The sequence below is a fragment of the Oryctolagus cuniculus genome, chromosome 4 (assembly GCF_964237555.1).
Source record: "Oryctolagus cuniculus chromosome 4, mOryCun1.1, whole genome shotgun sequence".
NCBI lineage: Eukaryota > Metazoa > Chordata > Mammalia > Lagomorpha > Leporidae > Oryctolagus > Oryctolagus cuniculus.
Genome location: NC_091435.1, coordinates 19,243,370 through 19,387,548, shown reverse-complemented (window position 1 = coordinate 19,387,548; position 144,179 = coordinate 19,243,370). Strand labels below are relative to the sequence as shown.

Sequence of the window (144,179 nt, the reverse complement as noted above, 5' to 3'; positions counted from 1 at the left end):
CCATCCAAAATTCAAGGAAGTTTTACAGACAAGCACTGAAAAATGTGAGTAAGTGTGGTAACCCTTACTTGCCAACAAGCTGGGCCTGGCTTTAGTCATGGACAAGGAGTCACTAGCTATGTGGCTCTTTAGGAGTTTGCTGAGCTGTGTACCTGGAGCAGATCTTGTGTGTCTGCTAACTGACATTTCAAGAGCTTCCAATTAGCCAATTTTCATTCTGAAGGAGAGATGGCATGGCCTGGCCCTGTGTAGGACAGGCATAGAAGGGAGTGGTTGAATGCTTTTTTTGCCACATGCAGTTATGGAAAGGAAAGTGATTTCCCAGAAGTTTCAGGAAAATGTTTGCCTTAAGGCTCAGGACCCTGTTCCTGAATATCGAACCAACCAAACACTTCTGGATGTTGGTAATTCAATGACAGGAGAGAAAGAGAGGGAGAGAAACAGAAGGAGAGAGAGAAATGGGAATAGGTGGGGAAGCAGATAAGGCCCAGGGTGAGATCAGAATCCTTTCAGGACAGTCTATGGTCCTGCCAGGTACACCTGAGAAGATAGTTACCAGGATCTGCCCATAGCAGGGTAGCTTCGTGGCAGTGCTGGAGTGACCACTGAGGTTCAGAGGGCTGGAGACAGCCTCAGAGCCCACTTGGGTTAGAAATCAAGTGCTGCATTGCCTGGATGCAAGAGACTGCCAGTCTGGTTGTGCTTGGGGAGAAAAGATGTAAGAATTAATAAAGCTATAGAATATTCAAGAAGATAATTGCTTCGCATTATGAGGGACGTGGGATTGGGTTAATGAAATGCCTTTAGGGCTGAGAAGGTATCAGTCCCTGAGGCTGGCCAGGTGATTTAAACAATGCTTTGGTAGACGGTGACAGATGATTCTCTTTGGTGATGGGTAACAATTGGGAATGCTGGGAACTGTGGAAAACTGGAGAAGCCAGGCCCATGGGGTGGGGAAGTCTGGAGTGTTACCAAGGTGACTGTGGCCTAAGCTGGTGGTGAGAAAACCCAGTGTGTACAGATACCTTGTTTTATTTTTGAGAGAGCACCTGAATTCTAATTTTAGTTTGAAATTACCAATAACTAACTGTTGGCCATGCATTTCAAGAAAATCTAAAGCACAGTGTTGGTCAAATAAAACTGGACTTATGGTCTGTGACCTCTGGTCTCAGGATCAGTCCTGGGATAGGCTGACAGCAGGGAATAGCGTCACTATTCATGGCCTTCCACAGCCTCCACACTGGCTATCTCAGTCTCATCTTCTCCTGCATCCAAGAATAACCTGCACTGCTGTCTTTCCATCAGTCTCCAGGGTTTCATGAGCCGTATGATGTGCTACATGAGGTGGGTACAAGAGATGCTTTTGGGGACTGCACAGGTTAGGGACCTGCAGGGAGCAGAGAGGTCATCTTACATATGTGCACTGTGTGTGTGTGTGGCATGGAGAAGCATAAATACCAGCTTTGGGAAAGTCAGGGAAAGCTTCCAGGAGTTGGTGACTAATTCTTCAAGAATTGAAGGGAATAGATAGACAAGGCAGGAATTACAATGGAACAGTATATGGGACGTAGAGACAGAGACATGGACTTGTGTCATGAATTTTTCTTTTAGCAACTGGCCACTTCTAATGAGCTACTGTGTCTCTCTTTGCCTCAGTTTCCCCTCTATGACAAGGTGTAATGATGCCTCTCCTGATTGGTGGCTTTGGGCACTGGAGGGTGGAGCTATGTGACATACTGAGTGCTGTGCTGGGCACTGGGTTGGTTTCAGCTGTTGTTGTTACTGTTGAGGCTGCTGTCCTGCAGAACCTGGCGTCCTCTGGGTTTATTCCAACAATGAGGAGGGGGAATGGAAAGGGCAAAGATTCAGAAGGACATTCATGTAGAGTAAGGAGCCCGGAGGCTTTAGGCAGGACAGAGTGTGTGGGGCCAGAGCTCCTCCCTGGGTCTGAGGGATCTGGTTTTCACCCTGACAAAGATGGGAGTCATCCAGGCTGGGGTGAGTGTTCCATGATTCCTGAGACATTCAGGTGCCCACCACAAGTGCTGGAGAATGAGCATGGTGGGGAAGGAGTGGGAAGCAAAGAGGCCAGACTGATGACCCGAACAGTGGCTGCCAGGACTCAAATACTCGCCCAGGGGAAGAAGATTGGGGTCCAGGCGGAAGATTTTGTAGGGTGAGATGCAACAGGACATGGTGCCTGAGGGATCACTGGAGTTGTAGGGAAAGGGGCCCATGCTGACATTGATTTCCTAGTTCAGGGAGGCAAGTGGAACACTGCTGGCATCAACAGGATTCTGGGCGTGAGGAGGATGAGGACCTCTGAGTAGATAATCTGCTTTGACTTCCTGGTTCACCCCTCGGAGTGGAGTCCATCAGAGCACAGAGCACCTCATCTGTAAAGCCTTCCTGGGGCCCTTCAGTCCCCCCAGAGAGCCAACTCTTCCTTCATTTGCGCCTGCTCCTCAGGCTGGGCACATGTCTGCTCATAGCCTCTACAGCCCGTCACTGCCATAGACCAGAGCTGTCACCTGCTAGGCTGTGAACACTATGAGGGCAGTGGCAGGTTCCCAGCTCTCCTGTGACCCCCAGGACCTAGTCCACTGTGCAGCACAGTTGTTTTCTGCCAAGTGAATGAGAACAAATACATGAACAGCAGGGTTGCAGGGAAGGGAGAAGGGAGGCAGGAAGGATGGAAAGCCAATTTTCTTTTAGAGCTAGTCTTATGTGTGGGCTCCTTAGAACACGTAGGGGGAGGTTGGGTTAAGAAACCTTCATTTAATGGAGACTTTTGACATTCTAGCACCATGTAGAACTTCTTTCATTCTCTTAAAATGACATCAGGTAGTGAACCAGTCAGGGCTCTCCAGGAAACTACCAAGGTGTGTGTGTATGTGTATGTGTGTGTGTGTGTGTGTGTGTGTGTGTATCACACACAGGTATCCATGAGGGGGGTTCAAAATATTTAATGGAAACAAGGAATTAAAAAGTAAATTTATTATGGTGTAAAAGTGTTTGAAATTCATCCAGTTTTTATAATATGCATTTTCCATGGACTTTTTGAAGACCCCCCCTCTTGTGAATAAACACACACACACACACACACACACACACACACACTTTTATGGAAGTGGCTTACATGATAGTGAGGATTGCCAAGTGCAAAACCTGAAATGCAACCCAGAGGCTAGAAACTCAGGGTTTTCGTGTTGCAATCATGAGGTAGAATCGCTTCCTCTTCAGCAATCAGTCTTTCTCTTAAGGCCTTCAACTTATTGAATGAGATTCACCCACAAAGAAGACCGATCTACTTTACTTAAAGTCAACTGATCGTAAATGCCAGTCACATCCACAAATACCATCACAGAAATACCTAGGCTAGTGTTTGACCATGATGCTGCACACCACAGTCTAGACAAGTGGACTTGAAATTAACCAACACAGGTAGCTCTTGGAAGCATAGTCAAAGCAAACTCCCACACTAAGTAGCTTTCAATTTGCAGACCAGAAGGTTCAGGCTCAGAGAAAGTATATAACTTCAACAAGGTCTTGTAGCATATAAAGACCGGGACCAAGATCTAAATCCACTTTGGCTGATCTCCAAATCCAGTTTGTTCACGGAACCCACACAGTCATATGTGCCTACAGAGATAAACTACCATCTTTAGAACAATCTCTGGAAAATTTAAGTCACAAAAGGGGGACCACAACTAAGACTGTATTTTATTATTGGCATCTACCAGGGGAGGATATACCATAGTATGTGGCAAATTGATCAGAAAAGAAGGCAGCTGTCACAGATAACAAACCAAATCTTCAGAATTTTATTTGGGCTATATTTTTAAAATATCATCACTTTTTTTAGAAAAATAAAAATTGTTCAGAGCTGGATAAATGAGGCCAAGTCCTGTGTGCACAGAACTGAAGAGGAAAAAGAGTGTAACCATTTGTTGAGATTTCCATTTGGAAGCAGTGGCCTCCATCCTTCCTAAGCATTTTTGAGCTTTATAATCTTCCTTCTCTCCCCAGTCCCTTATTTCTGGTAAATTAGAATTTTATATTTTGAATTGATCACATCTTAGGAAATTGGATGGTTTGGTGATTTCAATATTGGGCTCAATTAATTTTTACTTTGTATGTATTGAAGAGCTTGTGTTTCTTTGTGCCATTCAAAAATATCTAATGTAAAATTTAGACAGGTGGAAATCAAATGGCATTACTCAATACAATCATTCAACCCTTGGTTCACCCTGTTTTGGTTCAGAGTTAAAAGGCAATGTTGATATTCCAGAATCAAACTTTATGTTTGATTGTCGAGACAGGAGTTTTCTTTAAAATGTCCATATTTATTTTATTTCCTTTGAGTTGCTTACAGGAATAGCTTTTAGAGAAAACTGGAAAACACCTTGAATTCCTGACCAAGGAAAATGTCAGTTTTATAATGAAAAACACTGTAACTATTTTCAGATTTGAGATCCTCCTTTGTTTAACTGGGGTAAGGGATTAAAATCCGGTAAACTTTTATAGAAGACATTTGATTGGTTTGTAAATTTTACTTTGTAAATGGCAAAATTTGGAATTAGCTGTGACTTATATTCATAAATGCAATGATGGATTTTCCAGATATTGCCATCACCTCTACATATGTCTCCTATTAAAAATGTTTAAGTGATCATCAGACACCTGGCAAATCATTTATCTTTGCAAATGGAGAGACTGCTGAAGATTCATGGCAACGAAAATTTTTGGTTTTTATAGTGTAGACATACCTTAAATTTATTTTGAGAAGGGAGGCAACAGAATGCAGGATAGTTCTCTGGATGGTCTTAGACCAACCCTCTTCTCCTTTTCTCAATTATAGTTTATAATAATGATGGTAACGTGGATTAGGAATGTGATACCCTGAGATAGGGAAGAACTGGCTAGAACAGCCCAAGCTCTGATCCAGTCCCCTCCCATCTCCCAAATGCATTCCAAGGCTTTAGCCCAGTGATTCACATTGCCCTGGAGTATAAAATTCAGGTAGTCTGTTTCCAGAGTCCTTCAGGGATAGTTCAGGTGACGCATGCCTAGATGAGACGCCATCCTCCACAAGCAGCTTTTCTGAGGCTTGAGGGAATGATACTTGGTGACTCCCAGGTTTCTGGTGTTCCTTGTTGCCTCCTGTACACAATAAATCAGTTTCTGAGTGTGTTCTTCCTCACTGGACTCAGATAATTCAGTAGCAAAAGCACAATGAGCCTACTTAACACAGTTAAATAATATTTTCCATGTTTACTTTATATTTGCCCCAAAATAAGTACAAATGACATTAAATATTCCACAAATCACAAAACCTTTAGGAAGTAAAAGATCTATCTCAGTTCTGGCAGAAAATTGATAAAATACTCCACAAGAACTTTCACAAGGACCAAAGACTTACCAGCTGTTAGCACCTTGATGTTCTCTGTTAGAATCATTCCACCATAGGATGGTCCCTACCCACCATCCACAGAATGAATGAAGTCAGTTATGTATTTGTGTGTAGTCTGTTATAGATCGTAAGCATCCAGAATTATAACAATAATCACAAGAACCAGTTTCTCCAGTCTAAGGAACAAAAATCAAGCTGATAGGAAATTTCAGAGGGAAGGCCAAAAGAATTTATAAAACAATAATGAATTTTTGAGAACTAATGTTTTACTGGGGAGTTCTACTTCTGAGCATATCTCTGGTGGACAAGTGAAGATGGACTGGTTACAGCTTTGCCAATATCCTCCAGACATAAGGGTATATTTTGAAGTTTATAAAAAAAGATATTTTCAGGAAGTCATAACTCTCCATGTTGAAGTACTTATAATTTCATTCCAGCTCCACCTCTCTGCCGCTTGTTCCCAACTGCTACCCAGCAACCTAACTACACCTCCAAACCATATAAGATCCATGACAGTGACACAGTTTCTAAATTTTTCTTAGGAAATTACAAATATCTCTTAGAGATGTGCTAGATGAAGCATTATGCTTATATTATGAATGAATATTTCATGATGGGACCATGGTGGAATTTGAAATAATCTCAGGCTTCATATTTGCCTTAACCCATTATTTCTCTCTTATACTCCACACTTGAGCACCCCTATGAGGATAAAATGCTGTTATATAAATAGAAGGAGAACATTGGAATCTGAAGAGCAATATACAAGTATTACAGTAAAGAGATATATATTACACCAACTGGTGTGAGCGGGAAGATGGTGGAATAGGGAGGGAGCACAATGATGGTCCTGGAAGGAAAAGTTCGAGGAGAGGGTGAGAATTTGTAGTTTCGGGGAAACGGTAACTCTTCTGAGAGTGGGGAGATGGGGTGGACCTGCGAGGAGGACGCGGACGCCTGAGGCGCAGAACACCAGCAGGAGTGTGTATGCACCGGTGCTGGAAGCCAAGGTGAGGCAGGGTGCTCGCCAGGCACCGCTGCACCAGCTGCCGCCGCCCCTCCCCCCCAACTCACCCTGGGATGGACAGTGAGACACGCACGACTGAGTGGGGGAGGAAATCGAAAAGAGAACAGAGTAGCTCCTGTAGAAAGAGTGCGCGATTCATGGGGACGAATTGAGGGACTAAACACGCCAGGTTCCCTTGTTGCCTCCACCCTCCCCCAAATCAGAGCTGCAGTGGGCAGGAAGCACCCATCTTGTTTGTTTACATTAGGGCTTAAAGGTGAACTGCCTCTGCCTCCCCACTAACCTCCGGAGGCGGAGTCCAAAGGTGGAGTGGAGTGATACGACACTCCTTGCACAGGGGTGGGCACAGCGAGGTAGGGCAGCTCAAAGCTCCCACACAAGCCTACTCAAGTTACCAGAGGGAAAAAAATCGAATCGCGCCCACGGAAAGAGGGGATGAACCAAGGGATCAAAAACTCCAGGATCTTCCCCACAATCAGAGCTGCAGAGAGCAGCCATCCTGTTTGTTTACATTCAGGCTTAATGGAGGCCAGCCTCAGCTCCAAAAGAGGAAGCAACAGGGGCGGAGTCCGAAGGTGGTTGCACTGAAGGCACTGTGAGGGAGAGTGGCTGACAAACGAAAACCAGGCATACACACGTAAGGGGGAACATAGGAACAGGGAAACTGGCCCCCAAGGGGTGGAGATTGGCACCTCAAAGCCCTGACACCAGCCCACTCAAGTTACAAAATAAATAAATAAATAAATAAGTAAAAAATAAATAAGCAAACTCTAGGAGGTAGAGCGCTTACACTGGATATTGGTACAGACCCACAGCAGCCTATAGCAGAGGGAAATCAACCTAAAAAACAAACCCGACAGAATGCCAAAAAACAAAGCAAAAACCCACAATAAGAATATAGGAGAACATATGAACTTTCCAATGGAGCAGGCTAAAACAACCATAACAGAGGCTGAAGAAGAAGAAGAATTTGAAACCATGCCAAAAAATTTCAGAAAATTAATAACCAGATTACTTAGAAATAATGAGAAACAGATTCGAGAGCTGAAAGAAAAACAAGCCCAAGGATTAGAGATCCTAAAGAGAAGCCAGAATGAAATACTGGAAATGAAAAACTCAATTGACCATATAAAAAACACCGTGGAATCCCTCGGAAATTGAACAGATGAAATAGAAGAGTGAATATCAGAATTCAAAGACAAACTTCCAGAAATAATACAGTCAGTTCAAACGCAGGAAGAAGAAATTAAAAAATTAAAAAATACGGTCTGAGACCTGCAAGATTCAATCAAATGGTGTAAAGTTTGGATAATAGGAGTCCCTGGGGCGTGGAAAGAGAGAATGGATTGGAAGGTGTTTTCAATGAAATAATATCAGAAAACTTCAAACAAAGGCAGCTGAATAATAACAGACAAATTCAGCAGATAGCCAGGACTCCAAACAGGATAGACCAGAAGAGAAATTCACTGAGACACATTGTGGCAACACTCAGCTCAGTGACACACAAAGAACAAATCCTAAAATGTGCCAGAGAGAAACGACAAATCACATTCAGGGGTAAGTTAATCAGACTCACCCCAGACTTCTCATCACAAACACTACAGGCAAGGAGACAATGGCATGATATATTTCAAGTTTTAAAAGACAAACAATGCCAACCTAGAATACTATACCTTGCAAAGCTATCATTTATGAATGAAGGGGAAATAAAGATCTTCCAAGACAAACAGAAACTGAAAGAATTTGTATCCACGAGTCCAACCCTACAACACTTGCTCAAAGACGTGCTGCACACAGAAATACAAAAACAAGAACTTCACTACAAAAAATAGCAAATGTAGAGGAAGCTACAAACAAAGTTCAAAATACATAGACAGCTCGTTTCAGAAAACATGACTGGGAAGACAGTATTTAGCAGTAGTCACACTGAATGTGAATGGTCTTAATTCTATTACCAAGAGGCACAGACTAGCTGATTGGATCAAGAAAGAAAATCCATCTATATGCTGCCTTCAGGAGACATATCTTATCAACAAAGATGCACGCAGACTGAAAGTGAAAGGATGCAAAAAGATACTCCAAGCTAACAGAAATCAAAAAAGTGCTGGTGTGGCCATCCTAATATCAGACAAAATAGACTCTAACATAAAAACCATTAAAAGAGAGAAGGGCACTATATAATGATTAAAGGATCTATCCAACAGGAAGACATTACTATTATAAATGTATGCGCACCTAATTACAGGGCACCTGGCTACTTGAAAGAATTACTAAAGGATTTAAAGGGAGATATATATTCAAATACAATAGTAACAGGGGACTTCAACACCCCACTCTCACCAATGGACAGATCAACCAGACAGAAATTCAACAAGGAAACAACAGAGCTAATTGACGCTATTGACCAAATAGACCTAATAGATATTTTCAGAACTTTCCACCCCACATCCAGAGTTCACATATTTCTCCCCAGTACATGGAACGTTCTCTAGGATCGACCATATGCTAGGCCATAAAGGGAGCCTCAACAAATTAAAAACAATTGAAACTATACCATGCAGCTTCTCAGATCATAGTGCAGTGAAACTCGAAATCAACAACCCAAGAATCTCTACACCATATGCAAACATGGAGAATGGACAATATGATCCTGAATGAACAGTGGGTCATCGAAGAAATTAAAAGAGAAATCAAAAGATTTCTAGAAACAAATGAAAATGATATCACAACCTATCAAAACCTGTGGGACACAGCAAAAGCAGTGCTAAGAGGAAAGTTTATAGCAATTGGTGCCTACATCAAGAAGCTAGAAAGGAACCAAACAAATGAACTCTCCATGCACCTCAAGGATTTAGAAAAACAGCAGCAAATCAAGCCCAAACCCAGCGGGAGGAAAGAAATACTAAAGATAAGAGAAGAAATAAACAGAATTGAAACCCCCCCCCAAAAAAAAAAACAAAACAAAACAAAAAAAAACAACAACACAAAAGATCAACAAAACCAGGAGCTGGTTCTTTAAAAAAATAAACAAAATCGACACACCATTGGCCCAACTAACCAAAAAAAGGAGAGAAAAGACCCAAATCTGTAAAATCAAAGATAGTAATGGAAATGTAACAACAGACACAACAGAAATAAAAAGAATCATCAGAAACCACTACAAAGAGATGTATGCTAACAAATTGGGGAACCTGGAAGAAATGGATAGATTCCTGGACACATACAACCTTCCTAAACTGAGCCGTGAAGATATAGAAAGTCTAAACAGACCCATAACCATGGAAGAAATTGAATCACTAATAAACGCACTACCAACAAAGAAGAGCCCAGGACCAGATGGCTTCACTGCCGAATTTTACCAGACATTTAGAGAACAACTAACCCCAGTTCTTCTCAAATTATTCAAAACAATTGAAAGGGAGGGAATCCTACCAAATTCTTTCTATGAAGCCAATATCACCTTAATTCCTAAGCCCGGAAAAGACACAACAGAGAAAGAAAACTACAGACCTATCTCTCTGATGAACATAGATGCAAAAACACTCAACAAAATTCTGGCAAACCAAATCCAACTGCACATCGGAAAGATCATTCACCCGGACCAAGTGGGATTTATCCGTGGTATGCAGGGATGGTTCAACATTTGCAAATCAATCAATGTGATATGTCACATTAACAAACTATAGAACAAAAACCATCTGACTATCCCTCTGCATTTTGACACTTAGGTGGCCTTATTTTCATCTTTCTCTTTGGCTCATTCTTCTCCAGACACAATGGATTCGTTGCTCTTTCTTAAACAAGGTAAGCTTTAGATGACATTAACCAGGAGCCTTACCTTAGATGAAGCAAATATACAACTGAATTTTACCTTTTTGTAGTCTTGTTAGCATTAAGTAAATACAACATCCCATCTACTTCATCCGTGTTGTTTGGTGTGAGCACCAGGCCTGCTGCTTCCTGTCTGTCTACTCAGTTAATACCCTTTAGTATTAGTCCAGTTCCTGTTATTATAAGAAAATACTTCCTGTTAGGAACATAAAAGGTAAAGTGGTTTGTTTGGCTAGGAATTCTTGTGACTTGAGGGTCTAAACAGCATGGTGGTGGCCCCCTGCCTGTGTCACAACATAGCAGAAAAGTGAAAAGAGAACAGGCAGTGTGCAGAGGGCGTCAAGTGCAAGGAGTGGCTTCACTTTTTAACAATCATCTCCTAAGAGAACTAACTCCCTCCATATGGGACCAGCCTTAATATCTTCCAAGAGCTCCCCATAACCTAATGAATTCCCAAATGGCCCTTCCTTTTAAAGGTTCCCCAGCTCTCAATATCTCCACTTGAGGATAAAGCTTCCAGTAACCAAATGCTAAGGGAACACACTCAAAACATACCATGAGCCATTCCCAATTTTTAGATCCCTGATTCAAGCTTAATGACCTTGATGGTTGCATCATGACTGATATATCTACAAAGCCCTTCCTCCATTTGAATCTTGTGACTTTTCTTGTACAATTCACATAGGTTGTTGTAATCTGTTGGCCAAGCACCCATGTCCATTTTCTGCATTGCTATAGCCCCAGTGTTTTAGTGTTAGACACAAGTAATTTCTCAATTAAAACCTGTTGGTTAAATAAATTCCTACAGAAATGAAATAAATTTATGAAAGTGATTCAAAAGAATGTGTGAACAAATGTGGTAAACAATTTTTATGATGTTCTGGGAAGAAGTTAACCAACCTTAGGACTGATGTTGTGGTGTAAAAGGTTAAGCCTTTGCCTGCAGTGATTCAAGTCCTGGCTACTTCACATCCTCTCTAGCTCCCTGTCAATGTTCCTGGGAAGATGGCCAAGCACTTGACTCCCTGCATCCATGTAGGAGACGTATTTTAAGCTCTTGGCTCCTGCCTTCAGCCTGGCCTAGCCCCAGCTGTTGTAGCCATATAAAGTACGAACCATCAGATGAAAGATCTCTCTCTATCTTCTCTTTCTCTCTGTAGTTCTGTCTTTCAAATAAATAAATATTTTTTAAAAAAGAAATTTATCTGCCTTATTTTATTTTTAAGCTTGGGCTTGGGGTAACATTATATCAATTGATCCATTTTAGGAATTTTGTGTTTTGTTCTTGATGTAAGTAGAAATGCTTCCTTTAATATTTTAACCTTAATGCTATCTCAGAATTACAGGGCCCAACTTACCTAAATCTATGCTCAGTACATGTAAAAAGTCAATGTTTTTATTTCCAAAGACATATTTCAAACTGGTGGCATGGAAACAGTGCTGCCTGATTGGATTTCCACCTAATGAATGGAGACCATAAAAAGGACTTATGTCCAATATCAATTATTCATACTCCAACAACTTGTGCATCCACAAGTTACAACTTGCTTCTTTACCAACGATAAAATGCAGCTTCACTCTGAATAGAATGCAGGGTGCTGTCAGGTAGAAATATATCCTGACTTGAACAGTGGATATTTGCATCCATTCCTGGGAAGCAGTGACATGTGGCTATTACTTGGGTAAAACATAGCTGTCAAAGCAAAACTGCAGCAAGAGAGGCCAAAATACTGCTTGCAATATTCTTGCTATTTAACCACTAGTCTCTGAAGCTTGAGGAAAAGAATGAAGGTCGAACCTTTCCTAACTTCCCTTTGATTCTTAGATCAGCACAGATGAGCAATTCATTGCTAATACATATGTTAGGGTAATTAAATATCTCAAACATTTCATTTTTTAAAGATTTTAAAAATTTATTTGAAAGGCAGAGTTATGGGAGGGTAGAGAGAGAGAGAGAGAGAGAGAGAGAATGATCTCCCATCTGTAATTTTCTCCCCAAATGGCTGCCATAAGCCAAGCCTTGGCCAGGCTGAAGCCAAGAGCCAGGAGCTTTATCCAGTTCTTCCACATGGATTCAGGGGCTCAAGCAAATGGGCCATATTCTGCTTCTTTCCTGGACACATTAGCGTGGAGCTGAATTGGAAGTGGAACAGTCAGGTCTCAAACTGGCACCTATATAGGATACTAGCATCATACATGGAAGCTTTACCCTCTATGCCACCATGTCAGCTCATTAAACATTTCAAAAGCAATGATACTTCAGGTGATTATGGGTGATCAGTTTTTGGGTTGACTTTGAGCTTCCTTAAAAAAAAAAGCAAAATCTTGGGTAAAAGGATAGCTCCTGTGCCCTTTGATTAAATATAATTCTTTTTTATGTGATTGTCTTTTGTGGTGCATTAAATATAAGATGTACCTACTTAGATATGTGTCAGCCAAAATGCTGCTACTTTGTTACAAAAATCTCTGAATTGGGGTGGTTGTGATGATAACAACCATCATTGTGAATCACGCCCAGTAGGAAAGGCAGCATTGACAAGGGATAGAAGGTGGAAGTGGAAGAAGACAGCTTCTTTAAGATTCATTTATTTATTTGAAAGGCATAGTTAGAGGTAGAGAGAGAGAGACAGAGAGACAGAGACAGAGATGTTTTCCATCCACTGGTTCACTCCCCAAATGGCCTCAATGGCTGAAGCTGAGCCAATTCAAAGCCAGGAGGCAGGAACTTCTTCTGGGTCTCCCACATGGGCACATGGTCCCAAGGACTTTGGCCTTCCTCTGCTGCTTTCCCAGAGCATCAGCAGGGAGCGGGATTGGAAGTGGAGCAGTTGGGACTTGAACTGGTGCCCTTAGGGGATGCTGGCACTGCAGGCCAGGGCTTTACCTGCTACACCACAGCACTGGCCCTAGGAGACAGCTTCTTGTGATGATCATTTTGAACTCAAGAACCTTGCATGTAAAGCCCACTTTGCTCTAATTAGAACTTTTATGCACTATGTTCCACCTGCTAGCTTGTAGTTCTGTAAAATACATAGTCAGTTCAATACATTTTCTTATTCAGTGCCTATACTGGGTCCTGGGTATAGAGTTGTGCAATAAACAGTTATGCCCTGCCTGCTCTCACAGGATTTGCAGTCCAGTGGAGAGAGAGGACAGAAAATAAGCAAATAAATAAACACATATTTAATTATACCTTGAGATAAGTTCTATAAAGGTAGAACATATGACATAATGATTCATAATAATGGACCTACAGTTGGAGATCCACTCAGATTGATTTTTCAGGGAGGCTTTATCTTATGGCTTAGTATTTAAAGTGAAATTTAAAGAATGACACTGAGTCAGCTATGTCCAAGGTAGTCATTAGTGGCCAGCGTTGTGGCATAGCAGGTAAAATTTGATGCCTGTGATGCTGGCATCCCATGTGGACACTGGTTCATGTTCCAGTTGCTCCACTTCTGGTCCAACTCCCTGTTAATGACGTGGGAAAGGCAGTGGAAGATGGCCCAAGTACTGGTGCCCCCCTCATCCACATGGGAGAACTGGAAGAAGCTCCTGGTTTCTCGCTTCAGTCTGATCCAGCACAAGCCATTGCAGCCATATGGGGAGTGAACCAGTGGATGGAAGATATATCTATTTGTCTCTCCCTGTCTCTGTGTAACTCTGACTTTCAGATAAAGATATCTGTTTTTTAAAGAGAGTCATCAGCATATGCAATGCTCTGAGTTTGTTTGGAAAGTGTGTGGCAATAACAAACAACCTGAACCAGCAATTGTGTAGAGAAGTGGAAAAGTGCGGTGTACAAAAGCAAGGATGCTAGCATCACACTGCTCTATGTATTTGTCATTATTAACCATCTGATCCCAGAAATTCTTGATCTCCCTATGAAACAATTTTCTCACCTGTTAATACAACTAAATATGGACTTTCTTGAAGAGATTATAATAATGCTTTGTACACCTTAAGTACTATTTGTTGGTTAAATAAAATGAAAATAGAAAGTGGGGTGGAAGATAGAATCAAATGACTTGAGTCTATCCAAAGGTTGCCACTAACATGATTCACTAGCACTGACTTTGAGCAAATCTGATATCTCTCTGTGTCTGATTCCTCAGCAAAAAAAGAAAGAATGATATACAGTAAAATATTCCTATGTTTCTTTAAAGCTCTAAGAGTCTATGGAATTCTTCTGGTTGGCTTGTTCAATCTTGAAAGCTGCCATATAGTCATTTGTTAGTCTCTCATAGGATCACAGAGCTAGAGATTATCTTAGAGAGTTTCATTTCAACACCCTCATTTCATTCATAAGGGAAGTATAACCCTGGAGAATTCTTTACTGTTCTGAGTTAGTTAGTGGTAAAGTTGGAACCTCAGTTCTGACTACTCCAATAGATACATAAAACATAAACCTAGAGCAGATGAGAAATAACTCTTGTCTATTTTAATATATTAAATTACTGACATAAAGACTTTAAAAAAAAACAAAATGAAAGTGTCTCAGTCAGGTCTTTGGTACAAAATACAGATGGAGACTCAGACTTGGTAATGGGAAGAGTGGATGAAAACTGCAGGAGGTAATGCTGTATTGCAGGACTAGTTTCAATGAGGAAGTTCTACTGACCCTAGGGCTAAATGAACAAAGAACTAGGAGAAACAGCTGTTTGCAGAAAGCATATTGTGGGAATTAAGACTTGTTTGAGAGGCACCATCCACATAAATATCTAAAAAAAATGCCTTGTCCTCACATTCTTTTTTACTTCTGATCTCCTGTGTGGGCTCACCATTGGCCAACTCAAGTAGAAGACAATGGATGAAAAAAAAAAAAAAACATTGAAGCAGTCCCTGCCTCAGAATAGAGTTGGAGGCAAGGGCTGAGAATGCATTTGAAAGCCAAAAGGAAACATACACCGTACAGAGAGGCTTATTGCATAGGGTCTTTTAACTTTTATTTCTATTCAACATTTTGTTTGGTCATCACTGTAAAGTATCTTATGTCACATCATCTCTTTATTAAAAAATCATTAGATAATGCAGTGACATTTAACCCTTATTTTGATTTTGGCTGAAATGTCTAAGAATTTGTCTACAGACTGTACAAACATTGGTGGATTTATATAAAAATATTGAACTAATGAATACATCTAAATAATTAGACAAAATTATTATATTGAATCATATGAATGTAGCCATCCATTCTCATAAGTACAACTTTATCATTATTTATTCTTTCCCAAGAGAAATACACCTGTTGTTGAAATAATTGTCTTGTATATGTCACACAGAGGCAGGTGCCCACACTGAACTTAAATTGGTTAGTCTGGCTTCCAGGTATGTCTGAAGGACTGAACGGGGGAGTAGGTCCACTGAGATTTTATTTGTATGGGAAAGTAATAAACCTACTGAGCAGGATCCATGTTAAGAGGAGAAAAAGCCAACATTGTTTTCCTATAAGTATGTCTCCAGTCTTCAGAGAAGAGTAGAATTTTTTGCAATATTAGAAGCATAGTGGTCAACATTTGGCACATGGAATGCCCACAAAGCATATCCAAGTGCCTGGTTTTGAGCCCTGACTCCACTTCCAGTTCTAGCAAACTACTGAGGTGCACCTTGGGAAGCAGCACCAGAAGGTGGTGGTGCAAGTATACGTTTGTACTTGGGTTTGCTGGTCAAAAAAGTTACATGTGTGTTAGATATTTAAGCTATGTTGTCAAATACATGTACTCTAGCCTTGAAATTTATAGAAGGAATTGGACCTTTTGGTCAATGTTTTCATAAGTTGTTATGCAACAGTTCAAACTGTTTGCTGAGTTTTCATTTGATATTATTGTTAGTAAGCAATCTGGGAAGCCTGGCCTATTCCCTCATTTCTCTATTTTTTACAAGGAAACTAATTCTATTCTGAAGGACTCTCCAGGATGCACAATTTGATTTTTAGACCTTATAAAATGGATGGATAACACTTTTCTGTAACAATAGCATAGTCAAAATGAGAGCTTAAATAATGACTTCACAGCTAGATTTATTTTGCCATATACACGGTAAACAGGCAAAGCCTCCCTTTCAGACCAAAGGGAGAGAAAGTTTTACTAATGAAATCAAATTTTATAGATAAGGTGGTCATCATGTTTGTTAAAGCTAGGACATAGCTTTCCTCATCGGTATTGTTTGCTTCACAGAAAAGCCACTATCAGAACATGCCTGTGACTTTAGATTTCTAGTTTAGGCCAATAAAGATTAGAGAGAAACTAAGCATGCCCCTTGACTTGCATCCTCTTACCGGTTTCCTCTGGTCTGCTTTAACAAACACCAGGAAGAAGAGGAAGCTAGGCAGCAGAAGCAATGTAAAGATAGGTGACAGGCCAGTTAATGCCTGCTTTACACAGTGATCTGCCATCAAGGAGACACAACAGGCCAATCAACCTCATTGGTTTTCCATATAGAGAGCCAGGGCTTCAGCAGAAGTCAGCTTATGGAGAGCCCTGGTAGCTCTGTCAGCCAGGAGTTGGGTCACTGGAAATGGAACTGCCCTGGAGTTGAAGGATTCCCAGGTCAGAGCCACATACTTTGTTGGCTCTAAGCTGAAAAGCTCTTTACTCAGCCCAGCTTGCATGCTAACTACCATTGTTGAGGGGAAAGAAAGAAAGAAAGAAAGAAAGAAAGAAAGAAAGAAAGAAAGAAAGAGAGAGAGGGTTTCGCTCCTCTTGCTTTCTTGCTGTCACCTTGTCTTGCCTTTCTACCTTCCACCATGGGATGATGCAGCATGAAGGCCTTTCTCAGATGCCAATGGTATGCATGTGGATTACCCAGCCTCCAGAACTATGAACCAAATAAATTCCCGTTTATGATAACTATCCCATCTCAGATATTTTGTTGTAGCAGCAGAATACAATACCACAATTACTATAGAAATCTAATATTTGTATAGAATTAACTGAAAAACCATTATTTTCTCATTTTAAAGTTATTCATATTTAGCCTGACATATTGTCTAGCTTACTATTTTAATATTTATATGCTTCTCTTAAAATTCTTCAGTGATTTCGAGCTTCTAAAAATATGTAACAATGAACTAAACAATTAATTCAATAGGAACATTTAGATACAGTAATTAACCCATTATTTGCAAGAGATATGTTCCCAGATCTGTCTTAAACTGCAGGTAGTATCAAATGCCATGTCTTTTCTTATACATACATATCTAGGATAAAGTTTAATTTATAAGCTTGAACACAATAAAAAATTAACAAAATAGCTAAGTAGAATAATTAGAATATATTATAATGAAAATTATGTGAATGTGATCTCTCTTTTATAATATTTTATTGTTATTTTATCTTTTCTCTCAAAGGAAACACTTCTGGCTTCTCTTTACCATATCTTAATTGCCAATGTCACCACTCTTGCCCCTTGTAGCCATTATAAAATGAATTAAGGGTAATTTGAACACAAGCTCTATGATACTATGACAGCCAATCTAATCACAAGATCTGATAACTCAGTGACTGACAGGAGAGTAGCACAGGGAGCGGAGCCAGATGACCAGTGATGGTTTATGTCCTGGGTGAGACAAAATGGGCTGGTGCAAGATTTCACCACACTGCTCAGAATGGTGTGCAATTTAAAACTCATGGGTTATTTTTGGGATTTTTCCACTCAATAATTTCTGACTGAGGTTGGCCACAGGTAACTGAAACTTTGGAAAGCAAAATTGTGGATGGGAGAGACAGCTGTGTCAATTTTTATTGTTTGTTCTATTACGCTTACTAGCATCCGTGACTGCGCCTGAAAAATTAGTTAGAAGTGTACATCCTTTCTCAAGTGTACTGCTTCATTATCTTTTCCCTATAAACACTGACTCATTCTTTCATCATTGTCAAAGGGAAATATATAGAGCATCCATGGAAAATTTATAGTGGTTTCTTATATGCAGGTGAAAGTCAACTTGGGAGATAATAGGTGAAGGTGGTCACTGGGACCAGGTGTGTCCCAGAGATTAAAGAGTCCGTTCATTCTTTGTCTTGTCCACAGTGTACATAAAAACTGGAACTGATGGACGCTAAGTGATTAATTACAACAGAGGGACAAAGTGAAGAGTATGAGTCATTGAGCCTGTTCAAACCTGCATAATCATCCACTTGCAGCTCAAGTCTTGGAAAGGCTGCGTCCATGTCCATGGGAAGGCAGCACTGCAGGTCTCTTTTACAAATAGAGTAAATTTGCCTGCTTTTCTTTGCAGCATTCAAACTTTACCTTTTTGAAAGAAAAACAATTTAGACTATGAAGTGGCACTTTTACAGTTTCTAATTCATAAGAATGGAGATAATGGTAACACATCAGCAAGCTGGCAGATGATTGAATGTAAATTAAATTTAAATTGCTTTGAACAATGCTTGAACACACACACACACACACACATTTTGTTATTATTGAAGGTAACACATTCCTGTGGATGATTCTATTGGGAATCAATTATACAGAGTTATTACTGCTTTTTAGAAGTTGGATAATTGCATGATTGCTCTCCCCATATATGAAATAATAATAGCCAAAAGCTAGTTGCCATTTTATTGTCCATTCCAACTGGTTTTAGTTGTTTGCCTTTTCAAAATATTCAGTAATTTTTCAACATTCCCTGAAGAAGTACTGATGTAAAAACTATAGCATGCTATTTTAGTAAAAATGCCTTTACTGACTCCTTTGGACACTGATTCTGAAGTTGAAAGTACCCTAAAATCCATTCTAAGGAAATGTGATTTATAAGGCTATCTCTTTTCTGATATTAGTTGGAATCTTTTTTATGTAAAAAAAAATGAGAAACTCAATTTATTCTGGAGAATTATAAAGGCACCTGTTCCAAAGTGGCTTATTATTTTGTTCCCACATATTGGACATGTGTTCATCCTGTGCTTCATGGCAAAATCCACTGGTATCTGGATTAATGTGTGGCATTCATTAAACAACAGTAAGACTCCAGTCTTTTGTCCATTCTTTGACCTACACATTGGATTATGAGCCCTGCTGAGAGTAATCTATTCACTATAAACACCTTCCCAAATTCTTGACATTCACTATAATCATTCATTTCATGTTTCAGATATCCAGTAGGCACCCTTTGGAGAATTCAAATGCCTAAGAGACAGTTCTTGCTCTCAAAGAACTAACCACCTTATAGTGGAAACAGATATTTAATCCAATCTGTGACAAACCTATTAGGGGTCCAAAATAAAGAAGGGAAATCACGTATTCTGACTACAGAACTACTCATGTTCTCTGCTCAGAGCACATGCCCTTTGGCTGGATCTGGAAAGTCAAGGAAAGTTTCCACAGAATACATGTGAGGCTTATCTACTCCGAGGCAGGGAAGGAAGGAATTGGCATGGGTTCAGTTGGAAGTGAGGGATATGGGGGGAAGAGGATCTCCAAATGAATTTTCACAAGTTAAGCAGAATGAGTTGGGCTCTGAACACTGAACTGCTTTCAAGTCCACAGGAAAGTTGTTACACAAACTGTGTGACAATCAAGACATTAACTGATAAGAATGCATAAAAACAGGACATTAGATCAAATGATTGTTTTTGTATTTTAGTCAGAAAAATATTAAATTTTCTATCTTTAAGACTACAGAAACAATACATGATCTCATATACATTTATCATCTACTACCAGACGTTCAGAAAACGATGCCCCAGTCTCTTTGTCACATTTAGAAACAGCAGTGACACAGCCTCGTGGCTGGGTAAGAAGAGGAGGACTGTGAATAGCGTTTGTAACCAGTTGTTCCATCATGCATCCAGAGAAAGCAAGATTTCCTAACCCAGGCCTCTGTGGTGGCTGACATATCCTAGGATTTGCTATTTCTTCATCATTAGCAAAACTATTCAGGATGAGGTTAAGCAGAAACTTGATCCAGTGAACACTCATCTGGAAACTTGTCTCAGAATTCTTTCCTGGATGAAGATGAACTATCTTGGGACAAAGCTGAAACAAAGTTTAAAACTGGGACTAGTTAGGACTTGCCCATTAAGGTGTGTGAAGTGTAGTGTATTTCATTTCCTGCCAAGTGTAATGTGCTTTAGTGCAGTTCACAAATGAAGTGTATCAGAAATACAAACTTTGTGTGTGTGTTTTCAATATTCCTGAGGAATGTGGCACTTATCCAGTTAGCATGGCATGGCCCTTGAATGTTGCTGGCTCCATTCTACCCTTGTCAGTTCCATTAAGGCAATTTGATTACAGCTAAACACAGTGCTGGGTTTCTTTCAGCTGTTGAGTTGGCACATTCTTGTTAGAGGGAAGGTATTATTTTCTGCATTGCCCAAACTCCAAATAATGGATTAAGGAGAATGAGATAAAATATCCTTGTTACGGTACACTGACATGCTGACCCCGAAAGCTCTCTGACTTGGCTTTCTGTGTCCTCATGTAATCCTCTCTTCTTTTGTGTGAACTGAACCTAGTGTCTTGATTCTAAGAAACAGAATATGGTTAACAGTGATGGGATAGCACTTCCAAGATGAGATTTCAGAAGCTTACAACTCCCGCCTTGCTAGCATTATTTTACCAGCACCTCTCACTCTGTGGCTGTTAGTGCTTGTTTGCCCTGGGGAAGCAAATGGACCCCAGTGAAGGTGTCCCAAGGAGAGAGCATGTGGTAAGGAATTGGGGGTAGCTTCTAGCCAAAAGCCTCGGAGGAACGGAATCTTCTCAGTGACAGTGTGGGCGTGAGTTTGGAAGCAGAGCCTTCCCTAGCTGACTGCCGACTGTCAGAGTTCCTGAGCCAGTGGTCCCAAATAAGCCATGTAAGATTCAGATCTATGGAAATGGAGATAATTAATGGTGTTTCAAGTCCTTAATCCGTTACACAGAAGTGGCTATTTGGCATGCCTGATTATAGAAGTGGAAGGCTTGGGAGCGGAGCACAAAGTTTAGAAAGAGAATATGCATGTAGATTTGTGTGTGTCTGAGTCACCAACCTAGATAGGAACTTTGTGTATGTTCTACATACAGTGTTTGCATTCATTGCCACAACCTAGCAAGAGTGGTGCTATTCACACATTTCGATGAAACTGAAACTATGGAAATTCAGGAAGTTGGACCAGAACAGTTAGTTTAAAAATGATAGAAATGAGAGAGAAAACAAATTGTCTCTTGTCCTGAAGTCTTGGTTCTTTCTTCTGCATGAGAGCGTGTCAAAGTCAGGGGCAAGGTTGGAGAACAGTAGAATAAGAATCATCTGGGGATCTATTCAAAGTTACAGCACTTGAACGGAAACATCCTGCATAGTGGTGTCGCAACAGAAACACACTGGACAAGCTCATACTCACCCTTGCGGCTTGAGACTGATCAGAAAATAAACACTGTCTATTCATGCATGCTCTAACTGAGGATCTGGTAGCCCTGAGAAGCCTCCAGGATGAGCTTGAAGATCATTTGACTTTGGCATTCTGGTGTTGGCTGTTTCAAGTAAGGTGAAAAGTAAAATGGAGACAGCCATTTGACCTACTAAGTTTCCAGTGAAAATGTCCAGGTCCAACATTTGAGCGCCTGGGTTTCGTTCCTGGCTCTGTCTTCTGACTCCAGGTTCTTGCTGTTGTGCACATCAAGAAGCATGGTTATGGCTCAAGTCATGGGTTCCTGTGAACCACATGGGATACTGAATTGTGTCCCTGCTCTAGGCTCCAGCCCCAGCTGCAGGTATTGCACGTATCTGTGGAATGAACCAGATGGGAGCTCTCTGTCTTGCAAATAATATTTTTTTTTTTCAAAAAAATAGCACCAAGAGCTTCAGTATGTGATAGGCTAAATGTATCATCTGGATTGTGCCAGATCCCACTTCACCTACAGCCAAGGCTTGGAATAAATGAGTTTGGCTAAACAAGGACAAACAGAGTAAAGTGTGCTTGTATGCTGTAAGTCTTGCTCTCCTTTATTCGGGGGTAAGGAAGGAATGGGATAATGAAAAAACAGAAGGGCACAGCACAATGGTGTACCTTAGGAAGATGTGGGCAGCCCTGGAAACTCCTGTGATGGCTTCTAGAGTGCAGAAGGCAGCTACAGAATTGACTTGATTCTGAAAACAGACTGCAATTCTGTATCACCCACTCCAACACCAGATCCAGAGCCTGCCTTCTATCAGCAGCTCTCCAGTCATTCCAAGAGCTTTCCCTCTCCTGGATTTGGAGAGAGCCAAGGTGAGTCTCTCATGGCTCCTGGGTTCCCACAGGTCACAGCCTTGCCTCTATAGCGATGCTGTCTACAAACATATCAGTGAAGGACATCATAATCAATTGACAAAGTCCATAGTTCTTCCTGGAGAATTCTCAATGACTTATTGCTATTTAATTGCATTTTACATAGATTTCTCTAGAGCAGCATTATCCACAAGGTAGCCACTATCCATACAAAGCTATGCAGCACTTGAAATGGTGATAGTATGACAAAGAAACTGTACTTTTCCTTAACTGTAATTAATTTAAATGCCCATATGTTGCTGGGGACCACTCTCTTATACAGCACAGTTCTAGAAACTGTTCACATATTGTTCATTTGTTGATTTATTCTTGGCTCCTATTTATGGAATATATTCTACATGCCAGACTCTATACTTAGAATTTTGCATATATTCATCCAATTTTCACAAAACCCAATAATACGCATTTTCTTTTTACATTTCCAGTTGAATATCAGAGAGACAAAGTGGCCTGTCTTAAATCACACAGGCAGGGGACAGGATTCAAAATAAAGTTTATGCCTTCTATACAGAACAAGTGGCTAAATAAGCAGGAATGGAGGTGAAAAAAATGTACTCAAGACAATTAAAATATAACCTTTACTATAATGGTTCTTCAATTTTATTGCTTATTGTAAACACTTTGGCCACAGCAAATATGTTAGTTTTTAAATAATCATAATTCAAAGCTTTTACATCATATACTATTTTTCTCCCAAAGAACATAATCTATGAAAACAATCAGTGAAATCCAAAAATCTATACTGGTAACGTGAACATTTATATTATTCTGACATTAAATACAAATGGTAAAAATACTCATTCCTTGTAGGTCTATGGGTTTGTGAGATGCCTTCAGGGCAGCCATAAACAACTCTAAGAAAAGAGATGATATAGACTCAAATGGCTTTTATGCGGGTAGTATTTGAAGAACATAAAAGGCATATAATAAACATGATCTTTTCAGTTTCTCTTAAAGAATATATGGTGTATCTGCAACAAAAAGTTATAATAACATCACAGAGACCCTGGCACTTTGAGCAACACAGCTGCAGTGTAAGTGAGTCTCATCACACTTGCAGAGGAGAAATAAATTAAAACATATCTACTAATAAAAATGTGCTTAGAAATTTCATGTAAGTCAGGGAGTCCCTCACTAGAATAGCGTGGAAGTTGTGAATACTTTGCATCTTCAAATGGAGGAAAATGATCAGTGCCTGAACATCAAGAAAGTCATTCAAATCATATCTAGCATTTAGATCTCATAGACAGACTATATTTAAGTCAAATCAACATATTTCTATTTTTAGTGCTATTTTTAAGAGTAAAATAGGAAACATATTAAGTTTCCTAATCACAACTCTAGGTAGTATAATTTATAACAAGGCATTTTTATTTGGTTGTTTTATTCAGCAAAATTCTGAGCACTGTCTTGCAGTTTGACTAAATTGTTGATGATATTGACTAAATATGATGATAATCTTGAATTAAATATTTTAGATTTAATTGTAAGTGACACAAAAATCTGATCATCTGTCTCAAGGCCGAGTACAAAGGGATGGGGGCTTTAAAAAGTTCATGGAAAATGTGCATATTGTTTAACTCCATTTTCCACTGACATTTTGAAGTCCTCTTTCATGCAATTTTTAAACACATGTAAGGACCCACATAGAAAGATTAATATTAATATCACTTGCGGCAAAATATGGCACATAAGAATTATTTATGAAATCCTTTTATATATAAAGGTAGGCACTTCATAAAATTTGCATTTTGATAAAAGGCAACAATCTGATGTCAGTACCTTATCCTTTTCCATTAAGTGTATATTTTTTTCAGTAGCATATATTATCAAAGTTCTGTAAAAGAGAAAGAAAAAATTGTCTAAGCTACATTTGAATGGAATTCCAAAGACAGGAACCCAAATTTCGCTTCCCTTTCTTTGTTTTGTAAGCTTGCACAGTCTTCATGATAGTCCTGAGATCTTGCTCCCTGACACGAAATCCCATGGTGATATTTGGCTTCTCATCTTTTACTTTGAAGCGTAGTAGTTGTTGCCTATGGATGTTGCCTGTGGAACTTGCTACAATTTTTTTTTTTTTTTTTTGGCCACAGCTGGAAAATCTTTGAATTCATTGACCAAGGCCAGATAATTTTTAGATGGCAGTAGCTGATGTCGAAGAGTTCTTGGTTTCAAGCAGTTGTAGAATCCCTTTGATCCTGTTTTAGCTCTCAAGTTAAATAAATAACATTCACCAGTCTTGTTGTTTTCACTCCAGGAGATAAAGATTCACTTCACACCTACGCAAAATATAAGCAGAGCTTTGAGGGTGCAAGGGACCCACATATACTTGAGGCAGAAACCACTTCTGGAGTATTTCTCTACCAGATGGTTAGCTGGATTCTGAAGTCTTGGTAGTAGGGAAGTGTCACAAAGTGATCCAGTTGATGAGGAAGCTCCAACTGCTCTTTTTAAAACCAAAATCAAAGTTTCCGTCCTCAAACTTCCATCCAATGCCCCACACAGTGCCTGGCATGTAGTGGGCTTTCAGGCACACATTACACATTGTTGATGAATGAAAGAATAAACATTCTAGTTCCAACTTTCAGAGCTATGTCGAATAGAGTTGCTTCCTTGTATGGCCTGGGCCATTCTTCTGTTCTGTGTAAGTCTTCTCTTTTCCAGAATCAATATTGAAATTTCCTTCAAATAGACCTTAAAAAACATGGTTATCAGATATTCTGTCAATCTCATTACTCTTCTCTCAAATGTGCTGAAGTGAATCAGTAAATCTCTTAAAATATAGTGATGGGGACAGCTCTGAGCAAGATCAGAACCCCATATCTCTGCATGGGAACATTCTGCCTCAAATACTAGCTGACCCAAAACACCTTCCTTAGGGAAACCCTTTCCTGCCTATTTCTGAGTAGAGGCGTTGATTCCAGGGAAGGTCACTGATTGGCACATATTCTGTTCTGGAGGATTATTTCCTTGAATTTCCAGGGTAAGGAGGAGGTGGAGAGCGCTGTACTGATGCCTGTGGGGTTGGGGAGTATGGAGGGGGCAAGTCTGGACAGTATTCCATCTCGTAGTCGCAACTGTACGGGGGTGGTGCCACTGAAAAAGCAAAGGAAAAGAGCATCAGGAATTGATCAAATATTTGAGGGTTTACTGAGTTGAGCTACTGGGCTGCAAACTTTGGGAAGAGACATAATTTTTGTCTATAAAATTCTTAGCTTTATCAGGTCAAAGGACACATGTATGAAAGGGGGTAGGCTCTAAAATGTGGTGCCATGGGTCAGATTATGTAGAATCAATGCTTAGGGAAAGTTTTTTTGGGAAGATGATGCTGAAGGGGTGGAGAGAGAAGAATCTGAGAAATCATGCGAGTTTCAGCAGAAGTAAGTTAACATTTTTGTTCAAGCAAAAAGTACCTAGAGCGAAGAAATGAGAAAAGATTAATGGAGTCTGGTTGCATAATCTCCAAGATGAGTCTTAAGAAAATTCATTTATTTTAATTTTATTTGAAAGGCAGAGAGAAACAGAGGGAGACACAGAAACAGGCAAATAGACAGATAGATATCTTCCATCTGCCTGATGGAACAAATGTCACAATAACTACAACAGTCAGAACTGGGTCATGCTGAAGTCAGGACCCAAGAACTCAATTCGATTCTCCCACATGGGTGGCAGGGACACAATTACTTGAGCCATCACCAGCTGCCTCCCAGGGATGCTTTGGCAGGAAGCTGGATTGGAAGCAGAGCCAGAACTTGAACCAGACACTCTGATATGGAATGACATTTCAAGTGGCATCTTAACTGTTGTACCAAAGCTGACCCCATGTTGGTGATGAATCAGCTTTTGAATATACCAATGAATATGCTTTGGGAAGCCAGCTTTCTCAGCACTATGGACTGAGGAAGACTGAAGAAAAAGTGGGGTGATGTACTGGCAAATGTGTGAGATTATTAGACGCTCATCTCAGTGAGCGAAAAAATCCCATAAGGCCCCTCGAGCAGCCAAGTGCCTAGGTGATGAAAGAAATGATGGTGATGCCTAGGTGATGAAGGAAATGAAAGAAAGGGTCAAGGTATTGGGTACCCAGTAGGGAACCCCCATAACTCAGAGTTATAGAAATAAGAAGGAAAGTACAAAAGGAGAATAAGCAGGTTTGAGAATGAGAGTAAAGAATTTAATTTTCTAATTTTATTAGAAAATTTTCTTTAATTTTTACTGTGATAGATGTCTTTGTGCTTTTCAATCATAGTGTATATACTTTATGATGATTATGTATGTATGTCTATTTTGTAGTGATCTCACTCCCATCTCCAAAGCTGGAAGAGAGACTGCTTGAGCTTAAACTCATCCATGGCTTTAAGAACCAATTATTCTGCAATAGCTGAGCAACTCTTCAGCAGCCAATCTGATGACTGCCATGGGTCATCACCCATGGACCATTACCAGATCCTGATTCTACTAAGAAATTGCCTTAACTGCTAATTATGAATGTAGCCTAAATCACAAGACTAGTAACAAAATAATGGAAAGAATTGACAATTTTTTTCTATATAATCATCCTTAATGAAAAATTTTATATAGTTGAGAGACAGAGAGAGAGAGCGAGAGAGAGAGAGAGAGAGAGAAAGTTCCCATCTGCTTGTTCACTCCTTAAATGCCCATGATAGCCGGGGTCGAGCCAAGGCAAAGTCAGGAGTCTGGAACTCAATCCAGATGTCCATGTGGATTTCAGGAACCCCACCACTTGACCCATCACTGTTGCCTTCTGGGGTCTGCATTGGCAGGAAGCTGGAAGCAGGAGCCAGTTATCCAACCCAAGCACACTGACACAGGACATAGGCATCTTAACCCCTAAGGCAAATGCTTGCCCCACTGGTCAATGTTTTAATATAAGAATGACAGAAAAGAACAAAGATTTCATTCAACTTTTCTAAATACCTTCCAAGATTTGGTGATGCTCTGATGAATAGGCACAAACATAGGGCCTCCATTGATAGGCAGATGAAAACTGTTTTCTTCTAGATCCCTTTGGCTTGCCTCTCTGCGTAAGAGCTTGATGCTTTAAACCATTTTCTGATCCCCCTATACCTGGAAAGCTGGGTCACTTTGAGAAAAGAGGAAGATGGAGCCACAGAACTGAGTGGGATGTCCCGTGAGCACTATTCTGTTGACAGGTTTCTAGTGGGCTGAGCAGCCCTTTCAGCTGATAACATAGCCCAGTCAACCAATCAGCAAGAGTGCACATAGTTTGTTCAGACCCCCAGCAGCTGGGTTACTCCAAGTTTTGTTTTCTACAACAGACCAGACTAACGCCTATGGAGTTCAAACAAAAAGTCCCTCTGCCTCACATCCACTGCCCTGCTTCATTCTATCTTGGAGAAGTGAGACAAAGAGTTTTATAATAACATTCATCTTAGCCAAAAATGGACGTGCAGCCTACCTGTAAAATGGACAGATCCATCTGGATACCCATTGAGCTGTTTCTTACAAGCATGTGATTCCACCTTATTTCTATGCTGCAGCTTTTTCCTGCGTCCCACTCAAGGAGCACAGGCCTGCTAATTATGATCCACATTATTCCCTGTCATGAAGCTACGGTGTGTTTGTGCATTGCTAACAAAGTGTTTGTACTCTGCCATCTGCATAAACACTGCTGGAGGACACATCAGTAGAGTCCCTTTGGTTTATGCAGCTGCATATTGAACAGAAATTCTAAGATAGGAAACAGTGATTTTTTTCATTCCTATAACCTTTGAATTTTGGTAAAGTAGTGATCCAATGTTGAAAAGTGGTATTTTGAAAAAAACTCAGCACATCTTTTAGACTATCAACCACTGGGAAAGGTTCTGAAATAATACCTTTTTCTTTCTTGCAAATAATAAGGTTTCACTAAAAAGCAAATTTTTAAGCTTTCAAATTTAGATTCCCTGATTAATCTTAAGAGGTTTTACTCTTTTTTATAGGTCAAATCATCTTTAAAAGATGTATAGATAAAGCTGGAGATAACAGTGCCTCTGAAATCATTTCATAACTAAAATCCCAATTCTCTGACTTGAGTAGGGTAAACATGCCATTTATCCTCAGTGTCTAGGGTGGTTGTCTCTAATATTAAAAGATTTAGGGACGCTATGAAATTTAGAGGAGAAACTTAACGTTTTCATCCCACTCAGGCGAATGTCTCTAAAGCTGATGTAGTGGGAGGATGCATTTAGAAATTAGAGAAACAAGACAATCATCCATAGTTTTTTAATCCCAATTTAAAAAACAATACCTTTATATGCTTTCTTTCTAGTCATTTGTGTGTAAGTATTTCCCTGTACTCACATAAAATGATGCAGGCTTTTTTGCTTTGTATTATGACATTAGCCTTTGCTGTGTTTTGCACAGGGCTTGAGTGTCTGTAAAGCTGCAGGTGTTGGAATATATTCCCTGTTGTGAAGCAATAAGAGGGAGGACTTAATCCAGTGGTGGTGTTTTGAGATGAAGCCTTTGAAAAGGGATCAGGATTAGATAAAAATCAGGGGGGTGGAGCCCCCATGACTGCATTCTGGCGGTGGCTTTACATAAAGAGGGAGAGCGACTACAGGTCTTCTACCCAAACACGGACACTCACTCCCTGTGTCTTGTCATGTGACGCCATGTGCCACTTGGGACTTACTCTGCAAGAGGGCCATCACCAGACAAGACCTTCTACCTACAGAATTGTGGGTCAGAATAAACCTCTTTTCTTTGAAGTGTTAGCCTGCTGCAGGTATTTTATTATAGTTACAAAAATAGCCTTTTTCATTCTTCTACAAATCTTCATTAATTTATTTGTTAATGGCTTCATTTTTTGATGATGGGATTATTACCCTGACAGTTCACTTACCTTGAGTTTAAATATTTTTATTATTATAAATAAATGAGTGATATATATCTTCTTACACAGAGACTTTAAAATGATTTTGAATTATTTCTTTAGAATAAAATTTCAGAAATTGATCACCTTGCTTAAATAGCATATAAATTTTATTGCTTAGTGCACATTGTGAAATTATTTTAAAAAATAATTGCTTCATCTTGAAAGGGGAATAGCAAGGCATACAGACACGCTATCATTTAATATTTTGGTAATTTAATAAAACTTTATTTTTAAATAGAAAAACCACTTTTCTTCAAGAGTATACACAATGGCTATAAACAATAACCAAATCTCAGAATGTCAATTTTATTCATATACATTACATTTTTTGTACTCTACATATTAGCTACCACAAATCAGAGAAAATATATCATGTTTGTCACTTGGGACTGATTTATTTCACTAAACGTGGTGGTCTCCAGATGCATACATTTTGGTGTGAAAGACAGGATTTCATTCTTTTCCTGGCTGAGTAGTATTCCACAGTTTTCACCTTTCTTTGATAACAGCTAGGTTTGGCATTTTTTTACATCTTGTCTACTATTTGGAATTTGGGTGAACTTTTTTCATTTTGGCCTGATAATTTATGAACTGGAATTTTAATTAGAATGAGAAATAATTAGGATAACACAATATAAACAATCAAATGACATTATTTATCTTTTTCTCAAGAATAACTCTTGGTCAAATGGTTTTGTTATTATATAATGTGTCCCTTATTGAGATACTAAAGACTAAAATTGTATATAACAAAACATGGTTATTCATTTTTCAACTGTTCTGTGTTTTTTGCAAGTATAATACTTAACTTTCTTTTTCAGATATCTGATACATGTCATTCTACTTATCACTTAAAATATACTTAATGGTTTATTTATATATAGTATTTTATTTGATATAGTCTTACATCAAAGTTCATTTTTTCTAATTTTTTTTATTTTGGTTAAGCAAATTATCTATTTAACAACCTTCATTTTTTCACATGAGTTTGTCATGTCATCTTTAGAGTACATAAATTATTATTTGTATTATTCCAATTACCAAAGTGTATCTTTTTGTATCAGAGACACCTCATTTTAATTATTACTGGCTTTAAATACCTGGCGTGACAGAAGAACTTCATTACTTATTTAAGACAATTTTTAATATTATTGCTGAGAGTAAATTTGCTTCTCCATTACCCTACAAATCCCACTACTCAAAATTTGCCTACACTTCACTTAGGGCAAAAGGTTTCAACAAAGGCCCACAAAGGTCCTGGCAAGACCTGCATTGGCCCCCCAGCCCACACAAATATACCAACCATTTTTCCCCTGTCATAGACTAAGACAGTAAGATGCATTACACCTGTCATTCTCTTTCCTCTCAGGTAACATCATCACAGGTTCTATGAAGGTTTTTCTCCCTCTGTCACCAGGAGGACAAGCTCCCAGAACATCCTTCTCCATGGACCCTTCTTCCCGGGAGGCTTTGCACATCTCATCTGATTGGCTCCCTGAACTTCCCGCCCCATTTTGCTCTGCTTCTGGAAGTGTCTGGTGCTTCCTCACTCCTCGCATTTCCTGTCCTCGTAACCCAGGCCAGAATACAGGAAAGTTCTCTTCTGATTGTGTCTGCTCTCTCATAGAACTAGGGTGGGTTGAAAAAAATCATCTGCTAAGAGTGAGAAAGGTTTGGGAAGGGGTTGGAGAGGGTAGATTTTGGAGTTTTCAGAAGGAAGAGGAACGTGAGAAATCATTTTCTCCCTGAGTAGAAGGGAGCACTCAGTTCACCTCTGAATCTGATTAAAATCTGATTTCCCACGAGACGATGGCTTCTGTGATAGCAATACCCAATCAGAGCTGTTCTTCCCTCCCACATCCGACAACCTTGTGGAACAGAAAGCACTCAAGGCATCTGTGATCTCTGCAGACATTTTTTAAACCATAACCTCTTCTATCTCTTTAAAATCCTGAGCTCTTCGGTAGTACACATGCTACCCTCTACTCCTCCTTGCTTTCTATATCTGCAGACCTCCCTAACCCAAACCATTATTCACTAAAGACTTAGCTTCTGGTCCACAGTTTTTCTCTCCACAATGGCTTCTATAATCATTTTTAGTATTTTAGTACCCACGTAAGCCTGCTTCTCAATCTTTTGACTCTTTTGCATTCAGTAATCTTTTCCTCACTTGCATCATAATCAATTATTGTACTATTTTGTACATCTTAATCTACAAACATAGAGCATTTATCTTTCTAGAAAACCTATTCCTCTGCATTTTGGATCTCACCCAGATTTTCAATTTAGTGATAGCCAACTAAAAAAAAAAAAAAACTAAGTTGATTCCATCTCTTTCTAGGCTTCATATATCTTCTTCATTCAGCATAGATTTATGGTCCAGCACTAAAATCACTTCTCTGTCTCTACTGTCAGTGTTCTTATCACTTTATCGCTCCCATTGCATGGCCAAATGCCAGCACTGATTAAATTCAACACTTTGGCTACCTTGGATGTATATCCAGAGGCATAATACGGCAGGAGAAACACACAATCATGCCGACTGCTCTCACTTCATTAAGTGAATGACCGTTTTCCTAAGTGTGGTGGACCTTACATATTTCTTCAGTCATTTCACATCTCCGTTTTGATAATATTGTTTTAGTGTTTCTTTTTTTTAACATTCACTTTATTAAAAAGGCAGAGTGACAAAGAGGATTGGGGGGATGAGGGCAGGGAAAGAGAGAGAAAAGAGAATCTTCCATCCACTGGTTCTAAAGATTTACTTATTTATGTGAAAGTTGAGGTCCACTGAGAGACAGTGAGAGGGGGGGAGAGAGAGAGAGAGAGAATATGAATCTTCCATCTTAAAGTTTACTTCCTAAGTGGCCTCAACAGCCAGAGCTGGGCCAGGCTGAAGCCAGGAGCCAGGAGCTTCTTCTGGGTCTCCCACATGAGTGCAGAGGCTCAAGTACTTGGGCCATCTTCCACTGTCTCTCCAGGCACATGCGCAGGGAGCTGGACGGAAGTGGAGCAGCTGAGCCTCTAACCTGCACCCATATGGGATGCCAGTGTCACAGGCATGGCTTTATCGCTATGCCACAATGCCAGTCCCTAGTGTTTCTTTTTGCTCATTCCCTTCAAACACCTCCTTGGCCCTCCTCATTCTCAGCAGAGAAGTTGTTTCTTGTTTCACTGGGAAAAACAGCACAGCAGAAAACTGTCCCCATACATGGAACATCCAATCTGCATGTTACTACTTCTATGCTGACTTACATCCTGTCTCTGATATAACTGATGAATGGTTTCTGATTCCATTGAAGGCTGGAGCCTCTGTTTGTGTATAGGATCTCTTTCTTCCTTACATTCAATGATACCGATTTTCAATAATCCCATCTATCTTCTGCCTTCATCAGTCTCCTTCTCTATCTTTCCCATCTTTACCAATGAAATACAAGACACCACAATCTGGATTTCTCCACTGGAAAAAAATCTTGAGCTCATATGCATCCCAATATTTTTTGCTCATTTTATAGCAAAACTCTTCATGAGTTTGGCACTTGTAGTTCTACTTTATAATATAATGCATTCATAAATTTTGTCTGCGGTATTAAGTCTGTAAGTATATTTTCTATGCCATCCAAGAAGGCTTTCTCACTTCATGTTTGAATTCATTGATTCACATTAAAATGGTTACCTGGGTGAAGACTTCACCACAGTCATAACAGCTGCTTTTTCACTTCCAGTAGGAGTTGTATCTTCAAGCCAAAAGCCTTTATTAATTTTATTCATTTGAGAGCAGAAAAACACACAAAGACAGGAAGCCAGAGAGAGAGAGAGAGAAACATATTCACTGGTGCACTCCTCAAATTTCAACAGCCGGAGCTAGACCAGATGGAAGCTGGGAAGCCAGAGCTCTATCTAGGTTTCCTTTGTGGGTGGCAGGGACCCAAGCAGTTGAGTCAACATCTGTTGCCTTCCAGGAAGCATCAGAGGGAAGCCAGATCAGAAGTGGAGGAGACCAGACTCAAACCAGTATTTTGATACATGTTGTAGGTATCCCAAATGGTGGCTTGACCAACTATGTCACGATGCCTGTCCCCAGGGTCAACATTTGTTAAGTTAATAACAGTATTACTCAACTTGGGTCTGTCAGATGTTTTTTCATGTTAAGATTCAGACTGTGAACTCTCAGAGTACTACATACACTCAGTGGTATCATCTTCGGAGTAACCCAAACCAAGGTGCATGAAGCCCCTCTGTCATTCTTTGGTGTTGTTCTTCCATTACCTGGGCAAGATGTTGTTTGGCTCCCCGTCCTGCAGCCACTATTTTCCACCTTCCAAGTGGTAAGGAATCTGGTAAGCACTTCAAGATCTGCTAATATCCTACTATTTGAAAACAGTCTCTGCTGAATTTAGAGTCTGCCGATGGTTTTTGTCTGAAATCTTTTCTTACGATTGCTTAAAATGATAATTTTTTCCAATTCCACAACTCCCTTCTACATTCATTCCTTGGCATTTTTCTGTTAGGAAAAGCCCTCACCTTCCTTCTCCCTACTTCCTTTTTCCTCTCTCACTCCCTCCCCAACACCTACCTATCATCAACCATCTATCAGCTCCAGAGGACTCAAGATGTACTGCAGATATCAATTTCCTTGATGGCATTGAAATCTGCTTTTGTTTTGCTGGCATTTGGCTTTTATATCTTTAACAAACCTTTTGTTATGGTTTTACTGTGCAGTTTTTATTCAGATGTGTAAGTATCATCTAAATATACCTTTAAAAAAAGGGTTAACATGATAACTTTCCTTTGTTTACAATGAAGTTCAAGAAAGTAGAGAAAATGTAAAATCTGACAGATAATCCTTATATTCACAGTGATCATTTCTAAAAATAATTTCAACTAAAGAGGACACCTGTTCTATCCAACCACGCAGAAATGAAAAACTTAGTTTTGGAAGGTCATTGTCAGCAAATGGCCAGGTGTGGCATTTTCTTCTCCTTGATGCAGAATAATTATGTTCACTGTAGGGTTCTCCACTGAACACGTTCACCCTGAGCACTTTCATTTTATGAAATGATGCTCTCATTTTTCTGGTCTCTGGGCTGTTGGACCACACAACTCAATACGGTGGGTTGTTATATCAATTATTACAGGGTTAATTAATGTGGGTAAAGGTCTTTTGTATTTCCACAGATGAAAGATTTTGAAAGTTATTCAATACTATTATGTGCTGTTTCTTGATCCTTTAGGTAAAAGCTTAATTAGTGACTTTGGGAAGGAAATGAAAAGTAATCAAGCATATTACGTTTTTGAAGAATTAGTCTTTTTGCGCAGAAACATTTCCGCCATAAGGTTCATTATGTTTCTTGCATTATTTAGCTCCCAAAACAATGCACTTACTGCAAATATAACATGCTGCTGTTATATCTGTCAGTATAAAGCCATTATAAAGTTATGGAAACATGTTTCTATGCCTGAAATAAAAACCTCAACCCCCAAAAAACACATGACCTCACATTTAAATTTTATTCAAAGTTTGAACTTACAGAAGTATAAAATATTTCATAAAATATTTCAAAAATCTAATAAAATATTTTAGTTTTATGAATGTTTATAAAATATTTTAAATTTTAATTTTAATTAAAGTTTTTTGATCAAGCAACTATGTATCCAGAATGTTATCTGTGGAGCACTGTTCCCTGCTTTCTCTCTAATTAATTTTCTCCAATTAAAATCGTTATTTGATTTTCCTCTATTCTTCTCTTGGGTATGGGATGACCCAGGAAAAAATGGGGAGATGTGAAGAATGAAAAATAGTTTTATCTGATATCCTAGTCCCAACGTCTTCATACTAACATTATTCTTGGCATGTTAGGAAGACCGGAAATTGCAAATTGCTTTTGTAATGAGTAAAGGCTCCATATTCCAGGGTGGAATTTGAGACCACTTCCCTAGTTATTGATATATGACTAAATCAGGGCTTGTCATGAACTGTGTTTGTCATTCATTCAACATGTTGCAAAAGGCTCTCAACATGGCAGGCCCAGTCTTACATCCTTTAGATAGAGTGACAACAAAAATAACACAGATTTCTGATTGGGAAATTAATATTCCAGAAGGAGGAGGTGAACAATAGGCATAATGATTAGGTAAGTCATATGTTAACCAAGAAGACTAAAAGTACTCTGGGACAGAGAGTAGCATAAGAAAAATTGGGGTGCTGCAGGTAAGGGACATACTGCCTTTTTTTTAAAACTAGAATATCACCTGACATGTTTTGTTTATTTATCTGAAAGGGAGAGAGAGAGAGAGAAGGCGTGTGTGTGTGCAGGCATGAGAGAGAGTGAATTGTCACCCAGTGGTTCATTCCCCAAGTGCCCTTATTAACTAGGCCTGTACCAGGCTGAAGCTGGGAACCAGTTCAATCCAGGTCTCTCACATGAGTGGCAGGGGACTCAACCCCTTGAGCCATCATTGCTGCCTCCCAGGGTCTGCATTAGCAGGAAACTGAAGTCAGGAGCTATAGCTGACGGTCAAACCCAGGCCCTCAAATTTGGATTATGCGTGTCATTCAACTGGTGTCTTAACTGCTAGGACAAATGCCTTGCCCCGCAATCTTAAAATGAGAGTTCAGGGCATGTATCATTCAGGAAGTGACCTTTGATCAAAGAGTTGAAGGAAGTCAGGGAGTCAGTACCCCAGGTAAAGCTCTAAGATGCCAGTGTGATTTGTTTGCTCATTGAAGAGCAAGGAAAAAGAGTGGTGGGGTCAGAGTGGCAAGGAGAAGGAGAGGAAAAGGAAAGGAGGCCAGAGAAACACAACAAGGATTCAATTCATGTAAGAGCCTTGAAGGCCCCGTGAAGAATTTGTATTTCACTTTGAATAGAATGAGTAGCCTATGGCTTTAGTTCTGCCTCTGGGGAAAATAGGAGCCTTCAGAAGAGTGTGAGTATAGGAGTGATCTAATGCTTACCTTTGAGGGTTAAGAATAGGTTCTGGGGTCCAAGGATGGTAACCAAGAAGCCAGTGAGCATGTTCTAACAATATGGGCGATGAGACCTCATCATGTTACTTCCACCAGGGAGGTGACAGTGGCTACTTCTCTTTGTGAGCAGTCATTAGGCACTGTATACATTTTGCCAGTTGAGCCCAGTTTTCTGGGTAGGTTGCATGGAAGTTTGGGGGAAAGAGAGGAATCAAGGATGACTCTAAGGTCTTTGGTCTGAGCAGCTTCAAGACTAGAGAACTCATCATTGGAAATGGTGAAGGCCACAGGTAGAACAAGGTTTTGAGGAAGATCAGAAGAATAGCTTTAGTCATGCTAAATTTGGCATATTTAGTATACATGGAAATATAATATCCAACAGGCACTTGGATAAAATAAATATAAAATTCACAGAAGAGGTTTGGAATAGAGATAGATTACTTTGGTTGCCTTTAGCATATAAAAGATACAACCCTTTAAGGCCAAGGGAAACAACACAATAAGCTAGGAGACACAAGACTGCACCCCAAAGTCCTCCAACATGAAGAGATTGGAGAAGAGGAAGAACCACCAAGAGGAGCAAGAGACAGGATCATTCTTTCATTCATCTGAAATATGATCCCTGAAGCTGAAGATGATAAAGAAAAGGCTAACAAGAAGGGAAGAATGAGGGGACTGATACACAGGGCAGATTGCATGGAGAAAGCACCCTGTTCTTCCATAGGAACTGGAAGAGGGGACATGAGTATGTATATACAGGAAATTACTTTCCTGAGGGTGTGTAAATTTTAGAAATTGTCTGCATTTTATGTCAGACAGGTCATCAAAGAAGGAGGTACCTTTCTCTGAAGGGAGGAGAGAACTTCCACTTTGACCATGGCCTTGTCTAAATATGATCAGAGTCGGTGAACTCAGGGGGCTTCCATAGCCTTGGAAACTCATGACTAGAGCCTAGGGTGATTACTGATGCCATAAATAAGAGTGTCAATTTGTTAAGTCAACAACAGGAGTCACTGTGCACTTACTCCTCATGTAGGATCTCTATCCTTAATGTGCTGTACATTGAGATCTAATGCTATAACTAGTACTCAAACAGTATTTTTCACTTTGTGTTTCTATATGGGTGCAAACTGTTGAAATCTTTACTTAGTATATGCTAAACTGATCTTCTGTATATAAAGATAATTGAAAATGAATCTTGATGTGAATGGAATGGGAGAAGGAGCGGGAAAGGGGAGGGTTGTGGGTGGGAGGGAAGTTATGGGAGGGGAAGCCATTGTAATCCATAAGCTATACTTTGGAAATTTATATTCATTAAATAAAAGTTAAAAAAAAGAAATTGTCTGCATTTTATGTTAAATTATACATGCACAGATTGACTTAGAAAGCCCTACTGAAGACATGCAATGCAAAATGAACTGTTTTATGAAATCACATGTACAGAATATATTTATATGTGAAAATTCTAGCATATTGTCAACAAATACTTGTAAAATTATTCATATATTATCTCTGTTCTTTGTGGAGAACTTTGTTATAAAACTATTTTCTTTGCAAAATAAAAGCATATAAAAACATTCTTCAATACTTTTTCTGAAGGCATATATACCTACTGAATCTGATGTCAGTTTATTGAGACATATAACTTACACTTTCTCTGTAATTACTAGTCAGAACTCACTGACAGAGACAGTGGGTGTGAATTATCTATTTGTCTTAACTCTGGTAGAATGGCAACTTTAGTCAATGAGACAACTATGGAAAATATGTCTGCAAATATGAGATGGATTTTATTACCTGTGTCTAAGAAATCTATTCAAAGCTACAGCTTCAGCCTACATGCATTTAGAAATATCCTAGAAAACCACAGATTATTTAAGAGAGAACAGCTAATGTTTCTTTCTCTCCTTAAGGAGTAGCATATACCTAACCAACCTGACACCTCCCTCAGGAGGAAACATCTGCTTACCAGGATAGGAGGAGATGGTGTTGATGTGAGTGGTCCTGATGACACCCACCCGGGGACCTCGGTTGTTCTTCATGCACATGCAGATGCAAATGGCAATTCCGGCAATAACCCCCATGATAAATACGATCCCAAACACGATGCCGGCAATTGCAGTGCCTCTAGAAAGGAGAAGCAGAAGTACAGTTATGATTATTTTCTTATACATTTTAGACCTCTAGCTTATCTTAAAAATTATTTGAGATGCAAAGAGACACAGAAAATGGGAGAGAGAGAGAGAGAGAGAGAGAGAAGGACCTACTATCCATTGGTTCCCTCCACAAATGTCCGCAATAGTCAGACTGAGCCAGGCCAAAGCCAGAAGCCATGAATTCAATCCAGGTTTGCCATGTGGGTACTCAAGTGCTTGAGCCATCACCTGGTCCCTCCCAGGGTGCCCATTAGTAGGAAACTGAGATCATGAGCTGGAGCCAGGCATTCCAATACTGGATGTGGGTGCACCAAGAAGCATCTGAACCACTTGGTCAAATGTCTGTCTCAAAGCACATTTAGTTAATCAAAGTCTCATAATGATTCTTGAGTGTTTCAAACACAGCTTCGTCACTGTAAGACAAGGGCTTCTTTACAAACGTTGTTAAGGATGAAATTTAACAATCAACAGCATTCCCTGAATCGGTCAAGCGAATCTCCTGGATTTCAATAGACAGTTGTAAACCTTTAGATATTCCTCTTCCAGCACAGTTATCCAATGCTTCGCTCAGATTCTGGTTTCAAAAACTCACGTATTTATATATAGAAGAATTCTCCAGATATGATGTCTAAACTAATAATTAAAAAGCCATTCTGCTGTGAGTGTAAACAGCTTTATTGGGCATAGAGCATATGTGTTTAACAAAAACAACTCAACAAATGACAAAACATTAAATAAAATTTAACATCTATTCCTTAGTAAAGCTCCGAGAATTTTTTTCTTAAAAAATAAAGACAACGAAACCAAGTGCATTGTTGTATTATCCAGAGTACAGTCATGACTAACAAGTATTCTCACTCAATTAGGAAGAAGGTAAGCAAAACCTTTATTTCTATTCATATTAGTATTTTTCTCTACAAAGGTTCAGTTAACACAGCATAACCATAAATAGAAAAAACATACTGCATGGAGCAGCCAGTATTATAATTATTGATGGGTAACATGATTTGATGGTATCCATATTTGAGCACTATTTTAAAAACTAATGAGGAAATTTTTCTCAAAAGGAAAATTTTGAACAGACGGGATCATTTGGAGCAATGCTTCCATTAAGAAATACAGCACACATGGACACCAACAACATAACGAGAATGTTCACCCATGTGTTGCTGCCAATAGCAAAATAGGAGAAATACCCTAATGTCCACAAAGGGCGACTGATAGAGATAAACAACAACAACAACAACAAAAACCCCATAGAATTATTCATGAAATGATCAAGAAAGATGGGGAGAACAACATGAACTAGGGTGAAACGCTCATGATACAGAGTTAATGTTATGAATGAAAAAGCACTAATGAGGGTAAAACTCTGACTTTCTGTATCAAAGTTATAATGTACAAGTAATGGTTATTTTGTGAATATGGGAGAATCAAGAAATTTTCACCTTCCAATTTGTGTGTTCAAGTTTTTCAACTGTTTTCTCCAGTTTGTTTTACCCTTACTGCTCAATATTATTACATCCCTTTCTAAATTTTTACATATTATCTATTTGCTTATTTAATGGTATTTGAGACTGTAACCTCTCAGATAAGCTTTGGCCTTGGTTAAATCAGTCATCAATATTTGTATTAGCTCAACAATGATGATAGCTGTTACCCTCCTTTACTCTTAAAACTTACGTAACAAATTATCATATATTCATTGCTAATCTCCATCCTATCATAATTCTTAGAAATCTTTCACACAATTAAAAGTCACTGTTTCATACTCCAGCACGGTAAAAATATTTCATCAGTTCAGTCCTGTTCCTCATGGAGCTCATCCTCTTGGGGCCCACTAACTCCGCTGGATTGCCAGAGCCCATCCTTAACATTTCTGGATAGACTGCCTTGTTTGCTGAAGCACATTCCTAATGGTTTCTTACAGATGAGTTCAAGGGGAACTGGAGTTTTTGATTCTTTGTGTGCCTGAAAAGGTTGCATTTTTACTTGATTTCTAATTCTGTGATGAACCAAGGGACTTCAAAAATTTGGATTTAAATAAGTGCTTGGGAGATGAGTGTGCAAGGGTACACCTTGAGAGGTTAATTCCACAGAAGAGGATGCTTGAAGTCAGTCCCCATATGGCTTTTCCTTTGCCTCCACTACAAGGCTCTCCATTTTCATTTTTTTTTTTCGACAGGCAGAGTGGACAGTGAGAGAGAGAGACAGAGAGAAAGGTCTTCCTTTGCCATTGGTTCACCCTCCAATGGCCGCTGCGGCCGGCGGCCGGCGCACCGCACTGATCCAAAGCCAGGAGCCAGGTGCTTCTCCTGGTCTCCCATGTGGGTGCAGGGCCCAAGCACTTGGGCCATCCTCCACTGCACTCCTGGACCACAGCAGAGAGCTGGCCTGGAAGAGGGGCAATCGGGACAGAATCTGGCGCCCCGACCGGGATTAGAACCCGGTGTGCCGGCGCCACAGGCAGAGGATTAGCCTAGTGAGCCACCGCGCCGGCATTTTCATTCTTGAGGTGCGTAAGCCTCACTGCCAGTTTCCTGGATCTGGGAGTTTTATTGTTAGAAATAGGAACTTTCACAAAAGCCTCATGCTTTCACCTCACTGATCCAGTCTCTCCCTCTGCAGTGCCCACTGGCTTTCAGGTTTATGTGTGGCAGCTGACATACGGAAGTCACAAGAAACAAATCTTTGGGGTCTGGAAGCATGGTCTCTGAAGCCAGACCACCTATGTTCCAACTGGAGCCCGGTAACCTCGGACAAGTTGCTGAAGCTCCACGTGCTTCAGTTTCCTCATTTATAAATCTGTCAGCTTGGTGCTTTTCTGGTTTCCCTCCCATTTATTTTTGTTTTAATTTTATTTGTTTACTTGAAAGTCAGATTTACAGAGAGGCAGAGAGAGAGAGAGAGAGAGAGAGAGAGAGAGGTCTTCTATCCACTGGTTCACTCCCCAATTGGCCGCAAAGGCCGGAGCTGCATCGATCCAAAGCCAGGAGCTTCCCCTGGGTCTCCCACGAAGGTGCAGGGGCCTAAGGATTTGAGCCATGCTTTCCCAGGCCATAGCGGGGAGCTGGATCAGAAGCAGAACAGCTGGGACTCGAACTGGTGCCCACATGGGATGTTGGCACTGCAGGTGGTGGCTTTGCTTGCTATGCCACAGCGCTGGCCCCTCCCTCCCAAATTTCTAATCACGAGTCTTGTGCTCGTGGATGCATTTGCCAGAAGACTAAGTTCTCATTCTCAGTGCTGTCTGAATATCTATTCCAGGGAAGTTCTGTAATCTCTCACTCCTATCCCTTGGGCCCAGGCACTTCTCTTATGTCAGAAATGTTCAGATTCTGGAGAGAGAACAAAGAGCATACACTGTGTATAGAATGATACTCCCAGGGGCAGCAAGAGCAACAGCCTGAGAATATTGATATTTTTACAGCAAAGGTGGGAATATTGACTCTCAAGAATTGCATGAGTCCAGAAAAGAGCCCAACGTTTGTTGGGGTCCAATCTTGTCACCAATGGACCTTTATGTGTAACTCTGAAACCCCTCAACACTCTAAAAAGTGAAGGTACAGAAAATGGATTGTGAATCTGTTTTTGTTCTTTCCAGAAGATATTTTCCTTTTTTCTTAAGGTTTTTATTAAATGACTACAAATTTCATATGTACAGCTTTTAGGAATATAGTGTTTCTTCCCCCCATTCCCACTCTCCCACCCCCACATCCATCCCATCTCCTACTCCTTCTCCCATTCCGTTTTTCATTAAGATTCATTTTTAATTCATTCATATACAGAAGACCAACTCTATACTAAGTAGAGATTTCCACTGTTTGCACCCACACTGAAACACGAAGTATAAAATACTGTTTGAAGGCAGGTTTTACCATTCTCATAGTATACCTCATTAAGGACAGAGGTCCAACATGGGGAGTAAGTGCACAGTGACTCCTGTTGTTGATTTAACAATTAACACTCTTATTTTTGATGTTAGTGACCACTGATGCTCTTGACATGAGCTGCCAAGGCTATGGAAGTCTTTTGAGTCCACAAACTCCATTGGTATTTAGACAGGGCCATATGCAAAGTGGAAGTTCTTTCCTCCCTTCAGAGAAATGATATTTTCTAACTTTTCCCCACTCACTTAAAAATCATAGTGTACAGTAAAAACTCCCATAGGTTCATTTAAGAGATATCCATAGGCGTTTTCATTTTGTTATTAAATTATAAAGGCAGAATGTGAAACATATCTAGATGTTCTACTAGTAAATGAAGAATGGCAAGCTGTAGCAAATTAATAATCTTTGCAAGCAAAAAGAATTATCAAAGGAGGTAATTTGAAGGAAAGTAAAAGTAACATGACGGCATTTTTATTATAATTTTCAGATCTAAATAAGATGAAATAAGGTCTAAATACAAGGGCTTAATTTACGTCCCAGAAATAATCAATGTCCCAAATATTCAGTCATGAAATTTCCAAAGGACGTGTTACAGAAGCTGTGAAGATTTCAAATTGGGGCATATTTATATTCATTAATTCCTTTTTTGAAAAGGAGAAAGGAGAAAGTAGAAAATTAGCCACATTTTATTTCCTTATTGGCCACTCCAGCAAAAGTGCTTGCTCCTGAGGGCACTAAGGAGGTTACATCTAATGTGTTAAATGAGGTTTTCCTACTGAATCATGAATTTAGTGTCCTTGACCCTCTGATATCCATTAGCAACTGTAAATTAGTTATCTGATAGATGGAAAGTATAAAATTTATAGCATTGTTTACTTTGTTATTAATTAAATGAAACAATAAACAAAGAGTAGCCTTCCTATATATAAATACATTGATGTAGTCAACTGTTGGGATGAGGGAAGCTATTAATTTGAGAAATTTGGCATCATTAAAACTTTGAAAAAATATTAGAGAATGTGTTTTATTTAAATGAATGCCTTGTACTACTTGATAATTCCTCTATTTTGAACTTTCATTTTGAAAGAATTATAAGCATACATACAATTTTTAAAATATGAGTAGCACAAAGAGGATCTGTGTATCCTTCACCCAGTTTCCTCCAATGTTAGGTAATTATAGTACAACAACAAACTGAGAAGCTTGACTCAGAATATAATGTGTATATCATACACATACACAACATAGTATAGCCACTACAGCAAGCAAGGCGAAGAATACTCCATTACAACAGGATACCTGCCTTGCGCTACCACTTTATGATTACACTCACCTCTTATTTTCTTCATCATCAGCAACCTCTGGTACCACTAATATTTTCTCCATTTCTGTAATTTTGTCATCTCAAGAATGAAATCATATAGTATGTGTTCAATTGAGGTGGGCTTTTTCACTCAGTATAATATCCTTAGAATCTATCCTAGTTTTTGTGTGCATCAATAGGTCATTCTAAGATGAGTAGCATTTTATCATATGGATTTAACACAGTTTGTTTAATCATTATTTAAGGAATGAAATTGGATTATTTTGAGTTTGGGCTTATATAAATAAGGTACCATATCACCTTTAAAGGAGATTTCCTCAGATTGACAGCAGATTTCTCGATAGAAATCCTTCAGGCCATGAAAGAATGGAGAGATATAGTCCAAACCCTAAAAGGGAAAAAAAAAAAAACAAAAAAAACAAAACCAAAAACCTGACAACTAAGAACGCTTTACTCAGCAAAGCTCTCACACAAAAAATGAAGGTAAAAATGAAAGTGAAATACTTTCCAAGAAAAGCAAAAATTGGAAGAATTTGTTACCACCCAGCCAGCCTTACATATGATACTTAAGGCTGCACTACATGGAGAAACAAAGAAAAAAGTCAGCATCATGAAGAAGCTAGACACATATAATTTACCAAAATTGAAGCACAATGACATAGGAAACCTGAATAGACTAATATCCAAGACTGAGATTGAACGAGTGATAAACACCCTCCCAACAAAGAAAAGAACAGAACCGGATGGCTTCATTGTTGAATGCTACCAAACTTTTAAGGAAGAACTAACACCAATTCTACTTAAAATATTCAAAACAAATGAAAGAGTGGGGATTCTTCCAAACTCATTTTTGAGGCTAGCATTACCTTACTTCCAAAACAAATAAAGACACAAACAAAAAGAGAAATACAGAGCAAAATCCCTGATGAACACTGATGCAAACATTCACAACAAAATACTAGCAAATCTAACCCAAAAAAGACATAAAAATGATGCTTCACGCTGATGAAGTGGGATTTATCCCATGGATGCAGGGATGGCTCAAAATAAGAAAATCAATAAACATGATGCATTACAACAGGAAAATGAAGGATAAAAACCATTTTAATAATCTCAATAGATGTATAGAAAGCACTGATAAAATAAATCATACATTCATGATAAAAATAAAAACTTTAAAAATTGGGTAAGAAATGAATACATCTCAAGGTAATATAAGAAAAATCCACAGGCAGCATCACACTGAACAGGGAAAATCTGGAAGCATTTCCACTGAGATCTAGAACCATAATAAGATGTCTACTCTCTCTGCTATTATAAACTTATTCAATATACATATAAACTTACCTTGGGTAAGTTTAAGAATGTAAAAAACTTCTACAATGAAAATAACAAATAATAAAGAAAGTGACGACACAAAAATTGGAGAAATGCTCCATATTCATGAGTTTTAAGAATTAATATCATCGGGGGCCAGTGCTATGGCACACCAGGTTAATCCTCTGCCTGCAGTGCCGGCATCCCATATGGGTGCCAGTTCTAGTTCCAGTTGCTTCTCTTCCAGTCCAGCTCTCTGATGTGACCTGGGAAAGCAGCAGAAGATGGCACAAGTGCTTGGGCCCCTGCACCTGCATGGTAGACCAGGAAGAAGCAGCTGGCTCCTGGCTTTGGATTGACGTGGCTCTGGCCATTGCGGCCATTTTAGGAGTGAACCAATGGAAGGCAGACCTTTCTGTCTCTCTCTCTCTCTCACTGTCTGTAACTCTATCTGTTAAATAAATAAATAAATAAATCTTTAAAAAAGAAAAGAATTAATATCATCAGGGCCAGAGATGTGATGCAATGGGTTAAAGCCTGGCCTGAAATGCCATCATTCCATATGGGTGCTGGTTCTAGACTCAGCTGCACCACTTCCGATCCAGCTCCATGCTATGGCCTGGAAAGCAGTAGAAGATGGCCCAAGTCATTGGGCACCTGTACCCATGTGGGAGACCAGAAGAAGCTCCTGGCTCCTGGCTTCAGATTGGCACAGCTTTGGCCGTTTAAGCCATTTGGGGAGTGAACCATTGGATGGAAGACCTCTCTTGCTCTCTGCCTCTCCTCTCTCTGTGTAACTCTGACTTTCAATAAATAAATCAATCTTTAAAAAATTAATATCATCAAATGTACTTACTACCCAAACTGATGTAGGCAGGCACACAGGTTAAAATTGATTAGCTTTGTGAGCTTGAAGACCACGCCTTCACCACACCCCTGTGTGACCTGACCACACCTGAGAACCCACTGGTCAATCAGGTTAATTAACCACTCCCCTTTGGAAGTGTATTAAAAGCCTGGGACACGGTGTGTCTGTCCCTTCCTTTCCTTGACCTCTTGCCAGTATGGGGCTGGCTGTGGCCCTGTGCCTCCAGAGTACATGACCTTTGGGCCACCCACCCCATGCTTCCTGGCTGAGATGTTCCTCCATGTGGCTGGTTCCTAGTACTCAGTATGAACCCAGATTTACCTCTCAGATAAAGCCCTCACACTCCTATGTATCTTTTACACTGAATAAAAGCTTAAAAATGTACCATGCTGCCTCGTTCATTTATGCTGGTATTCAGAATTCTCCTCTGAATATTAGGCGAAAACCCACATGGGCTTATTAATTATGGAAATTTATTAATAAGCACACAGCAATGAAAAACAGTGAAATCCGGTCAATTGCAACAAGATGGAGGAATCTGGAAAACATCATGCTGAGTGAATTAAGCCAGTCCCAAAGGGACAAATATCATATGTTCTCCCTGATCGGCGACAACTAACTGAGCAGCAAAGGGGAAACCTGTTGAAGTGAAATGAACACTATGAGAAACAGTGACTTGATCAGCTCTTGTCCTGACTGTTGATGTACAATGTAATACTTTATCCATTTTAGTATTTTTGTTTTGTTTTGTTATAGTACTATAGGTTGAACTCTTTAATTAACACACAATTATTCTTAGGTGTTTAAATTTTAACTGAAAAGTGATCCCTGTTAAATATAAGAGTGGGAATAAGAGAGGGAGGAGATGTACAATTTGGAACATGGTCAATCAGACTTGCCCCAAATGGTGGAGTTAGAAATGTGCCAGGGGATTCCAATACAATCCCATCAAGGTGGCATGTACCAATGCCATCTCACTAGTCCAAGTGATCAATTTCAGTTCACAATTGATTACACTGATAGGACTAAGAGTCAAAGGGATCACGCAAACAAAACTAGTGTCTGCTAATACTAACTGATATAATCAAAAAGGGAGAGAACAATCCATCATGGAAAGTGGGATACACAGTAAACTCATAGAATGGCAGATGTCCTAAATAGCGCTCTGGCCTAAGAATCAGCCCTTAAGGCATTTGGATATGGCTGAAGAGCCTCTGAGAGTACTTTAGGCATGGAAAGCCAAGACACTCTGGAAAAAAAAAAAAAAAAAAGAGGACCTAAATGAAAGATCTCTGCGAGTGAGATCCCAGTGGAAAGAACGGGACCATCAAAGAGGAGGTACCTTTCTCTGAAGGGAGGAGAGAACTTCCACTTTGACTATGACCCTGTTGGAATAAGATCGAAGTCAGTGAACTCGAAAGGCTTCCATAGCCTTGGCAACTCATGACTAGAGCCTAGGGAGATTACTGATGCCATAAACAAGAGTGTCAAATTGTTAAGTCAACAACAGTAGTCACTGTCTACTTACTTCTCATGTGGATCTGTCCTTAGTGTGTTGTCCAATGTGAAGTAATGCTATAACTAGTACTGAAACAGTATTTTACACTTTGTGTTTCTGTGTGGGTGCAAACTGATGAAATCATTACTTAATATATACTAAATCAATCCTCTGTATATAAAGATAATTGAAAATGAATCTTGATGTGAATGGAATGGGAGAGGGAGTGGGAGATGGGAGGGGTGTGAGTGGGAGGGAAATTATGGGGGGGGGGAGCCATTGTAATCCATAAACTCTACTTTGGAAATTATATTTACTAAATAAAAAAAAGATTAAAAAAAAGAAACCCCAGAAATTAACATGCATCTACAACCAACTAATCTTTGACAAATGAGCTAAAATCACTCCTTGGGGAAAGAACAGTAACTTCAACAAATTATTTTAGAAAAACTGAATTTGCACATGCAGAAGTTTGAAACAAGACCCCTACTTTACATCCCATACAAAAGTCAGCACATAAGAGATCAAGGATCTAAATGTAACCTGAAACTATCAATTTCTAAAGGAAAACATGGGAAATTCTGCAAGGCACTGATTTAAGCAAAGACTTCTTGGATAAGATCTCAGAATCACAGGAAATAAAAGCAAACAATAGAAAAATGGGAATGTCAAAGCTTCTGTAGAGCAAAGGAAACAATTAACAATGTGATAGGCATTTTCTTTTGTGGATTGTGTTTTTGGTGTCATGTCTAAGAACTCTTCACCAATCACTAGGTACTAAAGATTTTCTCTTATGTTTCCTTCTAGAAGACTATTTACAGTTTTACATTTGATATTTACACCTATGATCCATTTGGTTTAATTTTCTTATAATGGCCAGGTTAATTTTTTTTCTCATGGATATGCAGGTACTCTAGTGCCACTTATCATTGCATTACTTTCTCATCTTAGTAAGAAATTATCTGGCCAAGTTTGTAGGGAATGATTTCTACGTTCTATATATTTTGCTTTGTTACTGAAGGTGGTTTACAAATGTTGAATCAATTCTATTGATTAGTGAAGATTACCAGTTCTCCTATATCCTTAGTGGTTTTCCCATTGTTGTTCAATCAACTGTTGAGAGAGGGGTGATCGAATCTCCAATTATAATTGTGGATTTGGCTATTGCTCCTTTCAGTTCCATTAGTTTTTGCTTCACCTATTTTGCAGCTCTTTTGTTGATCATTGCTGGTTCAAGTGCTGGAAGCTTTGTCCCCATTGCAAAGGTATTTAAAGGTGCTGGGACTTTTAAGATAAGGTGACTGTGAATTTGGGAGGGATTAGTGCTTTACTTTCAGAAGTGAGTTAGGTCTCGGGAGTGCAATCTCATTTTCTAGGGACTAGATTAAATACAGTGAGAATGGATCGTTATACTTTCTTGGTTCAATCTCCTGCTTCCCCTCTTACCACATGACTTCTTTCTTATCTGTTATTGCTATCTGATACCATTCACCGTGTTAAGATGCAGTTAGAGGGCCCTTACCAGATACCAGTCAGATTTGGTTGACCTGTCTTGAATATTCAGCCTCCAAAACAATGAGTGGAACAAACATTTTCTTTATAACCTATCCAGCCTCAGGCATTTTGTTATAGCAACACAAGACAGAAGCTTCTGGGTCCCTTCTTCAGTATCTGGCCAATGTGTCTCTTTTATTTACACATTTCTTAGTTGTGTCCTTTATGGTAAGCAAGTAATAGTACAAAAAGTATGTTCTGAGTCCTGTGAGTTTTCTTATAAATGACCAAACCTGAAGGATGTGTATGTGGTGACCCTCAACTTCGTAGACAAGATGGGCAGAAGTAGAATGAGGGTCTGATATGAGAGGAGTCTTGTGAGACTGAGCCCTTAAGCCTGTAGAGTCTGCAGTGAATCCTGGGTAGTTAGTGTCAGAACAGAATTGAATTACAAAGCATACACGTAGTTAGGGTCAGAATTAGTTGGTGTCAGGAGAAGGAAAAAAAATCTTGTGTGCTTCCTTTTCTGTCCTATAAATATCTTTGCAGAAGCAAATAAGTATCAGGGCCTATTGTTTAGCTCCATGGATGAATGGTTAAAATATGTTAAAAATTGAACTGAATTATGAATATAAAATTTCTAACAAGGCACTTTATAATCAAGATGTTAAATGTAGGGGCCAGCATGTGGCAGACCAAGTTAAGCCACTGTCTGCAATGCTGGCATCCCATATGGGCACTGATTAGAGTTCTGGCTACTCTACTCCTATCTAGCTTCCTGATAATGTGCCTTAGAGAGCAGCCAAAGATGACTCAAGTATGTGGGCCTTTGCCACTCATGTGGAAGATCTAGAAGAAGCTCCTGTTTCCCCATTTCCACCGGACAAAGTTTCAGCCATTGTGGCCATTTGGGGAGTGAACCAGCAGATGGAAGATTCTGTTTCTCTCTCTCTCTGAATTTGTCTTTCAAATAAAATAAACAAAAATTTTAAAAAGATATTAAATATATTTGTAGAGGCTTTAACTATGATATGAAACTGTATTTAAAAGTACACTCTGTGATAAACCAAATGTCAACATTTGATTAGGTTAATATCTGAGCCAATACAACATTCTGTATGTCCAAACTAAATGCAATAATTCCTGGTTACAGAGATTTATGGATTGGTTTCATAATACATGCAAGAAAGTGCTTTATTTAACTATTTCACAGCAGTGTTTGGAAAAGTAGTATTGACCTATGCTTATATAGGCTTAATTTTCTAGATATGTCTTCAAAATGTTTTTTTTTTTAAGATTTATTTTTTATTTATTTGAAAGGTAGTTACAGAGATAGGGAGAAAGAGAGAGGAAAGAGAGAGAGAGAGAGAGAGGGAGAGAGAGAGAGATCTTTCATTTACTGGTTCACTCCCCAAATGGCCTCAACCACCAGGTCTGTGTCAGGCTGAAGCCAGGAGCCAGGTGCTTCATCTGGGTCGCCCATGTGGTTACAGAGGTCCAATTACTTGGGTCATTTTCTTCTGCTTTCCCAGGCACATTAGCAGTTATCTGGATCGGAACTGGTGCACCCAGGTCTTGAACTGGTTTGCATATGGGATGCCTGCCTCACAAGTGACAGCTTAACCTGCTGAGCCACAATATGGACTCCCAAGGTGCTTGATTTGTTTCTGAGTCATTATGCAAAATTCAAAGTGGTTGTTCCTCTGATAGCAACATTCATTACTTCATTCATTAAGTATATCAGGCATTTACTATGTGCTAGTACTATTCTGGGCACAGGAAAATAAAATTGATTAACTCATGATACTTTCCTTCAAGGATTTTATAGTCAAGTACCAGACAATATACAGATTCTGAAGGTCAACTACCTCTAGGAATACAAATCTAAGGTAAAAAAATGGAAGGGCTTGATTACACTCAGCAAAAGAGAACTATTCAAAGTAATAACCCGAAAACAAGCTATAACAAACTGATCAATATAGTAGACTGGTAATGGTTTCTTAATACTTCTTCTTAGTTACATGTAACAGTTTTTTGATGCAGAGAGTGCTTTCATGAAACTGAAACCAACCTACATTTTCTGCAAGGGAGAAAAACCAGATCTGCAAGAATCTAAAATAAAAGAGTTTCTGAAGATCTAGCCAGTTTTTTGGCAGATGCAAGTGAGGTCAGCAGGCCTAATTTGCAGCACAAGGCTAATCAGATGGCACTGCACTACCTTGCTCTGCTTCCCTGCACCTAACCAAGAACTGTTTATGGAGGTCTGCACTGTGCCAGATACTCTAGGCAGGTAAAGATGGAAAAATCTAGTTGTGAAGTACAGAAGAGAAAGAGGGAAAGTATTCTTAAGATGTCTGAGAGACTGCGACCTGATGACTAATTGAATGGGGGAGTGACAGGCAGGGGCTTCAGAATAGCTTCCATAGGATGATTGTCACCTGCTCCAAAGTACAATTCATAAGAATGTATTGAAACAAAAATACCAGGCATGTAAACATAGGCTGGACTCAATAGATACAGCCAGGGTGCCGAGGTTCCATGCCTTTTGCCTTCCAAATCTAAAAATGTTCTAATTTTACATATAACATACTCAGTTTTCATTTATAAGTGTTTATTCATTTGTTTTTATTTATTTTAAAGGGAGGGAGGAGGGAGAGAGGGAGGGAGAGGAAAAGGGGGGATGGAGGAAAGGAGAGATAGAGACCCCAGAGAATGATCTTCTAGCACTGGTTCACTCCCTAGATGCCTGCAATAGCCAGGGTGGGTCAAGCTATAGCCAGGAACTGGAAACTCCATCCATGTCTCTTATGTGGGTGGCAAGGACTCAAATATTTGCACCATCATCTTCTGTTTCCCAGAGTGCCTATTAGCAGGATGCTGGATGTACATCAAAGCAGGGACACAAACCCAGACACTTTGATATGGGATGAGGGCATCCCAGGTTGTAGCTTAACCCCTGCTATGGCTCGATGCCTACTCCAATATGCTCATTTATAATGCTTTGGCCCAGTTCATTCTCTTGAAGTAAACTTTGGTGAATCTCCCCACTGAGCTAATTGTCTTAACTTCCTTGTGATGACAATTGTAGATTGGACTTTTTTATTTCCCTTTCTGTACTTTTTAATATCGTGTTTTGAGTTGAAAAAAAAAAAACCTACACACCAGCTTTTTAACAGTGACTACTGGGATTTTTATTTAAATTTCATTTGCTAAATTTGAGTCCTGAGAGTATGTAAAATTTAGAGATTGAATCTGATTATGAAAATCAGAGCTAATCTGCTTTTTGTTCTATTGACAACTGGGAACAGAGCTTCAAATAAATATGGAGGCACACACAGCCAGTGACCTGGATGAATGGCAGTTGCCTTGCAGGATCTAGACATTTAAAGATTTGATGAGGTTCCCATGGGACTGCGGTTAGTGTGGAGATGTAAACTCCTTGGAATTAACTACTAAAGCAGGCAGCAGACTTGATCATGTAACAGACCTCTGACCATTAATTCATGTGCCTAGCTTAGTGTTTTCTCTTGTGGCTCCGCTGACTGCTTGACCACACAATCACAAGCTGACTGGATGTGTTTGAGTGAAAAAGGTTGTAAGTATGTGGGCACATGAGTATGGGTTCCTGAAGGAGATAACTCTTGCTAAATGTTAAAGGTAGGTTAGGGATTAATCAAAGAGAATTGAGAGGATTAAAGCAGAGGCACAATAAATCAAAAGAACATAGGCACTATAAAGAAATGTTAAATTCTTGAAAGGATAAATCTATTTACCCTTATTAAACATTACACACCTAAATATGTAGTTTTATATGTCTGTTAAACAAAACAAGAGAAACAAACAAGAAGAGCACATAATGTCATTGGAAGCTAACACATCACAATGTGTTTAAAGGACCATGAAAAGTTGAGAGTTGTTGGAATAGAGAAGAAAGACTTAAGGCTGGAGGATACAGGAGTTAGAGGGCAGATTGGGAAGGTCTTCAGTGGCATCCTAAAGAACTTACACTTTTTTATTGGTGTCCGCAGGAAACAAGGAAAATGCTCTAATACAGATTAGTGTAATGTAGTGTAGAGGGTGAATTTGAGGGGCCCCAGACTGTACCTATGCAATCTTATTAAAAAACTATTATAAGTAACTGGGCAAAAGATGACAAAAGACTTGACAATAACAGTGGGTTAGGGAGAAAGCTGAGGACCAGGGAGTTCCCAAGTGATGCATGAGCACAATTCAAAATTATGTAGAAAAATGGAATTAGAAGATATTTATTTTGGTGCAAAAATATTTGAAAGTCATGCATTGTCTTCTTTTTATTTGCCAGATAGAGTTAGACAGTGAGAGAGAGAGACAGAGAGAGAGGTCTTCCTTCCATTAGTTCACCCCCACAAACAGCCGCGACAGCCGGAGCTATGCTGATCTGAAGCCAGGAGCCAGGTACTTCTTCCCTGTCTTCCATGCGGGTGCAGGGACCCAAGCACTTGGGCCATCCTCCACTGCCTTCCCGGACCACAGCAGAGAGCTGGACTGGAAGAGGAGCAACCAGGACTAGAACCCGGCACCGAAATGGTATGCCGGTGCTGCAGGTGGAGGATTAAACAAGTGAGCCACGGCACCAGCCCCTTGTCTTTTTCATAATATGCAATTTCCATGAACATTCTGAAGGCCTCCTTCATAGACGGTAAAGTTAACACTGTCTTGATGTCATCAAGTTCAAATTCCTAAAGGACAATTATAATTCTATGGTTTCTTAGTCACTTGAAGCTTTTGAATACCTCCAGTGTATAAGTCAGTATGCAGGCAGCTTGCTCCGTTATGGAACAATACCATGCATGTGTGATGAATTTAGTCTGCTAAATATCTCCGAAAGAAGGGATTTCTGCAGAAGAAAAGTTCTGACCTTTTATTGGGAAAGAGGAAGGGTCAGGTTCATGAAGGTGTCATACAGAGGACAGGAGATAAACTTCACTTACCATTGTTGTCTGGTAAGTGCAACTGGCCTGACTTTAACCAAATGTGTTTTCTAAAGGTGAGCATGTTGATAAAGGGCATATCTATACTTTTGTACTGCACTCCTTACAGTCTTAGCATAATGAACATGAATAGAAAGGAGTTTGCTTTATTTATATAATCAATGAGTTCTTAATTATCTTTCTCCGAAATTAATGTCCTTAAACCTCTGTAAAACATAATTAAAGATAATACTTTTTGAGTTATTCTTAGATTGCTTCTTGCAGACTGATCTTCCCACCCAGGTCTTTGTACAGTGAGAATCTAATTGGATCAGATGATGGTCCAGGTTCCTTCCAGCTCTCTAACACCACAGCTAATTAGCAGGGATTCTAATTTAATAATACAGTTGCTGCCGGTCAACAAAGGAAAGCAAAGCAAAGGTGGAAATCTTATCTCATGAACAAAAGATAAGAAGTGAGGTAAATTTCAGTGTGATAATTAATTAGAGTCCAACAAGAACAAAATCCTATGAATATTGACTGCTTGCAATTTAGGCTATATTTAGTCACACAATTCTCTCCCCCAACATCACCTTCACTTCTACAGAGTATCTCTTTTCAATAATTCTTGTCTCATTTATTGTCAACATAGCAATAATCTCAAGACTGAGGAAATGCAATAATCAATGAAATAATGTTTAATATTTCATATAAGTAATTATAATTGCATGTGCTAATTCATACCATCTAGCCAATTCTTACTTAATTATTTATACTCTGGAAACAAATGGTTTTGTTTCAAAGAGCTTGGTAAAAACTGGCTGTACCGTAACAGAGTAGTTCTTATGGAATATATTTCCACGACTTTTTCCTGATAGTATGAGTATGAGATTCAGGATATATTTATTAGCCTGATTTGCTATCTTCACAAGGCATACATGTATCAAAACTCCACATTGTATATAACATTTTTAAATAAAAGATTTAAAAATCAGATGGATTATGTGCAGTTTTAGGAGCAGCTCTGATAATGCATTTGGATGTTTCACTATATTCTGTGCTACTCACTCCAGCCATAAACAATTTACAAGGAGAAATATACGTCTGGTTTAAACTACAGAGTAATGGTTCTTATGTTATAGCTTTGTCTTTTTTGTGTGTCTCAGTAGTTAGGCACGTCTCAAAGAGAGCAGAAATGCCTGAGAAATGAATTTTTCTACTAGGGAAGAAGAAAATTAGCTACTATAAACTGTGAAACCTGGCAGGATAAGGCAAACTGCAGATAAAGTAACTTTTATCATTTGTACATACAGGAAGAATAAAGCAAATTACAGTCTGGGAGATCCATAGAGATTAAAGATCCTTCTAGAGGACAGTTAATGGGTACTGGGGTATAGTTGGATAAGAAGAACAGCCTTAATGCTTGACAGCCTACTTGGACAACTATGGTTGATCAGAATTAATTGAATATTTAAAAGTAGCTTGTATAAAGAATTTTTGAATTTTGCCAATACAAGGAAATAGCAAATGTCGCAGGTGATAGATAAGTCAATCAACGTCATCAAATTATTATACAAGGTATACATCCATTGGATTATCACAGTGTACCATACAAATATGTACAGTTTTTTGTACTTATGTGTCTGCTCATTAAAAGTAAAAAATATATTAAGGAAGATTCTTCTGATCAAATTAATTTTCTTTTTATCAAATTAATTCAGAAAGAGTTAGATCCAACAAGGAGAAACTCAGGATCATGGAATTAAGGGCATGATAACCTTTAGTTCTACAGATCCATCCATTTGTGTCAGGGGAGTACTGGTAGCAGGATTGTGGTAGAGACATCTAAGTTTTACCAAATAACCATGAACTTTTCTATACATCCCAGTTTATCTTGTTCTTGAAGGGGCTTATAATTAAGGTTCCCTAACAGAATACAAATACAAATGAAATGTCCCTTTTTGTTAACAATACTAATATAAGTGTTTCTTCTTCACCTCCTTCTGCTCCTACCTTGTCTTTCTGACTTGATGCAAAGCATTCTGTGATGGTAAGCCCAGATATGGAAGAAGGCTGAGTCTCTGAGTCTCTATTTGAAGGAGAGCCCCATGGGTGAGCTGCATATGTAAGTGGAACTGTGTTGTGGTAAGCCACTGAGATTTCAGGATTTATAGATTTCTGCAGCATCAACTTTGTGATTTACGAGAATAGGATACGGATTAAGCGTACCAATGTTTAAAGACAATTTCTACTGATTATCTCTGTGACTTGATCCCTTTGAGTGTTGTAGTTTTGGGGGAAAGAATCTTATTATCAAAATAAGACATTGTAAAACATTGTAAAATAAAATGGAAGTATGTGAGGCCTTGAAATACCACATTCCATGACAAATGAAGCTCCCAAGGACTCAAGTGTGGGTCATGGTCTTCCCAAATTATGTAGTTGAATAGGCTTCACCAGGCACCCAATTTGGTAAAGAATATGCCAGCTAATCCTAATTTTGTTTTAGGGTGAAGGCTGAGATCCTCATCTCTGGCTTCTTATTAGATTTAAATTAAATCACAAAAATGCTGATACCTGGGCCCAATGTCAAATCAATTAATTTAGAATCTCTGGGGATGAGACCCAGATGTTGTTATATTATTAAAGTTGTGGGGGTAGTGCTCATATATAGCCCATTTTCAGAATCACTGCGTTGGAGTAAATGAGGCTAAAATTTCCACAAAGGCATCAAAAGCTATTTAAGAGCTTTCTGTCTCAGTAGAAATGAGTTCAGGAGATGAAAGAGAGTCCCAGGAAAAGAAAAATCAGACAGACTCAGATGGGTAGAACTGGAAAAAAGGAGTTTATATTAGAAGCAATTTATCTATAAAAATGTGACAATAATTTAAGCAAAAATATTTCCACTGACAGATTGCATGAAAACACATCCGTATAAACGTTATTATTTTTCTTCTTAGTGTTCATCATAATTCATAGTCTTAGTCTATGAGATGCAGTTACAATGCGGGATGAAGTTATGGGTGTACAAAAAGTATTCAGCATAGAAAATCTTTATGATTGATAAAGATGTAAAACTGGTAAAATATTAACAAAATATTACAGAAATGGAGACACAACAATTTCTAGCAATCTTCTTTTCATATGTAGCTATTAAAATGTTGATTTGATGATATGAAAGCAGGAAAATGTTGGTCTTAAATGATGGAGAAAGTTTTAATCCAACAACATTAAACTTTTCAGATCAACTCAGACCTGTCATATAATATCTGATGCTCTATTGACTTTATCCCTATTCATCAAAGAATATCAATTTCCTACCAGACATGAATGAATCAACAAAAAAGTATGCACTGGTTTCCTTCAATGATTTATAACTTAAATTTCCCTTATTTTTGGACCAATGGGATTTAGTGGTATGACAAACATGAAAATACCTGTTGGTAATGAAAAATATTCATTGGGCACTGAAGTGTCAGTTGCCTGATACTGTAATAATGTAAAACAAATAATTACTTTTTAAGAGACAAATCAAATTAGAATCAAAGCCCATCAATGTTATATTGCTGAATGCCCAAAGAATGTACACAATCTTGACGTTAAAAGACTCATGAACATCTCCTGTCAGCAGACCCGTGTGTAGCTATTTGTTTTTTGCTTTCCATTGAATTAAACAGTCTGAACTAGGTCTCCAATTGCACCCATCTGTTTCATTCATATCAAATGATTTTATTTAGATTGATATTTCAATCAGCTAATCTTGCCATCAGCAGTACAATATTCCCATTTCGAGGCGTTATCATATTTGATCTGTTCTTGGTAAGAAAAGAGAGCGACATGTTTGATGTAAATCTGAGTGGGAATATTTCTAGACTTAGAAGACATAAGGACTCCAAGGGAGCAGAAGAGTCCTGGATCTACCACATTTTTAGCTGGAAGGGAAGCTTCCTGTGAAAAGGTGGTAGGACAGACTTACAGTTTGCTTATCTATCAAGCATCAGAAGAACAAAACCAGACATTTCTCCAAGGAAGTCCCAGTGAACTTCTCCTTAGGGGGAGATAAGATGGCAAAGGCCCACTTTGGATAGGTGCTTCTCCAGGTCCTTAGTGTTAAAAGTTAAGATGTACCAATTATGGCATGCAACGCATGTGGTCAGTGTTCTCATTTCTTCTAATTCTATAAAAAAGCTTTATTATATAGAACTTCCTGAAACATTACATACAGATCTCTTTCTTTTCTCTGGCCACAAAAGAGGTCTGTAACAAGGTAAATACTAAGGACTTAGCACTGAGAGCTGGAATGGAAGAGGCTTCTTCATTGTTCACATAAATTCTCTTCTCCCTTGCTTCAATATTCAATCTTTAAGTCTCATTTCCTATATCTGTACAGTGGAGATAAGGTATCCTAATTTCATCATCTCAGTGGAAAGACTCCCACTGAATGAATATCTGACCAATACCCACTTATCTACTTCTCTCAAGTGTTGTAAGAATTAATGATAGCCTGCACAGTGTGCTAAAGATGAAGGGCACAGCATGAGAGAGTAAGCTGATGAGTGTTATTAAAAAGTGTCAAAGGATTTTTACTTGAATGAATGTGAGGAAACATACAGCAAAGGATCTCGGCCTGTTTGCCCTAGTGTCTCAATGTCTTAGGGCAAAAAGGAATATGCATAACATCTACGTAGAAAAATAAAAGCAACTGCAAAATCTGATAGTCTAAGACATTAATAGTGAAATATTCATTGCATCCTAGTAAGTTTCAACGCAAATTTTAAAAATGAGTCACTGATTTAAGAATCCACAATCTAATGAAATCAAACAAAATATCTTGGAAATTTAGAATAATCTATAAATAGGGACACACAGACTTAAGACAGAGATATTCAGAAATAGAATCGAGGCAAAGACATTGCGGTTATTCTGTAGTTCAAAATAAGGCAGCAGAGACTTCAGATGCTGTTTAAACTTTATAACCACCTTTTAAAAATTTTCTGCAAATACTAAAAGAAAAAAAGAAAGAAAGGAGAAGGGAGTGGGAAGACTATCGTTTTATTTTTAGAATTGAATTGTGTCTATGAACTACATGAACTCTGCTCACTTTACATTAATTAAAAGTGTTTTAAAAAGAAAAAAAAATGTCTTGAGAAAGGAGATAGAATAAGAGGGATGATGTTGTGGTATAGTGGGTTGAGCCTCTACCTGCAACACTAGCATCCCATATGGGTGCCAGGATTCTACTTTTGATCCAGCTCTCTGCAATGGCCCGGGAAAGCAGCAGAAAATGGCCCAAGTCCTTGGGCCCCTGTACCCACGTGGGAGACCTGGAAGAAGCTCCTGGCTCCTGGTTTTGGCCTGGCCCAGCCCTGGCCATTGCAGCCACTGGGGCATTGAATCAGCAGATGGAGGATCTCTTTCTCTCCTCTGTCTATAACTGTCAAATAAATAAATAAATAGATAGATAGCAATAAATACATTTTTTTAAAAAGTGAAAGAATGAGAGTATGAGTGTTGTCTACTTAGGAAGCCAGTCAGGGAGAGGGTGAAATACAAAGCACATTTGCCAAGAAGAGTAACTTGGAATTACCTTGGTTAGTTACATTTATAGAATAATGAGAGGAGTGAGTTATTTATGAATTTAACCAATTTTCAAAAATTTCATATCATGATGTCCTTTGTCTACCCTAATTATTTCAGACTATAAACTTTTCAGTAAACAGAGAATAAATCATTTTGGTCTCTAAACATTTCTCTTGGCCTTTGCATGCACAAATGGTGGGATGTGACAGTGTCTTTGTCTTGTTGTAAAAGACTCATTCCCTGTCATAAAACAAGTGTCCATAAGTATAGCCATAATATATTTAATTACATATATACCTTCCATCTTGTAAAGTCTGTTATAACATACCAGTGAGCTATAGTTAATGTTAAAGGAGTGCGGGCACCGTGGCTCACTTGGTTAATCCTCCGCCTGCAGCGCCAGCACCCCGGGTTCTAGTGCCGGTTGGGGTGCCGGATTCTGTGCCGGTTGCTCCTCTTCCAGTCCAGCTCTCTGCTGTGGCCCGAGAATGCAGTGGAGGATGGCCCAAGTGCTTGGGCCCTGCACCAGTGTGGGAGACCAAGAGGAAGCACCTGGCTCCTGGCTTTGGATCAACGCAGCGCTCCGGCCTTAGCAGCCATTTAGGGGGTGAACCAATGGAAAAGGAAGACCTTTCTCTCTGTCTGTCTGTCTGTCTCTCTCTCTCTCTGATTCTGCCTGTCAAAATAAATAAATAAATAAATAAATAAATAAATAAATGTTAAAGGAAAGACATTTTAAGTTATCATTTTTTCAAGTTTTAATTTGTTTGCCTGAAAGGAAGAGTTACAGAGAGAGGCAGGAGAGATAGGGAGAGAGAGAAATCTTCCAACCACTGGTTCACTCCAAATGGTTGTGACAGTAAGAGAAAGGCCAGGATGAAGCCAGGAGCCAGGCATTCCATCTGGGTTATGTAGGTGCAGGTCCCCAAAGATTTGGCCCTTTCTCCACTGCTCTGCCAGGTACATCAGCAGGGAGCTGGATCAGAATTGGAGCAGCTGGTAAATGAGCCAGTGCTCACATGAGATGCTGGCATTGCAGAAGGTGGCTTAACCAGCTCTGCCACAATTCTGGTCCCAAGTTCTCTTCTCTGTAATATCACATATGGAACAGGTAGTGTTCTATTTATGCAGATAAATATTTTATTTTTTCTTTTTTCACATGAACTAGTTTATTTTTGCCACAGTGTTTATAATTTGCCCTATAGATGAGGTCTGAATGTATGAATACACTTTAAAAACTTCATGGAAAAATAGAATAGGAACATATTTTGATGTCAAAATTTTTAAAATCCACGCACAGTATTTTCATAATACGCCTGCTCACGAACTTGTTGAAGATGTCTTGTATGCATGGGTTTCAAAAATTTTTTGTACACAAATAAATTTAACTTTTAATTACGTTTTCAATGAAACTTTGAAGTACTCTCATATTCACTGAGGTCAAAAGTATACACTTTAAACTTGATTATGGAAATAGGTAGGACAAGGGAAATGAAAGTTGACAATACTCATAATGCTTACTTTTTTATTTCTTTCATAAGGTTCAATTTTAGAGCTGTATTGTATTACACAAAAAATTAGCCACTGACAATTCTGGTTTTTGTGTGTGTGTGTGTGTGTGTGTAATTTGAACATCATTAAAAGCATGGAAAGATACTATCACCAAGAAGTTAATACACGGGGGAAAACACATTTATCAAGCAGGAGTGGGGAATGTCCAGCCCACAGGTTGTATCAGATCTTCAGAATCATTTCATTTGGCCCTTCCAAGGCAACTGCTAGTGGGACTTCAAATTCAATAAATCTAAAGCAAAGTAATTATCCAGCTGATGATATTGTATGGCTGGGAATGTTATTTTAAATATCCACATGTTCCTTACCAAAATAAAAGTTCTCTACCCTATTCTTCAGGGTATTAGACAATTTGAAATTGATTCTCGAGTGGGGGGTACACTTTCAAATATTTAAATCCTGTCTTTTAAAACAGTTTGTTGCTTTTTATAAAAAAAATAATAACTTTAGGGATATGGTCAAAATTAAATCAAAACCTTAAGAGTATGTTATTGAATATTATAGTTTATTCATTAAAACTAAAATATTTTACCCCAGAAAGTTTTATTTAAGTTATACAAAGATCATGCATTCCATAAATACAAATTTAGGAGCATAGTGATTCTTCCCACCCTACATGCTCTCCCACCTGCACTCCCACCCTTCTTCCTCCTCCCTCTGCTATAGCCATTGTTATTTTTTACTAAAATAATTTTTACTAAAATAATTTTTTACTAAGATAATTTACTATATTTTCAATTCACTTTATACACATAAGATTAATCCTATACTAAGTAAAGAGTTCAACAAATAGTATGAAATAAAAACTACTCCTCTTCTTTAGTCCTAAAGAAGTAAGTAAAATTTCATAGTACAAGAATCAATTAATTACAGACTGAAAAGTTTCCTTTTAAGTCCTGTCTCTAAGACACTAGAACATTGATAAATATTAATATATAGTCATATATATCATGACATAAATATTAGGATATATATTGTAGATATAAAACTCTTCCTTTTTTTCCAAATTTCCTATCTCTTCTGATTTCAATTGACTTTTGTGTCCTCAGTAGTATCTGCCTGGAAACCATGTTGCCAGGAGACCACTCCGGGAGAACATTCACCACTGTGATCTCTTGAAGACTGCAGACTTCTAATAAGGAACTAATGGAAATCACCAATTTGCTTCCAAGTCAATAAAATACCTATTTAAATGTTACTTATTCAGGTAATCAGCGATGCTAAGGTATAGGATGCAAAGGAGAAAAAAAATACTTTTGGGAAATCTAAGCTGTACACATCCAGGCAAAAGGTGATGCGACAAGAACTAAAATCCTAATCTTTTGTAGGTGACAACCTTTCAGATTCTCTCCATTACCAACTTATCCTGAAACCATTCTAAGCTCTTAGGAGCTTTGTTGTTTGTATTTTTTTAATTCTGTTGTTTATCTGTTATTGTTCACTTTAGCCCAAAGGGTTTTTGAAACAGTAAACTCAATTCGATGGCATAAGAACAACTGTGAAAATCGTCAGTGATGAAAGGGACAAAGTACGGCTGTAAGAATTCCACCTCAACTCAATGCGTTCTGAATAGGGCCCTGGACCCACCTCAACTCGGGGCACTCTGAATAGGGCCCTGGACCCACCTCAACTCGGGGCGCTCTGAATAGGGCCCTGGACCCACCTCAACTCTGGGTGCTCTGAATAGGACCCTGGACCCACCTCAACTCGGGGCACTCTGAACAGAGTCCTGGATCCATCTCAACTCAGGGAGCTCTGAATAGGGTCCTGGAGCCCAGCCTGAGTGGTGTCTAAGTAAATCACTACACTATGACAAAATACAGTGATCCCTAAGGGACATCAAGTCCACATGGTCTACATGGTGGAAGATGTGCTCTGTTAGGAAGTTAGAGATATAACCAGCCTACACATATTTTGTATTTTTGAAAGATGGATATGGTACTTTTAAAATGTTTCTGCCCAAAGGAAAACAATTCTGTAAATTAGAAAAAATATGTGAATTAAAACACCAATGTGAAATCAAATTACCAAGAAGCTATGCCTCTCTTTGCTAAACTCTTATAGCTTTGATGCTAGTTGTTACACTTAGCTTTTCCTGTGGTGCTTCATGGGCACCAGGGTATGGTAAAGCATTTAGAATTAATATTTCCTCCCACATTTTATCCCCAAGCATACAAAGACAATTAAAAGTCTGAATGGCAAATAAAGATGTGCTTCCATATACATTGAGGATTTGGAGGCTGCTGGAAGATGGTGTATTCCCAAGTGTTTGAATTGAGCTTTAATAATCTAAATTTCTCTTTAAAAGGTTTTTACAAAGTTTTATTTATCTATTTTCATTTTGTTTGAAAGGGGAAAGGGAGAGATATAAAGATAGAGAAAGAGAAAGAGAGAGAGATTGCCTCTCAACTGGTTCATTCCCTGAGTGCCTGCAACAGCAGCAGATGGGACAGGGGAGCCTGGAACTCAATCCAGGTCTTTCATGGGGTAGCAGGAACCCAAGTACTTGAGCCATCACTTGCTTTACTGCCGCCTGTAGTGCATATTCATAGGAAGCTAGCATCAGAACAGTACCCACGACTTGAACCCAGGCACTGTGATACGGGATGCAGGAATCCCAAGTGGCATTTTAATCACTGCATCAAATGCTTGTCCTGATAACCTAAATTTTTGCTGTTTTACATTGTGAAGATGCATTGACTGGTCAGCCTCACTAAGCTTCCATTTTTCTTAAGAAAAACACATATTTATTGCATTTAACTCATACGATTTTTATAAGAATTAAATGAGATGTTATGTAACTAGAGTGCCTGGAAAATTATAAGTACTCACTATCTATTTGCTATTATTATCCAGTTAAATTAAGCAATATAATCATAAATTTCTTAGACTGAGTTTATACTTGTGAACTGCTGTTTAAGAAAATGAAAGTTATTGTTTACATAACAACATTCAAAGAGGAAATTAGGGAAAAATGAGGTTAATATGAAAACAAACAAAAAGGCTTCAATGTTTTTTCACAGTATGAGAGAAGAAATTAAGATGAGACTACAGAATTGTTTATTCTAAGGAGATGTACAAAATCAAGGTCTTGCCCCAGTTCTACCAAATCTCTGTTTACCCTTTATTGGAGTTTAATTTACAACACTAATGTGTGTAAATTAAGTGCTTCTTGATGAATTTTATGATTTCATTTGCATGCCCCTTGATTCAGCACCACATTAACATATAGAGAGTACTCATCATCTCACTGGACCCGCTTGTGCTGATTCACAGTCATCCCACACCCACTCCCCTAAGGTAATCAACTCGTCTGTTTATATGAGGCTTTTGATTCCTGTCTTAATCTAGAAAAAGAATTCTTGAGAAATCTGAAGCGTTCATTGTCTTCCCTGGCTGACACACATCCTTACCCACGGATTGTATGTTATTCACATTCTGAGTCAACTTGTCATTAGCTTACGGTCATCCTAGAATGAACATGCCCCATCCTCTTCTGATATTTAGGGGACTGTCTCTCAACTATTATGTAAATTCACAAACTCTGCAAAAATTATTTTTTGACCCTCATTGTTTTGTGTTTTCCTAAGTATTCTGGGCTCAGGCTAAGTAAGGAGACAAAGAACATGAACTTGAAGAAGCCATGAAGGTTAATTGTAAGAACAGTTACACTTTCAGACCCAACTACCTGGAAGAAGGCTTTCTGGTTACCATTTAAGAGTTCGATCATGATGCAACAATAGAATAAACTCTGTGTCCTTGGTATGAAAGGGCTCACCACCTGTTCCATCATTAGTGACTCTTGTGCCCTTCATTCTACCCTGCATACTTTACCCAGGTGCCCATGCTGTGAATCCTTCCATTCAAAGAAAGAGAAACAGGCTCAAAAGGTGAATGGACCTCTCGGGGTCCCTGCCCCATCTAGCTGGATGCCCGTGTGCTAGAATGACTCTGGGCTCTCATTGGACCACTTGACCTAGGTAACTCAAAAAGCAAATAAAAGGTTGAGATTTGTCACTGATTACAGAGAAACCTGAATAATGCCTCAACCCATCCTTTTCCTAAGCTTGCATTTTTGCATTCACTATCTGAGAATACAGAGAATATATATAAATGTACTTTAGGGAAAAAGCATCAGATAGTAGCTATGAGAACCCTTATCCCATAGGTTTCTGGGATTTTCACTTGAGTACACCCTAAGGTTCATTTTACTTTCAAAATTAAAATTCCACATTCAATTTTGACACATGAGACATATGTCTCAGTTCCTTACAATATCAATTCAGTAAAAACAGATGACTCAACCACCAGTTATAACAACATATTATTGTGGTACTCAACCAAAGGTGCTGACTATGAAGGGGTTTCAAGCTGATGAAGCAAAACAGCAATACATATCTCAGAACATATGCTACCCTGTAATAAGAAAAAAGAACCCAATACAAATACTAACCAACGTTACCTCACTAAAATGTGACCTCTTAGAAAAATCAAGTGTCTTTGCATTTCCCATCATTTGATTCTTAATTTTAGAATAGCTGCTCTCTGAATAAAATCTATACCTACACAAATTTTAGAATTCAGATCTCTATATGAACTAAGAAACCAGGGGCTGCTTTTCTCAATGAGGTTTTCTTTTATAGCCGAAGAATTCAATGCACAGGGAAATGAGGTCAGCTCTAAGAAGAATGGTAATCATTTAATAACAATGGCTGCAAGCCAAAGAAGAGCTATAGAGATAAATCAATCTGCAGCAATAAAATGACAAACAAAAGAAAGAAAAAGAAGTAACCCAAACAAACAACTTATACCAAATGAGAACAAGGTCAGTATTAAAATACTGTTTAGGGAAGTCAGCATTTAGCCTGGTGGTTAAGATGCCTGTGTCCCATTTTAGAACCTCGGTTTAATTCCTAGCTCTGGCTCTTGATTCCACCTTCCTGTTAATGAAAATCATAGAACACAGTAGTTATGGTTCAAGCAATTGGGTTCCTGCCACCCACACAGGAGACTCAGATTGAGTTCTTGGATCCTGACTTTGGCCCTAGCTGGGCCTTGACTATATTGTAGGCATTTGTGGCATGAATCAGCAGATGTGAGAGCCACATCACCACCACCCTCATCACTCTCTTTCTTTCAAATACATAAAATATTATAAATAAAAAAACACTGCTTTTTCTTAAATTACCCAACAAACTGGAAGGAAACTGCTACATGTTCTCTTATGGAATATATGACAGTATGACTCCATTTTCTACCTACTGGGAATTATAGGATGGGTATTTATATATATGATATGTCTGTGTGTGTGTACATACATACATATATGTATATACATATATGTATACACACACACACACACATATATATATATTTTCTTCCTGTTAATTATGTTAGCACCAAGCAATTGAGCTATATGGACTTTAACTGACTCGACATGGACTGAACACTTACTATGTATCTACCTCCATTTAGGAGTTTGACACACCAAAGAGTTGTCATGCAGAATGACAGACACACACTCAGAGTCACCACAGAAGTGAAGCTCTATGAGGAGCCCTGAAGTGTGAGGTCACCTTGCAGTGAACCCAGAGAAGACTTCACAACGGTACAACATACACACTGAGGCTGAAACAACAGGAATTTGCCAGTCAGACAAGGTGAGAAACCACTCCAGCAGAGGATGCTGCATTTGTGAAGTCACAGATGGGTACCATCTAGAAGGAGCAACAGATACAGTTAAAAACGGAGGTAAGAACTTGAACACAAAGGATCTTTAATTCCAAGGAATTTATTCATGCCTTGAAAGAGGGGAGTGACACAACCAGATTATAGTTTAGAAAGATGCTTTCTGTAGCAGTGTGCAATGGGGAATGGGGTCGGGGGGCCTGTTCAGGGCTGTTCTTGCTATTTATGTGAGAGGGGATGATGGCTGGATTTGAGGTTGTGTTGGGTTCTAGCAAAGGTGGATCTGAGAGGCACATCCAATAAAAATACTTTTGCCAATCTCTAGAGTTTCTGACTTCACATACTCTGGTAATGGAATTTTCTTAACTGAGAATGGGAATGCAGTAGTCACATGTTTTGGAAGTGGTAGATCAGGAGGCAGATAGATATGGATGTAGAATAATTTTAAATTTTTATTTTTTTTATTTTTATTTTATTTTATTTTTTTTATTTTTTGACAGGCAGAGTGGACAGTGAGAGAGAGAGACAGAGAGAAAGGTCTTCCTTTGCCGTTGGTTCACCCTCCAATGGCCGCCGCAGCCAGCGCACTGCGGCCGGCGCACCGCGCTGATCCGATGGCAGGAGCCAGGAGCCAGGTGCTTTTCCTGGTCTCCCATGGGGTGCAGGGCCCAAGCACCTGGGCCATCCTCCACTGTACTCCCTGGCCACAGCAGAGAGCTGGCCTGGAAGAGGGGCAACCGGGACAGAATCCGGCGCCCCGACCAGGACTAGAACCCGGTGTGCCGGCGCCGCAAGGCGGAGGTTTAGCCTAGTGAGCCGCGGCGCTGGCCAGAATAATTTTAAATTTTTGAGAGCTAAAGGTGTCTTTTGGGTGTTCAAGTGGAAATCACTAAGTAAATAGTTTGTGAAATCAATGAATTCCTTCTTCCATAACCTAGGATACTCCAATGGAGCGTTCCACATGCTATGAAATTAATTCCAACTAGTTTTGATGACACTGGAGATTCTGGAGAAAAAAAAAAAAACAAACAACTCTTGCAACGATGGGACTGCAGCCCAGACTATTAGGAAGTTGAGATAGAAGCCTGATTACCATCAATATTATGTTCACTGTGAGCTGAGAAATGGTCCTGGATCAAAGCAACATATGAGGGGAGCTAGCATTGTATTGTAACACCACTGCCCATGGGGAACAGTCTTTCAGTTTCATAATATGCTTTCATAAATTCACACTTAAAAATAAAAATCAGGCCATATTACTGCACGACACCACACTTTCTAATTTCAAACAATAGCTGATTGCATGCAAAATCCACAAGGCTCCTCTTGAAACATCCCTGTCTCTGTACCTGTCTGACCTCATTTCTCATTACCCTCCTCCTCAGCCACTACGTTCCAGTTTCACTTGTTTCTTTGCTGCTCTGCAAGCATCAGATGCTTGATAACTGCCTCTTTCCTAAATTGCATTTCTTGCAGATAATCTGTATGCATGGTTTTAAGTGACTCCTTAAATGTTATTGCTTAAGTAAGTCCTTGACCACCTGATTTAAAATTGTGGCACCTAAATCTTAATAACTCTCTGTCACTTTTTCCTGCTTTATCTCCTCTACAACACTAAAGAGCAATTTATAAATCTTAACTGGAAATAATGGTATGTCAGGAGCCAATGCTGATAGATTCTACTGGCAACTGTAGAAAGGACCTGCACGAGCTGGGTTACAATAGCCTGAGCTTGGGGCTGACATTTGGCCTAGTGGTTAAGATACCTGCATACTATTTCAGAATGCCTGAGTTCAATACCTGCCTATGGTCCCTGACTCCAGTTTCCTGATAATGCATCTCTGGGAGGTGGCAGTGAAGGTTCAGTTAATTTTGTTCCCTGCCACCCACCTGGGAGACTTGGGTTGAGTTTTCAGCTCCCAGCTTTGCCTAATTCACCCTCGGCCATGACAAGCATTTGGAGAGTGAACCAGGAGATATGAGCTCTTTTTCATCCTCTCTGTATTTGATTCTGAAAAAGTAAAAATAAAAATTAATCAACTGAATTCATGCTCCTGTGATAAACATTTCTGAATCTCAGTGACTTAGTTGAAAAGATTTATCCTTCTCCAAGTCTGTTTAATTTAGCTGATTAACCAGGAATCCTCTTCTCCATGCAGGGATTCAGTGTCTTAGTCCACCTTTTTATTACTGTAAGTAACATATCTGAGAGGAGCTAACTTATAAAAAAAAAGGTTTATTTGGGTTTATGGTCCGGAGAATTGTCCCAGGATCAGGCAGCCACACTGGTCTGGCATCTGGTACAGGCAGGTGATAATGGAATACATGTGGAGCAAGGACCACATGATGAGCAAGGAAGCAGAAGAGGGCAGCTAAGCCCAACTCAGCTTAAATAGCCAACCCTCTTGAGGGGAACTATGCGGAAGGCAAACCCCCAGTGGCTTAAAGATCTCCCCTACTGGATCCATTTTCTAAATCCTGTAATTAGAGCAAATATCTAGCCTCAATTCCATTAACCTAAGAATTTGGAGGTCAAAGGTCTACAGGAGTTTGAGAAGCCAAACTATTTAATCCATAACACTCAGTGACCTGGGGTCTTTTTACCTTATGGCTCTGTCATCTCGACAGAGAGCTTTCATACTTGTTACCAAGGGAGAAGAGAGAGTATCGAAAGATCCCACAGGGGCTTTGACCTAACTCAGACTGAAAGTGACACATATCATTCTTGCTCATCATAGTCTACTGATCTGACCTAGTTCATGTCCCACACAATTGTAAGAAGGTTGGCTAAGAAGTATAGTCTTCTAAATGCTCTAGAAGGAAAGGAGACCTGCTGTTGGTGAGCACTGCACAGGCATCCCATGGCAGCCAGCTTTGGAATGATCTCAAGGTGCAACATGATGCAAGACAGAGCTCACAGTATGGGATTCAGCATGACTGGTTCACTGAGCCAGTCACTACCCTTCTGACTTCGACTAGATCTCACGTCTGCTCTAGGACTGTTTTCAAACTCACAAAATAGGGGGTATCATACAAGGAGATATCAAATAATTCATGCAAAATTCGTTATCTTTTAATTCAATTTTCCAAGAAATTTGTGAAGCATTTGTGAACATATCCTACTTATACCACAGCTAGAGTCTCAAATATGATAGTTTGCAAATAGAATATTCAAACGTAGGCTATCATTCACATGCCAGTTCATGAATAATTCAGTATAAAACATAGAAAACTTCCCAGACAAAATAAGATGAATTATGCTCCCATTTTACATCAACATTAACAAAGTTATCCCATTATTAGAGCCATGGAAAAAGGTGCCATTCCCAAACTTGCTCACTGAACAGCTGTGACATCTAAGCAGTGAAGAAAGGAGCTAGTGATAGATCAGCACTGGTTCTTTTATTTTCTATTGATTTATTTTGGTTATGTATGGAAGGCCAAGAAATCTCTGGAAGATCTATAACAACTTTAAAGAATACTCAGAGCATATGTTGACAGACTATGAAGACACTCCCCTCGTCAATGCCTTCAAAGTGAATGAATCCAATAACGGCAACTTGTGTGTTATCTTACGCTCAGTTGTCAGAGGACGGTTCTTAGTTTAGTTACTGTGTAACACGGTCAACCACTGTTTTGAGTATTCATGTATATTTAGCACGTGGTATGCTATAAACCAAATTGCAGCTATTTCAAAAAATCTTATTAGAATATATTTAAAGAGGTATCAAAATCTTTTAATGGCATTAGTTTTTTGGGTGTAATTAATGAGTATATTTGTTGCCAGGCTTCATAATGATAAGGAATTTCTAAACAAGAATTTTGTTAGTCACCCGAGAATTTTAATAATAAAATGTTAATGTTAATAATAATAGTGATGATGATATCCTATTTGTCAGTTTTCTCCACTCAAAGAAGTTTTGTAAATAACAAATCCAATATTTTAAATACATTTAACACAAAATACTCACATATTTGGATGCTATTATTAAAATATGCTTTAATTCTAGAAAATTCAAGGGAATTATACAACACCAGTGTAGAAGGAGCCTAAGTTACCTGTTACATTTCCATGCCAAATTAACAAATTGTCCTTTGGAGAGTTCTCATAAACTTGCAGTAACATTCCGCTTATTATCAAAGAGAAAATTCAATCCATCTGTGTATGTCTACATCTGATAAAAAAAAGTATTCAATAAAAGAGAATACTAAAAGATGTTTATGGAAATTGGATTTTAAAAATAAGTTTATTTTGGTGCACATTTTTGAAAATATTTTATTTTTTCATAATTTTCATTTTCATAAACTCTTTGAAGATCCTTTATGTGCATGGATTTTGAAAATTTTTTGCATCCACATAAACTTAGATTTTAATTCCACTTTCCACAAATTCTTTAAGGTACTCTTATAATAACCATATATTTTCCTGCTCACTCTTGCCCACATAGCTCAATCATGATGAATAAAAGATGCATTCAGTATGGCCAGACACAAATAGATACCCACTGCCGCATGTTGGAAAGCAGACAGTATTCCAGCAATGAGGCAAAGCTTTCTGCCACTGAATTACACTGATTCAACACTTTGAAACATGCCCAAGTGCTGGCTTTTAAAATAGAGGGTAATAGAAAGCACAGTGTATTTTATGGGATGTTTTATATGATGTTGTGATAAAATAGGACCAGGTTATTGCAAAGTGAATTCTTCTTAGCTGACAACTTATACTACTCTCTACACTCAAGGGTTTATGTTACTTCCTCCCACCCCCGCTTCAAAGATTATAACCTTGAGAATGACTTATTTCCTTCTATTATTCTGTTTACACACTTCTACTTTACCCTTTTATAAAGGACACTCAGAGAGACGGTCACTGTGCTAAGTTGATGGGAAACTGTGTAGATGGTTTGGAATAAACCACATAGGAAAAAAGCCTGTATAAAAACAAAAATCCCAACTCAAACGAACCTTTACATGACTGTTCAGAAATGGTTCAAAACACTGAACCTACAGGGGTGTGAAGGCATGTGTACACAGACGCACACGGCCTGAACTATGACAACAGCATCAGAATTAGATTCCTTTCTCTGTCCCCACTGGTCTGCTTCCTATCTACTTTAGATAACATCCTGCTTGCCACTAATATATACCACCGATGACTTTCCACCATAACTGTTGAGTCCTACAACTACAGGAGTATCATTCACTTTAAGTCTTTGTCAGGGTAAGCAAACAATTAACCTAAGGGCCATTTCTAGGCTCCTGGATGTTTTTGTGGGGCTTGAATTCCAAGAATATTTTGTTGTTGTGACTTTTCAAGTGGTTAAAAAAAAGTCAAGAGCAGGCCAGATGGTAAGCCTGGTGTTTGCAATGCCAGCTAAGATGCTTGAGTGGCATGTCAGAACACTGGGGTATGATAAGATGCTGACTCCTTACTACAACTTCTTGCTAAAGGAAACCCAGTGAGGCAGTGGTGGTGGCTCAAGGGACTGGATTCCGGCCACTCATCTGTTGAAATCTGGACTGAATTTCCAGCTCCTGGCTTCCATTCCTGCATCTGCCTTGGCTTTTGTGGGCATCTGGGGAGTGAACCAGCATTTGAAAGCTTTGTCTGTTTGTCTCTGTCCCTCAAATAAATAACTCAAGTTAGAAAGATAATATTTTGTAGCATTCAAATTCCAGTATCCTCAAATAAAATTGTATTGGGACTTACAATGCAATTATTTTTTTTAAACTTTTATTTAATGCATATAAATTTCCAAAGTATGACTTATGGATTACAATGGCTTCCCCCACATACCGTCCCTCCCACCCACAATGCAATTATTTACGCACTGTCTGACTTCTTTTGAGCCAAGAGGATGAGTTGAGTAGTTACACTATAGATCACATGGCCTGCAAAGCCTGGAATATTTATAATTTGGCCAAAGAAAACACAAAGTTTTCAGTGCCCACTGTATATGAATGTGGTCTTCTGGAGTTGGCATTGCACACCTGCATGGCTGTATACCTCGACCTAGGTCTCAAATATCCATTACAGTAAATGCTTTCCCACTAGCCAGGCATTGAATGCTTTCCATAACCTACATCGAGACCAGATTCCCTCTAGCCTTCCCATCCATTGCTTATTCTTTTCTTGGAACCATTTAGTCAACTATGTGTCTTCGTTCATGTTAGCTCCCTGTTCTAATTCTGTTTTCTTGTTTATATACCTGTTGATATCTTATCTAACATAGAAAGTTCACCTCAAATGTGAATTGTAACATAGCAAGAAATGTGTACAACTAATGTAATTTCTGGCTGCTACAAATTCACATTGGGCTTTGCATTCCTCTGACATCCTTACCACATCCTGCCTTGTGCGGTCCTTATTCACGCATTCATCTTATATTCCCTATTCTATTATGGTCATTACAAATATAAGAACTTGTCTTGGTCATCAGTGTCATCTCTGTCCCTTTGAGCCATGGTCAGGCCTGCTACAGATCCCTGTAGACTGAGTGGAACCAGGACCAGGAGCCATGCCAACCCTCAACACATGCACAAGCACCTACTTCCTGAGTTGCAGGATCTCAGGGACATTCCAGTGGTGCAGCAAAAGCCCCAAGTTGCTCTAATAGAACTTCTGTGGGGAGAAGTGGCCCAGTTCCATAAAAAACAAATAAGAGTTTTAAAAGGCACAAGTCCAAGACCCAGTCCAGAAGTAGGCAACATGCTGAAGTCTAGTCAGACACCAAGCATCATGAGGCTCATTAGTGATAAGCGTCCAGTAACCAGATGGGAGTTCTAGGGCAACAGAGCCCACAGAAAATGGGATACAGTGGGGACTCTGGAGATCAGCAAAGAGAGGCCTGAGGCTCCATCTTAGAAAGAATGGGCCCTATGAAAGTACCTGGACAAAGTCCAGAGAAAGAATCCGTGCTCAGGGTCAGAGAGAAACTACTGCAGAGAGTGACCTAAGATGAGTCCCAAGTATTTGGTGAGGGCTCCTGAAATTAGTCTTGCTTAGGTTCAGATGTAGAGTTAGGGTCTCCAGAATAGAGAAGCTTCTAAACAAGGGAAATTAGCTATCAGGGGGAAACCAGGGATACAGAGAAAGAGACAGAGAACAGACAGGGTCGGAGTGAGCAGGAAGGCAGAAAACTTGAACACCAATCACTTGCCAGGCTCCTTGACAAAGATTTCACTCATAGTAACATTCTCAGTAGCTCCATCATCTCCATTTGACAATGAAGGTATTGAGGTGTAGAGAGACTATGTGATTGGTGCAGCTGAGATGGTAAAGCAGACTTAGGTGAACTCAAACCAGTGCTTCCACCTGTTCCATCTCTGTGTCAAATTACTTCAATAGAGAGCTAATGTATGAATAATGAAGATAGAAGAATTAGGAGTTTACAATCTTTTCATAATTTCAATGTAGCATGTGTGATGCTATGAATTTTTCCCCATCTTTCCTTTAGTTTTCCTCAGTAAGTTAGATAGCTTGTGCCTCTTCTGTCAGCAGTTCTTTGAACTCACATATGCATACTCTGTCTCAGGCACCAAAAAGCACACAAAGTAACATACTGTTTACTCTTGGGAGTGACTTTGGATCTCAGCTCTCAAAGCCTTCCTCAGATTGTCCAAGCTTCCTTACTAAGCTTATTTTATTTTATTCTATCCTCTTAAGGAATTCTTTCCAACCAACTCCATGCACACTTTTTATCCCTTCCATGATAAATGTTATCTCAACAAATGGATCTAGGTCTCTGAATTCAGAAATAATCTCTTTTCTTGTTACCACAGCATTTCACATATCGTTTACAGAGTTCTATACATGATCTGAACTAATATTTGTGCACATACTATAAACTCCAAAGACTATACCATAAAATCTAAATTTTGTACTCATAATTTTGTCTCCTATAGAGACATGTGATTTACATGAAGAATAATGTTTTAAATAAAAGCACTGAAGTATAATGCATAAATAAAATTTTACTTTCTCTGTTTCTTCCACATTGGCGATTTTCACATCAGAATTTTATTTCCATGCTCATCTTTGTTTTCTAATGGAGTTCTTTACAGTTAATGCAGTCCTTTCAGGCCACCAAATTCTTCAGAATGAAGCAGTACTATGAAATGAAAGAAGCTGGCATATTTAAGGGATACTGTGACTCGTTGTTTTGTACCAATTTCAAAGCCATGTTAAAGATCTGAGTCTACAAACACATTTCACTGCCAATATCATGTAAAGGCTTATTGATGTACAACTTGATTTTCAAAATCTTCAATGGAATACGTGATTTGCATCCCAGGATCATGCCTCCTTCCAAGAAGTTCTATTTAAATCACTGCATAAATTCTTTTACCATATAATTTACATTGTGACAGCCTGATAGTTTACATGGGTCTTTGAAAGCTGACTTGGGCAAAATAGATTTAGGAGATTTTAAAAGCATAGTAAAAGAGTCTTCTCATTTGATAAGTTTTATTGTATTTATCAAAGGATGACCAATGGATACCAAGTTATGAAAAAATCATAATTTTTCAGTGATTATAAAGAAATTCAGCATTAGTAAAACTAAAAGTTTGACAGACATTCTTCTGAAAACTGTATTTTAGATATATTAATGGCATGGGGCAGGCACCGTGGCACAGCAGATTAAGCCACCGTTTGGGATGTTCACCTCAAATATCAAGTTCCACTCCTGGAAACATCAAAATTTTAGTCCAGCTCCATGCTAATGTGCCTGGGAAGGTATCAGGTGATGACCCAAGTACCTGGGTCCCTGCCATGCATGTGGGAGACCCAGATGGAGTTCTTAGATCCTGGCTTCAGCTTCTCCCATTCTTGGCTGTTATGGGCATTTGGGACTGAGGCAGCAAATGAAAGGTTAATCTCTGTCTCTGCCTCTGCTTCTCTATCACTTTTTTAAATAGATAAATAAATAAATCTTTTAAAAATATTGATGGCAGACTATCAAAATAAAAGATAATAAGTTCCCTGGGTATGATAGGCTTACAGAGCTCTCCAAATATAATCAATCTTAATTATTTAAACAGGCACTAGTAACTGTATATATTATGTATGATGATGGTTAAACTTAAAGACACTTATATTGGTACTAGAATATGTTACATATTTAAGGGATATGTGCTTCAAAATTCGTTGTTTAACTTAATATTAAAATTCATCTATAAGATATCAAGTAAAGAAGGGATCTTAGAGAATAATAAAAGAGATATTTAGCCAGTATTTAAGAATTCACTAAAATATCTATCCAATTATAATTTTGACTACAATGCAGCTTAAAAAGTACTCCAGTAGAGTGAATTACTGTGGAAGAAACAAGAATAGCCAAATACTAGGATTATCTGGGCCTGTTCCTTCTAGAACCCATTTTTCACTTTTTATGATATTATGTACCATTTTAATATGGTATTACTTCTAATCCTTCAAGTACCCTGTCAGATGAACCTAATTAATTCCCAGAAGTAGCTTCCAACTGAAAGAAAAATGCAACATAAAACGTACTCATCCATCTAGACATATTTAGTTTATATAAAAATATTTTTCTTATTTTGTCTAAAATGGGAAGATCCAGTGCAGGTGTTTGGCATAGCAGTTAAGATGCCATTTGGGGGCCAGAGCTGCGGCGTAGCAGATAAAGCTGCCTGGCCTGCAGTGCCAGCATCCCACATGAGTGCTGCTTCAAATCCCGGCTGCTCTACTTCCGATCCAGCTCTCTGCTATGGCCTGGGAAAGCAGCAGAAGAAGGTCCAAGTCACATGAGGGACCTGGAAGAGGCTCCTGGCTCCTGGCTTCGGACCAGTGTGCAGCTCCGGCTGTTGTGGCCAACTGGGGAGTGAACCAGTGGACGGAAGACCTCTCTCTCTCTCTCTGCTGCTGCTGCCTCTCTATAACTCTGCCTTTCAAATAAATAAATATATCTTTTTTAAAAAGATGCCATCTGGGACACTGAAATCCCCTATCAGATACAGTGCCTATGTTTGAGTCTTGGCCTTGCTTCCAATTCCAGCTTCCTGCAAATCCTCACTCTGGGAGGCAGCAGTTGATGGCTGAAGTACCTAGGTCCCTGCCAGCCACAAGAGAGATCCAGCTTGAGTTTGGGGCTCCTAGCTTCAGCCTGATCTCACCTGAGATAGCTGTGCTGAAGTTACGAATGAGGAGGAATTGCTTTTAAATGTGGATGGGTCCATTCCTTGAGCATTTGGGAAGGCAATTCTGAGACAGTGTTTGGGTTTTGGAAGCAAACATGCCAACTATGCCTCTGTGACCACTTGAGATTACAAACTTAAAACCCCGACATGATTGTCCAGGACAACAGCTTCCTTGATCTACTGCTTCAATCTCCTTATCACTGAAAGGAAGAACTTATGTTACTTTGTTTTTTTAGTTCAGTACTTTATGATGCTCATGACTCCTAGCATGCTGAAACTCAGCCCCTGACAAACCAACAAATGGTTCAGTTTATTCTGATATTAGTTCCTCACCAGCTGACTGACTTAGGAAAGGGCCATGGATGTGGATCAGGGTGTCATCATGAGTTCAAAAATTAGACAACAATTTACATTTTTGGAATTAGCCTTTCAACAGGTGGATTTGGGAAATTCTTGCAAAAGATGTCTTTTCTCGGTTTGGTAAATAATTTCTGCTCCTGCACTTAGGGTTGTTTGTGATCAATTGCAAACATTTTAATGTAGTTTGTAAGGTTAGAGGTAAAAATAAGTTTTGGAAGACAGGAGTAATAACAAATTAATGAGAAAATCTGAGGCTGTATATTCAACCCATTTATTAATTTGATTCAACAAATGTTTATTGAGAGGCCACATTGTGCCAAGCACTATTTTAGATGGTTGCAAAATACAAAGTAGGGTGCCTGTTCCTGAAGAGTGGACAGGGAAAAAGGCAATAAATATAATAAGAAAGTAGAAATGTTGTCAGAAGTTATAAAATTCTACTTGTAATAAAATAATTTGGTGGGATAAGGAGAATCAGTGGAAGGGAGGTGAGTGAGTTGAGATAGAGACTTGAAGGTAGAGAAGGAGTTGACAAAGCAGGCATCCGGACCAGAGCAAAATATCTGAGCCATCAAGCTGACTTGCCCCAAACGGTAGAGTTAGAAACATACAAGGGGATTCCAATTCAATCCCATCAAGGTGGCATGTACCAATGCCATCTTACTAGTCCAAGTGATCAATTTCTGTTCACAATTGATCATAATGATAGGACTAAGAGTCAAAGGGATCACATAAACAAGACTAGTGTCTGCAAATACTAACTGATAGAATAAAAAAGGGAGAGAACGATCCAACATGGGAAGTGGGATACACAGCAGACTCATAGAATGGCAGATGTCCTAAATAGCACTCTGGCCTAAGAATCAGCCCTTAAGGCATGCAGTTCCGGCTGAAGAGCCCATGAGAGTATTTTAGGCATGGAAAGCCAAGACACTCTGGCAAAAAAAAAAAAAAAAAAATGACCTAAATGAAAGATCTCCACGAGTGAGATCCCAGTGGAAAGAATGGGTCATCAAAGAAGGAGGTACCTTTCTCTGAAGGGAGGAGAGAACTTCCACTTTGACCATGGCCTTGTCTAAAAATTATCAGAGTCGGTGAACTCAGGGGGCTTCCATAGCCTTGTCAGCTCATGACAAGAGCCTAGGGTGATTACTGATTCCATAAACAAGAGTGTCAATTTGTTAAGTCAACAACAGGAGTCACTGTGCACTTACTCCTCATGTAGGATCTCTGTCCTTAGTGTGCTATACATTGTGATTTAATGCTATAACTAGTACTCAAACAGTATTTTTCACTTTATGTTTCTATGTGGGTGCAAACTGTTGAAACCTTTACTTAATGTAAACTAAACTGATCTTCTGTATATAAAGAGAATCGAAAATGAATCTTGATGTGAATGGGAGAGGGAGCGGGAAAGGGTTGGGTGGCGGGTGGGAGGGAAGTTATGGGGGGGAAGCATTGTAATCCATAAGCTGTACTTTGCAAATTTATATTCATTAAATAAAAGTTAAAAAAAATGTCTGAGCCATGAAGACAATGGGGCTGAAGTGACGCACACAGGAAAACAGCACAAGTTGAAGGCAGAAGCTAACGGGTCAGGTTATGGAAGATCATAATAGTCACATAAGGACTTTGGCTCTCAGTTCATGTGAAAAACGGGGAGCTACTGAAGAGTTCTGAGCAGAAATATGATGTGATACAACCTCAGGTGCTTGAGAGGAATCACACTTGTTACTAGGCTGAGAATCAACCGTCTATAAAAGGAAAGAGACGAATTAGGAGGCAGCTGCATTAATTCAGAGAAGACATATTTTAAGAGATTAAATCAGCAACCTTGGTTCTCCTGTGAATTAACCTGGGCTGAAATTGCTTTAGACGTACACTAAAAAAATCTAGGTAAATAGAAATAACACTACCATAAGATTTCAACTGGAGGTTTTAATCCTTGAATTTTGTAACAAGTGCTATATTGAATAAACACTGAATTCAAAACCAGGTTTTAATAAAAAGCCACCAGGGCTAAATTATCCAAAAGGGACATTCAAATTAACATTCATCAGTAAAATCAAATAATGACCTCCTTCAACCAGTTCTGATTTTTACTACACAATGGTTTTCCCTCTTAGCTTTGAAGAACTCCTGATAAACTGCTACTTGTGCAGAACTCTCAATCCAAAGAAAACAATCAACAAAATACAGTTTTATTTGGAATGCTATCCATTCCAATCAATTTACTCATAACCAATCCATGACACAACCTCTAGGTCAAGGACAGGACAATCATATTTCAAAGAAGAAAATATGAAGAGACATGAAATATTTGCTTATGTTTAGAAACAAAATTCAAAAAATTTCCTTCCACTCCCTTCTCTAACAAAGGTAGCATTTATGATTTCCCTTCTCTGTCTCTTTCTCTCTCTCTCCATTTCTCTCGCTCTTGCTCTTTCTCAGCTATGTTGTCTCCTTGTTAACTCACTTATCCTTCCAAAACCAGCCTGTGGTGGAATGGATTGAAAAGGTTATACTGTCCTCATTATACAAATGAATTGCATATGAAATGAAAATTCACCAGCGGTCTTACACTGATGTCATATGGTTCTATGTGGTATTCTTTTAAAACTATGTGCCTTCCAGAACAAAGATTTCACATTTTTTAAACACATTTAAACCAACTATAATGTTAGATGCCTACACTGGGAGGTTAGTAACCATTGGCAATGTTACAGGCAGCAGGTAAGATTAAATGCATTAGATTTGTGAGCTGGAAGACCACACCACCAGCGAGATCTCACACCCCTACCTGACCCCACCTGTATGCCCACCTGCCAGACTATGTAAGCACTTCCCTTTGGGAGTAAATAAAAGGCCTGGAACATGGTGGGCCCCTCCCTTGTTGTTCTGTGCCTTCAGGCTCATGGCCTTCCGGCCGCCTCTCAGCCTCTGCTGTCCTGCCTGCACGCTTGCTCCATGTGGCTCCTGGCCTGCTCTCTGCCTGGTATGGACCCAACTTAGCTTCTAGGCTTCTTTCTCCCCTAAATAAAGCCCTCACTTTCCTGTGCATTTCTCTCACTGAATAAAATGCTTAAAACTTACCATGTAACCTGGTTTATTTTGAGCCAATATTCAGAATTGTTATCTGAATAGATGGCAAGAACCCATCAAAATTATTAATATTAAAATTATTAAGAAGGCTAGCTGATATCAGCAATATTGCCACAATAGAAAGTATTAGCTATATATTAATTGAAAAGCTTAGAGCAGATATCTTATCCTGTTATTGATCTACTCCATAAACTGGGTTTTAGTGAGATCGGAAGCCATGAAGATTATTTTCAATGTTGTGAATCTGTTAAATTATCAATAGTTTTCACCAGAACTTCAAAGACGCTGCAATGGCATCCCCCTCAATAAAAAATAAACAAACAAAAACAAAAAACACACACACAGAGAAAACCAAAACTTAAAAAAAAAATGGACTCTGTAACTTGGTTATTGTGAATAGTGCTGCAATCAACATAGAAATGCAGGCAGCTCTTTGATACAACAATTTCACTTCCTTTGCATATATAACTAGCAGTGAGATTGCTGGATAATACAGCAGTTCTATTTTTAATTTTTTAAGTAAAAATATTTTATTTATTTCTTAAAATCTTTAATATTTTAATAATACATGTTATCTATCTTTAATATTAATAATAATAAATACTATAATCTATCTTTAATATTTTAATAAAACATGTTCTCCTTCATTTAAGGTTACTAAAAATCAGTCACTAGAGACTGGGGAGAGTAGGAGATGGGGCTGGGGAGACCAAAGACGTTTTAGTTAAGATGCCTATGTTCCACAGGTTAAGCAGTTGAGTACGTAGGTTCAAGGCTTGAACACAGACGTGGAAGCAATGGTGATGGCTCCTGTTTGAGTTCCTGCCATTTGCATGCAAGACCTGAGTGGCCTTCCTAGCTTCTGCCTAAGACCCAGGATTCTCCTGGCCATTCTTGGCATTTGCAGATTGAACCATCCGATAAGCGCTCACTCTATATCTCTTTCTCTGGCTCTCAAATAGATAAATTTTTAAAAATTAAATATGGCTGGAAAAGAAGAATGCAAATGTTCCCAGCACATGGAAATGATTAACACTTGAGGAGATGGAAATGCTTATTACCCTGATTTGATCTTTACTCATTATATAAAAATATCAGATTATCATGCTGTGTTCCATAATTATGTACAAATATTATATGTCAATTTAAAAACCCACTGACTTAGAAAGATGCACCAGTAATATTTTAAAGGGTTATTTATATAACAAGGGATTGCTCTCCCAATTTATGAGCAGCTTGAGTGCTCACAAAATTTGGACCTGTTTTGATCAAAATTTACTTATTGCTTCCATATTTGAATTTCCAGAGAAAATTTTTATTTGACCAGTTATAATTTTATTATAGACCTTAATTTATGTCAGCCAACATTATATGAGCTCCTACTCTACAATAAGGGATATGATGATTAAAAAAATAAATAAATAAAAGCAGATTCCTCCTTCTAGAACCTCACCATCTTAACATTAGAGATGTACACACGGTAAATGACCATGTACCATAAGAATCCCTATTAGGAAAATAAATTGTGGGCAGTTTTATCCCTGGGATAACTGAATTTTGCCAGCAGTTATTGGAACTAGAAAGGCAGATACATTTTTCCTGGTATAAGAAGACATCAAGAATTTTCTGGGCACAAGAAACAATGGTGCAGCTTGCATGGAACACACGCTTTGAGGAGGGCTTGGCCAAATGGAATGTAGGGCTTTTCCAGATTCAAGGAATACTGTGCGCATCAGGGGATGTTGAGGCATCCCAAGTGTTAAGATAGAGGAGACATACGATCTGGATTACGTTATAAACTTAACTGCAGTGGACAAATGAAGGAAGATCAAAAACACTTAGGAAAGTGCTGAAAAAGGTTATTTGCTGCATTAATAAAATAATATAGCTGTTCTGACCTCTATTCTAGAAATCATCCAGGGATTTCTTTTATTAACTTCATCCATCAAATCTGTCAGCAATGACTACTGATTCTGCCCCAAAAATGTATTGTGAATTTTTTTCTCATTTCCATGTCATTATCTGAGGGAAAGCCCCCTATCATTTTTATGGCACGAACACCCAAAATATAGCTCCCAGGCTTCTTTTCTTGTCCTTACAATCTGCTTTCTACAAGGTAGGGAGTGACCTTTAAAAAATACAAATCGGATCTTTACTTTCCCTTCTAAACCATCCCCATGGCTTCTCTCAGCAGTTAGGAATCTCTTCCAAACTCCTTATTATGATTTTTCAGGCACAAAAACTGTTATTTGATCTATGGCAACTTACTGATCCTTCGTATTCTTTCACTCAATCATGAGGCTCCACACACAAGTACTGTTCCTATTATCTGACTATTCCAAGTTCTTTACCTTGAATCCTCTGCCTAAAATGCTTTTCCCTTAAAACGTTTTGGAAACTTTTGAGATTCCAAGTCAAATGTCACCTTGTCAGAGACCACCTAACTTAATGTAGTCTGCCAATCTCATCTTAGCCTTCAATAAACCTTCTTGTATATTTTTATACTTAATACCTCCAACCTTCTCTCACTTGTCTCTCCTCTTTCATTTTCATACATCCATGTTCCATAATATTTTTAAAACTACTGATTTGAAAGGCAGAGAGAGAGAGCTTCCACTTGCTGGTTCGCTCCTCAAATGTCTGCAACAGCCAAGGCTGGGCCAGGTTGAAACCATGAGTCTGGAACTCAGTCCAGGTCTCCCATATTAGTAGACAGCATCTAAGTACTTGAAACATCACCTGAAACATCACCAAGATACAAATTTGCAGGAAGTTGAGAAGCTTGACTGTATTATTCTCTTAACTCTTCTTGGCACCTAGAAGGTCTAACACTGAGTTGTTCAATACTTTAGCCATTAGCTACATGTGGCTATTAAAATTAAACTAAATTAAATTAAGTTCAATTAAAAATCCAGTCCCTAAGTTACTCAAGCAACATTTTAGGTGCTCAAAAGCCACATGTGGTTACCATTCTGGGGAGAGCAGATATAGAATATTTCCATCATTGCAGAAAAGTTTACTATACAGTAGACAACCAATACATATTTGTGGAGTGAACAAATAGTTGAATAAAAAATGCAAAGTACTACCACCTATCTCAACTTGACCTCATAAGTGGTCACTGATTTCATGAAAGCTAATCAGGATACTGTATCTTACTTGTGGAAGGAAAGAAGGAAGGTAGGAAGGAAGGGCAGATGGAAGAAACATAATGATGAGAAGGCAATCATCTACACACCAGGAAAAGTCTCCCATCAGGAACTAAGTCAGCCAATACTCTGTTCCTGTACTACCTAGCCTCTAAAATGGCAAGAGAGAAAAGTATACGGTTTAAGTCCTCAGTTTATGATATTTTGTTCTGCCATCCCAAGCTGATAGAAGACACCAACATATCAAGTTTCTGTCTTCACTCATTGGTTTGCCTAGAGCAGACTCCCCCATGGTTGGTCCCACAAGGAGGGGCGTCAAAACAGGCCTCTCTCATGGTTAGGATAGTCAGGAGATAAAGAGGCAGGTGTTCTGTTACCAGGCATGTGGGAAGGAGAAGGAGAAATGTCTCCAGTTCCTGAGTAAATAAAAGAGAAATGAGGGGAAAAAAAAGCACCCACTGAGCCCCTCTGGAGACATTTTCAAAAGTAGGAAAGATTAGAATACATGGACATGTGATTCAACTGTCCACTGGGAGTGGGAATATTTTCCCATAAGAGCAAAGCAAGAATGAGTTTTTGAGACTGTTGGCATAGTGATCAGGGATTACATAATTTCTATTAGAAATACATGTTCCAAGATCCAGATTTGACACATTAAAATAAACATATGCATATGTGTATACATTCCTTCTGTTGGTTACGGATTGCCTCAACGTGTTATGTTTAAATATTTCATATAATGAGGGTTTTGTATTTTTTGGTATTATAGCTTGAACAATGTATGCATATGTATATAGACTGTGTATAATTCTAACTCATTTATTATTTTATTTCTCAAAATGTGTGTCCTGACATTAACCACAATTCAGCATCATTAAAATAATCACCCTGAACTGTAATCTATTAGGGTATCCAAATTTGTTACTCTTGAATTTAACCCAACAGTTTTCACATTAATTTGTTCACTCTCACCAAAGTTGATGTAGAAAACAGGAAAATATATTCGTCCTGTACATATGAAATCCTAATCCTGTTTCCTCAGCTACAAACTCTACAAGACATTCTAAAACAAAGTACCTTGTAGTTGAGAAATAAAGGCTTAGCCTGCTTTAGGCGGTTCTGTTGGACTGAGATGCCTGGAAGCTGAGGTGCTTGGTAATTAATCTAGAAGTCAACAACTCAGCAATCCACCCACCTCTGTAATTTGCTTTGTATTTTTTCAACTTACCATTCTGCATAAATCAACAAAGGATCACTCAACAACTACCCATGTCCCTGTCATCCAGAATAAACTGCTATGAGCATTTTGTCACTTTTCCTCAGATATTTTCTTCAGAAAATAAACTATTACAGACAAAGATAATAGCTATGATATTCCCTTCTTTTCTTTCCAGAGAGAAATTGCAGTTATGAACTTGACTCAAGTTGGCTGTATTTTATACTCTTGTAAAGATATGCATCTGTAATAGTTCTTCCTATCAAGATTTTTCATATGTATATTGTTCTAAATGTTTATTTAAATAAATAAGACTAATACTGTTTTCTTCTTACCCACTGTTTGGTATTTGCCTGTTTGACATTCCACAATGTATTTCTCTTTTCCCTCCTGGATGAATAGTTAGGAGTTTATCTATTTATTTATTTTCTTTTGCTAGTGATTAATAATGCTCTAGGTGAATATCTTTGGATCTGCCCTCTTCACCATGTGTCAAAGGTTCTACTGACTTACATTATGATTAGTGGTGCAAAAAAAGATGTTGCTATCATTTTTTTCTTCCACTTTGAAGCTCTGTTTTTAGACTTCCTGAGTTGAATGCTTAATTCAATGATTTTTCAGTCCTTTTAAGATTAAATTTTCCTCTAACTGGTTTAGTCCTCATTTCATAAAACTTTATGTAGTGCTTTTGATGTGACTGAGTTAAAATAATTTCCTAATTTCTATTAAAATTTCCTGTTTAACCCATAATTTACTTAGAGTTTAACTGTCCTCTTTTTAAATTTAGTTTTAAACTTTGGTTGTTATATTTTAAGTACTTTTATATGAGTGATATTTAATTTAATTGTAACTTAGGTGGTCTGTATGACATAATTTCTTGGTATTTATTTAAATTTTTCTTGTAATCATACTTGGTTAATGCCCCTCGTGTTCTTCATTATGATAAATGAACTGGTGGATTCTTGTTTTTCCACAGAGAATAATCACCTTTATAAAATAGTGCCCTTGGCTTTCAGTTTTTCTTTATGGTGCTTTTTGTTTCGAAGATTAAAAAATTAAAATCTATGTATTTATTTGAGAGGCAGAGTGTGAGAGAGAAAGAGACAGAGAGCTCCCATCTACTGATTCACTCTCCAAATCCCCATAAAGGCTAGCTAACCGGATCCTGGAGCTAGGAACTCAATCCAGGTCTCCAACATGGGTGGTGCAAACTCATTTACTTCAGTCATCACTGCTGCCTCCCAAGGTCTTCATTAGCAGGAAGCTGGAATCAGTGACCAAGCTGACCAAGCTGACACTCAAGCCTAGGTATTCTGATATGGTACGCAGGTGTCTTAAATGCCAGGCCAAATGTCTGTCCCTTAAAGTTATCTCTTTTTTTTTTTTTTTGCCTGAATAAACTTGTAATGCCATTTTGAAATTAATATTTTCAGAGTATAGCCTTTTCATTCCTTTATTTTCAATTATTTAACATCAATTTATCTCTTCCAAAATCATCCAATAGTTGGACTGAACAAACAAATCCATCCTAAATATCCATTTTTTGACATGTCAATTGATTGAATTGACTTTATTTTGCTTATGATAATTCTGCATTCTGTTTGCAGGGGTGTGTTTTAAATCCTAATTTCTCTTTGCCTCCTCCCCCTTTCATCTTCTACTGTTTGGGTTAAATTGATTAAATATATTCCCCTTTTCTTGGTAATAGCTCAGAAATAATGCGTTCTATTTTTATTCCTTCAGTTGATTTAACAGGTAGAATTGGTGTAAGAGAAGCTAAAGTTAACATCTCTATCCACTTTCCAAACTAGGAAGAACACGTATTAGGGGACAAAAACAGTGAAGCGGTTTAAACAGAAGTTTGATGGGGGTGTATGGCACAGCATGATGCCTACTGTGATGTCCTGTGGCATCCCACATCAGAGTCCCTGAGTTTGAGACTTGACTTTGCTCCTGAATCCAGCTTCCTGCTGAAGTGTGCCCTGATAGGCAGCAAGTGATGCCTCAGTATTTGGGTCCCTCCTACCCACATGAGAGACCCGGATAGAGTGACGAGCTTCTGGTCTCATCGGTCTACTGTTGTGGCCAGTTTTTAAGACAAATGTCTAAAGGAACTCTGTGTATTTCCACAGAACATACACTGAAGGGTGAACTTACAACCAAGAGACAAGAAATTGGTAACTGGCAGGGGAATTTCAGAAATTGCCTTTGTCATTCCCTTTCTGATGTTGCATAGGAATTCCCAAGTATGACTTTCTAATTCACTACATCTATCTTCAGGTATTACTTTTGCAAGTGTTAGAAAATCTCAATGCCATGTTTCTTTTCACATTCAATATTCCTACCTCCTCTTCCTTCTTCTTAACTTATGCTTTCTTTTCTATTTCTGCCTGTTATTCTCCATTGCACTTTGGAATCCTTTAAATGGGTTTCTTCTCTTATGTATGAGAATATTAAAAATATTTATTTTCAGTTAGTTTTCAGTTGCTGTATCACATTATTTCATTTCAGTTGTCTCTCTTTCACACATGGGTGAGCTGATTTCAGTTCCCTTATAGCTTGCAGAGTGTAGCAGAGAGCCTGGTTCCAGTCCTCAACCACCTGAGCTCCAGCAGGGGTGTAGGACTTTGGAACTGAACTCCCATCTCTCTTTGCCCTCATCACAGGGTCCAGCACTAACCTCTGAGTCCTTCTATTCCTCTTCCCATTCCTTTTCCTTCTGTCCATGGAGAGATCTATTTTATTATTGAGCCCTGCAACTTTTACTTAAAATGGTGTTACTTTCCTTGCATACAGGTTATTTAGCAGATGAACTTACAGCTCAAGGCTAATTGGAAGCCTCTCCATCTTCTGAAGGTATGCACCTGTTAAAGAAACCTATGCTAGGCTGCCTGACCCCCTGAACCTCTGCAACCACTGCCTTCATAGAGATCACTCATGATGGCTGTGGGAGTGGTCCCCACTGGTGAAGATGTTTTTCATTTGTTTGTGCTATTTTAGCTTTCTTGAAAGGTAGCTATATGCAAGTCTTAATTTACCAATGAACTGTTTATAAAAGTCATATTTTAAATTTCTTACTTGTAAGGTAGAGTTTGCTTCCATGTTAAGATTATGACAGCCATTTCAATAATCTGATGATTATTCCAACTATATGTACTGAAAATAATTTTAAGGGTATCAATACAAACTGAAGAATTCCAGGAACATGGCTTTCCATCTTGTAATCCTGGTATAAGATGTGGAAAACCCAAATTCTAATCTCAGGTGAGTCATTTATTAGCTAAGTGACTGTGATGCCTGCATAAATCTTTTACTCTTCATGCAAAAAGTAATGCTTTTTTATATTTAAAGTTTGGGATAATTCTTGTCTGTATTTCAAGTTGCAAAATCTCAAAGGAAAGAGGGAAGGCAAAAGCATGTTAAAATTCAGGGTTCCTACTTAGGAACACACCACATGTTCTCTAAATCCATGGCCTTGCTGATCCCAGGGATGTGCCTGAGAGAAGGCATTCTTCTTTTCACACAACAGATGCCAGGAACTTGCGTCAATCATTTGTAATGAATTAGAAAATAAAGTAAATTGACCCCAAAGGTGAAGAGACTCTGAACTCATATTTTTTTCCTCCAAATACACAAGCGTGTTCATAACATGAGTGATTGGAGAGTCGTGGAATGGCTGCCCTCACGTAGCTCTAGTCTGCACAGGAAAGGTACAAAAGGGCATTTGGACATTTGGAGCCAATTAGAGTCAGGGCAAAGGCTGAAAGCACTGTCAGTTTCCCAGTTCCTTCCTCAACAGACCAAAATATCACAAAATAAGTGGTCCTGTCAGTAAGTAAGGGCTTGGAATTTAGATTAACCAAATAGAACTTCCAAATAAGTATGCTCTCTTGTTTTGGCAGGCCTGCAATTATGTAAACTTGATATATTTTAATAATGTAAAATAATCTAGCTCACATAACCAAAGTCAAATCTTTCCTATTTTTACTTCAGGAATGTTGCATAAACCTCAATGGCAAGAAAGTCAACCAAAAAAAGAGTATCTAATAGGTAGCTTTGTGTATTCACTCTAATTCAGAACCCCCTCATTCTATGGACAATTACTAATTGCTGAATAGATTTCTTTATCAAGTAAAAATGGCCTGTGTGGGCATGGATATACCTCATTTTCTTGCTGCTTTTTGCATGCCTTTTGGTTTGCACTAATGTGGTCAGATGATTCACATATAAAGAAACCTCGTTTCCTTCAGAACACAGATATTTTATGAAAAGTAATGTTGCCAAATCAAAGCTAAATTCATGTTTGAGGTATCAGATTCTTTCATAGATTCCACGAGAAGATTTTGTTAAAAATATAACAGCTCAGTGATCAGTTTACCTAGTGGGTCTTCAGGAATGTAATTTTTACAAAGTCAGAGATAATAAAGGTTAAGGCATCATTATTATCCTTTATTAAAAAAAAACTCAGACAAAGAAGTGAACAGCTCCATAAAAATACCAACAGAAATTTCAAGAAATAAACTGACAATTCTATAAATAAAAAGTAAAGGGAAAAAAATCAGCAATACTTAAAATATGTGAAAGTCCAGAGCCATTCTGGTAGAAATGTGATCAACTATTAATTTTTTAAAAAAGCAAATATCACCAATGAAAAGATAGTGTTTTTGTTGTTGTTTTCTTTGTTATGTTTTTAAAGCAAGTGTGAAGACAATGCATTTTGAAAACCAGGCAGGAAAAACTACTTTGACAGAACAGAGACAGAAATACTGGGGCACCTGGTTAATTCACAGCTTGAGATGCCCAGCCTGGCTCCTCTGCGTCTTATCAAGCTTCTTATTACTGTGCTTCCAGGGAAGCAGCAGGGATGGTGGCTCAAGTACTTGGGTTTTTCCACCCACCTAAGAGGTCTAGATTGAATTCCAGGCTCCTGGCTTTTGTCTGGTCCAGCCCTGGTTGTTGCAGTATTTGGGGGGAGTGCACCAATGATAGAAGATCTTTCTCCCTATCTGTCTCTCTTTCTCTCTCTCTTTGCCTTTTAAATAAAATGAAAAATAAATAAATAAATAAATTTTAAAAGAAATATAAATATTTTATGACAAAATATCCTTTTTAATTGTCGCTCCCCGTCTTCGTGGAGGAACGACACTAAGCCCTGCCTAGGCTTCATATCCGAGTCACGGCACCATTATGTCGCTCCCCCTCTTCATGGAGGAACGACACTAAACCCTGCCTAGGCTTCATATCCGAATCACGGCACCATTATGTCGCTCCCCCTCTTCGTGGAGGAACGACACAGGACCCTGCGCTGTTCTTTTGTCTGCTCGGCCCTCCCCGGGTTTGCTGCTGGTTCTTCCCGGGTTGGCTACTGACCCTTCCACCTCCGTGGAAGGGCAGTTCCCCCTGGCCACATTCCCCACTTCCGCAGGGGAGCGGCACACCGCCGGCCGGCTCTCTCGGGGGCTGCACAGGTGTTCCCCTTAGATGTTCCCCTTAGATGTTCCCTCGTGCATGCGGTCTCTCTCCTCCTTTATAGTCCTCCTCTGCCAATCCCAACTCGGCTGCCCACACGCCGAGTACGCTGCTCTCCTCCAATCAGGAGCAGGTCCTGCTGTTTATTGGTTGAACTGGAGGCAGCTGGGTAGAAGCTGTTTTCTCCTCTCCCAGCGCCATATTGTGGGAGAGCAGATGCATAGAATAAGTCTTAATTCGAGTAACTTAGTCTAGTCCGGGTTGCTCCCCACATTTAATAGCTAATTTTTTGCTTTTAGCTCAAAATATCTGAATTTAAAAGTTTTTAATTTCCTGTATAAATTCCTATTAAATAATATGTTGCAGAAAACTTGTCAATGCAATTTTGGAAAGATCTTAAAATGAGAGAAAAAGTGAAAGTAACATCTAGATTCCTTTCAATGGGATAGTACCATTATTTATATACTCAATGAAAAGCAATTTATATACATATATATATACTCAAATAAATATATATACTCAAAAAGAAGCAATTTCCTTATCATAAATCGACTTACTGTCACTGAGGAGCTTGGTTTTACTTACTTATAATAAAAAAGCTTATATTTTATTTTCATCTACTTGAAATGAAAAATAACAGAGAAAGAAGATGACAGATACTGAGAGAGAGATAGAGAGAGAGAGAGAGAAGTCTTCATCTGCCGGTTCACTTTCCAAACGCTGACAATAGCCAGGACTGGACGAGGCTGAAGCCAGGATCCTGGATGTCCATCCGGGTCTCCCACATGGGTGGCTGGGAACCAAGCATCTTCTCATGTACATTAGTGGGAAACTGGACCAAAGTGAAGTAGTCAGGACCCAAACTGACGATCCAATTCAGGATGTGGTTGTCCCAAGTTGCAGCCTAACCTGTTGTGCAACAACATCCACCCCAGGTTATCAATTCTGTGTGGCCTTCATGGAAAAAAAAAATGCACAGGAAAAGGAAGAACACTCAAAGAAATCACTCCTAAACCTTTTGCACAAATGTTTTCTGTGTAAACACTATAAAGTTTTGTTGGTTTGGTATCTATGTTATCAACAAAAATAGACCATTATTAGCAGGAAACAAAGGGTCATAGGTGAGACCAAGTGCCTCCCGGTGGTACTTAGAGACACTTTATATACAGTATTTATTACTTACAATAATCCAGTAGATTTATATTGTCATAGTTACTTAGCATATAAAGAAACTAAGGCTCACAGCACTTTGATAATTTGCCTAAGGTCACTCAAAAATGGCAGAGGTGGCCACATGAAAGTTTCTTACAAATGTTACTTTTGCCTATTTTTTAAAAAAAAGATGTATATAACCTTATGAAACAACTGAGTTTATGACAAATGATGTAAATTTTATAAACTGAGTCACACATTAACATGTACTAGAGGCACTCACTTATTCAATACATGCCTCACATCTGTAAAGTATGCAATCATTACCTTTGTAGAGTATATAATTTATGAAGAAATGACCAAAATCTTTATTTAAATTTCAAATAAGAGTGCTCACTCTTTGCTTTCCCTGATACAGGGCAAGTCTGCACAAAGCATGGTTTTCTTGGGTCAAGCATCAGCTATTCACATGGCTTGGAGAAAGTGCCCCTCCCTGCAGATTTGGAGGCTGGCTGTACCAGCAGTGCGACACAGGCAGACACAGATCCTGAAGGCACAGCCAAGTGTGGTTTGCAACTGCCCAGGGCATTATCATTAGTCTCTATTTCACTTAACCTAAGATTATTGGCCACAAGGTGGTATTGTTCTTGACAGAGACCACTGTGCTCCCTTGTTATTGGGTTTGATCTTATTAAGCCCTTAGCTGTTTGCTAGAATGTTTGAGTGGTAGAGATGTATTTGGTAAGGTCAAGAGGTCAGCCCTTAGACCTTTGGCAAGAATGAATAGCTGATATTTGAAAGCTCCTTTCTTGAAAATTTTACGACACTGTTATCCAACTCATTTTTTCTAGTGACAATGATGAACTGTGTTGAGACACTAATAGATAGCAACAGGAGTATTGACATATGTTGACATACATAAGTGTTGGTAAGCAACTCTACAACGATGATAAAGAAATGAATGATTATTTCACTGGAGACTACCTATACGATTTTTAACCTATATGATTTGGGGTGCATGGTGAGGCATTGTGGGCCAATTTGCTTGTATTTGTGTGTTATGAAGGCCACGTGTTGAAAAACTGCTAATGGAATTCAAGCTGCTCACAGGCAGCCTGAATGATTGTTCTGCCCATAATGAAAATAACATTTTTAAAATGTAACCATTTTTCTAGCATCTAAACGTTGAGTATTCTGTTTTGTGGCCATATTAAAGCAGCATGTTCACAAACTGTTCATGAAAAACTATCAACTGATGAATGAGCACTCTTTATCTTTAGAAATAATGAGACAAAGACAGATAATCAGTAGTGAACATACATGCATGTGCCCGTTTATGAACTTGTTTATTATGGAAATTAGCTCACAGGGTTACGGAACTCATGAACTCCCACAGTCTGGCATTGGCAAGCTGGAGAAAAAGGAAAGCCAGGGGTGGAACTCAGCAGGAGTCAGAAAGTCTGAGAAACAGGAGCTGATGGTAGCAGATCTGTCCAAAGGCCTGAGAACCAAACTCCTAGCACATGGAAAAGATGAATGTTTCAGTTCAAACAGAGAGAATGCATTTATCCTTTGCCATCTTGTTCTAGTTGAGCCCTCAATTGACTAGAAGACATCCACCTGTGTGGGCAAGACACACCTTCTTTACTCAGCTTAAATATCCAAACAAAAATAAACCTCTTTTGAAAACATCCTCACAGATGTAGTCAGAAATAATGTTTCACCTAGTTTGCTGGATAACTCATCCCACCCAAGCTGACAAAATTAGCCATCTCAGTAACTTGGTTGTTGCTATTGCTGTTGTTGTGTATCTGTGTGTTTTGTTCAGTGCTTGGTATTGGTCCTGAAGAAGAGCAGACTGTAAAAGTGAGTGTTTGCAAATATTATCTTTCATAAGAACCAATCAAAACCACTTACTTTTTCTTGAAAAATGTCTATAAATAAATAGCATTGGTATACGGAGAAAATACTATGGCTGAGAAAGAAATTGTAAGATCACTCCATTCACAATAACCACAAAAAAATAAATATCTTGGAATAAACTTAACCAAGGATGTAAAGTTTTCTACAATGAAAGCTACAAAACATTAAAGAAATAGAAGACACAAAGAAATGAGAAAATCTTCCAAATTTGTGGTTCAGCATAATTAATGTCATCAATATGTCCATACTTCCCACAGCAACTTATAGATTCAGTGTAATCTCAATCAAAATACCAATGACATTCTTCTCAGACATAGAAAAAATGACACAAAACTTCATATGAAAACAAAAGAGAACCTGAGTAGCTAAAGCAATCTTTAACAAACAAAAAAATCTTTAATAATCTTTAACAAGAAAACAAAGGGGAACGCATTACAATACCTGATTCCAAGGTATATTACAGGGCAGTTACAAAAAAAAAACAAAACCAGCCAGTGTTAGCACAAAAATAAGACATGCAGAACAATGCAACAGGATAGAAACTCCTGATAGCAATCCACTCAACTAATCCTTGACAAAGGGGCTAAAATCAATCCCTGGAAAGGACAGTCTCTTCAACAAAGGATGCTGAAAAAACTGTATGTTCACAGACAGAAGTATGAAACAAGACCCCTACCTCACACCTTATACAAAAATCAACTAATAAAAGATCATGAATCTAAATCTATGACCTGAAACCATCAGATTACTAGCAGAAAACATCAGGGAAACTCCACAAGATATTGGCATAGGCAAAGACTTCTTGGAAAAGACCCCCAAAACACAGGATATAAAAACAAAAACAGACAAATGAAATTTCATCAATCTCAGAAGTTTTGCACAGCAAAGGAAACACTTAATCAAGGGAAGATACAACTGACAGAATGGAAGAAAATATTTGCAAACTATGCAACTGACAAATGATTAATATCCAGAATCTATAAAGAACTCAAGAAACTCAACAACAACAAAACAAATAATCCAGGTAAGAAATAGGCAAAGCACATAAACAGGCATTTTTCAAAGGATGAAATTCAAATGGCATTGGACACATGGAAAAATGCTCAGCATCAGGGACATGTAAATAAAACCACAGTGAGGTTCACCTCACCCCAGTTAGAATGGCTACCATCCAAAAATTCAAAAACCAAAGCATGCTGGTGAAAATTTTGAGGAAAAGGTACTTTAATCCACTGTTGGTGGGAATGTCCACTGGTCCAGCCACTGTATAAGACAGTATGGAAATACTTCAGAAATCTGAATGCATACCTACCATATGACCCAGACAACCCACTCCTGGGAATTTACCCAAAGGAAATGAAATCAGCATATGAAAGAGTCACCTGTACCCTCATGTTTATTGCAGCTCAACTCATAATAGCAGTGATATGGAATCAACCCAGATGTCCATCAACTGATGATTGGGTAAAGAAAATGTGGTGTATGTATACTGTGGAATACTACTCAGCCATAAAAAAGAATGAAATCCTGTCTTTGCAACAAAACTGGTGCATTTGGAAACTATTTTAATATTGAAATAAGCCAGTCCCCAAAAGACAAATATCTTTGTGTTTTCCCTGACTTATGGTAATTAATATACAGAGCACAAAAAATGTATTGTAAATAAAATTGACATTTTGAAATTTATTATTTACTGCCCTTGTGTATACTCTTGAGGGACAATCGTTTTTCTACTTACTACTTGTTGAATTGTTTATTTTGTAGAGGTTTAAGCTTGTGATTAATAAATAAACAAATTATGCCATTGTAAGATTAAAAGGAAAAATAATAAAGGAAGTGGGGGGAGTGAAGGCAGGAGGGAGGAATAGGCAGAAAGTATCACCATGTTCTTAGATCTGTATGTATGAAATACACATATATATGTATATATAAGTGCTTTCTCAAAAAAAGGTTGAAAAGATAAAAAAAGAAAAAGACTTCAGAACTTAGATGCACTGAAGGGCGAGTCATGTGATGTAAAATTCAGTATCAAAGTCTAATAGACCTCAGGCAGGGCATTCCATGTACACGTGGTACACTTCACTATTTCTGGCACTCTGTCAGCATTTATTTCAAATTAATCTCAGCAATTTGCCAAACAGAATCTCTAAAGAATGATCCTGCAAAACTACTTTGTAAATATTTTGCAAGTATCACTATGATGTACTCTCATTTGCCTGTTCATCTGTTTAATTTTCCCATTACAATGCTTAGAGGACAAAAACAGACTCTTGTTTGTTTTTTTTTTACTCGTGGACTAACATAGTTTCTTTATATCATAAGGACTTAATAAAGGGATAAAATGGAAATAAGTGAATTAATGATGGAGTTGCTGCTTTCTTACTTTGTCAGCCTCACTTTGAGTCTACCTTATAGAATAGCTGTGATATTTGTACATATTACTTTATTTTACTTTATGTTGTATTTAATTTATTCATTTACTCATTCATTTTTGTTACCCACAAGTCATTAGAAATTTATCTCTTGATACTGGCATTGCTAGAGCAGGGCGGCAAACACATACTAGTGAATGCTGGGGCCGGTGCTGTGCCGTTAACAGGTAAAGCTGTCACCTGCAGTGCTGATATCCCATATGGGTGCTGGTTTGAGACCTAGCTGCTCCACTTCCCATCCAGCTCTCTGCTATGGCCTGGGAAAAGCAGCAGAAGATGGCCCCCAAGTATTCGGGGTCCTGTCACCCACGTGGGAGACCTGAAAGAAGCTCCTGACTCCTGGCTCCTGGCTTCGGCTTGACACAGCTCTGACCATTGTAGTCACTTGGGGAGTGAACCAGTGCATGGAAGCTCTCTCAATGTCTCTCCCTATCTCCATAAGTGTTTCAGATAAATAAATAAATCTTTAAAAATTCATGGGAAAGATACATTATGAAAAAAAGATGCATAGGTTTCTATTTTTAGCACTAAAATAAACATCTTTTAATTCTTCGATTACATAAACTCTTTGAAGTGTGACCCTACTAACAATTACACACTCTCGTGTCTCTTGATTGACTGACATCTCCATGAGGACAGGATCTCTGGATCTGGCACACAGTATGTGTTCAGTAAATGTTTATTGAATGAATGACGCCGGCGCCGTGGCTCAATAGGCTAATCCTCCACCTTGCGGCGCCGGCACACCGGGTTCTAGTCCCGGTTGGGGCGCCGGATTCTGTCCCGGTTGCCCCTCTTCCAGGCCAGCTCTCTGCTATGGCCAGGGAGTGCAGTGGAGGATGGCCCAGGTGCTTGGGCCCTGCACCCCATGGGAGACCAGGAAAAGCACCTGGCTCCTGGCTCCTGCCAGGATCAGCGCGGTGCGCCGGCTGCAGCGGCGGCCATTGGAGGGTGAACCAACGGCAAAGGAAGACCTTTCTCTCTGTCTCTCTCTCTCACTGTCCACTCTGCCTGTCAAAAAAAAAAAAAAAAAAAAAAAAAATGCAGCTTTAAAAAAAAAAAAAATGTTTATTGAATGAATGAACAAGTGACTGTGGCATCCACAAACCTGGGAACTGGTCTGGAGAATTCAGAAATCATGTATTTGGGGGGAATGCATTAAAAAAGGTCCAGGCACAGATGCAGACAGAATGGGTTAAAGCCCTGTGATGCAGGGCCTGCCCAGGGAACAGAAAGAAGCTCATCCATCTCCATTCTGGTGTCTCAGGGCTGCAACTGTCATAAAAATAGTGAATAAAAATCAAAGGGAAAAGTTCTCATTTTTTTTCTAAGTATTGAATTTTAAAGCTAAGCTTCAGGCCCTTTCTAATCACACGAGAGGGACTCCTGCCATGCTTTTCTCAAACGGAAACCTCTGAAGTGTGCAGGAAAGAGTGTTTAAAATGGACTACAGTGACTGACTTACACCTTACCCAGAAAAGTCTGCAGTTCTCACCATATCTGATTTTGAAGCATTATAATTGGCATTGCCTTTCTTTGGTAATGTGCACTATTTCTTAATTCACACAGTCTATACATATACCCATTTATTAAAAGCATAAGAAAACATCTAATGGAAAAGCACGAAGCTGTGTGCCTTTCAACAATATGCTACCTCTGCCCTCTTTTTCATGCTTCTCTGGTAACTTAAAGCTTAAATGGCAAAAGAAATATGCAGATTCATCCATCCCTACCAGACTCCAAATAACTCATGAACAAAGTGAAGTTTCAGAAACAGGTTAGGGTCCACGTCTGCTTTCTCTTTTCTATTCTCTTATGTGGAAGTTCCCATTTGGTTCAGGTCCTAGTCTGCTTTCTGTTGCTATAACAAAATGCCTGAGACTAGGTAAATTGTAAAAAGTAGTTTTCATCAGTCATGGTTCTAGATGTCCAAAGCATGGTGCCAGCCTCCACTCCAAATCTGGAAAGAACGTCTTTCAGCATCATAACGTGGCAGAGGCCATCCCACAGGGAGAGAGCAAGCAGATTAGCTTTAGTGTACCTTTTCTACAATCTCATGACCTCACCTCATACTGATTACTTCCCAAAGGTTCCCCCTCCAAATTCCATTAACATATGAATTTGGGGATTAAGGATTCGATACATGGAGCTTTTAGTGTATTCATGGAACACATTCAATCAGTAGCAGTGCACAACTCAGAAGACATACAGAGCAGAAGCAGGGAGATATACAGTAGAGGTTCTGGATTCTGTTCTTATGGCAACATTAACGACACTAACAACTTTATGGTGTCAGTGCTTGGTCCAAGCAAGATTTATCTATTGCTCAAGCTTTACCTCCACCTGGGACTGGCAAAAAGCAGGATTTGTCCTTTATTGAAAGTCTGGGCTGGCAGTGGCTTCACTGTGGCAGGGAGGACTTTGTCCAATAAACCAGCTCAGAAAGCTTCTCTCCAGAAGTGCAGCGTGTTTTTCAGTCCAAAGTAAATCAAGGGCAATGCTTAACCTCAAACCACAGCAGGGTGTGCAATTCTGTGATGAGGCTGACAGGTAAAAATTGAGACGTGTTGGATGAGTGGGAGAGTCTGAATGTTCATAGTTTGAAATCCAATGAACACTGTGGTTCTATTAGGAGGTGAAGCTATTTGGGATGTGATTAGGTCATGGGGACAGAGCCCTCAAGAATGGGATCCGTGTCCTAGAAAAGAGCCTGCAGAGCTGCCCATGCACATTCTACAACATGAGGCCGTGAAAAGGAGGCGCCATCTATGACAGTGTGGGCCACCCCTTGGCACTGACTCTGCCAATGTCTTGACAATGGAATTCTCAGCTGCCAGGACTGTGAGAAATCAATTTCTGTAGTTTATAAGCTCCTTAGTCCATGGTATTTTACCATGGCAGTCCCAAAAGACTGAGGCAGTGACCAGCAGTGGTGACCTCTCAGAAATGAACTGTCCTGTACAGATATGGCAGTCCATGGCAAGAGCAAATTGCTGGTACCCTGCCTGCAACCAACTCATTTTCCAAATTTCCCTTATTTTCAACCATCTGTCACTGCATCATTGGATGGGCATGGGTACAGGCCGTAGAGTGACAGTGGGCAGAAGTGGAAGTCAGTAGACATTTGTTTAGAGGCGAATGTTTTTTAAGTGAACAATAGGCATGCACATAAAATGCCATTTCCATTTCTTTGACATTTTACTTTACTTCCTAGAAGAAGGAAAAGAGTGATTTTGGCCTTAATATATTATTTTCTAATTTCTATTGAATTTTTGTATTGAAACTGTTAGTTTAACGTCCAAGCGCTCCTTCTCGTTCTTTATTCTTTTGTTTGTAGTACATTGGTCTTGCTGTATGCATGTAACGTAGACTTTTCTCTTAGGATGTTAATGAGGATGTTTCTTTCATGTGTTTATTCTTGCACCACTTAATTTTTCTCCCCTCTTTCTTTCTTATATGGTTTGATTTTGTTTTGTTCTATGTCAACCTTTCATAGCAGAGACTTTCTTCAAATGTCAGATCTTCCTTGGCTGCCAGATCATAGTTTAAAGTGAGGCCCCAAATAACTCTATTTGGAGGCATGAGTGTGGTTTATGAATTCATGAATCTCACTGTAGGTACATTACTGAGGGGTCATTTTTTTTTTTGGTTGGGAAAAATTTCCAAATGCCTGTGACCATAGTTCAGAGGTTATCACACATGATTTGTTGCCATGGCAGTCTAATGAAGCCTGTGGACTCTGTTTCACTTTAAATGCATGAAACCAATTATATTACAATCTGGTTATTAAAACTTTTAAAAATGAATGTGTGACTTGGTGATATGTGATTTTATTAATGCATCATACTACAATAAGCTTCAGCATTGTGTCCAATTGAAGCTGCTGTAATTTTGAAGAAATGATGAATGCAAGCACTATTTTGAAATATGTGCAATGAGATAACTATGATTCCTTCTGGTCACAAAGTCACAACCATGGCTTGTTACCAACATTCATAAATGACATAAATGTTCACTCCAGAGGTTTAGTGAAAACAGAGTGAATTACTGTTCTCATTCAAGTTCACAGACACTCTGTGAAAATTCCTGCTGCAGGTCTTTTCTTCCAAGTGGACTGATTTTTCTAAAAAGCAGTTCACAATCTCCAACCCGAAGGACGGAAGCCTGGTTGGCAACCTTTCACAAACTATGCAGAAAACAAATCTCTCCTAGGTGGGAAGTTTCTTATAACCCTTCCGACTTCAGCACAGAAACTCACCCTCCAGCCGTCCGTATGCTTGCTGACTCCAGATTCAGAGGCTGTGTCACAAAGCCTCTCCAAAAATAGAAGCCAGGGTTTCTCTTGATGTTATAGAGTTGGGGACGGGGGATGGGAAGACTAGCTTCTGATATAAAGATGTTTAATCCGTATTACAGTTTTCAGTCCCATATTTTTGCACATCTGCCTTTAAAGCACCAGTTGCCTCTAATCCCTGAGGATTTTTGCAGATTTATGTGAAAATGACTATTTTTTTGGCTTCCTGCCTTCATATACTCAGATCTCTGCATTTTCTAGTCAAAATAGTTACCAGTGGTTAAACTATTTCCTGTATTTCAAAATGCTACTTCTGTTGTCTGCTGTCTTCCTTTTGTCCTTGTTGAGTTTCTTTTTTAAAATTTCTTTAATGTCAGTGCTTTGTGAAGATTCAGGAGGAAGCCAGATAGACATTTGCATTTAATCGGTACTATTTAACCAGAGGCTTTGATGCATTCACAAGTAGCGTTTTATTATGTCTGGGATTCACTTCACCCTCTGCCCCTCCCCCATGATAACAATATCTCCTTCTTTCTGATTTCATACAAAATAAAGTGGAAATGCAAGGTTGATATGCAATGTCACTCTATGTAAGAAACCTATTTTGAGTTATAAGGAAATCATCTCTTAAAAGAATTTTTCTTCCACTCCCCTGACATGTGTTTAGCATCTCAGTTTAAGACATTAGATGATGAGTTCTTCAAAGGCAAAGACCAGAGTTGTGGCCAGTTTCTTCTGCCAAAAGGGTGGAAGTAGGGTAGCTTCTGTTGCTATAACTCTGTCTGTCAGAGGTAGCAAATATAAAGTCTTGAAAAAATATAAAAGGGAGTTCCTGATGTTACTAGAGTGAACCAAAACGTGGAACAAACAGGAAAAAGAGTCAAAAGTGGGAAGAAGAAAATGAAACTGAGTTTCCCACTGGTAGACTTTTTGCCCAGGAGCATTACGCTGGTCAGAACATCAAGTTAGTTAAACCTGCGACAGAAAGCCTGTCATATATGGGTTTGAGAGCCACGGGACTGAGGTTAGATCTACTGCATTAGAGCTCAAGTGAGAAGGAAATGGGCCTAAAGAGAAACTACAGAAGGTGGGGCAGGGCCAGCACTGCGGCTCACTAGGCTAATCCTCCACCTGCGGCGCCGGCACACCGGGTTCTAGTCCCGGTCGGGGCGCCGGATTCTGTCCCGGTTGCCCCTCTTCCAGGCCAGCTCTCTGCTGTGGCCAGGGAGTGCAGTGGAGGATGGCCCAAGTACTTGGGCCCTGCACCCCATGGGAGACCAGGAGAAGGACCTGGTGCTGGCCTCGGCGGCCATTGGAAGAGAGAAAGGAAGACCTTTCTCTCTGCCTCTCTCTCTCACTGTCCACTCTACCTGTCAAAAATAATAATAATAAAAAAAATGCTGGTTATGATATTTTGCAACCAACCTTGGACCCCTGCTTTACCAGGCTCATTATCAGGGAACTGGATCAGAGGTAGAGCAACTGGGACTTGAATTGGCACCCATATGGGATGCTGGTACCACAGGTGCCAGCTTTACCAATTATGACACAGTGCCAACCTTTCTGTCTCTCAAATAAATCTTTTTAAAGAGAAGATATAAAATATAAGTGGATAGACTTAAATCTAAACGTCAATAATTACATTAATCTGAAATATTTATTTATATATTTACAGGGAAAATTCTAATCATTGTATAAAATAACTACCAGAAGTATTAAGTGAATTAATCAAGGTGATTGTATACATGATCAACAGACAAACACTGGTTACATTTTCATATTCTATAACAAACTATTAGAAAACAAAATTGAGACTAATGCTATGTATTCAAGTATAAACAAATTTTTATTTAGGAATAAATTTTAAAAAGTGAAGAACTGATCTACATTTATCTGTTTCTACAATGGCAGTAGAGTGCCTATCAAATAACGTATTTAGTACATTTTATTGAAAAACTAAGGAAAGTTTTTCTGCTATAAAAGATATTTAAAGTCTTATAAAATTATAAGTTGTGTTCTCCCTCACTTATGTTTCTGGGCCTGAGCTACTTTTGTATGGCAAGGTGCACATAATCACAACATTGACTGAGAGCTACATGTACTAAAAACTCAGTTACATGGAACTGCAAGGAAGACTGGGAATTGTAGTATTTATCCTGGGAGCCATGGCACTGTATTGAAATTATATTATTGAAGAAGAGAGATTGGCAATTGGAAAACACAGCAGCCCTGTGTGGCAGATCCACTCAGAAAGAATTATAATGGGAATATCTTACTGATCCTATAGTTAAAACACTTTGATGTTATCAATGAAGTTACAGCTTTCTTATACTAACTAACCCACCAGATAACGAAGAAAGTTTCATTCATTTGCTGTTTTTTACTTAACTGAATTATGTATAAATTACCACTTTTAACCAGCAAAATCCAAAAATACAGTTATACGACTTATGGTAAATATAGAGCACTTAGAAAACTAAAACCTACACTGACCATGATTCATGAATCCCATGTTAACACAGAGATTGCAGAATAAGATTTACACTTGATCAAATTGCATAAATCAGTCACTTCAATCCCAAAGGCAATAAAAGGATTTATAAATCAAAACTTTCTTAGGATTTATTAGCTAAATGGCTATCATAAGAATGCCCTACTTATAAATCTCTTTCTTACTTACAAAACTGAATTTCATAAACTCTTTGTAGTTAGGGACCTTCTCTAAAGATGCTTTTCATCAATATATATTGTGATGCCTTCCATGACAGTGAAGATAACCTGATTAATGGGAATGCCAGAAGGAAATATAATTTCATTCAAATTACTCAACAACATTACATAAATAAACTTCAAAACATAGCAAAATTAAAAATAACATCAATCTCTGCATTTTTATTGTATGTAGGTAAGGGTCTATAGATTTAAAGTATAAGAAAAATTATAATTAGAGTAGTAGATGAGATATAAAGAATAACTTAACACCAAAGAATAACTTAACATTTCAGAACAGGTTAAATGTTTCAGAAAACATTAAATGACAACATTTTTCTACTATCTATCTATCTATCTATCTATATATATATATATATATATCCTGGACTGTATTTTGCTCCTACTTTGGCAAATAAATTTAACTTTACATTAAAATTGCATTGTGTTTTATTTCAAATATAAAATAGTTGAACTATCTTCTTTTTCAAGCTTGATTTTATCACTTATACATCCTATTTAAATGAAACTCTGGATTTGCCTCTCACCCAGTAGAATGATTTTCTTCATATAAATCATGTGTGAATTGTCTCATTTTGATCTATTATTGTTTCCACTGCCACACCCTCACATCTGATGCCTGTATGTTTCATCCCTGACCACCCAGTATAAAGTTGTAGGCTCATCACTCTCTATCATCCAGACTGCTTTATACTTTTCTTTTTCATAGAAAGATACTAATAAACAATTTAAAAGTTTAATTTCAAAATAGCAAAGATAATAAATAATAGCCCAGGTAAATGATTTCTATCTTCCAGTTAATGTGATTCTTATTTCCAGACAAAATTCAAAGTTTTTTACATTATTCCCTTCTCAATAATCAAAGATTAAACAGATAGTTTAAATTATGTTATATAAGCACATAAATCAGGTGTCTTCTTAGATGCAACATGGGCCTTCTATCCTAGCTAGCTATCAGATTTTTCTTTTTTTTAAGATTTATTTATTTATTTGAAAGTCAGAGTTACACAGAGAGAGGAGAGGCAGAGTGAGAGGTCTTCCATCTGCTGGTTCACTCCCCAACTGGCTGCAACGGCCAGAGCTGTGCCAATCTGAAGACAGGAGCCAGGAACTTCCTCCGGGTCTCCCATGCGGGGGCAGGGGCCCAAGCACTTGGACCATATTCTACTGGCTTCCCAGGCCATAGCAGAGAGCTGTATCAGAAGAGGAACAGCCAGGACTAGAACCAGCGCCCATATGGGATGCCAGTGCTTTAGGCCAGGGCGTTAACCCGCTGAGCCACAGCACCGGCCCCTCAGATTTTTCAAAACCATACCGTACCAATAGAAATGGTTTGTAAGGAGTTTATTTGTTTTTAGATTTCATTTTACTTTATTTATTTCATTGTATTCATTTGAAAGGCAGAGCATCAGAGACAGGCATTGTTCACTCCCCGAAATGACTGCAACAGCTAGGAATGGACAGGCTAAAGCCAGGAGCCCAGAACTCCATCCAGGTCTCCCAAGTGGGTGGTAGGGACCTACGCACTTAAGCTATCACCTGCTGTCTAACAGAGTACACATTAGCAGGCAGCTGGAAGCGAAGCAGAACTCTGGGGACAAAATCCAGTTACTCCAGTAGGGATTCTGGGGTAACAAATGGCAACTTAACATGGAGCCAAACACCTGTCCTGATTGTAACATTTAAAGCCAATTGCAAGTTTAGTAAATATCAGGAAAACCAATCTGCTTTGTTTCTTAATTCTCAGAAAAACTTGGGATGTTATTTCTGTGTTTTAATTCCCTTCATATTTTCTTAAAATCCTTTTATAAAAGAACAATCTTAAAGCAATTTGATTACATAACATTCTCTCCTCAGCTCAAGATCCAATCATTGTAGTGGTAATAACAATAACAAATGATTGTTACATCATGATGTACACATTCCTGAAGAAATGAAACCAAAGGGAAAACCCCAAGCTCTTCTACAACCTAAACATAACTTACGGAAAAAACAGGTTTGAGGCAGACCAATTAAAATCTGCAATGGGTTCATCAAAGGCAGTGACTGACCTGTGTTTCCTTAAGTCTGAAGCCCATTACATTTGGGGGACTCTCTTGAGGGAAATAATATTAGATTAACTGCTTGACACAGCTCAGCAGGGCAAATTCCCACGCGACTCAATACATTTTTTTCACTACAAATTTTTTGAGCTCCTCTTCACACGACAACAACTTTGCAGTATCTTTTTCTGCACACACACGAGAGAGATAATGTGATATTCCTTGAACAAAGTGGGTTGTAATTTGTTTAGGGCTATTTTGGGTTCAAAAAAAATTTAGCCTTATTGCTTGTTTGTGGTATTGTGTAAATATTTAGGACCATTATCAAATCTGAGAAAACTCTGATTAGGTTTCTTTCATACTCAGGTAGTAGTACTGTATTTAAAAGAAATTTCCACAGACTCTCTTTGGGCTCTTATATTTTAAACTTTGTTTCTCTACCACTCCCTGTAAACTTGTGTTCAGCCTCAGTCACACTCACGTTCCTTTTCTGTCCAGAATGCTGGATGACTTGGTTCAGTGGGCCATCTGACAGCTAGTAACAACTTAACTGCACATGGCACCGATTGCTACCCACCTGAACATCTACTAAATTCAGAAAAAAATGTATCCATAATTTGGCTTCCTCAGCTTGTAATGCCAAAACAATGCAGCTATTCCAAGCCTCCTGAGGGAAAGGAAATTCTTGAGTTAAGGAGAAAAAGGTCATGAAACAGCCACGGAACTACCTTACTTGTACAAGTGCTGCAAAAAACGTGTGACCATGTAAACGCACCCTTTGAGTTGCAAGGAAGGGGCCTGCTATGACTTAGATATGGTTGTGTGAGGAGTTAGAAGGATTAATAGGGAGTTAGGAAGGGCCTCTGTGGGAATAAGGGAACAGTTGTTGGTATGAAAGCTGCCCCTGCCTTCAGTTGATCAGACAAAAGATATTGCGCCAAGAAAATGAAAAGATTGACAGGGAACACGATGGATTCCATATGCCCTAGGTAACTGTATGAGAATCTGAGGCTGGCCAGTGGGGCTGGGCATCTGTGGGCCCCTTCAGACGAGGGTAGAATGTCCTCCACAAGCAAGCTGTCAGCTGAGGCTGGAAAGCCTGTCTCCAGGCCAACTGGCATCTCCCCCACTAATGGCTTCTTGTGCTGCATGTGTGACCTTGCAGCCTTAAGTCACACCTTCAGGGTGGGTGCAATCTTCCACCCAGAGCTGACAGAGGAGGAGACCGAGCTCCTGGGGAGAGTCATACGGGTTCCAGGAGAGCCAGGGTATCTTGTGTGACCTTGCGGCCTTAAATCTCACCTTCAGGGTGGGTGCAATCTTCCACCCAGAGCTCACAGAAGAGGGTGCTGAGCCCCGAAGGAGACAGTCTCTCAGAGACCTTCCTCCCCCACTATCTCCTTGAGCCCCAAGCCAATCAACATACCTATGTGAAACCCCTATCCAATGGGTGCCCCCACAGAATGACCCAATGTTAAAAAACAGTAATGTCTTAAAAACCCAGGACACTTCCTCAAAGCCAGTGTCCCATTCGGGCACTCTGCCTGGTCTTCTCCTCTCTACCAGATGCTTTCTCTATCACTTGCCAATCAAATAACATTTTCTGCCTCTTTGCAAATTGTCTCCTGGCCTTTTATTTTTATACTAAGCTGAGGAAAAGAACCCACAAGACTCACTCCAGCAAGCACCCTCTCCTCCATGACTGGTAACAAAACTAGGCTCTAGCATTCTACCGGAACCTACCACAAAGCAGCATTACCCAACTGATTAGGCAGGCATAAGCTGCCTTAATTGGTCAGGTCAATGATGCTTCTCAACTGTCACATCTCCCCAATGGTCAACATGGTAATGCTTGTTAACTTCTCAGGAACCATGACCATTATGCAAGAGACATAGGGGGAAAAAAAGACCCCTGACATATTGAAACTATATAGAAGGATTGACAAACAGTCCCTACATAAGCTCCCAATTCCCAGCCCATGATGGACCCCTCTGGGACACCTCCTGGCAAAGCAAGAGTCTCTGTTTCTCAATGAAATCTTTCCTTCGCCTTGCTCTCCCCTGCTTATTGTCTGCATTGTAAGTCTTCATTGCTGTGAGACAAGAACCAACTCCGAATTCCTCTAGCACTTGTCTTCCAAAGGTTCACGTGCTGGAAGCTTGGTTCCCCCATAACAGTATTGCAGTGGTAGGGATTTTATGATAGTGAGTAGGTCTCTAAAAGGGATAAATGCTTTTTCAGGAGCAAGTAAACTCTTGGGAACATGTCTAGCTCTGAGGGGACTGGCTTAGTTCTTGGGAGAGCAGATTGTTATAAAGGAGTTTGGCTTCCGAAGCCTACTCTCTTTCTTCCTCTCTCAGCTCTCTTTCTTCCTGCTCTCTTTCTTCCTCTCTCATGTGACTTCTCTCCCTCCCTCCCTCTCTCTCACTCACTCTTTCTCCCTGTCTCTCTCATATGCTCCCTCCTTGTAATGCTATTCACCTTGACACCCTCACCAGAAGTCAATGCTGGGGCCATGATCTTGAAGCTCCAAAACTGTGAACTAAGCCAATCTCTTCTCCTATAAAGTACCCACTCAGGTATCTGTATAACAACCAAGCAACAGACTTACACAGGGCCTAAGAAGTCTGGGAGCCCTGAAGAGAAAGCTTCATTAATGTCCACCATCCAGACAATGAATTTACAAGTGACTTTTGACCACAGGCTGGAAGTCCAGAGCAGAGCACCGCAGGAGGTGCATTTTTTATTTTTCTTAAAGTAGGAAAAAGGGCCCAGGGTGTGCACCATTTATGCTGAGGGTTTTGTCCTTTAACATTGAAAGCTGTAAACCTTTCCCCAGTTTTTTGGCTCCTCTAGCCAAGGACAAAAAATGTTTGAACCAACATAACTTTCCTGTCATACAAACACCATTACTTGATTTACTCATCATGGATGGAATTGATTGATGTCATGGAAGCATACACTGGAGAGGAAGAAATGGCGGTTAATCACATTGAGTACCACCTGCTGTTCCAAGTGGTTCCCAAGTACCAACTTATTTAATACTTGCAGCAACCTATGGGGCAGATTCCAATGTGATCACCATTTTACAACCACATATATGGTAGAGGTAAAATCTTTGAAAACATCACTTGAGGGCTTACTGAGAATTCATTAGTTTTCCTCTCTGTGCAATTACTTGGATCTAACATAAATGAATCTTCCAGGCATTTATTTTCTATACTCTTGAATATATTTATTAAAGTAATTTGAAATAACTGTTTAAGGTCTGTGTAAGTGTGAAGAAGTTGTAGTTCATAAAATGATGGAATATATCTCTTAATATAATCACTATATAGGATGATAGGAGTCCAAAAATGAAATGTTTTGGATATGGTTTATTTAGACCCATGTAATCCATTGGTTTGTACTAGAATCTCCTAGTTGGGGAGAAGAGTAGCTAATAAAAATATAGGCTTCCTGCCCCTTTTTTATTAGTTCTTGGGAAAATGTACTTTTTGCAGGTGACTCTGAAGCATAATAAAGTTTGGGAACCTCTAATTTAAACTAATTTCAATGCTGTGAAATCTCTACTTTCCACTGAAAAGATGTAATTAAGCTCTGGTGTTGACAACTGCAAGACATTTAAAAACTTGAATGTGATTTAACAAGTGAATAAATATGATAAATATGTTTGTGTTTCTTGCAGTGAATATGGCCTTAAAATTTATTTGAAGCAAATAATGCAGTAGAGAAAAAACCTACAACTTTTCGCAAATCTTTAAATCAGACCATCTATTAATTGAAATACTGAGGGGTTGGGGTTGATCTCCCTAATAACATAACCTGGAAAGTAGAGCTAATTTTACTGGCTTTGGATAAATTGTTTTACGATAAGCCCGTTTCCCTTATGAACCACTTTCTTCCTGCACCCAGAAAGAAATGAACTTTGGGGCCTTTCGGTTCTGTGTGAATGCTCCTGTCTCATAAATATTTAGATTAGAAGAAAAAAGCTAGGACCATTCTTGTAAAAAGTTTAATGAATTTTTAAAAATGTATGAACATAGTTAGGGAAGGCTGCCAGTTATTAAAGAGCTTTGGTTTTAATATCACATTCTTTTCTCTTCTAAAGTTCTATTCCATGTTCCCTGAAATAGTAAATTCCTCCAAAGGACTTACATTGAAATGAATTGTTTTAGTCATTATCATCACAAAATTTAATTATTGACATGCTCAATTTTCTGTTTCTTGTGTCTTTGTCTTTATTCCATGTCACCTACAGGGCACATGGTAGATCACAGTATGTTAAATTAATATTTCTGCAATCACAGCAAGGAGATTTTGGTGCACTACAGAAAATATGGTGGTGTGGGCCACCTCCCCAAGTATCTCAATTTCTAATATTCATAGATAAATGCCAACAGTTGTCAGCTGTTAGACTGGTTTAATATTAGAAAGGAATAAGTCTAAGCTTTCATGATTTTACTTGCAATCAACTGACATGACTCATATTTAAAGAAGAAAAAGGACAGGTAAATGCAAAAAATTGCATTGAACACTGTGTGTAAGTCAACATCCACATAATCTTCTTTTTCCCTTGTAAGGGGAGTTTCAACAAATTAGTTTATTCATCTACTGTTTATAAAAACAAATATCAAAATTTTGAATTTCTCTTTTTAATTTGTTCTTTGACAAAACAAGTTAGCAATGATTTTATAATTAAGTATACTTTTCATAATTAGGCACAGAGGGATATTCAATGTTTACAACTAGATTTTGAGAGTTTAATAATTTTTTGGCAGGCAGACATTGCTACGGGCAAGACTGTGTATCTCCTATTTTTGTATTTCTTTTCTATTTTTCAGTGACGAGAGGTTAGCTCAGTCGTTGTACCAATTTTATGAGAGTTAAGATATTTTAACATGTGTTAATGAAATGGGTACACATATGTTTTTTTCCTTCCCTGCCAGTTGTTAAGAATGTCATCTGTCTGTCCCCCTGGGTGCCATCAATGCAGGATAACATGCGCATTGTGTTTTTAATTATTTGGAGTGGGGGTCAAGATGCCCCTTGGGGCCCGGCTCCAAGGCTCACTAGGATAATCCTCCGCCTGCGGCGCCGGCACACCGGGTTCTAGTCCCGGTCGGGGCGCCGGATTCTGTCCCGGTTGCCCCTCTTCCAGGCCAGCTCTCTGCTGTGGCCAGGGAGTGCAGTGGAGGATGGCCCAGGTGCTTGGGCCCTGCACCCCATGGGAGACCAGGATAAGTACCTGGCTCCTGCCATCGGATCAGCGCGGTGCGCTGGCCGCAGCGCGCTGGCCGCGGCGGCCATTGGAGGGTGAACCAACGGCAAAGGAAGACCTTTCTCTGTGTCTCTCTCTCTCACTGTCCACTCTGCCTGTCCAAAAAAAAAAAAAAAAAAAAAAAAAAAAAAAAAAAGATGCCCCTTGGACACCTGCCTCCTATATTTTAGTACCTAGATTCCTGTTCTGACTCTTACAAATTATACACTTAATAACAGAGAGAGAAAGTGAATTTAAAATGATCAGGTAGAGACATTCATACATTCTACTATTTCCTGCTGACAACCCAGGGGATCATATGGAGATTCCATGACTGAACAGAAGGTGAATGCCACTCTTGTAAGATGTCTTTCTGTACTGTCCTTTTCACTGACACACTTCTCAAATGCCAGGGCTGAGACAGAGAAAAGCCAGGAGCCTGGAACTGAATCTTTCCATGTGCAGGGCAGGGATCCAACTACTTGAGCCATCACCTGTTGTCTTCCAGAGTGTACTTCAGTTGGAAGCTACAGTGGAGAACAGAGCTAGGACTTGAACATAAATACTACAATATTGGATGTGGAGTTCCAAGGGGCGTATTAACCAGTACAACAAATGCCTACCTTGGAGCTTTATGATTTCAAAGAACTTATATTAATCATTATTATAAATGCTTGTAATAAGCATTTCAATGCAAACCATATGACATTTTTTGGTTAAGTGGAAGGATGATGTTAGATGTTAGACATTGTCTGTAAATAGACGAAAATGTCCACAAAAAAATTTAAAGGATTTTCCCAAATGCCTCTAAACAGCAGAGCCAGTTTGACACTTGGACACTGTTATTCTTTATCTGGGATTCTCAGTCTTGGTACTATTGGCATTTTTAAGCCAGATAATTTCTTACTTGTCCTTTGTATTATAGGATGTTTATCAGTATCCATAGTCTCCACCCACTAAACAACAGTAGCACCATTCCCTGTAGATACAAAAAAAGTCTCAAGATATTTCCAGATGTCCACTACAAAGCAAAACACCTCTGGCTGAGCACTACTGGTCTAGCTATTTAGACTTTTAAGTTCCCTTTTGTACTTGGTGACTTGGTAGAATATTTTATTGCTTAGATTTAGTAGGCAATAAATAGATCTTGATAGGTCTCATCCATGGAAATGAATGGACCATATTCTCTTTTCCTTTAGTCTCAACAAACTGTTACAATCACTCATCACATTTGGAAAAATATTTGTAGATAACTTCAAAATATGTCTGTTTACAGATAGATTTTATGGATATATGCTCGCATTACTCAATGACACATGCATGTATATTATAACACAGAGCACTAGTACATTTGAAGTGACTAAGATAAAGATAAGCATAAATTCTATTATTTCTTGCTGACACCCCAGTGGATCATCTTCAGATTCCCTGGATGAAAACAGTGGGGATGCTACTGTTACAAGACATCCTTTTCTGCTGTCCCACAAAATGAAAACAACATGGGTTGAGGGATCCATTGATGACTGCATGCATAGAATTAAGTGCTACTTTCATTCAGTCATTACCAGAATTTTGAGAATCTGATACTATGATCTCCTCTTTCCTAAAAAAAATTATTGATTTGAAAGGCAGAGTTACAGAGAGGGAGAAATAGAGAGAGAAATATTCCATCTGAAGGTTCATTCCCCAGTTGGCTGCAAGGGCCAGAGTGGAGCCAGGCAAAAGTCAGGAGCCAGGAGTTTCCTCTGGGTCTCCCATGTGGGTGGCAGGGGCCCAAACACTTTCCCAGCCCAGTAGCAGGGAGCTTGCCTGGAAGTGGAGCAGCCAGGATATGATCTAGGGCTCACAGCGGATGCTGGCATCACAAGCGGAGGCTTAACCTGCTACACCCTACCAGCCCTAAGATATCCTCTTAAATAAGAAAATCAAGGTCTAGAAATGTCAATGAATTTGTCTAAATTTACCAGCTAATACGGAGCTAGAATGTTAACAAATTTTGTTAGTCTCTCTATCTCTGTCTTTTTGGATTACACAACCGATAGTTTGTTACCCAACATTTTATAAATGTCAACCATGTGAATGGCATGTTAAAAGACCACAAGCCTGGGGCCAGCACTGTGGTTTAGTGAGTCAAACCAGTTTGTGTCCTGGCTGCTCCACTTCCAATCCAGCTTCCTGCTGATGGCCTGGGATAGAAGCAAAGGATGGCCCAAGCGCTCAGGCCCTTGCCACCTATGCCACCTTCTGGAAGAAGCTCCTGGCTCTTGGCTTCTGGCTTTGGCCTGACCCAGTCTTGGCCATTGTGGCCACTTGAGAAGCGAACCGTCAGAAGATCTCTCTCTCTCTCTCTCTCTCTCTCTCTCTCTCTAAATCTGCCTTTCAAATAAATAAATAAATCTTTTCTAAAAAGACCCTGAGTCTTCATGAGACTGATTTCATACAGGGAAGAGTGGAGATATAAAAATGAATGAAGCATACTGTTTTGCCTCAGAAATTTACAACCAAAGGGCAGTGACACATGCACGCAAACACACAAAATAGAAAAGAGCACAAAGAGTGAGAACTGTGAAAACAAATTGCTGTAGGAAACCAGAAAAAGGAATTGATTATTTTACTGGCTGGATAGACAGAAAAATTCATGAGTGGTGAGAAATTTATTTATATATTTATAAATTCAAAAATAGATATGGAACTTTGTATTTGTACTTTATGGTTATCTATGTATCTACTGCAGTGATAATATTTTATAATAGAGATTTTAGATTTTTAACTCATTCTTGACCTTGGTAATTTATATCTTCTCTCTTTTTCTTCTTGTCTTGCTAGATTTGTTAATTTTACTGATAATTTTAAAAATACAGGTTTAGGAATATAGTGGGACTCCCCCCCCCCCATGCTGCCTCCTGGCCACATGATTTACTTTTAATTTATTTATATCTTTATTTGTCAAGGTGAGTTTCTCATAGATAGCAGTTTAAAAAAGTCTACTGCTCTCCTTTAAGTATGTCTAGACCCACTAATATAATTATTGATATATTTGAATTTAGATCTATCATTATTTGTTTTACATTTTACATCTGTTTTTCACTGTTTTGGTTTCTCTTTCTTGCCCACTTTTCAGCTATATGACCATTTATTAGTACTAATATTCCATTTTAATCTGATGTGATTCTGCCTGTATCACTGTGTAGCTTTTTTTTAATTTTGTTTTTAGCATTCCAGGAATTATAGAATATATATTTAACTTTTCATTTTCACTTGGAATCTATTTTAATTATTTTTTAAAAAGTTTATTTGAAAGGCAATATTTTTATTTATTTATTTGAGAGTCAGAGAAACAGAGAAAGAAACAGACAGAAAGACATCTCCCATCTACTGGCTTATTCCCAAAATGCTTGCAAGGGGTAGGGCTGGGACAAAGTCTGGAGCCAGGAACTCAACCCAGGCCTCCCATGTGGATGGCAGGGATCCAACCTCCTGAGCCATCGCTGCTGCTTCCCAGGGTGCACATTACTAGGAAGCCAAAGATAGAAGCCAGAGCTGGCACTTGAACCCAGTCACTCTGATGTAGAATGTAAGAGTTCCAGCGGGTACATTAATCACCAAACCAAATGCTGTCCTTGAGTTAATTTAATAACGTTTAGTTAGGATATAGTAACTTTACCATTTTATGCATTTCTTACCCTCTCCCCTTTCATATTGTAATTGCCTACCCAGGTGTAATCTCTCCACTCAACCATGGAACCTCACTCCCCACTGCCCCAGTCCAAGTGACTGGGCACTCTCAGGTCCTTTCTGGAGAGGTGCCCATCCATTCTTACAGATGTCCCTACCCTAATAAACCTTGCTATTTTACCTCCCACTAAAATAAATAAATAAATAAATAAATGTGTGAAATATTATATCCGCATCAACTGAGAGCACTCGCATACAATGTGATGCTTCTTCATTCAGCAGTCAGATCTGTTTCTAAGCACTCTAGAGGAGAAAAAGCAGCTGTATCATTTATCCAGAAATATCCAGATTTCCTCCCTTTCTCTTTACTTTCTGATAGGCCAAGTTTTCTTCTGGTATCATGTTTTCTTTCTTAAGAACTTCCTTTAGCAATTGTTTTGCATCAGGTCTACTGGCTTAATATTTTCTCAGTGTTTCTTAATCTCAGAATGTTTTTATTTCATCTCTATTTTTATTTGTATATAGAAGTCTGGACTGATAGTTTCATGCATTTGGAACTTAAAAATGTCGCTTTTTTGCCTCCATGGTTACTGATGAGAAATATGAAGACATTCAAATCACACATCACCTACAGCTAATGTGTTCTTTTACTCCGGCTACTTTTTAAGGTTTTTCTTTCATTTTCACCAATTTGACTATAATGTACTTGGGTGTGGATTTCTTTGAATTTTGCTGTTTAGAATATGCTGAGTTATTGACTCTGTAGTTTCTCTCTTTCGCAACATAGATTGAGTTTACCATCACACTCTTTCCCTCTTCTTTTTTACTCTGGTGACACGAATGCCAGATCTTATCCAAATTCATGCCAGGTATTGCCCCACAGATACTGGGGGCTCTGTTCATTTTTTTCAATGTTGTTTCTGTCATGTGTAACTATCTGGCTAGATGATGTCTATTGATTTGTCTCCAAGATCACTTACTCTTTATTCGAATATTCTTCACTTGAGTCCATCAAGAGAACTTTTTAAACCATGGTATCTCGATTTCTTTTTTTTAATCAGAATTTTTCATCTGGATCTTTATATTTTTATCTCTTTTTTGAGATTTTGGTGTTTTTTCACTAATTTCAAATAGCATTTCCTTTAATTCTTGGATCATTTTTACAATAGCTACTTCAAAGTACCTGTCAGATAATTCAAATATCTCTGTCACTTGAATGTCTTTTTACTTGTGAATAAAAGTTTCCTTGTCTTTTTGTATACTGTATAATAAACTGAATTGTGCCATGGACTTAAAAGAATTATTTACTTATTTATTTGAGAGGCATACGCATACACACATACACACACACACACACTCTCTCCAGGGGGAGAGAGAGGAGAGAGCACCCATCTGTTGGTTATCCCTCTCCATATGCCTGCAACAGTCTGAAGTTGGGTGCCGGGGACTCAATTCAAGTTTTCCACGTAGGTGGAAGGCACCCAATTACTTAAGTCATCACTGCTGGCGCCTAGAGTCTGCTCTGGCAGAAAGCTGGAGTCAGCAATGGGGCCAAGACACTCTGGCACTCTGATGAGGGATATGGGTGACTTCACTGGTGTCTTAATCCCACCCCTCCTGGACTTTTGGAATCTTAAATTATAAGCATTTGTGTTTTGTTTATGCCTATGGAGAATTCTGATATTTGTGTTTTTAGGCGGCAATCAACTAGATTCCATTTGGATCATAAATTCCAACCAGACTTCTGTGGGTTGTGGTTTGAACATAAATTGTGTTTTCAAAGTTTTTGTAGTCATGTCTGGAACTGTCCCACGTGTACAACACCCAATTCACAGCATAGGACCTTGATGGCTGTCTACCCTGTGTTCAGGTTTCAAGGTCTATGATAGGCTGCCTACAGTCAGAGCCATGCATGTGTAGCTTCAGATGAGCTCACAAGCAACTATAGGGTTAGTCTCCCAAGTTCCTTCATCTTTAAAACCTCTTTAGTAGTTTCTGCCCCCAGAGGAAACCCTTTTTGGTTTTCTGGCCAGAACAATGAGCTTTCTTTATCCTACTGTTTGCAGACTTCCACAAAAAAGCTCATATCCAGACTCCAACAGTAGGAAAGAAAGACAGCAATGGGGACTCATCACACCCGAATGGCACTACCTCATTTTGATCAGAAGGGAAGGCTCCTCATTGTCATAGTTTTAGACGTAAGTATTAGGTAATGTTGCTGCCATTGTCCCTGCTGTTGCTGTGAGGGAATTGCTTGGGAACTGGGGCAAATGGGGACAGAGAAAAGAAACAAGGTTGTGGTCTTTCCTTCCATGTCTTTGCGTGTGAAGAGACCTCACCCATTTATGTGTTTTGAGCTGTTTGATTCAGAGAGGGATAGAGAAAGAAGAAAATGGTAAAGCTAGTCAGGCAGTACTTCAGATTTGGTTCTTATTCCCCAGTTTTCCTCTATGACTTACTTTCCATAGTCCTGAAATAGCTGCTGCATGAGTTCTTTCCAGGTCCTATTGCTGCCTTTAGTGGGAGGCACAGCATGGACATGGCTTTCTCCATCTTACCCAGAACTAGAACCAATGCTCCAATCACAGGTAATGAGACAAAAAGTGTTTTACCACAAGCATTAGGTAATATGTATATATAGCCTTATATATTATATATAAAAAATTAATATATAATATATAGTATATATAATATAACATGTATGTATAGTAAGGAGGCTGTGTAAGGACAGCAAACTAAATAAGAACAAACTCACTTTGGAATGGATAGACAGCAGCTGAATCTTGCTATGATCAATGATTTTTTATTTGGTGTGCCATCTGGCATTTATTTGCTACCACGAAAGTACTTTCAGCCTGGAGATGGTTGCAAATATGGATAATGTACATCATCATCAATGGCAAATCACTGCACGTTTTATGCTTGTAAGTCTTACAAGCACTGACTTATAGTGAGAGAACTGTTGATTAACACAGTTTTTAAAAATACCTAATCAGGGCAATTCTAAACTGTTACATGCAAAGACACATGCAAGTCTGCAGAGCACCGTGATCTCTCTGCTAAGACCAGCAGTTAACGCACTGTCGTATACATTAACTACTGACTCACTATCCATAGAAATGAGCAGGCATGGGCACATTGTATATTTCTGAAAAGTTGTGAGTAAAATAAATGTTGAAAAGGTAATTCACTGGATCTCTATAATGAACCTTCCATAATGCAAATAATTACCTCCTGATTTTTTGATACGACATGTGTGATCTTTTTTATAAATCAAGTTTGTATGTTTTTATTTAAATTTGTTCTGTCTCTGACTCGGTTTCTCCATCTCACTCACAGGTCAGTCTAGGACAGCACGATAGTTTTGTACACCTAACGCCCATGACATGACTTTTGAGTCTGTATTATGCTTTAAGCAACCACTGGGCAATGGAACACAGCGCTTAATTAGCTGCCCATGCAGTTATCAGACTGCCATCACATTTGATTAAGAGAAGCATTTATTTCACTCAAGGCCGGAAGTGCTCTCGTGGGGGAGAGATGCGCACATTTCAGCAGGTTGCTGTCTCCTGTTGATGAAGTCTGGAGTGCCAGGGGCAGAGACTCTCACTAGAACAAGCGCTCTGCACATTCACTAACTTTCCAAATGACCTTGGAGAAGTCACTAGGCTCCACACCTATTTCTTTTCTTTTCCAAATCAAGATGATTTCAAAGTCTAGTGTTTTCTTTAGTTACAGGGGAAACATGTAAAGCATATTTCTAAGTTCTTTTATGTTCAAAGAGATTCTTTAGCTCAAGTATGAGAGAAAAAAGCAAGTTATTACTATTATTCCCCATTTACAAGTAAGCAAAGCAAGGCTCAGTCATAGTAGGAGAAATAAGTTCACACAACACAGAAGATGCAATCAAACCCAAGTGCAGGCCTCCTGGCCTAATCACATCGTAAAAGTCTCACCTACTAATATCTTAATGGCAGTTAAATTTCAACGTGAGTTTAAGAAGGACATTCAAACCACAGCAGCTTCTATCATCAAAACAGCTATTAATTAAGAATATGATCACAAACGAGTGTTTCCTGCTTATGCCTGACCCAGGGCAGGGAGGTCTGTCTGCTTTATGTAAGGAAAGGTATTACTTGAGTTCACTTCATCAAAATAGAGTTTTCAGCATTTATTTGATAGATGTAATTTCTAATACTTTCATATGTATGAGACTTGGAAGGCTGGTTGTATTATTTCCAGAGTTTGTAGAGGAAAAATGTTGTGTCACCACTGTAGAGCTGGTTATCTGCTACTATAAGTAGAACTTATTTTTTGCAACATGCAGCATAGAGAATGCAGTTCTGTTCATCTTTTTGACATTGTAAATTCACATAGAAATATGTCTGAAATAATTTGTCACGTTTTTCTTTATTTTTATCAGATTTGTGCAAAGGCATAAAGCATTCTTATTACCTGTAAGGTCTTCTTTTTTCTTCTTCTTTCTATATCAATGAATATAGAAGCTACAAATTCTACTACCAGAGAGTTCTCATGGGTTAAATAGTTAAGGCTTTCACCAGGGCACTTTCAGATGGAATTCTATTATACTTTATGAGCTTATCATCACCCTCTGAAATTTTCATTAGTTATGGGTGTGTTCGTCTTAACATTCTGCTGTTGGGAGACAGCTGGGAGACAATGTATTCTGGGCTGCAGCTGCCTGCCGCAATTCTTCCAGTATAATGGAAAAAAAATCACTGAGTGTGGGTAATTCTTTCCTCCTCCATTTTATCAATAAAACATTTTTAATCCAAAAAGCATAGAAGTTAAGGAGAGTTGAATAGGATTCTTAATAGTCATGGGCTTCAGGTCAGATTGCCTCATTTATAGCACATGTTCACCCCAGAAACATGACAGGAAATTAAATCATTATTATCAAATAGGTATTTCAACTTCAGTCCCCACCATCTGATCATAATGTATCATAAACAGAGTGATCAGAAAATGAGGCCTAACTCCTTCACTCTTATTACTTTCCCATGAAATCTAATCTGTATTCCATGAAAGATATTCCTGGAAACCAATAACATATTCAGATTAGGATTTGATTTTTCTAAGCAAATATTTATCTAGATAATGCATATTAATTTAGAACACCCAACATGTCAGGTTTTTCATATTTAAATGCAAAATTGATTTGTTTTCAGTGATCCACAATGGATCATTCAGCCCACTAGACCTCATGGCTCCAACACTGAGCCAGCAGCCTGGCTTCATGTTCGCTCAGCTCTGCAGTGTGGAAGGACACACAGATTAGGAAGGATAACTAACAACAGGGCTCAGAAGTGATGATACTGCAGTGTATAAAAGGCAATTTAATCCAGCTATTGAAGGTAGGAAGGCCTGCCCCCCCCACAATACTGTGGTTAGTATTCTGTTGTATATGCACGTCATATTCTCTTTTTCTACTCCTCTGTCAATGGACACTTTACTTTATTCCTTGACTTGGCTATTGTGAATGGTGTGCCAAAGAGCATGGGAGTGTACCTATCTTTTGAAACTTTCCAACACAAATAAATGATAAAGATTTAAGGAGACAGAAATGCTAATTATGCTGATTTGATCTTAACACATTGGATAGTTCTCAAATGATCACACTGTACCCTATAAATATGTATAATTCTACATCAATAAAAAGAGGAAAAATTACAGTGGTTAACTCTTGATAAGGAGAGTAATAAATCATTGCCATTAATTCCATCTTGAAAGTTTCTTTAGATATTCAGGAGTCTGTGGGGAGTAGTAGAAAGGAGCTAAGCACATTCAGTTTTAAATGCTAGCTTGTTTCATGGCAACTGCATGAAACTGCACCAGTTACTTAACTCAGCCTCAATCTCCTCATCTGGACAGACCAAAATAACAATACTGAGGTCACAAAGGGATATTCTGGAGGTAGGCTAATCTATGTCTGGACCAGAGATGGCATCAAATATAGGGCTGTTACCCACACTCACAACCCCTGCCACTAGCAAACACATTTCCTCAACAAAACCCAACTGTGATTTCTATCTCATTAAGTAGCTCCTACAACCTGGACTATGACCAGGTACAAACTGACCTTCTTTGAACATATTGGAGCCATCAAGGACAGACCCTAACATAAGCTGCTGTGATACAGCAACATATTCAATTCAGAACGATCTGACATATGATGCCTAACATTTCATCTAATAGAAAGCACGGAAAGCGAACAGAAGAAGATAAACAAATTCACTCTTTCCACGGCCTTGAAAGGCGTATGCAAGGCAGATCAGTGGAGGGGGGATCAGCTTAGACGCAGGGGAAGGAGGTTGCAGTCACACTCAGGCAGTGTGCTCCTGAGTCTCCCCAGGGCTCTGTCTTTGCTAATCTTCTCCTTACAGCTCTCTTCAGAATATCTCATTCGTTCCCCTGCCTTTTCAACCTGCACTTTTATTTCACTCCCAAATCTGTATGTGATACACTACACTCTCCACTGAGCTTCAGATCAGTACGTTCCACCAAGGAAGGCTCATTGAGTTGGTTTATAGCCTAGAGGTCTCTCCCCATTTGAACGTTAAAAATGGAATTCATTTCCCTGTCTGAATGTTCTCATCATTTCCTGGCACACCATCCCCCAGTCATCCCAAGGAAAAATTTCAGCATTAATCTGCACTTGTCCCTCTCCTTACCCCCAACTTCTAGCCCTACATTCCATCAGTCCTCAAGCCCTAACTTCTTCTATCATTGCATCTGGTAGTATAATCCATTGAAAACAGCACCGGGCCTTGATCCCCAAGTGTGCTTGGAGTATGGGCAGCAGCAGCATCACCTAGGGTTGTCAGAAGTACAGAATTTCAGCCACACACCAGGCCAACCAAATCAGAATCTGCATGTTAACAAAGTGTCCAGGGGATTCCATTATAACCATCATCAAGCTTTTTCAGTGTTTTAGTTTCTTAATGAATTACAAGGATTTTTAAACATATAAAATTATAGATAAGGTAAAACATCCATAGCCCCCTACCTAGATTTATTGTATGTTAACAATTCCTACTGTTGGCTTCAGATACTGGATTTTTAAAGAAATAATATTGGTTGAAGTCTGCCTCCCCACACTTCCTCCTGGAGTGACCACGTTGTCTGGGACCAGTCCTGTGACAGCACTCCAAGTCCTACATCCCCGAAAGTTCCTCAGCCCTTTGCCGTCCCGAGAGTCAGGTGTGCTTTCCATCCCTTGCATTATTTATATCCATCACTTCTTATGCATGTTTTCATCAGTAACACAGAGGATAACTTTCTTATTTATTGCACATAAAGTATCATAGTATATACTGTGTGTACAGTTAGTTTCAGTGAGTTCTTTGTCACATGGCATAAACAATTTTGAGATTTAGTGTAGTATCTCCATAAGCACTGACATTTTAATTGCTGCATCCCATTCTACTTCATTTTTCCACTCTCTTCTGATGGACATGTAGCTTGCTTCCAATATCTTGTTATTTAAAATAATAGTCAACCGGCCGGCGCCGTGGCTCACTAGGCTAATCCTCCGCCTAGCGGCACCGGCACACCGGGTTCTAGTCTTGGTTGGGGCGCCGGATTCTGTCCCGGTTGCCCCTCTTCCAGGCCAGCTCTCTGCTGTGGCCAGGGAGTGCAGTGGAGGGTGGCCCAGGTGCTTGGGCCCTGCACCCCATGGGAGACCAGGAAAAGCACCTGGCTCCTGGCTCCTGCCATCGGATCAGCGCGGTGCGCCGGCCGCAGCGCGCTGGCCGCGGCGGCCATTGGAGGGTGAACCAACGGCAAAGGAAGACCTTTCTCTCTGTCTCTCGCTCTCACTGTCCACTCTGCCTGTCAAAAAGAAAAAAATAAATAAATAATAGTCAACCAATGCTGCAAAAATCTCCCTGTACACATTTGGGGATGTTCTATGGGAACCAACTTGAGGAGACGCCCTGCACCTTCACCACCGGTGGTCAGACTCCTCTCCAGGTGCTGATCATGATTTCTGTTTTCCCACCAGCAATGTGAGAACACTTTCATTTTCGCTCACACAGAAGTATGGACTGTTGCCAGCCTGATGGGTGTGAGACGGCATCTCATTTTGTTACACTGCTTTTCCCTGCGTTAGGTGTCCAGGTGAGCACTGTCCATACACTATGGTCCTTCCAGTTTCCTGCTCCACTTCTTTCATTGTGCACATGCATTGCTCTTTTTCCTGTTGTGGCATTTAGGGCACTCATCTTTTGTGAATTGCATGGATTGTAAGTATATTCTCCAAGTAAAGCAATTGCATTATACTCTATAATTGCCTGTTGCTCTATAAGTTATAGCTTTAAAAAAGATTGATATTGATTCACATGCTATAAAACTCATAATTTTAAAGCATACTGTTCATTTCTTTTACCATTTGGGCTTTTTACATTTTATTTTAGAAACCTTTCTTATCCTGACAACATAAGTTCATTCTCCCCCCTTTTTAAAAATTTTAAAAACTTTTGGATATAGGTTGATTGAATTTAAAGTTTATCTGTATGGGTAGCTAATTATTTTAGCATCATTTTTTTTTTAAAAGCCACAGGCCTCCACTGGTTTGTAATGTTTTTCTGTTATCCATCAAATTCCCATACATACCTGAGTCATCGTCTAAGCTCTATATTCTTTTATTTTATCTGTAATCCAATCTTACCCAATTTATTTTTGCTATATCTGTAGTGCCTGATACCTGTAGGTGTATCTTTTTATATTGTTCCTTGTACATAACTACCTTCTTTTTTCTGAGCCCTTGACTATTCCACATAAATTTTAGATGCAGTCTTTCAAGTTCAACAAAGTTTGGAATTACACTAAATATACAGATAATTCAGGAAGATTAGCATATCTAGATATTGACAGCGTTACAATATTTCCATAAGATTTTTTATTTACTTAAGAGTTAGAGTTAGAGAGAGAGAGAGAGAGAGGGAAAGGTCTTCCATCTGGTGGTTTACTTCCCAAATGGCCACAATGCCCAGAGTTGAGCTGATTCAAAGTCAGGAGCCAGGAGCTTCTTCTGGGTCTCCCATGCAAGTGCAGAGGCCCAAGCCCTTTCACCATCTTGCACTGCTTTCCCAGGCCCTAAGCAGAGAGCTGGATCGGAAGAAGAGTAGCAGGGATACAAACCAGTGCCCATAAGGGATATTGGTACTGCAGGTGGAGGCCCAGCCTGTTACGCCACAGTGCTGGCTCCTCCAATTTTTTGACTTCTTTTTTTATTAGTCTTGCTGATTGCATGGGCCAAGGTTTCCAGTGCAATGATAAATAGAGGTGATGATCAACACTAGTTTATCTTCTTGTCTCTTTTTTTTAAGATTTATTTAATTATATGTTTGAAAGTCAGAGTTACAGAAAGAGAGAGAGAGACAGAGACAGAGAGAGAGAGAGATCTTCCATTCACTAGTTTACTTCCCAGGTAGTCTCAATGGCTAGGGCTGGGCCAGGCAGAAGCCAGGAACCAGGGGGTTCATCCAGGCTTCCACATAAGTGGCAGAGACCCTAGCGCTCAAACTTCCACTGTTTTTCTCAGGCCATTATCAGGGAACTGGACTGAAAGTGGAAAAACCAGGACACCAACCAGTGCCCAAATGGGGTGCCGGCATCTCAGATGTTGGCTTTACCCTCTATGCCATAATGCCAGCCCAGTCTACTTGTCGTTCAACAGAAGGGTTGTAGCATCATACACTGAGTCTGATGTTTGAGCTACTTTTGTTTTGTTTTAGATATCTGTTAGGTTAAAAACATTTCCTCCATTTGCAAAGTATTTTTAAAAATTTCTTTATTGTTATCATATTTGAATGGCGGAGAGGCAGAGACAGACAGAGGTATCTTCCATCTGCTGTTTCACTCCACAGTAGCCGCAGTTGGGCAGGCTAAAACCAGGAGCTGGACACTGAATCCAGGTTTCCCACATGGGTGGTAGATACTCAAGTGCCTGAGCCATCATCTGCTGCCATCCAGGGTTCGCTTTAGCAGGAAGCTGGGATCAGAAGCAGGCCCAGGACGTGACTCCAGGTACTCCCAAATGGGATAGAGGTGTCGCTAGCAGCATCTTCTTTTTTTCTTTTTTAAGATATTTATTTATTTGAAAGTCAGAGTTACACAGAGAGAGGAGAGGCAGAGAGAGAGAGGTCTTCCATCCAATCATTCACTCCCCAATTGGCCGCAACAGCCAGAGCTGTGCCAATCTGAAGCCAGGAGCCAGGAGCTTCTTTCAGGTCTCCCATGTGGGTGCAGGGGCCCAAGCACTTGGGTCATCCTTCACTGCTTTCCCAGGCCATAGCAGAGAGCTGGATCGGAAGTGGAGCAGCGGGGACTGGAGCCGGCACCCATATGGGAAGCCAGTGCTTCAGGCCAGGGTGTTAACCCGCTACGCCACAGCACCGGCCCCCTAAGCAGCATCTTAACCACTGCACAAGCACCATTCTTGCTGCCTTTTAAAATCCTGAGTGATGAGTTTCATCCATTGCTTTTCCCTGTGAGGTTGATTTTAGAACACTCTTCTTCAAGAAGCCTCACCAGTGCCCTGAAGTCCAGCTCTGCTTGCAGGCCCATGTCACCAGGAGACAGGCATTACCCATGGCTGTGTCCACAGGGCATGGTGCAGATCACCAACTACCTCTGCCAGTTTGTAGGAACGGACTGTTGGGAATGTGTTCTAGTATATTAATTTATAACAACTTTGAAAAACTCATATTTCTAATAATTAGGCTTAATTTACAAACACAATTTGAGTTCTAGCTGCATTCCCAATTCCAGCTTCCCATCAGTGCAGACCCCAGGAAGCAATAGTTGATGGCTACACCCACATGGGAGAACTAAAGTGAATTCCCATCTCTTGGCTTTAGCCTGGTCCAGCCCAGGCTGTTGCAGACATATGGATTGTAAAAGAGCAGATGGGAAACAGCTCTATTTCTTTTGTGTCTCTCTGCCTTTCAAATAAATAACAAAAGAATAAATCTAAAAATTTTAAAAAATGAACCAAGTAATAAATCTACAAATTCTGATTTGCTGATAATGTGCCTTTGAGAGGCTTAGGCTGGGCATTGTGGCACAGTGGGTTAAGCCCACACTTGTGATACCTACATCCCGTATTCAAGTGTGCAGCTTTGAGTTCCACTGCGGCTTCCTATCCAGCTTCCTGATGATTCTCATCCTGGAAGGTAGCAGATGATCGCTCAAGTCCTTGGGTTCCTGCCACCCATACAAGGGACTCAGATGGATTTCCTGGCTCCTGGCTTTGGTGTGGTCCAGCCCTGGCTGTTCCAGGCTTCTGGGGAGTGAACCAGCAGATGGAATCTCGTTCACTCGCTCTCTCTCTTTCTCACTCTGCCTTTCAAATAAAAAAAATTAAATAAATAAATATAAAAAAATTAAATATATCTAAAATTATTTTAACTTAATTACCTTAAATATGTTAACCAATGCAAAAGCCCTTTTAAAATGTGTTATGCTTCTGTGAGTGCTTGGATAACTTCATGTGCTGAATTCATAACCTTTATAAAGCTACTTAATTATCAGAAACCTCAAAAGCCATTTGAAAATATGAAACCTTTATTTTTTAACTGAGTTTTGTTTTCCTGCTTAGCATGGCTCTAAAATCAAAGTTGTGATATTTATTAACTGTCTTGGCAAAACTTGAGGTAATACATCTTTCACATTTGATTGAGAAAGAGAGAAATTTAATCCTACCAAGATCATCATTATCAGTTCTTCCTCATGACTTTTTCCTAGGAGGTTTTTACATGCCAGATGGTGCTCTGAAGACTCCTTAGACCAACATTTGATAATGGCAAACTGGGAAAGGAAAAATCTAGTCGAGGTAGAAGATTCAATTCCATATTTTGTTATCTGGCTCACTATGTCTAAACTAGTCAATATTTAGTTTGTATTAAATATTGTAGTTTTTTTTTTTTCACCCATCTGTAAGAGTATCTTCATTTTCAGTAAAGACCTGTGTTTGGGGCAATAATTAGTCACTCAATTGCACCCACCCTCAATTTCCTTGAATTCCATCAATACTAACGAGTACCATATACCCCATGTTCCTGATGCTTTCTCTAAACATCTAGTTCTAACACACAAACACATAGACACACACACACAGAGATGTAGCTATTTTCTCTCTTTCTGTCCCTCTGACAATATTTCCTGTGTTAGCTCATATGCACTCAGAATTACATGTGCACAGACTCTTCTCTTACTGGATTCTGAGGTCTCTGAAGTCAGGGTGCATCATGTATTCATGCTTGGATCCCAGGATCTAGCCCTGTGCCGTGCTATTAACAGGCATCCATTGTGTGTTGATCAATGATTGACTGAGGGGTATGTGATTACTGTAGAAATATTCGTAAATTCTGGAAGGTAATACTATGATTCTCTGACTATATTGCTGTCGATATCTGTTACCATAGTGACTAAAGCAGATATGTGATTTTCAAGTTTAATTTTTCACATTTTTCATGTGACAGAAGTAAATCTCAAAATTATTAGCTGGAATAAGAAAAAAAAAGTCGGGAAAGGGATCTGAAGTTATTTGCTGAAATTAACTCATATTTAGAATGAAAGTATTTAAAAGGAAGAAAGAAACTGACTAAATGAACTAAAAGATAAGGAGAAAGTTAGCTCCTGTAAGTTTTTTTTTAATGATTAGTTTGCAAAACAGCAAGGGTAATTGGAGTAAACAGAATTAAGGGCTTAAGGGCTCTGACACTCAGCTCTGATTATTTTAATGGGCACTTGATGGGGTGGAGACGGCCTGTGGGAGAGGGGAAGGGAAGAAGTAGTGTGGACCTAAGCTTGCAATTTACATGCTAGAATGGCTCAAATTACATTTTGTACTCTTTTTAGCACATTTTAAAGCACATTTAAGCCAACATTTTTATTCTTAAAAAAAAAAAAGAAAACTAAAACTTAAAATGATTCATTTATGGTACATAATATTGCATTGTACTTATTGCTTTTTTTCCCTTATTACTTTTCTGACAACCATACAGATTTAGCTTTCTGTTAAGACCATTAAAACGATTTTACTAAGGCTCTGCCTGGATGCTTGAGAGAGAGGAAGCATACTTTCTGAGTTCCAAAATAGCAATATTTGAAAATATGTGCATGAAAGAACTCTTGTAATCATTCTTGGAATTGATTTTTTTCCTACCTACTGCACACTCCCCCAAACTTTAAAAAAAAAAACAAAGCTTTGGGTGGAGTTAAGAACGCTTTTCAAATGTTAAACAATAACTGGAAATCCTGAAAATGTACTCTACTTTATCCAGGGGGAAACACTTTAAAGTGCTGTGAATTGTTTAGCAAGGGATTTACTGAATGGTTTCTATTTTGAACAGAAAGTTCAGTTTTAACTACCTGCAATATCATGCCATCTGTGCTTATTTTCCTTTCCAAAACACGTTTTTTTTTAATAGAACATGCACATGATTCTAATAACACAGATAAATAACTTGACTCAACAAATTCTTTACCCTAACCAAATGATGAAATTAAAGATCTTAGAGAATGTAGCACAAAACAGTGATTTTGATTACAAATGTAAATCATACAAAGCATATTTGTAAATGAAAAATCTTACAATACTCTGATCAATCAGTGTTCTATAAATATTTACCAGAGTGTAGTTGCTATGAAGTGAGAAAGAGATGGGTACACATACCCACAGTGTAGTTAGTGGACAGAGAACTGGTTCAGAAGCCAAAAAGCCTAGGAAGCACACAATCCCTCTGATGCCAAGTTCTTCAAATCTACACCACTTGCCTGGTCAGTGCTCTCATGTGCCAGGGGCAGCAGCATTGGTATATGGGGACCACTCAAAATAAAATGCACATTTCTTTATAATGTATTTTGGGGTGAGCATCTGGCACAGACGTTATGACACCACTTAGGATGCCCACTTCCCACGTTAGAGCAACTGGGTTCCAGTCCAGATTCTGCTCCTGATTCCAGTTTCCTGCTAAAGCACACCCTGGGAAGCAACAGGTAATGACTCCAGTACTTAGGTCTTCGCTACCTACAAGAGGGATATGAATTGGGTTAACTCTAGGTTTGGCTGGGCTACACCTGGCCACTGAGGACATTTGGAGAGTGAAACAGAGGACTGGAGGTCTCTCTATGTGTCTCTGTTTTTTGCTCTCTCTCTGTCTCTCTGCTTTCTCAAATACAACAAACAAATATATTTTTTTAAAATAATGTATTTTGAATTTCTTGAAATCCTGTGCAGTGATTGCAATTGTAAATATCATTCTGACAATTTTCTAAAGTAGAAAGTGGCTTTAATCTCTTCTCTGCCAAATCATCCATGAAGAAAAATGCAGACATTTTATTTACAGAGTATTTGCGTCTTTAATGAATGCTTAAATTCCATTCATCATTTTTTATTGCAGCCTGACATTTCTTGGAGACTGTTCACAAGTATCCCAAAGTATGATTTCACTGTGGCTGTATTCAGACAGACATGCTTTCTAATATCAGCGCCACCGCTGACTCTAAGAGGTTTATGTGGTGCTAGGTTTTCTGTTCTTGGAAAATGGTGGACGTGTTATAAGCTACCCCAAAAACAGCTGGGCATGCAGGACCTAGTGCCTAGGAATTCCTTGGTTCTGCTGGAGCCTTTGGAGGGATCAGGTTAAGCAGGACAGTTCCTGAACACCCTAATATTCTCTGGAAAAGAAAACAGAAAGAGAAGAGGAGGACTGAGCTGCTGCTGCCATTAGAAAGTCATGGGGATTTCCACCGAGGAAACTCGGAGGCTCCTAATTCTCTCAGTTCTCACTGTGTGCTCCTCTCTGGATCAACTGCACACTTCCCAGAAACACAAGCCAGCGGGCAAGTCCTGCTGTCCATTTCCTTTTGCCCAGAAGAAGCTCTGAAACCAGTTCTTATTTTGTTTTGTGGAAATGCTTACTGTGTTCTGTGTGTACATATTTATACCCTGTGTCTATGCGTCTGTGTATGTGTGTGTAGTTTGGTTATTTATTACTTTACATTATTCATGTATAGCTTTTCTTGTACATCAACTTTTTTCCTAAGGTTGCTTTATAGTCATTATATAGAAAAATTATATTTCATATCTTAATGTTTTTTTCATAACCTCTTTGTTCTCTGACATCTATGGGATATATTAGACAAATTTTTACATGTGTGTTCAAAAAACTGTCCATAATTAAGAAGCACATATTAACTTACCAATCCTTCAATAAAACAAGCATATACCATTGACAACTTAAAAGTTGATAATATAATGTCTACTTAAACACTATTATAATACATGCAATGAAGCAGTATTTCTTTTCAACTGCTATCTTTAGGCAGTTCGTTTCATTATATTAATTTTCACATTTTGTCACATCATATAAAATGCCAGATAGTGATGAGTGTTTTTTTTTTTTTTTGAGTTAGCAGTGATGCCAGTGATGAGTGTTTTAGTATCTCTAACAAAATTTTATGCCAATGGTCAGTCTTAAAACACAACCCACTTAGCACTTCAACTTAGTACTCACTGGAAACATAACTGGACAAAGGACAGAGAATCAGTCTTGCCAAATTTCACAATACTCACGAAAGAATATTTCCAATGTAGGCATAATAGGAACAACAGTAGGGAGTGGTCCCATCACAGCAGTAAGACCTGCAGTCTTTCCCACACTGAGCAAGGCAGTCATCTACAAAATAAAAACCACAGAGATATAGTTACAGTCGGGGTCAGCATTGTGGTGCAATGGGTTAAGTTGCCGCCTCCAATTCTGGTATCTCTTATGGACACCGGTTCAAGTCCTAGGTGCTCCAATTCCAATCCAGCTCCCTGCTGATGTGCCTGGGAAAACAGTCAAAGAAAGCTCAGGCGCTTGGGACCCTGTTACCCATATGGGAGACCAAAATTCCTGATTCCTGGCTTCAACATGGTCCATCCACAGCGGTTATAACCATTTGGGGAGTGAACCAGCAGATGGAAGATCTCTCTCTCTCTCTCTCTCTCTCTCTCTGTCCTTCTCTCTGTATAACTCTATCTTTCAAATAAATACACTAGGTATTAAGAAAAAGAAGGAGTTACAGTTGTAAAATCATAGCTTCAGGAACAATTATCTTATCTGACATCTTAACCAGTCAGTGACCAGCCTTTAGTGCATTTAAATCTTCAGTTGCATACTCAGAATCCTACAATATTTCTAAGAGTCAAAACTAGCTTTTTTTTTCTTTCTTCATTAGATTCTAATCTGGTTAAGCAAAGGACATTCTTTAATTCTCCTGCACCAAGAAGACTAGAAAGTACCACAGTAGGCACTCAGGGTTGTTGAATGATAGATTGAAGGGGGAAATGAACAAATTATTTAACTATAATCATTTTTAAAGACAAAGCCTTCTGGTCTTAAGGTATTATATTGTCCCTTAATGTAAAGGGTTCTGGGCATGGATAATACTAAACAGTGATAATTTTAAAATAATGTATATTTTTATATGACAATGCTTTATGATTCTCCTTTTATGTGTTTTTTTACCTTCATAATGACAGATTGAATACATATAGTAACACAAATAAGTCTGCATTCTTACAGTCCATTTGGATTGGAAGAAGTTCCCATAGATAATTAACTGTAAATAATTAAGAGCTTAACGCTGAATTATAGAATCACTAAGTTATAAATCGCGTTGTGCAAATGGGGAAAGGTATTTTCTGATTAAAAAGATATATTGGAGCCAAAAAGGAACCAAAGTTACTATTTTTCTATATATTTTTCAGCAAGAAAAATTATACTAGCAACACTGAATAGAAATTATTCTAGTTTTTAAAAATTTTTTATTCCAGCTAAATGACTTATGTTTAATAAGTTAAGGTTATCACCGAGCTATAATTAAGAGGATAAACTGTGATGGATATGTGAGTTTCAGATATATTATTAGGAAACCATTAAGTACAATATAATCTTTCAAGTTGAATGAGTCTATCCAAAAATCACAAAGTCAGTCACTCTTAATTCAATTCCTGAAAGTAATAGCAGCTATATTATAAATCGCATAAAACTTTTGCTTTCTTATCAAAGTTATAATATTAAAAATACAAAACATTATATTTATGCCTACATATCCATGTAATTGATTTGCCTACAGAGAAAAATTTAGGTTCCTTTAAAATCTCCTTGTCAAGATGATTCTGCACAAATGCATGTGATCAAAAGGTACCAAAATGCATCTGCCTTTATCAATAATACAGGGCTTTTGTGTAACAAATGAAAATATTACTATTTTTCAGTTTTATTTCTACATAATAGGTTGATAAACACAAACCTGGAGGTTCTTCTCTAGATTGTGGTAAGAAGAAATGAGAGGGAAAAACAACTCCTTTGCAACAATCAGTACCTCTACATAAATCCACTCTCAAATTTTGAAGACAGTTACACAAAATAATGATTTAGACCAAGAAAGGAGCTAATATATCGACAATAAATGCTCTTTGTAGAGTATTTTGTATTTTAAAGGCTTCTTATTCTCAGTGAATTTATAATGCTCTCATTTTCAGTTTAATTTTTCAAATATGTATATACAGTTATCTCAAGGGCTAAGCAAATATGTTTTACTTCATGTTCTTAAGATTTTAAGAGAGCTAATATCCCCACTATTCTGTCACAGTAGGACAATCAATGAGTAAGGAACTTCACGGATGCCCCGGATGATACTCAAGATGCTGACATTTTGTTAAACCCTCCTTGAATGTGAGCATATTTCAAAAAGTTCATAGAAAAAGGAATAAAAAGATAAGTTTATTTAGGTGCAAAAATTTGAAATCCAAGTATATGAGAGTTCTTCAAATAGTTCATGAAAAGTAAATATTATGAAAAACCATGAGTGAATTTCAAAATTGCTCACACTCAAATTTATCTTTTAATTACATTTCCACCAACTTTCTAAAGTACTCTCTTTAAAAAGATTCAATTACTACTATTGTACTCCATTACCAATATCAAAAGGACATGGTGTTACCAAAATATTTTGAGCCAACATTACACAAAGCTAAGGCCAAACTCTTGTAGCCAAGAAACTAGATTATACCTGTAACAAACATCTAGATCATGTCACATATGTCTTGTAATTTTTATGGCATTTTCCAGTAATCTTGTCTATATCACAGAATTAAACTACAAAACAAATACAGGATTTAATAGTATGGCAAATACATTCACAGTCACAATCTTGTCATGAGTTGAGCTTCTGATAATATCTCAAAGCTTATTTTGTTGTGTTGCTTTCTCTTGCTTATTTGAAAATAATTCTATGAACAGCATTTCTACTATCCAGAAGAATTCTCTCAGTTGTGAAAGAATGGAGCTTTCCCATTGTCCTCAGAAGACATTTTTATCATCCAAGTCAATATCCCTGAAAATCAGCCAGTCCGAACTTTCTTCAATTGTTGTTTAGCTAAAAGCATGATATGGAAGAAGGTTGCCCAATTTACCCCCATCAGTCGTTCAGTTTAAGGAACGTGGAAGTACAGGAAAAGAGATATCTGGCATGAAACACTTGCTTAGAAACAACTCTAGCAAGTTATAGCTTAGGATAAGACAGGAAGGAAAGGGAGGGGTTAGAAGTCACTGGTTGAGGCCCAGGTTAAACCTTGACCAAATCCTGTCATTGTAGCGAGAAGTGGGGGTTGGACATTAATATAAACACTTCCTTGGGTCTCTTTCCAAAAGTGACTCCACGGTTAAACACAATGCTTTATGTCTACCTGTCTTGCTCTTATTTGCTTAACAAATAGAACATGAATTGAATACAGTTGCTTAGGGATAATAATTCAGATTATAGACAATGCATCTACTTCAGTTTATGTCCCATGAAGCCAACAATTTATCTGACACAGTTCTAAACTACTTTTATTTCTGTGGTGTTTGGGCATCAAACTTCCAGTTGTATCTCTTAGTTCCAACCAGACAGAATTACCTATAGTTGCATACCCACATCTCATGATTTCTGCCTTTGTTCGCACCATATCCTGGATCTGACTCCATCTCCTTCTGTCCATGGCTTCTCTATCCTTCATAGGTCAGTTTATTCCAGGTCCTCCTCCATTCAATTCCCCTGAGCAAATATTTCTTGATCTCCTCTTATGGACCAGGGATTTTGCTAGTGTTTTAAGATATTTTTATTGAGCAAAATAGACATTGTTCTCACTGGGCTTATAGTCCTAAGCCACCAATAAAGTCTCTTCCTCCGAACACCTACAGTATATGATGACTGTAGCTCTCCCAGCACAACTTTTATATAATAATTTATAGTAACACCTTATTTCCTTAAAGAAGACTCAAAGATGACCTCTTCTGTATGTCACTCAAGATGCATCACTCGACAAATGTTAGGTTACTGAAAATGATAAGCATAAAAAAGCCCTTAAATAACTTATTAGCCACACACATCTTATCAAAGACAATCAAGTCAACCTAGTATTGGTTTGACATTTATTTGTAGGGAACGATTCAGGAGAAGAGAAATGGAGTTAAACTCTCTAACTACCAACTTTGTTGTTGGCCAGCTTCATTGCTCTCCTGAGGCCTGGAGGGTTGCACACCTAGCAATAGGGGAAGGGATGGTCATGTGTGCAAACTGGCTTTCAGTTCAGCACAGGAAATAACTGACAAAAGAATAAGAGAAAGGTGTAGCTCATTGGAATGGTTAAATAAGAGTGAGTGAGGGTATTAACGTTTTATTTACTCTTTGCTTGCTTTTGCTTTCTTTGGTAAGTAGAGGAGGTGGAAAAAAATCATTGCTTCAATTGAAATCTAAGGAGGTTTTTTTACGTAAAAAAGAAGTAATGCAATTACTTCTCAGTCCCTCAAAATACGAAAATCTTATATAGAGTAAAGGAAAAGAAATCAAGGCTGTTAATCTCTTCACTAAATAGGAGTGACTTGTCCTACTATTACGAATTTTTGTATCAGAAAGTCAGAATTTCCATGTCCCAAAATACATTTAAAATAACTCCTAGACAGTCACTAATTTGCATTTCAATAAGGATTGAAACTTTTGTAGAAATGATGATGACTCCCTCAGGAAGGGTCCCATGGGAAATTTAGTTCTTTCAACATTCAGGTAGCAATGCTGAACAATTCATTTCAGGTGTGGCTTTGTTGTATACAAAAACATAAATTGGAGCATTATGTTTATATTTAGCTTTGTAGGACCATGGGTAAGTCTGTGATTCCTGTCATAGGCCATCAGAAACCTGAAAATAGTTTACAAAGAACTTTGCTTTTGGCTTGGAACTGTTTTATAAACATGAACAGACGCAAAGACCACATGTGTTAATTAACTTTATATATGAATAACCAATGAAAGGCCCGTTCAGGGCTCCATATCAATCACAAAATAAGAAATTCCAGTTTGCTTCATTAATATGTAGCAATTTTCATGAAGAATAATTAGAAGGAAGGAACGAGATGCCTTTCAGCTATAAACCAGTGCTTGCTCAAGTCCAGGAACAGGTTAGACTGGGTGAATTCACAACTCTCAAACACTTAACATCTGAAATCAACAACTCCAGTTGTCCTAGGTACCAACCACGTTTGCTAACGTTACAAATAAAAATGACAGTCTTAGGCTTTTTTTTTTTTTCTTTCAATTTCTAACAGGGAAAACAGAATATTCAGAAAGTGGGAGGTGGAAGGGGATGTGGGGGCATAAAGCGAAATGGAATAGGTACCAGCTGAGCTCCTTTTAGGAGGTTAGCAATACCTCAGACTTCAAAGAGCTTTAACAAGAAATATTTCCCTCACCCTTGAGCCGCTACCCTCACCCCAACATTTCTCTTGAGTCCTGGGTACAAGTGGGTGCCTTTTGCTATCCAGAGAGTAAGCCTAAGTGTGAGATTGCGGTTTCCAAGTTAGTTTGCCAAGAGAAAGAAAAAGAAAAGCAAACTAGCTTGCAAGCCAGAAGCTAAAGGAACAAAGCCAGTATGTTGAGCAGATGGTAAAACCCAGGGGTGTCAGTGGTCGCACCTCGGGGACCACAGGGTCTCTGCCCTACCACAAAGGTCCCAGTCCGTCCCAGGTTCACCCAAAGACCCTGTCCCTCTCCCGTCGCCCTCTGTCACTGACCTGCATAGATAAACAGCAGCGCCAACTTGGGAAGAAAGACCCCTGGACGCCCGGGCAGCCTCGACCCTTCCATGCAAGCCAGTGGCCTGAGCTCCTGCGCCAGGACAGATTGGAGAGAGGCTGGGAGCCCCGGGCGAGCCCGGAACCTGGCGGGGACTGGGGGGGGATGCCGGGAGGTCAGACAGACAGAGCAGCGCTCCGGAGAGCAGGGTGGAGCAGGAACCTGGCCATTGCCCCAGGGAGCATTGGACGCCAGCTGGGCTGGGCGCGTGGCGGACGGCGCGCGCGGGGTTCCGCAGGGCTGGGGAGCGCGGAGTTCCCGCGGGGCTGAGCTGGGCGCCGAGGTGTCTTTGTCTTGCCCCGCGGCGCTGGGGCACGCGGGAGGCGGGCTCTCAGGCGTCCTCGGTCACCGGGGCTCACATTTCATCTCCGCGGGTGGCACTAGAGCCAGGCCAGGGGCGGGGTGGACCCGACTCCTCCCCGTTTTCTGGTTCTCTGTTCTTCCTTCTCTGGAGCAGCTCTGGCCTGGTTGTGCCTAAGAGAAGACTATGGCCTTGGCTGCTGCGATGGCTGCTGCTTCTCACCTGACCCTCCACTGCAGCTTTTCTTAGCAGTGGATGAAGAACTTTGAACTTTGTTTTGGAGTGTGAACACATGGAGGGAATTTTTAAGATTGAAGGTATTGGACAAAGAATGACAGTGAGCAAAACCCAAGAGAACTGGAAAGTTCACAGTGTAAGGGGGTCTTCAAAAGTTCATGGAAGATGTGTATCATAAAAAAGTCCATGGAAATTTTGCTGGGAAAACTGGATCTCCATATGCGGAAGTATGAAGCAAGACCCCCTGCTTTATACCTACCACAAAAATCTGATCAAAATGGACCAAAGACTTAAACCTATGATCTGATATCATAAAATTATTAGAGAACATTGGGGAAACCCTGCAAGACATTGGCATAGGCAAAGACTTCTTGGAAAAGATTCCAGAAGCACAGGCAATCAAAGCTAGAATTAAAAATTGGATTACATCAAATTGAGAAGCTTCTGTACTGCAAAAGAAACACTGGTCGAGGTGAAGAGGTAACCAACAGAATGGGAGATATTATTTGCACACTATGCAATTGATAAAGCATTAATATCCAGAATCTATAAAGAGCTCAAGAATCACAACAAAACTAACAACTTATTAAGCAGGCCTTTTTCAATAGTAGAAATTCAAATGGCCAACAGATGCATGAAAAAATGCTCAGGATCACTAGCCTCCAGGAAAATACAAATCAACACCACAATGAGATTTTACCTCACTCTAGTTAGAATGGCCTCATAAATCAACAAACAACAAATTCTGGCAAGCATGGGGTTGGGGTACTCTAACCCAACCCACTGCTGGGGGAATGTAAACTGGTGCAGCCACTGTGGAAGATGGTATGGAGATACCTCAGAAATCTGAATATGGACCTACCACATGACCTAGTCGTCCCACTCCTGGGAATTTACCCAAGGGAAATGAAATGAGCATCTGAGTTATATGTACCCCCATGTTTATTGCAGCTCAATTCACAATAGCTAAAATATGGAATCAACACAAATGTCCGTCAACTGAAGACTGGATAAAGAAATTATGGGATATGTACACCATGGAATACTAAACAGTGGTTAAAAAAATGAAATCCTGTAATTTGCAATAAAATGGACACATCTGGAAACCATTATACTTAGTGAAATAAGCCAGTCCCAGAAGGACAAAAACCATATGTTCTTCCTGATCTGTGGTAACTAATAAAGTACCTAAAAGGTAATCTATAGAAGGGAAATTGATACTTTGAGATGTGAGGACTTTGAACAGCCCTTGTTTCAAATATTGAGGAACAGTTTTTTTAAATACTATTTGTTGAACTATGTACTTATTATAGAATTAATCTTAAGTGTGTATAAAGTTAATTGAGAATAGATCTTAATAAAAAATAAGAATGAGAATAGGAGAGGGAAGAGGAAGAAGGGTGGGAGTGCAGGTGGGAAGTCAGGTAGTGTGGGAAGAATCACTATGTTCCTAAATTTGTATTTATGAAATAATGCATGAAGTTTATATACCTTAAATAAAAGATTTCTGGGAAATAAAAAAGAAAAAAGTTCTTTCCACCAAAATAAATGTATCTTTTCATTTAATTGCTTCTGTGAACTTTTTTAAATACCCGGGCATGAAATATTTTATGAAAGCTGATAAAAAGTTTATTATTTATTAAATACATGAAGCATTTCTAGTAAGGTCAGGGAAACCAAAGCAAAATCAGAAGGCACACTGCCATGCTAGTATGATACTGCTGTGGAATTACTAGCCCATGCTAGTCAAGAGAAAGGAGAGTATTTATAAAAACTGGAACAAAATTATCTTTAGCAAATGAGATGCTGTTTATGCAGAAAACCAAAGAGAATCAACTCTTAGTATTAGTAGGGCCTGGCACTTTATGCAGAAAACCAAAGAGAATCAACTCTAAGTATTAATAGGGCCTGGCACTGTGGCATAGTTGGTGAAGCTTCTGCCTTCGGTGCTGGCAATCCAAATGGATGCCAGTTTGAGTCCTGGCTGCCTCACTTCGGATCCAGATCCCTGCTGAGGGCCTGGGAAAACAGTGGAGGATGGCACAAGTGCTTGTGCCCCTGCACCCATGTGGGAGACCCAAAGGAAGCTCCTGGCTTTGGATCGTCCCAGCTCCAGCTTTTGGAGCCATTTGAGGAGTGAACCAGCAGATGGAAGACCTCTCTCTCCCTGTCTCTCTTTCTGTCTGTAGCTCTGCCTACCCAATAAATAAATAAATAAAATAAAATAAAAATAAAATATTAATAGTTTTCTTTCTCTCCAATAAAAATAAAATGGAATGTACTCAATGTAAATATGAGGGGGATAAAGGTGGGAATAACTGAATAGAGATACTTCTCTAGACTAAGAAAATTCAATATCATAAAGATGATACAGTTCTATAATTATTCTATAAATTTGAGAATGAAACTGATCTCAATAAAAATAACAACATGATTTTTCTCAAACCAATCTGCCTCTGTTTTATGTGGAAAATAAACTTGCAAGGATATTTAAAAATGAGAATAAAGAATGGGGTTGTCCTCAGCAAATATTTAATATAACATCATAATAGTTAACATAGCTTTGATTAACCCTGCAGTAGATGGGCTCAATGTGGGAGAATGGAGAATACGAAGTAGCATAAATATCATCGACAATTTAATTTACAGTTTAAAAAAGAATCATTTTAAAGTAGTAGGAGAAACAATGAGTTACCCAGCAAATTAAGTTGGGAACATGAGTAGCCATCTGCAGGGTCTTATCAAAATAAATTCCAAATGAATTAAATGAAGATATAATTAAATAGTAGATAAAAGAATGAGAATAGCATTCAAATATTTGTGGAATTCAGAAGGCTTTTCTAGGCATTCTAAAAATGTCAGAAATCATAAAAGAAAATATTTTCAATTTTGTATAAGAATTAAAACTTTGTTAATTTTGTTGAACTTTTTTTTTTTTAATTTGACAGATAGAGTTGGACAGTGAGAGAGAGAGACAGAGAGAAAGGTCTTCTTCCTTCCATTGGTTCACCCCCAAAATGGCCACTACAGCCGGAACTCCGGCGATCTGAAGCCAGGAGCCAGGTGCTTCCTCCTGGTCTCCCATGTGAGTGCAGGGGCCCAAACACCTGGGCCATCTTCCACTGCCCTCCCGGGTCACCACAGAGAGCTGGACTGGAAGAGGAGCAACTGGGACTAGAACCAGCACCCATATGGGATGCCAGCACTGCAGGCAGAGGATTAACAAGTGAGCCACAGCACCGGTCTGAACTTTTAACTAGTTAAAAAATGCATGCAATGTGTAGGACCAATAAGGACCTAATCTCCTTTCTAAATAAGGAGCTGAAAAAAATCAATTAGAAAAACAGCCAATGGGGGCCAGCAATGTGGCATAGTGGTAAAGCTTTCACCTGCAATGCCTGCATCCCATATGAGCACTGATTCGAGTCTTGGTTGCTCTACTTCAAATCCAGCTCTCGATAATATACCAGGGAAAGCAACATAAAATCACTCAAGTGCTATGTGGGAAATCTAGAAGAAACTCCTGGCACTTGGCTTCAGTCTGGTCCAGACCTAGCTAATGTGGCTATTTAGGGAGTGAATAAGCAGATGAAAGATCTATCTCTTTCTCTCTGCAACTCTGCATTTCAAATAAATAAAATAAATATTTTAAAACAGGATAACAACCAATGGAATAATGAACAAAGATATAAACATGTTTTATATATGAACCATTTAAATATTTGAATGCATGGTATAATATTTAGGAGATGATCACATTTACTTCCCAAAAAGGAAATCAAATTGACAATGGGACATTATTTTGCATGTATGAAACCAATCAACCTAAATCAGTCATTAAACAATCAGACTTTTAGGGAGAGCAACACAGTCATTTCTATAAAAATTCAAATACACATGCACTTTAATTACATTGGTTTCCTCTAGGAACTTTTTATTACAAATACACTGATACAATGACATAGGAGGATGGCAGAATAGGTCACCTCTGAAATAAGCATAAACTACTGTGTTTCTATCCTGTTGTATTTATGACTCAATGAAAGCCCAACCCTCCACCTGATCCAAAAGAAGCCTGAGCTGTTCCTTCTCTCTCATGCCCAACAGCTGATCTGTCACCAAGTTCTCCTAGTTGTAACCTAAATACCATTAAACGTATACCAAATTTATCCTCAATTTCTACCTTCCTCTAGACTGTTAGAGACTCTATTATAAGTATACCTCAGGGATTTGTTCCAGATGGAAATTAGAATATATTTTCTTAAGCTACAGATTTAATCATGCTTAATCACCTGATTAAAACTCTGTGGTTTCCTTTTGCCCTTATACTAAAATCCAAGCATTTAATCCAAGATATTTTAGAAACTCCATCAATATGTCCTCTTCTGTTCTTAGCCTAGTCACAATATTCTGTTAGGGATCAAAATTACAAAATAACTGGGAAGATGGCTGGGGCCTGAGAAAATTTGTGCATGATTTTAAAAAGCTTACTGAGAAAAAGAAAATCAGACAGGCTTTAGATTTCTGTTTTGGAACCTGGAATTTAAGAGAGAGTCGTAAGAATTCTAAACGATTGAAAGATAACGATTATAGTCCAAGAATCCTATTCTCAAATCACAATCCATTAGTATTTGAGATTATGAAGATCAATGTTTATATAATTTTAAGACCCAAGAGAAACTTAACTGTCCAACCAAGATAGAACAGTTAAGTAAATCAGGATTTATGAATATTATGAGTTAATATTCAAAACTTTAAAATAGTGGGAAATTCCTTATTATTTATAGTTAACAGGAAAAATGATACAAAATGATATCAGCAATGGAAAAATGCTTACTTCTTTTATAAAACTTCATCTTTCCCGGCTTTTTTCCTGAATGTCTATTCCTTTGAAATAAATCCTTATTGCAAAATAAGGGAAGTGACTGAGAGGAGCATTCAAGCTATGGAAAGCCTATTGAATGCTTATTATGCATCTAGATAATTTCTAAGGACTTCAGCTTTATCATTGTACTCTCAACATCTCAAAGAATGGGTATTATTATTACTTATATGAGTAAAGGCAGACATTCAGAGTAAGTATGCTTGGAAGATAAGTTTGAACAAAGCAAAAGTATTGCTGGTTTTAATATTTTTCTCCCACAATTTTATGTCACATAGTAACAACCTATTATTGGCAATGATTTTTTGTCAAAATTTTTGTTTGTTTCAACAGATTTTTATTTGCAGAATATAAATGTCTTCAAAAAGATACATTCCTTCATTTAATCAATGGTAAAAAGTCTTATTAAACAGAAACAAAACCTAAACATCATAACATATTTAAACAGAAATACAGATCATTCAAAGTGTATGAATATAGACCACAAAATGTAGTCTTTACTTACGCAGTTATATTAATGAGGCTCTTTTTAAGTTTCTTCACTGACAACTCCATTTTAATCACTGAACAAATTGTACTTAAATTAACAATAGTAAAAATGTAAAATTTCAAATTTAAATATGAAAATCTGGTACAACAACAAAAGAACAGGATGTATTTTTATTTCCAAATATATTAACCCATTTGCAGACACTCAGATACTTTTTGAGACATATCAAAACACCTACACCAAATGTTGCATTCATTTGAAAGGTGTCAATACGTGTTCATTGCTGAGACTATTGTAGCACTTACAGTATATACAAAGCAGCATTAGACTACTATGGTTCACATTTGAGAAACACAGATTTAAGGTTTATGCTAAATTTGCCAATTTAACATTATAGCTAATACAATGACAAATATTCATTTCATATTTTTCCTTCAGAAACTCAACAAACAAGTTATTATTTAAGCACATGGAATAATGCCAAATCTTCTTTATTATAATTATAAATTTTAAAATCCAAATACTTTGTATCATGCAAGCTTTACCTAGCTGTACAAAGGCTCCTAAATACAGTACAGTCATAAAGTTTCTTCTTTGTAGATTCCATCAATTCATAGTTATTTTAGTGCAGATAAGTGCAGGACACTACTCCAGATTATTGGGCAACAAAAATGTCAGTGTATTACTACCTGTACTTAAGTACAAGCACCCCACAGCCACCACCATGGCATGTCAATGCCCTCACATGTCGTCCACTGCTTCCGGGGTTCTTTCCATGTCACAGGAGCTAGTTTAATGGATAGCATCAAATCTCAACCTATTTCTGAAAGTTTTTGATTAAAAATTTTGAAATTCAAGTAATGTAATATCTACAGTCTCTTACATTTACTCTTCACTAACTAGTTCAAATACAATATTTAATGTTTAAAATTTTACAGACACCTTATTAAAATGATGAAAGGTATCTAAATGCCATTAGAGGGTACAATATTAACCCAAAAATTGATACTGAGAATAATTTTGAAACTATTTTTTTCCTAACTAGAAAAACTATGGGATTCATAATGAACACAGGTATAATGACACTTTAACCCTGCTGTTTTACAGCACCAAAAATAAGAGTAAGTGCACGAAGCACAGCAAAGAAGAGCAGGACTTCAGGAGAAAAATCTGGTAAACACTTGAATTTCAGACGCCTCAAACACCAAAGAACCCACAGTGCTTATAAGCACTATCATTATTTTCATCCTTCAAGTAGTTCAAATTTTTATTTCATTTTAATTTTATCCAGAAATAAAAACTTAACTCATTACATAATGTATCTTAGCAATTTCAGTTTTCTAGTAATGCAAACCCAAGTATTTTCTTCTGTGGAAACAACACACTTATGGACTGAGCTTCAAAGACAGGGGAAAATGCATTTAAAATAGCTGATACACTCTTCTGCCTAAAGGCATAAGAACTAACAATTACACTGTAATCAGAGAAGGAAAAAAGATGGTCCAATATAATCAATGTATTCTTTTTAAAAAGATTCAGAAACAGATTGCCTTAATATGAGACTAGATTCCCAGTAACAAGATATTCTGAAATCTAAGGAACTACACAAGAAAAATCAGAGTAACTTAATTTCCCTGCTCTTTTTCTATAAATGTTCTTATTGCTTACTTTGGATTTCCTTTGTACTTTTACTGGGAGATTTTCTGCCTTCACCTTCTTTCACAGTGATGACCATGTTTCTCTGTGTAGCACATATTTAAGCATCTTTTGTAAGGATGGAAGAGTGGTGAGAAATTCAATTTTTGTTTGTTATGGAAGGTCTTTATTTCACCTTCATTTATGATTGATAGCTTTGCAGGGTACAATATTCTGGGTTGACAGTTTTTTCTCTTTAGACTTGGAATATACCTCACCGTTCTCTCCTAGCCCATAGGATTTTTTTTATGAGAAGGCAGCTGTTAGTCTAATTTGGAGATCCTCTGAACGTAATCTGTTGTTACTCATGTGCACATTTTAGAATCTGTTCTTTATGTTTTACATTGGAGAGTTTTACTATAATGTGTCATGGTGAGGATCTTTTCTGGTCATGTCTTTTAGGGGTTATATGTGCTTCCTCTACTTGGACCTTCCTTTCTTCTTCCAAATTAGGGAAGTTTTCTATAATTATTTCACTAAAAAGGCCTTCTGATCCATTCTCTGCTTCCACACCTTCAGGAACTCCCAAGGCCCATATGTTGGGTCATTTGGTAATATCCCATAAATCCACAACACTGTTTTTTAGTTTTCTAATCCCTTCTTCTTCTTCTTCTTCTTCTTCTTCTTCTTCTTCTTCTTCTTCTTCTTCTTCTTCTTCTTCTTCTTCTTCTTCTTCCTCCTCCTCCTCCTCCTCCTCCTCCTCCACCACTTCTTCTTCTTCTTCTTCTTTTCTTCTTCCTCTTCCTCTTCCTCTTCCTCTTCCTCCTCCTCCTCCTCTTCCTCCTCCTCCTCCTCTTCTTCTTTTTTCTTTCTTCCTCCTCTTTTTGGTCTGACTATAAAATTTCCAGATTTGTCTTCTAACTTGGATATTCTTTCTTCACCTCACCAAGTTTGTTGTTAAGGCTTCCCACTACATTTTTCATTTGGTCTACTGAATTCTTCATTTCCAATATTTCATTTTGATTTCTCTTTGAAATCTCAATTCCGTGGGAAAAATGTTCATTCATGTCCTGTACAGATTTCTTTAATTCACGGATTTGCTTCTGATTACTTCTAAGTGATCCCACAATCAATTTTTGAATTCCATTTCCAGCATTTCTTTAATCTCTTCATTTTCACATTCTAATATTGAAGTGTTGTTGTGCTCCTTTGGAGATATCAAGTTATTGTTTTATTCTTGTTTATTGAGTTGCTGGGTTTATTTTTGGGCATTTTTGGAACGTTTGTTGGGTTTATTTCCCCTATGAAGGCTTTTGTCTTCGGACTATGTCTCTGGATTAGTGGAATGTCTGCTCTTTCAGTGAACACCCTGAGGCATGTGCAGCATGTGGCCAGGGAGTTCTACTCAGCGCTCCAGGGTGAGGGAAGTGTCCAAGATGTCATCCAGATTGAGAGTGGTAAATCTTTTATTTATTTATTTTTTTAAATCAGAGCAGAGGGTTAATATGCTCTGTCAATGTAGTATCATGTTCAACTCCTCTCCTCTAAGAAAAAAAATGCCTGGTCACTATCCCCAGTAGGTATAATATTCATTTGCACTACCACAAAAACCACACAAAGGATCTGTTCAGTCCTCGGTGTGAGCATGGATCCTGCAGATACGACTCTCACTAGGGAATCAGGGAGTACTGAGCTTGTGGAGCTGCCCACAGTGACTACCCAAAGACCCAGACACATCCTGCACCTTCAG

The 144,179-nt window shown here is 38.8% G+C and overlaps 1 protein-coding gene across 1 annotated transcript; it reads right to left on the bottom strand.

The window, feature by feature from the left end:
- Positions 1–23,094: 23,094 nt before the first annotated feature.
- Positions 23,095–135,283, bottom strand: CYYR1 (cysteine and tyrosine rich 1). The gene is made up of 4 exons (XM_002716774.5): positions 134,824–135,283; positions 129,300–129,402; positions 38,363–38,520; positions 23,095–25,618 (listed from the first exon to the last, which is right to left on the bottom strand). Exons 1-4 carry the CDS (start codon positions 134,894–134,896, stop codon positions 25,485–25,487), a joined length of 468 nt encoding a protein of 155 aa, XP_002716820.3. The 5' UTR covers positions 134,897–135,283; the 3' UTR covers positions 23,095–25,484.
- Between the last annotated feature and the right edge of the window lie 8,896 nt (positions 135,284–144,179).

Coding starts and splice junctions, on each gene's coding strand:
- CYYR1 (XM_002716774.5), bottom strand. CDS start 134,896: ATGGAAGGGTCGAGGCTGCCCGGGCGTCCAGGGGTCTTTCTTCCCAAG. Junction 38,521..129,299: donor TACATTGGAAATATTCTTTC/GTGAGTATTGTG, acceptor TCTCCTTTCTAG/AGGCACTGCAATTGCCGGCA. Junction 25,619..38,362: donor CACCATCTCCTCCTATCCTG/GTAAGCAGATGT, acceptor TTGCTTTTTCAG/TGGCACCACCCCCGTACAGT.